Below are 144,179 nucleotides of genomic sequence, written 5' to 3' on the forward strand. Positions count from 1 at the left end.
AGTGACATACTGATTGTTTTTAGTAGTGTTATGTTATTCACACTAATTCCAATAATAAAAGGAAATTTTCATAGTAGGCTACAGGAGTGTTTACTGGAAACTCAGGGTCAAGAGAGCATCTGGGCCACAGGAAGACCTAGAACCATAGTCTGGAAAAGCCATCAGACCTCTCTATCTTGCATATTATCTCAGAAAGTTTCCTCTACCTTATCTTGTTGCAAACAGAAATCTCTGCTTTTCTGGCCCACAGGGCAGAAAACGTGACCATGAACAGGGCCTGTGTTTAATGGTTCTTGTCCAGCCAAGGGGGAGTTATCTGCAGAGAGAACTCCCCTCCCGTCCCTTCCCCTCCTTCTTTCTCTTCTCTTTTCCCTGTCTCGGTCCTAATTGCAAGCTCCAGGGTAAGGGACACAGACCAGGCCACTGGGTCTAGGGCCATCTTAGAACAGTTCACAAACTATTATAATTCTATATTCTAGGATAAAATAATTCATCCTAGAATAGTCCCCAACCCCGAACCCAGGTGGTCAGTGGCTGTGGGCGGTCTTGTTTATGACCACGGCAATCAGGAGTCCATCACTGTAACTGTTTGAGGGGAAGGGGGGATGGGGACAGTTCCCAGAGAAAATGTACAGGGGCAGACAACCCAGTAGGGGTTCACTCCATTCCTGATGGCACAGGGAGAGAGTAGTTATGTGGTGCTAGATTCTGTGCCTCCCAGTATCACTAACTGACATGGTCTAGTCACTGATTTTCGTTGGGAAGAGATTCATCCATCCATTTAACAGACAGCAAGTGCACATCCCAGCATTACGCTAGGTGCTAGGTGTACAATGGTGAAAAAACCCATCATCTCTGCCCTCATGGAGAGGAGGATATCACCACATAAATGGAAAATTAAAATACGGTGAAGAGTATTATGCTCAAATTATAACCCAAATCTGATCCGGGTGGGGCTGAGGAGGGAGCTGTTTCAAGAAATGCTTTCTTAAAGAATATGATATCTGAAAGGAAATCTTGAAAATTAGGGAGGTTGGTAGAAATAAAAGAAGGATGAATGTTCCAGGCAGAAGCAAGTTTCACTGTCAAGGAAGGGCATTTAGGAACACTGAAAGTAGTAATAGTAAGGTTGACACGAGGAGTATTCGGGTGAGAGCACTGGGGAGGTAGACTAGAGAGGGGGTCAGAGACCAGGTCTAAAGGTGAAACCATGACCCTCAGATTGGGACTTGAAGCCACACTGCTGGGACTCAAACCTGGCCAAAACCCAGATTGGGACTCGAACCTGGCCAAAACCCAGATTGGGACTTGAAGCCACATGCCGGGACTCAAACCTGGCCAAAACCCACAGTCTTCCAACTGATACTGCACACCCGGTTTCAGGACTTAATGAAGCTCAGGTTCCTGATGTCTCATTGCAGAAAGAATTCAGTGAGAGACAAAGTGATAGGTAAGAAGCAGATTTATTTAGAGAGAAACATACTCCACAGACAGAGTGTGGGCCATCTCAGAACGTGAGAAAAGCACGAAGGTAAGGAGATGTCAGTTTTTATAGAAGTGGGTTATTTCCCAGGCTAATGAGTGGGAGGAGTATTCCAGCTATTTCAGGAAGGGGCGGGGATTTCCAAGAATTGGGCCAGGGCTCACTTTTTGATCCTTATGGTCGGCCTTGGAACTGTCATGGCGCCTGTGGGTGTGTCATTTAGCTAGCTGATGTGAGCATATACTGAGGCTCAAGTTCTGGTGGAAAAAGTCGACTTGTCTGCCATCTTGGACCCATTTGGTTCTAATCAGTTTATGTCATGTCCTCAGGCTATGTTATTCTTTCAAAAGTTGTGCCCTGCCTCCTTCCCTCCTGTTTCAAAGGGACTTGAATGCCATAAATATATGACGAAGGCAATGGGCCCCTTACGCAGGAGTGACCTAGATTACTAGATTTACATTCCTGAAAGGTCACCACGGCTGGTAAAGGATTGGGTGTACCTGAAAATGGAGAGAGCCAGGTGGGCAACTTGTGCAGTAACCTTGGGGTTCTAAGGTGAACTAAGACAGAAGGCAAACTGATTCAAGATATGTTACCACATGGATCAAGAAAAGGCCATGTAGTGGATGAGGTGGTGGGGGGAAGATATATAAAGTTATTACTTGAAATAATGGAAGAAGGTTTGAGACAGATTGATTCTATCACCATTTATTCGGCAGGATCACAGGCTGAATCATGAGCCTTCCTGCAACCTAATCTAAAGTTTGTTCAGTTCAGAGATTCTATCTGAGCAAGGAGGAGCTAATGAGTCAGTCACCTGTCAATGTGGTCTTGTGAGCTTTCTTGTCTCCAAGAGACAAAAAAGGAAGAGAAGAACACTTTAGGATTATAATTATGAAAATTCATTTAAATATACTGAAAAACCAAAGTGGTGGGGTAGAGGGGAGAACTGAAAATCTGATTTCATCTCAACCACCAAGTAGATTTGGGACAGAAAGAACCAATTAGGCAGAAATCCAATTTGGATTACAAAAAGCTAGTTCATCAGTAAGATCAGTACTGACTGTAAAAATCAGAAGCAAATGAAGAGTCAATTAAGCACAAAAGCTTCGCTGTGATAATATGCAAAGAGATCCAAGCTGTCCTAAGTGTAAGTTTCCTGCCAAAGAGAAATATCAGCTTCCCTGGTGGCAAAAATGAGAATTTCATGACATCAGCCAGATAACCACAAAAGAATGTATCTTATAATACAAAATGCCTCTATGCCATCATGAGACTATGCTCTCCCCACCCAACTAACCAACATTCATCAGTTACTGAGGTATGTATTTAACACACACATTCCATTTTATAGCCACACTCTTTCTGAGCTGACAGGTTGGATAGAGAGATACCTAAAACACAAGCTCTCCAACATACATTTTTTCCTTCTCTGTTGTGAGATATTAAAACACTGTTTTACACACATCACCCTTCCTATATTAAAAACAAGTTATCCACTGCCTTTTCTGTCCAAATAAAATTTATAAATTTTAATCTGGCTATGAAAATTTTAATTAACATTTTTAATTTGGTTTCTAAATAACTATATATATATTCATTATAGAAATATTCAAAGAAGAAAATTAAAATCACCCTAATTCCAATACCCAGAAGCAATCACTTCTGTAATTTAAGACACATTGACATCATGTATGACAGGGGAAAAAAGTAAATTATAAGAGTTTTAAAAAATCTCCTTATTCCCCATTATAGTAGGTTGTATTATTGTTCAAAATTATCAGCTGCCCCACCCTGGGGGAGGGTAATACTTCCCTGCCTCATTGCATCAGCCTTGGCTATGACTTGAGGCACCCCTCCTTGTGGGAAGATTATATATCCCCACCCTGTGGACCTCAAGAGTAGCCACAGGACTTGCTTTGATCAATGCAGTGATAACAAAAGTGATGTGTACCACCTCTAGGAAGAAGCTTTGGGAGTCACCATGTGATTCTGCCATGTTCTCTCTTTCTTCCATGAGACCAGTGTAGGGGAGGAAAAATAATTTTCCCTTTACTCTTCTAAGTTCTTAGCTGAGACCTCTGTAATAAAACAGTTAACAAAAGACAAAGACATTTATTAACATGCATACCTCATGTATACATGAGAGATACCCAAGGGAAAAATGGCTCCCCGAAGTGGCTTAGAATTCACTTAAATACCATCTTAATAGGGAAAGAAGAAAGAGGATGTAGGCCTTTTAGGGGAGAGTAATGATTTTTAGGAAAGATGAATGGACCTTTAGAAGAACAGATGGGAGTTTATGTTGAAGTCTGTCTGGGTGTGGTGTCAACTTCTAGTCTCCTCTGGTTGATGAAATTCCCAGGGAAGGGATCTACGACTACTGAGCTTCTTTTGGAGGATCTGTCTGTAGGCAGGTAAGGGGCATTCAGAGAAAGCTTCTCCCTACTTGCTATAGCTCAAAACAATCAGTATGCCAAAGTGGCATATTCTGTGGTGGCACGTTTTGCTACCCTTCATTCTATACCACATGTATACATGGGAGATATACTGGAAAAATTAGTAGTTCTCAGAAGTAGCTTAGAACTCAGGCTTATATACCATCTTTAGCTAAAGACAAGGGAAAAGTATGGGAGAAGCCAAGTATGAGGAGGTGACCAGGAAAAGCATGGTAAACTAGAGTAAGTTTTATTATACAGATTTAAGTCAATGTCTTCTCCATTGATAAGGGTCCAAAGTTGTCCCCAGGTATTAATGTTTGTCCTTACTGGTAGAGAGGGGAGGAAGGATGCTTTTCTAAATTTATGTTCTGCTCTTAGGCAAATGGGGGAGGGCAAAAAAGTTTTCTTGTATCTTCTCAATTGCGTTCAGCTCAGAAGAATTCTTCTTCCAAAGTAGCATATTTTGGAGTGGCAAATTCACCCACCTTCATCAGCAATGTCCCAAATAGGGGCTGCTGTATCAGCCCGGCTCTCAGAGTGAAGAGAACTTGGAGCAGAGCTGCAGACAGCCCACAACTGAAATGTAATGTGAGCGAGAACTGAACTTTAGTCATTGTAAACCACTGAGAATTTTAGACTTGCTTGTTGCCACAGCATATCTTAGCCTATACTGACTGACACAGCCAAAGTATCAACTAAATTTTTCTTATGTCTGAAGACAGCTTTTATGCATTGAAAGAGTTTCAACTTACATTTTATATAAATTACATGTATTTTTAAAATAATTTTTAAGCCTTTAAACTCATGTCATTTTATTTACAAATTGATTAATTTTGTGTTAATATTATTAGTCAATTTTGTTTTTGACTAATGTCTCCTTGGCTTATAAATGTGATACATACACCCAAATGTTTATCACGTTTTAAAAATTAAGTCTTAGAAATTTCAAAGTACAATCTAATTTTAATACATTTGATTTTCTCAAGCCCTTCAAAAACCCAATAAAGATGATTCACATTAGTACAGACAAAACTCTCTGAACATTTAAAACACACGACACCTAAAAAGTTTAACCTTATGAACTTAATAAACTATAATAACTTAAACATTGGCTTTAAACTTAATTACCTGTATCTTCTTTTGAATTTTTATTAATATTATAAGTCTAATTCATCAGTCTCTTCACTTTCTCACCTTAAAAGGCAGAAAAACGCATAACATACTATAATGATTACAAACCTTATTTCTAGATAATAGTCATTGCTAGACATAACTTAGCTTGTCATCAGAGCATCTTTAAAATTATTCTTGTCTTCTGGTAATAACAAGATATCCCAGACCTTTATATTTCCTGCCCTAACATGTGCAGTGGGCTTCTCTTCAGGGAGCCCTGCACCCTTCCTTGGTTTTCTGTCTGTAATGTAGATAGGGTGGATCTGCAAAGCAGTCCCTGGAGTCCACAAAAGAAAAGCCAGAAATTCACAGTAGCCTTTGGCCTGACATTGAGATGCTGAACCAAAATCCCAGGTGTTTAAGACACTGAGGTTCACTCTGCTACTCAAATGCAAGTCCTTACTGATATAATCCTTATGCAAATAGAAAAACCAAGAGAAAGCTCTATATGCTAAAAGGAAAAACTGATCTACAAAGGAAACCTTGGGAGGTGGAGAATGGTAAAGAGAAAAGGAGATGGGAAAGATGGGTGAGGAGAGGTGAGATTTGGCAACCTCTGTAAAAGCAATTGCATTTAGTAAGGAGATGGGAAAGATGGGTGAGGAGAGGTGAGATTTGGCAACCTCTGTAAAAGCAATTGCATTTAGTAAGGATTTTAAGAAAAGTTCGCCTTTTTCCTTCACGTGTAAAATGAGAATTACAACAGTAACTCCCACAGGATCATTGTGAGAATTGTACCAGGCATACATCAAGTGCTCAGTGAATAAGAGCTATCATTACTATTTCAAGCTGGGGTTCCAGAACAGAATTCAAGTGGGGAACATTAAGAACACCCTAAGAAATCCAGAAGTCCATTCTCTCTCTCTGCCCCACCTCTTCTCTCTTTCACAACTACCCCTCGACACATCCATTTTAATCCTAGATCTTCCTGCAAATTGTCTTTCTCCCTGTGTTTTAACTAGTCACTAGCAACCATCTTTTAAGTTTCCCAACTCCTTGTTTCAAGTCCAAATTTCCAGAGAGGCTGATTGCCCAACTTAAATGGGAAGTCCATTCCTCAATCAATTAACTGTAGCTATGACAATTATGTGGAAAGAAAATAGCTGCTCCTGCTACAGGCATGAGAACAGTTCCCAAAATGTGGAGAGGGAAACACAGGGCGGAGGTGCTGCTATGAAGACAAAACAGCGTGAACACTTTGGGTGCATTTTCTCTGAGCGCGCAAGCATGCATGTGTGTTCTAACCAAGTCCCTCTCCTTGACCAAATGTTAGGCTCCTCTGAGCTCTCTTCTTGACTAGACCTCAACCTTAGTCTTCCACATCCAGCCTGTCCTTGCCAGGTGGCACAGCCTAGTCTTAGCAAAACTCCCCACCCTTGATATCTGACCAAGTTCTTCATCCCCTCTACCTCTGATGTATAAGTCCTTGTGTTACCCAAAAACTGGGTTCGCCTTCATGGGTGTTGAGCCAAAAGACACAACCAAGCCAAAGATTGAGAGAAGGATTTATTATTACTTGCAGCCAGTAAGCAGAACACCAGGGATATTTCTCAAAGCAGTGTCTCCCTGAATAGCAAACTTGGGGAAGCTTTAAGCTAAGGGTCCATGCATATTCATGAAGGGGCTTGTGTGGTATATGCATATTCATTAAGGGGTGTGAGCAGAGAATTCAGCATAGACTTGGGACAAAGGTTGACAGAGTCCAGGCCCTAGTTGATAGAAGTCATGAGGGTCAGAAAATGTCAACATCATCATCCCTTAGGTTCCAGTTAATCTGATGGTTGAGGACTCCAGGGGGGTTTGAATTCTGCGAAACAACTCAAGAACGTGCTTCAGGGTAATCTTTACCTTTCAAACAGAACTGGTAGTCTTTACAACTGATATATTGTCTCTGATGGTTAGGTTATCTCCTTGTCCTGGTAGTAACTGTTTTTACCTTCTTTTTTTCCCTTAATATCACTGACTACTGAGACCTATCCCTCTGCAAGGGCAAGCACTGTGGCCAGGCTTAGATCACAAAATGGCTGAGGCCTAAAATGGCTTCTTATGTTGTTAATAAAGTTAAGTCTGGTTCTTTCTCTGGGGGCCCCCTACCCTATCTGCTTACACTTGGCCTACCTTTAGCAAGAATCTCTCCACCCCCTGAGGTCTCCTCTTATAATTTTCCATCTACTGGACCCCCTCCCTCTGCTTGTTGTTTATCAATCCCCACTGTCCTTGTATTGAGTTGAGCCTGATCTCTCTGCCCTATTGCAAAACTCCTATTGAATGGACTTGAATAAAGTCTTACTGTGTTGTTGTTGTCATTGTTTTTTGTTTTTTTTTGGCCGCACCATGGGGCATGCAGGATCTTAGTTCCCCGACCAGGGATTGAACCCAGGCTCCCGCAGTGAAAGCACCGAGTCCTAACAACTGGACTGCCAAAGAATTCCCAAGTATTACTGTTTTAACAAATATGAGAATAATTTTCTCTTTAAGAGTTCACACAGGCAGTATTTGGATCACACTGTATATATGGTTTTCTAAATTACTTTTCATTTAACAACACACTGAAACACATTCGATGAAATATTTTTTCAACAACATTATTTTTTTAACTACTCATCATTTCTAAGATGCCACAAATAAAGTGTGGCCTCAAGGTCAAGATAAAGCCTCTTATTATGACCTCAAAGATTTAAGGAAGTGCGTCTCAAATCCTCCTGGCTAGTGTGTCTCCTAATCTCAGCTAGATAAAAGGGCTTCTGTAAGAATAAGGGTATTGTCACACAGCACTCTGACCTGTAGCCCAAAGTAGAGGGGAGTGTATCTGGAAAAGATTGGTGGGGATGGTTGTACCTAACATAGTGAATCCCAGTAAGAGTCACATAATGTTTTTAAGAGAATTGAACTAACAAAAGCACCACCAGCTTGTACCAATAGGGACAGGGACAGAGACGGTTCAAATTGAAGTCACTGGGCTCCCAACCACTTACGGGCAGGAAGCAGGCTGAGCAAACTATTCAGCTACAAATCAGGCCTTTTTTTAAGGAAAAAGGAGGATGACCCAGAAGGTGGGGCTTAGAACTAAGTCAGGTCCTGTTGTGGATGATGCTTCCAGGGGTGGTTCCTTGGATGTCGTTCTGTGGGTGCAGAGACTGGAAAACTAAAAAGACAAGTTTTTTTGTTTATTTATTTATTGATTGGCCACATTGGGTCTCCGCTGCTGCGCGCGGGCTTTCTCTAGTTGAGGCGAGCGGGGGCTGCTCTTTGTTGCGGTGCGTGGGCTTCTCATTGCAGTGGCTTCTCTTGTTACGGAGCACGGGCTCTAGGTGCTCAGGCTTCAGTAGTTGTGGCACACGGGCTCAGTAGTTGTGGCTCACGGGCTCTAGAGCGCAGGCTCAGTAGTTGTGGCGCACGGGCTTAGTTGCTCCACAGCATGTGGGATCTTCCCGGGCCAGGGATCAAACCCGTGTCCCCTTCACTGGCAGGCAGATTCTTAACCACTGCGCCACCAGGGAAGTCCCAAAAAACAAGTTATTTGCCTCCCATGATCTTAAGGGCAATGTGAACAGGGACAGGATAAATACAATAGACAATCCCTTTCAAAAGGTGGGGATGAGTGTATGTAAAAACCAGTAAAATCTGAACAAGGTTTGTAATTTAGTTGACAGTTAATACTGCCAAGTGCTGGTAGGTCAAGTAAGATGAGGACAATGGATTCAGCAACATGAAGGTTACCAATGACTTTGAAAAGCACTTTCTGAAAAAGGTATGTGTGAAAGCTTTACTGCAGCCGGTTCAATTCAAGAGTGAATAGAAGAAATGGACAGAAGCATAGTTTTTGGATCTTCCTGAGTTCCGACACAAAAACAGTGCGAGAGGGTAACACAACCAAAAACCCCATGGAAAACACTTACAACAAAAAGTGGTGAACCTCAAAACACAAACACCAGAAGACCTGAGCAATGTCAGCATTTATGTGGGAAGAAGTGGTAGAGGTAGAGGGTGGGGACTGGCAAATTCATAGAGGTAGAAAGTAGGATGGTGGGTGGTGGCTGCCAGGGGCTGGCGAGAGGGGAACGGAGAGTTGCTGTTCAATGGGTAGAGAGTTAGACCTTTGCCAGAGGAAAAGAATCCTGGAGATTGGCCGCACAACAATGTAGATGTATGCCAACTCAAGGTTGGCACCTGCCACATGCCTCTACAAGGATTAAATCACAAGCTGCTGGGACCGCTGACCTTCGACACCCCCTGAAAGGAGTTCAGGGTGGAGATCAGGAATGAGGCACTCTGTGCTCCGGGAAAAACTGGCAGAACAGGCCTTCAGATAGTTAGATGTTTGCAGGAGAAGATTATGAGCCCAATTCTTGCACCTCCTCATATCTAGAAAAGCACTAAAATCTTTCATGGTGACGTCTGCTCCTAATATACTGATCTCCCCCCCCCCCCCCGCCACCTCTTCGGAACGGTTCCTCGGAGCTATCTGAAATGCTGTCTCTTGGGCTATAGTCCCCATTTTGCTCCAAATAAAACATAACTCACAACTCTCACGTTGTGTTTTTTTTTTTTTCCAGTCGACATGTATTTAACACTGCTGACTGCACACTAAAAAACAGTTAAGATAGTAAGTTTTATATTATGCGACACATACTATTAAAAAAATCAGGATACTAACCTCACATACAAATGAGGATTGGAAGTATCAAGATTAAATCCCATACAAAGATATTTTAATAAAAACAAAAGTATCATTCAATACGGCTAAAGAAATTTTAAAAGGCCTATGTAAATGAAAGATACAATCATACATCAGAAGACTTAATGCTGTTATCATGTCAGTTCTTCCTGAATTGATCTAATGACTCAATGCCATCCCAATCAAGGGAACTGGCAAGTTAATTCCAAACTTCAGAGGGAAACGCAAAAGACCTAGAATAGGCAGATCTTGAAAAAGAAGAACCATGTTGGAGAACTCACACTACCTTGTTTAAAGACTTACTCTAATTCTTATATTTAAGACAGTGTCGTTATCATAAAAATAAGAAAAAGGAAGCAGGTTGCAGGGGCTTTCAGAGAGAAAGAAGGCAAAAAGCTTGGGTTTTCCTGTTTGAATTTTCATTCTCTAGAACCAGAACAGACTCTATGAAGCTTAAGAGAGAGCGAATTAACACCTGAAGACATCTTTGGAAAACAGTACCTGGAAGACTTTAATTACAAATGCATTCAACAGAAGGGAGAAAAAAACCAACAGTTTTCAATTTTATTAAAGTTAACAAGTTTTGAGTTTCCTACCTAGGAAAAGACTGGTCAACTTCGGCTGCTTCATAGAAAAATTAGTATCCAAGATAACAAACATAAATCCATAGTTGCCTTTGTGACTTAAAGGAAAAACAATAACTATTTTAAAAGTTACCAAAACTCCAACCATATCTGAGAGCATTATAAATTTCAAATAGTAGATTTACCACACATATTACATTTTCAAATTCTAACATAGCAAAACATAACCACATAATTTGGCTACATCTAATTATTTCAGAAAGGTTAAAAAAAAAAGTAACGAAGTTATGACTATAAAACTTTTGTAGTTTTTTTTTTTGCAAAGTAAAAAAACCTTAAATCTTTAATAAAGGAAAACAAAACAATCCTTAAATTCCTTATAAATAGCTCTCAAGACATATATTACCCATCTGCTACAAGCTTTCTTTACCTGAGAGAATTTCCCAGGATCCTTCACCACAAAGGATTACCTTAAAGAATTCTTCTTAAAAAAAAAAAAAAAAAAAGAATTCTTCCAACATTTTACTCACATAAATATGATTAAACACCTATAGAAGTGGATGTGGACAAATGCATTCTTAATCCACCCTTCCCCAAGTAAGTTTTTGCTGAAAGGATTTTGCTTTTAAAAAAAGAACACCTCTTTGGTAAAAGCCAAATATTTCCTCCTTTCAAAATGAACGCCTCTGCAAATGATTTACTGAGGAAGGGTGAAAAAAAGAAAAAAGAGCGAGAGGTCTTTAGAATGGCTAGCATCAATTCAAAAGATCTGTGTCCTGTGAAGCAGGTCTAACATTACAGAACGCATTTCTGCCTAAAATGCAAAACTGGATTAAAATGTCTGAGGCTTTACAAATATATTAAGATGGCAGGAAACACAGTTAAGAACAAGGCCAAAGGGATTTAGTAAATTAAGGAGAATACCCTATAGAGAATGCCATGAATCCAGGGGCATTGGCACTGCACCTGATTAAGGAGGGCCCAGCATGCTCTCTGGACACGTGGGGTCTTGGCCCAAGGTCACAACCTTCTTAGTTATAACTAAAACCGCCTTTCACTTCCAAGAGGTGTAGGACACGAATACATACCACGATGAGATGCTCATTAGAAAGGCAGTCAAAGGAGAAAAAAGGCCTAGGCAGCTTAAATGCACACAGGCTCTGGAATTCCCTTTGCAGGGTAACAGGAAGCACCAATGGTAGTAAACTTCTGGCCAAAATTAAGCACATAATCTTAAAAAGGCAGAAGGTGACAATTTGGGGGGAATTAGCACTGCACAGAGGTCACCCATAATGAAGGCACCGCTGAGCAACTGGAAATAAACAGTGGGGTGTGGGAGCCCCTCTGTTAGCCATTCTGATGGGCACCAGAACCCCAAATCCCCAATAACCCCACCCTCCATCAGTCCACACGCACATGGCCCATCTACTCTACAAAGGAGCTCCAAAGACCTCTGGAACAATTCTTTCAAGCCATTTCCCAAGAAACTGTGAGAACAAAGACAAAACCAACTAACCAGTATTAAAAAATTCAACCCAGTGAGGACAAAGTAGGGTTTCCAAAAGCCTTTGACAAAAAAGTCTCTGGTCTTCAGTCAGGTGACACATCTAGACATACACTGCAACACTCCCAGAAGAATCCCTTCCCCTACTTAAGTGTCTGTACTCGTGAAAATGAGAGGGGAAAAAATTTCCTCATTGGATGAACGGCACAGAGGAAGCATACACAGTTTTAAAATATCTTCGGCTTTCATCACTAAAGGAGTCTGACCAGCAGCTTCTGGGAATGCACTTTTTAAATCATGTATAAAAAGTTGTAGGAAGCAGAAGTCTATTATTTTAAAAAGATTATCAGTGAATTTATCAAATGAACATCATCCTTAAGAGCAACTCAGAGCAATTGGCACAATGTTTCCAGTTTCTTAAAACACAATAGCACAAAAATGTAGGTTTTTTAAACCCATGAATGTTGACTTATCACCTGAGTATTGTTTATTACAATTAATAATCATTAAAGTCAACTTATTTATATGCCCTCTGTCCTCAGAGAACACCTACATCTCTTGATCATTCAGATAAGCTTGCTTAAATTTTCAGTTGAGAATAAAAATCAGAGTGACTGTAACTCTCCTTCTTGTGTCAGACCAGCCTTCAGAAAGGAACATTATTAGTCTCAGGCAGCTGGAAAATGGGGGTTGGCTGTAGGAGAATTTGGGCGGCTAAGGAAGGAAGCTCCGAGGGCCTGGCCACTGGCAGTGTCCTTTCCCCTGTGTCTCCCTGAGCTTCCTTCGGCACAGGAAGGGCCCAACGAAGGCCCGCTAAGGAACACAGGGCCCGGTCAACTTGACCTTGACCTGCCAGAAGGGCCAGTTCTAAAGTCACACGGCTGGATGCCAGACCCCACTAGACCCCAGCAGGGAGAAGACACAACGAAACCAGTCACTGACGGCACCCCGGCTCCTGAGCTGCCTCTCCTTTCGGCTTACCCAGAGCCCGTGTCACTGCACCGGCTGCTGTGGTGGCCTCTGCCAGGATGCTGCGACACACACAACCCCACTCCCTCCACCTGTCCGACCCACAGAGCTCACACTCCCACTGGCGTAACCTCGTGCTACGCATAGCGGCCATTCATTTTGTGCCTACAGAAGATCTCTGGACCACCGAGCTCAAAGAGCTCCTGGTCTGAAAACAACTTGATAAAGTTTACAAAACAAGGCTCTCACACACACACAATGAGCGAACCTCCAACACTGTAAATAAGTTCCTGGAGGAATTCATCCATTGTTTGAGCCCCGCCCCCCAGTTTTCTTGAAAGGAGGGCAAAGCAGTGAGTGGAAATGAAGAACTGGACTAATTTCCCAGGCCGGCATTTGGCACACTGGAGGCCAGCTTAGGTGGGACCCAATGCATACAGCAGGGCACAAAAAGTACAGGCCAAATCTTTTTATCCTCAGACCCTCTCTGCCCGGGTGCTGAGAGGATTCTTTCCATCCTGCATGAAATACTAAGAGGAGGGTGCCCACCGTCCTCCATCAGGGTCTCTGATGGACTCTCCACTGCGTAAACTCTTCCCTGGCTGAGAGTATCAGCACTGAAAATGGACGTCTTCTTGGGCAGCTGCCTAGAGTCAAATCTTTCTTCAGTATCACCTTAAAAGTATGTATTTTGGAAATTTCTGCGGCTTTTGCTTATGGCTTAGTTAAATACCTCCCCCCCACCCACCCTTTCTTCTAAGTATATTTGGTCACTTGTACAACTTGTATAACTGGAGGCCTTACCTGGTCAGCCCTGTTTGAGGTGTTGCCTGTGGTCCTCACCTCAGCAAATCCACCCCCAAAATCATAATGGACATTAACGGTGTGGTCACATTACAGGTCTGGAAAACAAAAGTCCTTTTGCTTTTACAATTTCGAAGGCCTCAAGTGGAAGAGAAAACTGGCTGACTTTAGTAATGGAAAGAGGGGCGCAGCAGGCTTCAGTCAAGAAGCAACTTCCCAGGTAAGGTCCTAAAGTATCATGAATATCAATCCACAAACAAGAAAGAACTATAGCAAAGAAAACAACACGAATATTGTTCTCTAATCATGTGAGTAACACCACGTGTAAGAGTCATAGTATTGCAGTAACTCAGATCAGGTAGTGATAATCTGGTGGGGGATCCCATGGGTGGTGATGGCAAATTGTGCTTTTTCACATTATAACAAAGATGTTGAACCCAGAAAGGGTGAGGGGAGCTCTGGGAAGGGCAAGGACAGAGTGAAGTTTGTGATTCCCAGCATCACAACTTCAAAGGGAAACATTTGGGGGCTGGGAGGAAACAGCACAAGGGTGGAGTTAAAAGGAGATGCTTCCTCTTGTAGCCAATAAATAGCAGGGAACCAGGAGCAGGGGTCCCGCAGGCCGAGGTGCGGGAGAGGGGTCTGCGTTCTCTCAGGAGCTTAGGGCCCCAGATTCTGTCACGTCTTTCTATTTCAAGGATAGGAATAATAGGCCACACAAGGTAAGCTTTTCTCCCTGTGATAAAATGTCATGTCCCAAACTCTTGTTTTGGTAAAAACATGCAGAAGGAAAATACTTGCCTAACTACTATTCCCAGTTTTTAGGGGTAAGACACATACAAAATATATCACTCAGGATCCACTCGGGTGAAAATTTCAATTTTCGGGAGACAAACTGGTAGCTTTTTTTCAAATTTCAGAATTAAAAAAGATAAGCAGGTGATTTTTTTTCCCCCTGTAAGTTTTTTTAGACCCACTCAAGCCAGCCAGGGGGAATGCTAGCTTGTCACAAAGTACCAGTCACTGCTCAGACTCCTGGTACGTTTGTTCAAAGGACGTCACTTCCAGCCTGCAGAACCTAGGAGATTGCTCAGATCCTCACACGGAGAAGTGCGGAGAGGGTCGACAGAGGGGAGCGACCAGCGTTCCCAGGTATAACAGCACACATATCCAGCAGGAAGCCATCTTGACCCAGAAGATGGACCAGCTCCCGCTGAAGAAGGTTTCAATGTTGGCACTTTCATAGCTGCGGAAACAAGAGACCCAGTTGTGATCAGTGCAGGGAGAGAACAGGTGGTTGAGAAGGTCTCTTCCACCAAGTCTTGTCTCTCCCTGCTTCCACCACCTCCAGCCTTTCTTTTTTTCCCTGGCAACTCAATTCAGGTGTAATTCACACCCACTTAAAGTACACGATTTTTATTATATTCATAGACTTGTGTAACCATCACCACAATCAATTTTAGAACATTCTCATCCCCCCAGAAAGAAACCCTGCACCCTTCAGCTGCCCTCTCATTTCCCTCCTCCTGCCAGCCCCTGCCATGCATTTATCCCCTTTCTGTCCATATGGCTTTGCCTATTCTGGACATGTCACCATACATGGAATCATGTGGCCTCTTGTGACTGGATTTTTCACTCAGCATACTGTTTTCAGGGTGTATCCATGTTGTAGTATGTAACAGTACTTTATTCCTTTCTGTTGCTGAGGAATATTCCATTGCGTGGATATAGCACCTTTTGTTTATCCATGTGTCAGCTGATGGACATTTGGTTGTTTCCACTTTTCGGCTATTATGAATGATGCTATTATGAACATTTGTGTACAAGTTTTTACGTGGACATATGTGGTTTTTCTTTCTCTTGGTTATATAATTAGGAGTGGAACTGCTGCATCATATAATAACTCTGTGTTCAACATTTTTGAGGAACTATTTTCCAAAGTGGCTGCACCATTTTACCTACCAGGAGTGAGAGGGGGTTCCAGTTTCTCCACATCCTTGACATGTTACTTTCTCCCTCCATCCTTTCTTAAACTTCCGAAGCCAAAATTTTCTAGGAATTCTCCAGGTATCACTGGGAAGCATTAGAGGCTCTAACACCCTCTTCTCCCTCAGGATGTTGGGGAAGAACCTCCTCAGGGAAGCCATCCCCATCACTCTATTTGAAACCGCTGCCCCCAGCATCCCTGACCCCACTGGGTACTCCTCATTCCTCTTCTTCATTTTTCTCCCCAGTAGTCATCACTGTTTGACACGCTGTATTTGATGTGGATCACCGTCCATCTCCCCTATTAGAATATAGTCCCTACCACCCACAGCAGTGTGGCGTGAAGGAGCCACTCACATGTTTGTTGTACAATGAGTCTTAATGTCTATCCTAAGTTATTCTAATGTCTATCTTAGGTATATCCTCAGGCACAACAAATTGCGATGCAACAGAAACTTTGGATTGGTCAAAGAAATCTCCAAAAGGAATCAAAAAGAACCTCCATGTAGTGACAGGGAAAGTCAGGCCCATCATGAATTGTCCATCACGTAAGTTAAAAAACAACCCGCAAGGGGAGAATATGTGTAATCACATTTATGTTTTAAAAATTATATAGGCTAGGGCTTCCCTGGTGGTGCAGTGGTTGAGAGTCCGCCTGCCGATGTGGGGGACACGGGTTCGTGCCCCGGTCTGGAAAGATCCCACATGCTGCAGAGCGGCTGGGCCCGTGAGCCATGGCCGCTGAGCCTGCGCGTCCGGAGCCTGTGCTCCGCAACGGGAGAGGCCACAACAGTGAGAGGCCCGCGTACCGCAAAAAACCAAAAAACCAAAAAAAAACAAAAAAACAACAAAAAAAGGCATGCTGACAGACTGTCAGGAACGCGGACTGTTTCTGTGAAGATGAGTACAGCAGCACTTGGAGAAGAAGTTAGTTGACTCCAAGAGATCTGATCTTTGGGCCGTAAAGAATAGGATGTTTTTAACAAACAACCCAATCCAAAAATGGGCAGAAGACCTAAAGAGACATTTCTCCAAAGAAGATATACAGACTGACAACAAACACATGAAAGAATGCTCAACATCATTAATCATTAGAGAAATGCAAATCAAAACTACAATGAGATACCATCTCACACCAGTCAGAATGGCCATCAACAAAAAATCTAGAAACAATAAATGCTGGAGAGGGTGTGGAGAAAAGGGAACACTGTTGCACTGTTGGTGGGAATGTGAATTGGTTCAGCCACTATGGAGAACAGGATGGAGGTTCCTTAAAAAACTACAAATAGAACTACCATGTGACCCAGCAATCCCACTACTGGGCATATACCCTGAGAAAACAAAAATTCAAAAAGAGTCATGTACCAAAATGTTCATTGCAGCTCTATTTACAATAGCCTGGAGATGGAAACAACCTAAGTGTCCATCATCGGATGAATGCATAAAGAAGATGTGGCACATATATACAATGGAATATTACTCAGCCATAAAAAGAAACGAAATTGAGCTATTTGTAATGAGGTGGATGGACCCAGAGTCTGTCATACAGAGTGAAGTCAGAAAGAGAAAGACAAATACCATATGCTAACACATATATATGAAATTTAAGAAAAAAAAAAAAGTCAAGAAGAACCTAGGGGTAAGACAGGAATAAAGACACAAACCTACTAGAGAATGGACTTGAGGATATGGGGAGGGGGAAGGGTAAGCTGGGACGAAGTGAGAGAGTGGCATGGCCATATATACACTACCAAACGTAAAATAGATAGCTAGTGGGAAGCAGCCGCATAGCACAGGGAGATCAGCTCGGTGCTTTGTGACCACCTAGAGGGGTGGGATAGGGAGGGTGGAAGGGAGGGAGACACAAGAGGGAAGAGATATGGGAACATATGTATATGTATAACTGATTCACTTTGTTATAAAGCAGAAACTAACACACCATTGTAAAGCAATTATACTCCAATAAAGATGTAAAAAAAAAAAAGAATAGGACGTTTTTAAAAGACTTTTTTTTTTAACAACTTCTAAAACATCTAAGACAACGGGGCCACTCACTTGAACCAGTTGGTGACGGTCATCATCACATAGAGGGAAGCCAAGAAGAATACGAAGTGGAAATAGGCATAGCTGTAGACAGTGCTTCTCTTCTCATCATAAATGACCCTCGGGCCCTCTTTCACATTCTGCTGCTCTTCTGTGTCTGTGAACCACAAAGCGAGCACAAGCCCAGTGAGTGAACACATGCATGTTTACCATTTTCACAAAGCCACACTCGCTAGTTTCCATCCCAGGGGCTGTTGAGTAGAAAAGCTGTCAAAAATCATTTGTACCCTCAGGCAATTTCATCTATGCCATAAGCCCCAAACGCCCACCTCACCCCAAAACCTTCTATAACAGGATGAGTTACCCAATGTCGGTCACGTTTATTTTAACAGAAGAGAGCCCTTAAACACACAAAACGTATTATAAGCTCAGAAGAAAATGAGAGGGCAGAGCAAGAGTTCTCAAGCCCCTGGGATGCTCTAATTCAAGAAGAAAAGTAAGCTGAACGAAAGAAATTTTCCAAATTATCATTCCTTTAAAAAATGCACCTCCCGCTCCTTGAAATCTCACTGGGTAATGTAACTTATATAAACATGACCCAAAATATACACTGTTCTTCGCTTGCCAGAATATCAACACAAACGAATCCCGGCAACCCTTTGGGAAGAACGCGTAAAGTGTAACACATAACAATAAACCAGCTCTGGAATAAAAATTTCCTCTTACCACTCAAGTTATTTGTGCCTGAATCCCAAATGCCTACAGACTAGAGCTACTAGGGCCCTGCTACAGGTCTGCAGGGCCACACGGAGCACAGAAGGAAAGCTGTCTACTTACCCTCTCCACCAGAGCCGAAGCAAAAACAACACCGGGCTACCTGTGAGGGCAAAACCAACAGTCAGGCGGCTTGCTTTCTGCTTTTCTTTCTCCACATTGGTAAAGAACTAAAGGCCACCTATGTGCCAAACCTTCTCCATCTGAACTATATCCCAAGTCCCGAACTGCACACTTCACTCCTTCGAAAGGTTCTGATTACGTGTGTTCTTCCAAGACGCTCTGGGGGCTAGTGACAGGAAATAAGGACATGGAGGTGAGCCACCCAGATCCCGTTCCAAGGTGTTCCCTTAGTGCTTGCTCAGCTACTGCGAGGCTCTAGAAGGCAGCTCCAGGCCTTGCCCCAGCTGTGGGTTGCCCCACCCTCGAGGGAGCCTATCCTGGGCAACCCACACAGAATGACCGCTCACGGCAGGGCTGTAAAAGCGCAGCCACTGACCCCTGGGGGACAGCTCTGATGGGTCGTGTATCTGCTCCGAGTGCCTGGGGGGTGAGCAGTGGCTCTGTCCAGCCTGCAGTGCCCTTCGACCTCACCCTCTGCCCCATGCTGCCCCCTTCCCTCCTTCCACATGTGTTGATCCCTAATAAACATCTGCATATCAGGCTCTGCCTCGGTGGCTGCTTCTGGAAAACTCAACCTGGAACACAAAGTGAATGAGACAAGGTCGCCACACTCATGGAGCTCACTCCTGGTGCTTTGCTCTACTTGCTACTTGACGAAATCCTCTTCAGCGCCTGGGGCTGGGATCATTATCCTGTTTACACGTGAGGAAACTGCGGTCCCGCAGGCTGAATAACTGGCCTGAAGTCACAAAATTAGGTGACAGACCTGGGAGAGGAACGCAGTGAACCCCAATAGGCAGCACGTGGTATCTAGGAGATGGTGGGGCTGACAGACTCAGAAAGGGTAAAACAACTAAGGGATCTGGGGCCAGGAGGCCTGCCCACATTTCCTATTAAAATCAGGCTCTGAGCTGGCTGCCTCATGGCGGCACGGGTGCTGGGGACAGCGATGGATGGGATGCTTTCCTTTAACAGTCCTTGGTTCCTTCCAAATGTCATGCCATGTTTCTGACCTACTCAAAACAATAAACAATTAAAAAAAAAAATCAGGTTACGAAAAATTACTCCATGATTCCAGAAGTACTCTGGTAAACAGAATAAGAAATGCTACACACGCCAAGACAGTCTGCGAAGTGCTGGGTCCTCAGCACCTTCCGGCTAACAACAGTTTCACGACAAAGAACAGAGAGCCAGGGGCAAGGACGTGGGAGTTTGAGCCTTCGTCCCATTTATACATCTCAAAGCCAAGCCCTTTTTCCTTCGTGCATCAAGGAAACTTGTCATAGAGGGATTGGCTCTCACAGAATCTTGGATCAAGTGATACAGTCTAAGATTCACTAATTCATTCAATGGGGCCAAGACATGGTATGCTGGGGTCCCAGTTCTTTTGAAGCTTAAGTTACAAGAAATGACTAACTCTCTCTTTCAAAGGTATATATTGTGAAATGTGAGGCAAGGAGTTAGCAAACCAACTTCCATCCTGTGTGCTCTCCCGTTCAGAGGGAAACGCTGGGGCTCTTTCCTTGGAATGCAAAGAAAAACATCCTCTCTTAAATCTAACTCGGAGACTTGCTGTTCTTTGCACTTTAACTGTGTACACAATGAGGATATTGAAGCCAGAGCGGTCCAACCTCAGCAGGGGGGTGACCCAGTCAGCGGTGTGAACGACCACTTGCCTTCTAGAGGCCATTCTCTTCTGGAGAATAGGCAGTAACCCATTCAAACTCAGCACAGTTTTCTCCTTCTTCAAGAGACAGAAAGAGCTGGTGAATGATACTGGCAGACTGACAACCCCTCATAATGGTCCACTATCTCCAGGTCAGGTGCAGGGAGGACCATCCCCAGAGACCCACTGCAGAACAAAGTGCACATATCTGGACAGACGCCAGGGCTCTTCCTCCATGCAGCCGGGGCTGGACGCCAGGCAGAATCAGAAGAGAGCAGCTGAATCTCGGGCAGTGGTGGTTAGGAACACAGCACAGACTCTGGAACCAGAGGGCACGGTTTACACGCTGGCAAATCAAAAGTTTCAAGGACTTAACTTTTCCCCCTTCTGTGAAATGGAGATAAAACCCTCCTTGGGTTTCTTGGAAGATTAAATGAAGTCACAGATGTAGCACTTAGAACACAGCTAGTCTTAGCCATCATCGGAACCTCCTGTTCGTTCCATTCTTGGGGTCAGGGCTGAGTCTCTTCCTGGCTGCCTCCATCTGATCAGACCTTTTGTGACCTTGGTGGATGTTCCACTGAGGGCCCCAGAAAAAAGACGTTTGCACAAGAAAGAAAATGACATTCTGCTGACCGACAGGCAAATGCTGACCAGCCTGGTTCTTCGGACGCCGACTGTTCACCATTCTTCGCCCCATGGGATGGCCCGCCTGCTGGCGCTGCTGCAGTTAACAAACTCACGTACAGACAGTGCCCAGCAGGGCGGCACAGAGCGCAGGCGCGTTCCTCCCCTCTCCTTCCCACAGCTACCCTATGACGTCATGGCCGTGCCGTGTACGGAGAGCGCAGACAGGTAAAGACGAGGGGGATGGGCTAGAAGTTAAGACAACCCGCACACATTCTGTTACAACAGAGGAAACGAGCAAAGAGCAGCCCAACGAGCTACCCAGGCCTCTGGTGGGAGTGGGGCGGCCGAATGCCACACCAGAGGCCAAATTTATTGGAGGAAGATCAAGGATTTATTTTAATCCTGTAGTATATTCAGGACATTTCTTTTCCTGGACGAAAACTGTATTCCTTCCTGAGGAGAAAAATGGGATCGTGGAATACAGACCACTAAGGATGCAAATAAACACATAAAAAGCCTTCTGAAAAATGGGTCTTCTGAGATGAAGCAGGGCCAGAAAAGGAAATAAGCTTACTTCCAGGTCAGGAGCTGCGTACCGCCCCTGCAGAGCATCCGAACTTGATCTGGTCGTCGATGTCAAACTAAGAGATAAACAAAAAAGGTCAGCAAGGCCTATTAACGTGTTATATCACATAGAAGGAGGGCAGAGTCTCCTGGCGGAGGCTCCAGTGAGAGGCTCACTCTAACCTACAGTCCTGCTTAAATAAAAGTTGTCTATTTTAACAACCCACTTTATTCCAAAACCTGTTCGATGGCTGATGTTTTTTTTCCCATGTTGCATGAGATCATTTTATGCAAAGAGAAGTTTATAGGTTAAAAAAGATAAAAGTCGTTTTTTGATCCTATTATCTTGTTTTTCACTATTGGTTTCCGCTTCTCCTCCCTCAAATGCCAATAATTTTCAGATTTCATTTTTATCTTTCCCCTCCCTTTGACTAGTCTCACTTAGAAGGGATCAAAAGCAACGAAAGAAGCCAGAAATGGCAACAAAACGCAAAGGCATGAAAAGCAAAGGTCATCACTGTTTTCTGTGATAATCAGCCTTTGGCAGAGCCAGGTTTTCTGTTTGGAAATTCAGCACAGAGTAGTTGCCAGTGTGATTAAAAAAAATTCTTCCTGCCACTCGCCTAGAGAGGAAAAATGTTATAAAATCTGGCTTACAGGGGTGAAAAAAAAAAAAAAAAGTATTTATTTTTCCTGGGGGAAAAAAGGACCATTTTAAGCAAATAGAAAAATATTCAATATATATGAATAATCTTTACAGATTGATTTAGCAAATATTTACCGAAGGTGTGCCATGTGCCAGGCCCTGTTCTAAGCCCTGGGGACTCGGGGAAACACACAACAATCCCTGCCCTCCTGCAGCAAATGCGCTAGCCTGGGGGCGGAGGGGCTCGTGGAGAGGCAGGAATTAGCGGACTCATTTCAACCAAATAAACTGCAAGACGCAGCACTACCTTCTCTGCTCATTCTCATCCTCTCTCCCAAGGAGAGAAGAGATCAATGAGATGCAAATAAACAATAAAAAGTTTTCCTCATAAAAAGGTCCTCTGGGATCCAAGAGCATTGCTTCTTTTGTGGTCCACTCAAGTCCGATGGCATCACTTTCACTTCTGCTTTGAACAGATGGATGTTAATGGAGGCCCACTCCACTCCCACTTCCTGACTTTGAACCTGGTCTGAGGAATGACAGAAACAATTCCCAATGGCTGTGCACCCAAGAAACACATACACCTTGCTCCTGCACTCAAGGCATGCTACATTTTGTGCATATGAATTATGATTTAACACAGTATATCGTTTCCATGGAGGAAAATGTAACTTAACTTTAGGAAGAGATCAATATCTGGAATTTTCATCTGAAAGATGATATTTATTCTTTAAAAAAGTTCAAATAAATATTCCATTTCATAAATTCTTGGGAATAAAATGGTTTCAGAAAAGCAAAGCTTTTGATCCTGGCACCTCTGCCACTTTGCTTCCATCATCAGAGAGCACTTTAAAAGGGGAAGCTTTTGTTCTTCTAAAAATACCTATAAATCAGTTCATCATTAGTGACATGTGACTTCTATAAGTAGATGTTACCATAAAATAAGGTCTTTATTCAATCATAGCCTTTACCCACAAAACACTCTTCTTAAAATTACTGAGAAAATATTGTTTTTACAAACTCTTTAAAAGCCTAGGAAATTCTTATTGTCTGCACTCTGGCTATTACTAAGACCCATCTGGTCGGCACAAGACAACAATTCCCGGATTATCCATAACCTCTTCCCTTCCAGGGCTAAGGCCTGAGTGACTTTAACCCAGTACTTCCTGTGGGGGTGGGAGGAGCCTGACAGCATTTGGTTGGGACAATGCTTCAGTGGACAGAGAAGGTCTAATCACCTTATTTGTTTACTATCTCGAGCCCTCTCTCACCAAAAGCCAGGGGCATCTTGCAGTTGTTGTGACAACCAAAAAAGAAAAAACGCCTCCCTGCTACCCCCAGCCCCTTCCAACCTCTGTCATGCCCAGAATCTCTTCCATATTGGAAGAATGATTTGCAATGCAGGTGCCCCTCCACATCTGCTTCAGCGGTTCGGGAACTGGCCAAACTCCAATAGGTCACAGAAAATCTCTAGACAACACGTCCAGACTTTCCTATCGGAGACCACAGATTCTGCCCCCGACAAACTTACAGGGCCCTTGAGAGATCCCGTGACTGTTCTCAGACTTGGTATAATCAAGTTCAGTTATGTTCCCAGTGGAAACCAGAGTTGGTGAAAAGGGGTCCTCAACATGTTCCTGATGCAGAGACATGAACACTTCTAGCTGGCAGGTTAGGCAGTAACAGGATTCCCAAAAGGTACTCCCCCCACCCCCTTCTTAAATAAAAGCAGTAGGTCCAGAACACACCAAAAGAATAGATAACCCTCCTTGATTTGCCAACTTTTCTCCATTTAAACCAATCTCTCCAGTGCCATCTTACCGATCTTGCACCTATTTCCATATGGTCTGCTATAGTGCTGTGAAATGTCCCATTTGGAACCAGCAAGTTGTTCGACCTTTATTAAAGATTCTTAGTTTTTCCAATTTTGTTCTCAAATTCCTAAGACAGCTGAAAAAAGAGTTATTTTTTTCTCTTAAGCATAGCTAAAACTGAAATAGCCGGGAAACATTTTACAGCACAAATGCCTCCTAATGATGCAATTATGCAAGTCATCCAGCTGATTGTTCCACCTAAGTGAAGGACCTTACTCCAAGTCTTCCCAGGGCGGGGGGGAAATGACTATGAACCTGTCTCTCCCAATACGCCAGCAAAGGAGATGTAAGGAAACGTTTCCTGAACTGGGGGAGAAATATAGGAGCAGTCTCCACATCTCAATTTTCCTTATGTGTACAATGAGGGAATTGAACTTTTCTTTTTTTGGGGGGGTGGGCGTGGGGTGCACAGCTTGTGGGATCTTAGCTTCCCAACCAGGGATGAAACCCGGGCTGTCGGCAATGAAAGGACAGAGTCCTAACCACTGGACCGTCGAAGAATTCCCAAGAGGGAACTGAACTTGATCGACTCCATGATCCTGTCTCATCTGACAGTTTGTGAACTTGAATCCAACAGAATAACAATTTCAATCAAAATCTAGAGACCAAGGAGGGACTTAAGAAATAGCTAGAGGAGGCCAGGGCCTATGACAGCAAGGATCCAGGCCTAAGGGGGTACAGGGGCACCCGCTTATAGAAAGAGCCATCGGGGGACTCCTGACGGGGTCCGGGCTGTGACATTGCTTTACAGCATAATGCCTGGGTACAGTAGAAGAGGCTTTGGGAGAAAGGGCAGCCTCAGTTGGAAAGCTGGCAAGTGAGTTTTGGCTGAGCCCTTCTTCCAAGCTAAGACAGCCAAGAGTAAAAAACATCCTCACAGTGAGTGCCCAGAAGCAGGACTTGGGACAGAGAGCCAGAAACTGAGACTGGAGGTCATCATGAGAGTCTCCTAAAGAAGAGAGAGAGAGAGAGAGAGAGAGAGAGAGAGAGAGAGTCGGGGGTGAGGAGACTCCAGTTGGGTGAGAACATAGCACAGTGAGCCTCTAAGATCTTACCAAAAAAAGTTAACCCCAATCCCAAGCAATCCTGGACTTCCATTGAAAACAGGTGATTTCTTCTCCCTTCAACGCACACACCACCCAATCTTCTGGCTTCCTACAGAGTCTATGGAGAATTCTAGATATTCCTGCAATCATCTTCAAATGACAGTTTTCGCCCAGGCAGTGCAGCCTCCTTCTGTAGTATCTTCCAATCTCTCAATCCTCTGAGTCTAGGAAAGTCAAGATTTGAAACTTGGGTTGCCTCTCACACCTCCCTGTTCAAGGCCCTCCTAGGCTGAACTCAGTACCCCTTGAGCTCCAAGATGCTTGGTATAAAGTTCTCAAAGCCCATTCCTCCTGGAGCTGTGGTGGGTAATCAGAGCAAACATCAGTCACTCAGACACCCTCACCCCACCCTGTGCAGCACTTCACTGACCCCTGAGGAATCACCTGTCATCACCAGGCAGTGTGTCCACGCCATGTGTTACACCAATACCCTGGAGCTGCCTGGCTACTCCTCATCTCCACTCGGTGTGGCTGCTGTTTTCTGTCTCCTCGTTCCTTTGCACACTATGGTTTTGCAGTTTGATTACCAGCATTCAAAAATGTTTGTTGGGCTTCCCTGGTGGCGCAGTGGTTGGGAGTCCGCCTGCCGATGCAGGGGACACGGGTTCGCGCCCCGGTCCGTGAAGATCCCACATGCCGCGGAGCGGCTGGGCCCGTGAGCCATGGTCGCTGAGCCTGCGCGTCCGGAGCCTGTGCTCCGCAACGGGAGAGGCCACAACAGTGAGAGGCCCGTGTACCGGGGGGGGGACGGGGGGGACGGGGGGGACGGGGGGACGGGACACTTTGATACTGGCATTTAGACAGATGTTAAGTAGCAGCTGTCAGCTTTGAAATTTGTTATCTTTTGGGAATATCAGATTAGACCTTACCAACCTCCACTAAAGTGCCTCTAAATTCCAAAAGGTAAATTCCAAAAGGAGCAATGTTTTATTCATCATTTCTCACTCAAGGGTGGCAGTGAAAATCTAACAGGGTGGAAATTCCACACCACAAACCAACACCACTGGTGGCAGTTCCATCAGCACATTAAATAGCATTTTTGCCATCTTTTCCATTGATGGGCTTATAGCAAATCTATGCCCTATTTTTATCTAAGGGCACAAACATTTTTTATCATGCAGGATTAGGCATTCAGCAACTCAAAAAACACATGATTTTATTGTATCCAATATCTTTACAGCCTTTTTTTTTCTGATAGCACAAACAAAAGAAACACTAGCTCATTGTAAAAAAAAAAAAAAATTTTTTTTTTTTTTTTTTTTAGAAAAAAAACGTTATCCCTAATACCACCACTCTTACAAGCTTGGTTTATCTCCTTCCAGGAGTTTTTCTACATGTGTAAATACAACTATATTTTATTTTAAAAATGGAATATTCTACACTTATAGTTTAGTAACCTACTTTCTCCTCACTGGATTTACCAATATTTTTTTACATACCAATACAGAAAAAAATGTGAGTGACAAATTGCAAAATTAGCCATGTTGCTGACACTTCTCCCCAAAGCCCAACAATAACAGACTCAGGAAGGAAAAACTTAAGAAAGGAAGCGCTGAGAATCAGCATTAAAATGTGGGTGGCCTTTATGGCTTTCCTGAAAACATTCATTGATGAGGGCCCGAATCAGTGAACAAGTATGGAATTAATAACGGTGCAAGGCCAGAAACCGGTCACCACAGTCCCTTCTGCTGCATCATGGAAAGGCTGTCACCACATCACAGACAGGCTGAGAGCTTGCACGCATTTGAAAGCTTGATGCATGACTGTGAACACGTGCTTTATAAAACTCAGTTCTCTTGTCTACGTCTGTCGTCTGTCTATGTCTGTTGGTCCCTCTCTATGGCATAAGGGGGTGTTAGAAGCTCTAAGAGAAAAAGCCAACATGCTCTGAGAGACATTCTATTTAAAGAAGCTATCACCACCAGGATAGTACAGTTTTGGCCAGAGGAAGATTACCACGTGCCTGTGACTAGCTGAAATTTTTAGACACTGAAATATAACAAACGAGGGACTTCCCTGGTGGTCCGGTGAGTAAGACTCCATGCTTTCAATGCAGGGGGCCCAGGTTCGATCCCTGGTTGGGGAACTAGATCCCGCATGCATGCCACAACTAAAAGCCCACATGCCGCAACGAAGATCCCGTATGCCGCAACTAAGACCCGGCATAACCAAAATAAATAAATAAATATATATACATATATATATATTTTTTTAAATAAAAATAAAGAATATAACAAACGAAATGTAAAACACAGGAGTAAAACCTAAACATGAAAGGGTTACTGTCAAAGGGAAGCTTGATCATCAGTGAAATATGTACCTGAAGTAAGAAACTTATCATTCCTACCCTTTACTTTTCTCCTTCTCGTATCTTCTACAGATTTTGAAGGTGGAATAAACCTCACCCCAAGCATCTGCAACACAGCCTGTTTATGTGTCACACTTACTTTTGGAGGAATGACTTCGCCTCCTTAATAGCAATGTGGGTTTTAGCATAAAAGAAAAGGGATGTTTCCTGTCTTTCCTGGACCAAGCACAAAATGACTGTGCATGGAGTACTTTGTACTCTTTCCATCAACAAGAGAACAAACGATATTTCCGCTGGAGTAGAAAGTTGCCAAAACATTCTGGCACATTCCACCTCTTTCTCACTTTGTGCTCCCTTACCCTCCAAAAATGCTTTAGCAAGTAGTACTCAACCGTCTGTTAAAGCATTGCAACGTACCATATATATTTATTTTATTTACCACATAGAAATACAAGTTAGGCAAATGAAGTCCGAACACCTAGATTGCATGCTGTAATACCACCTTTTTACTTCAGGCTACATTTCCCCTCTTCCTCAGATGGTATTTGTTTGGCTGCCTCACACCGCCAAAATGTATTTAAATTCTCCTCTTATACTTTTAAAGTCTGCAAAGATGGCCTTAGGTAACTCCTGAAACTTACCAGGAATACAAGATGCACGCACACAACAGAGTGGTACCCAGTCCAGCAACCAAGTTTTTGTCTCTGTACAGGTCCTGACCAAAGTCAGGCACGCAGATGGTGACATTCTTCCCATGTTGATCTAGAACTTGTGAAGAAAAGGGAAAGGAATCAGAGCCACATTAGAAAAGCCCGCTGTAACTCAGGGATGCATTCACTTTGGGAAAATTCATGCAGTGCAGAACAGTGAGACTCAGCACTGGAAGCTTCTCCTCTACTGTCCCACTCGACTCAGACTAGATTGTTACTACTGTGAAGCACCCTCTGCCACCTAGGAAGCCTCTCGGAGCAAGACCCTCGGGTTCCAGCTTAGTGCTAAAGGGATCTTCAGTCCCAGGACTTTCTAAGAGTCGTGCTATTTTTCAGTACTATTGAAACGATAGTAAAGAGTAAACTTAGGTCATTTTTCAGTTGATTGGGCAGTTGATTGGCAGGTAGCGTGCAGCTAACTGAGAGCATCCTCCATGTCTGTCCTCCCTGGAGGAGTGTCAAGACTATTACATCAAACAGGAACCTGCAGGAACTGCTATCTGGCTGACAGCCTCCACCCAGATGAGAAGTCATTTTACTGTTGGTAATAGGACAGTCATGACATCTTACGGCTGTAACCTGGGAACCTCCTCAAGTGGTCTAGAGCTTTAAAAAATTGTGAGAGGCTACATAACAAAGATTTGTATCATATTACCATCACTAGTCGTTTACTTTTTATCTATCACAGAGTCTTCAATTTTGAACACCCAAGCTGGGTCTGTTTGCCAACTCTGCCCAAAAATAAGGATAAATAAACATAAAATAACAGGCTAGAAACCATTTTACAAACATGCACATTCTAAGAGTTTAAAGTTGGACTAAAATTATTACTGGTGCTCCCACTTGAAACTGTAAACTGTGTGTGCTGTGGTTTAAGGAATCTTTATTCTTAGGCCAATGAAAATTTTCTTTACAAAACTGACCAAAATATGAACTTTGCTATTTAAGTAGTACCACCCAAAATTAAAAATAAAAGTTTTTTTCTGTATTTAAGTGATACCTGCCATTAAAAAGAAAAATGTTGTAACCAAAAACCCCGTTAAGTTAAAAACAGAGACTAATACATAAACAGTCAAAACACTCATAAAAGTCTTAAATAGAGTAGACTTAAATAAACTTAGAGTCAAGAGAGATTTAAAAAAAATATATCCAGGATAGACTATACTTAATATAAGATGTACAATTATATTTGCATTGTACTATAAATAGCTATAAAGGCAAGACCCATATGTAGTACATGTATATGTTAAAAGTTTCAAATTATCTTTGCATTTGCTTTCTAAATTTAAAAAAGGAAAACAACTTCAATTTTCTATTCTAGAGAAAAGAGAGTACATGTATTTCACCTGATGTATATAAGATAAAATGTACCCAAACATACTCACATGTATATGAGTATACATTTATATAAACATTTATATATCACAAAAGTGATAAAGATGATGAAATATAATGAGTTTGGAAATCAACACAAGAAAATTTGGTCCTTTACTGGGAAAGCTTATAATATAATAGTGCTTTTATAGTTCTCAAATATTCATTGCAAGCACTCTACAAGAATAATAGGCACCCTTTATATAGCACCTACTACATGCCAGGAACTGTACTTATACTTACATACACACACATACTCATTGAAATCTTAAAAACCACCCTATAAAAGAAGAATTTTATTTAATTATCTTCTTAAAATAATAATTAAAATTCTTATTTTAGGGGATTCCCTGGTGGCGCAATGGTTAAGAATCCACCTGCTAATGCAGGGGACACAGGATCGAGCCCCGGTCCGGGAGGATCCCACATGCCACGGAGCAACTAAGTCCGTGCACCACAACTACTAAGCCTGTGCTCTAGAGCCTGCGAGCCACAACTACTGAGCCTGAACACCACAACTACTGAAGCCCGCGTGCCTAGAGCCCGTGCTCCGCAACAAGAGAAGCCACCACAGTGAGAAGCCCACGCACCACAAGAAAGAGCAGCCCCCGCTCCTGCAACTAGAGAAAGCCCCGCATGCAGCAACAAAGACCAGATGCAACCCAAAAAAAAAAAAAAAAAAAAAAAAAAAAAATAATCTTATTTTAAAGGCGAGATATCTAGGGAGAGAAAAGTGACTTCATACAAGTTACTTAAGTGGCAGAACCACTCCCATGCTCTTTCTACTCTCTGTTACAGTCAGAGAAATGATCACCTAAAGAAAATTAATAACCATCTAAAAATAATAATTAAAAAAATAGAGCAAAAAATTTTTTTCTTGAATATTTTTGATTATTTCTTGAACATTTGAGTATTTCTGAGCAGGAAAATGCAGATTAGACCTCAAAGCAAACTCAACAGCCCTCCTTAGTTCACGTCTTTCCTGAACAGCAGGAAGACTCAGGAGAAGGAAGTTTCATGTTCATATCCCATGTTGAGGACCTCATTTAATGAAGAAGTCTAGATCACCTCTCTATTTTGATGTGTCGTATCCCTGATACTTAAACGATAGCTCACAGAGACATAGTGCTCCCTCCAAAAACGACAACATTCATCCTGCAGGCACAGGCTCCCTAGCAAGCTGGCTTACCTACTTCTACAGGTTTGCTGGACAGAGCCGAGAACGTGAGATACGTGACGTAGCAGCTGATGAGACCCGACTGCAGTAGCCCAGAGTGCGGCTGTCCTGGAGCATGAGAAGAGGCAGTGTTTTAAATCAATGATAAGAAAGCATATGCGCCTTAAGAAAACAGGTCTCCCCCAAATGATATCCCTCCAACTTGGAGCCCCACCCTTCAACGTAAGAAGAGGTACGTCATGTGTTTCTCAGATGACACCAAAACATTTGGGGAGGGGGCGGGGCGGGGAGTGATACACTGAACCTAACTGCTGTTTTAGAGATGACAAGCTCTACTGAGTTCTCTCCCAACACCCTATTTTGATAATAACTACAGCTGTACTGAAACATATTGCCTGGTCTCCGTGAGGTTCATAACATTAGTTCTTAAATCACAAAACCTCCAAAGAAAATTTACCATCGTTATTTGTGAGATCACATAGTTTAGTGGGGTAAATGATGGATTTTATAGGGAGGGCCTGGATTCCAAATGGGGAGAAAGCTCATATCTGTCAATGGACAAAAAATCCTTTGGGAATACCAGAGCTGGTCCAAACCAAAGAAGAAGGCTATGGGACTGAGCATTCACTGGGAAAAGGGCTTCAATGTTACAATATTTAAATTAAACTGTTCGGATGGTTGAGAGTAACCAAGATGTGATAAAAGTGATTTATCCTTTTTTTGGTGAAATTTTCAACCACCTGCAGACATAAAAAGATTTAGTTTCGCCCAGTCTTCCATTTGATTAAATTTATTCCCAGAGTTATAATTATTAAATTATAATGACCAATAAAGGTAAAAAATAGGCCCTTTTATAATGTTGCTCTTTGGCATGGGAATAAGACTCACCTTAACAATTAATGGCATTAAACCAAATATTTCAAAATATTATAACGATTTCAAAAAGTAGGATTTAACCCAAAGAACATTTTAATCTGAATACTAGTGCTTTAGGAAATTCTTAATTGATCAATTAAAGGAACTGGAGGAGTAATAACCATCTCAATTTCAATAATGAACTTCCATCATCTCTTCCTTTTAGCTTTGAAACAACCATGAGCAAGATCAGGCTCACAGGTTTCTGTTGGCTTCGCAGAGGAAGGATTGGGGTATGAGAACGGTTAGCTCCCGGAGCTAGCTGCTGGCAGAGCCAGGATCAGATTTCCTGCTTCCTGACTCTGGGACCACGCTGTCCTCAATTTGTGGTCCACAGGGGTCTTAAGTGAAAGATGAGTCCCAGACCAGCTCCTTCCGTACCCCTCTCACTCATTCAAGTTTTACACAGAGATCACAGGGAAGAGCTAAATATCCACTAAAGGTGTTTTCCATTGAAAACAAGGCTTTCCAAGGTTTTCCAAGGCTCCTTGTAGTACATTATGTAATGGCAACATCTATCTCCTTATTTATTGGCTTCATTACACTCAAATCTTGGACACAAGGCATGCGTGACTATCACATTTGCCCCAGTGTGGGGCATGAAGGGGACACTGGGGTCCCACCTTTCCTATTGCTGACCCACCCATGGTAAATTAAGGAATGACCATAGTTTCCAAAAAGGGAGGGGTGTTGCTCAAAGACATTTATAATATGAATAAGGAAGAATGGAAAAAAAACTGTGCTTACGATTTTGGACACAGGGTGAGATGGCTACCACTGAAATAAGCAGACACAGGCCTCCGTTTACCCCCAGAAGAATTTTATTTTCCAGGCAACCATCTTTCTGCGTATAAAACACTGCCATCAAAATCAAGCCTCCCGTGGCGATGGAGTACATGATGAGAGTCACCAGGGACAGAGAGGCGTACCACAGCTTGTTGCTAGCTGTGCCTGCGGTCCTGTTTCTCCAGGAAGTGGAGAAGAGCAAGGGGAGAGAAGACAGGTCAGTTGATTCTCCGACAGCATCTATCATCCCTCAGGCATTATTCACTAATGCTATCAGGCCCAGCCCATAGTAATGAGTTATCCAGAAGGCCTATCATTTTACCCACTAGAAGCTAGAAGGTACAGGTAAATGTGCAAAAACTTCTTGGCTCAAGGACAGAATTTTTTCTAAGCACTGATAAAATTCCATCTTTGACTCAAGTGTGTTCATCAGCTAAAATGAATACGCCACAGACTTGATTCTCGCTTCCCCGTTCTGGATGTCAACTACCCTGGGACAGGTTTTGGCAGTATTAAAAAGTGGCTCTTTGCTGGAGTTGGAGTTTTCCCCATAAACACAGAGCCTGGAGGTGCCAGTCTCTCAGCCAAGTGCTGCAGCTCCTGCTGACACTCATCTTCCCTTTAGGGAGAGAGAAGCAAATGAACTTCACCCGGAGAAAGACTGGCTGACCTCAGCTCTTCTGTCTCTGCACTGAAAAGGAGAATCTGTACCAGTACTGCTTCTCCCAAACAATGCCAGGTATGATTAAGGAGAAGTTTGACATTAGAAAAAGTGAAGACGGGAATTCCCTGGTGGTCCAGTGGTTAGGACTCAGTGCTCTCACTGCCAGGGGCCCAGGTTCAATTCCTGGTTGGGGAACTAAGATCCCGCAAGCCACGCAGCACGGCCAAAAAAAAAAAAAACGGGGGGGGGGGGTTGGAGAATAAAATCAGCCGGGAAAAGAGTAGAAATTTTAATGGGATTTACAATAAAGAATCTAAAAGAGGAGGTTAATGTGCTCTCTGGTTTATGTAAACATTAATAAAGGGATGGGAGAAATAAGTAGTGATTTAACAATCTACAGAAACTGTTCAGAACAAAGAAAAGAGGGCTTATTGATGCTAGATGAAGAGGACAGAACAACAGGGGGATGGACTGAATCACTGTCATCTGCCTTAGGATTCAATTGCCCTTTGTAACCACACTCTCACAAACCTCCACAGAGAAGGCAACATACTTACTATCTTCACAAAGCTGGAGAGTGTTCAAGCAACCCAGCTAAAATGTTTCAATTATGAAGTTACTGCAGCCCGGAGACAAAGAAAACAGGGAGGAAAGGCCAAAATGACAATGACCATCATATTCCTGAAACGGAGCCAGGCGCTCCGATGACCACAGAGTTATTCTAACAGGGAAGGCACACAAAGCAAATGAAGAGAAAATGAAACTAGAGAAAGGAAGGAGCCAAATGGTAATCGACGACAGGGAGAGAAAACGGATTAAGTAGAAAAAGGTGAACACTGCTGACCAGTGTGTGTAGGTGGGGTCCAGCTGTTTCCTCACTAGTCTTTTGGGCTATGTTATTACTATAAGAAGGACTTTCTTAACAGTTAATTTATGCTTAGATTCCCAAGGTTAAATCTTCAACCCTAATCTCTCCCCTCAACTCCAGGCTCCTATTATCCAACTGTTAACGTCTCTGCTTGGAGGTCTAATCTGCATGTCAAACTTGGCAGGTCCAGATTAACTTCCCAATATTCAAACCTCCATCCCCAAACGTGCTCTTCTGTGATCTTCCCAACCTCAGAACATGGCAATTCCATTCTTCCCATTAGGGGTGGGGGTGGGGGTGGGGGGAGATTAAAGAATTGCAGTTGCTCCTGACTGCTGTCTTTTTCTCTCCCTGCTCCTCTCCTCTCCCCACCACCATGCCATCCCCAGCAGCAAATTCCACTGCTTCCAACTTCAGACTATATCAGAATCTGACTGCTGCTACCATGTGGCTTGCACCCTTCCCTCACCACTGGGGTCCAGCCACAGTGGATGTCCCTGTGCCCCTTAAAGAAGCCAGCACGATCCTGCCTTAGGCTCTCCCCAACTTCCTTCGTCTCCCTCACACCTCGTCATGAAAGCCTTTCCCTGCTCTGCTCACCCCAACTCCCACACCCTTTCTTTTTCTCCAGAGCACTTTTCACCATTGAACCTAGTACGTATTTGCTTGATTATAAGTTGATTATCTATCCCTCCTCTCCCCAGGAGAATGTAAGCTCCACAGAGCAGGACACGGTTGCATTCACTGCTGCTCTCCTACTGTCGAGTGCCCGGCAAATAATAGGTGCTTAATGAATATTGGTGCAAGGACTGCCAACTGTCAGAGGATAACTGGATGCAGCAATGGTGGCAGAGTGGCTGTGATTCCTGCTGCTCCAGACTCAGTTGGTCCTCCCAATGACATCTTCTATAGACACCCCAAATAAGTGCTGTGACTTATTATCTTTATACTCTTGGTGCCCGGCACACAGTTAATACTCCAAAAATTTTGAATCAGTGCTCAATAAGAAGCACTTGGATGGAGATTAGAAAAAGACCGGGCAGTGGGGAGGAGTGTATGGACACAGAAGCAATCAGGTTATCAGGTTAGGAAAGATGTCTGGGCTCAGGCTTCGGGTGAGGGTTAGGAGTAAACAAAACCCAACAACAACATTAATTTAAAATCCATAAAATCTAATAAATAAATAAATAAAATCTAGAAAATGGGTCTTTATTAGAAACACCTAAATAGGGCTTCCCTGGTGGCGCAGTAGTTAAGAATCTGCCTGCCAATGCAGGGGACGTGGGTTCAAGCCCTGGTCCGGGAAGATCCCACGTGCCGCAGAGCAACTAAGCCCGTGCGCCACAACTACTGAGCCTATGCTGTAGAGTCCGTGAGCCACAACTGCTGAGCCTGTGTGCCCAGAGCCCGTGCTCCACAACAAGAGAAGCCACCGCAATGAGAAGCCCGCGCACCGCAACGAAGAGTAGCCCCCGCTCACCGCAACTAAAGACCCAATGCAGCCAAAAAAAAAATAAAAATTAATTAATTAATTTAAAAAAATGCAACTCCCTCCAAAAAAGAAACACCTAAATATACTGTTTACTTTTTGTTATTTCAGTTTTTATATAGAACTGATGCTTCGAATTATAAAAATTGACCTAGAAAGTGTCAAAAACAAGACAACAGGCTTAGAAAGGAGTCGCTTATGCTAAGCCCCACATCACCAAACCAACACAACTTAGAGTTTCAGCTCTCCCAGAAACAGAATCTTAAACCAGTCAATCAGGAATCCCCTGATTAGCACTAGTTATGTCACCTAACTGGTAGATGCCTGCCATCCCCTGAAGGGAAGTTACCTCACAATAACCAACCTGCTTTTTTGCCTAATATAACTTCCTTGTCCCTGCTCTCTGCTGCCTATAAACGTCTTTTATTTTGTACAGCTCCTCGGAGCTCCTTTCTATCTGCCAGATTGGAGGGTGCCCAATTTGAATCAATTTTTGCTCGGACAAACTCTTAAACTAAATTAGATGAATTTACATAAAAATAACAATACTTGTACATTTCCTAGCTTAATCCTAATTTTAGGCAGACCAACCAGCTGTGAGTATGTGGACAAAAGAGATTTTATTGGGACACTGGCCTCAAAGCCGGGACAACAGCAACATCAATCGTTGCAAAGCTCTTAAGCCATTCCTATTGGGTGGTTTCTGGAAAGTTTTTAAAGCAATCAAACTCTTCCAAAATGCCCGTTAAAACTTGGCATCGATAATTAGTCCCAGAAAATGGCTTCAGAATCAATCAAAACATTAAAGTCAGAGTAAAAAAGCACAAGTATTCTCAAGGAAGCATACTATTTAATGGGCAAGTCAGGCACTCAGTATCAAAGATATTAATATTTTATCATAAGTTCCTTACTCGAAGTTTATTTGTAAAAATTTTAGAAAAAACAGTGTGATGCATTCCTTTTGTCAAATAAAAAATTCAGAATGAAAGTACATAAGAATCACCAGGGAATTCCCTGGTAGTCCAGTGGTTAGGATTCCACGTTTCTACTGCCAAGGGCCCAGGTTTGATCCCTGGTCTGGGAACTAAAATTCCACAAGCCACATGGTACAGCGCCCCCCGCCCCCCCCCCCCAAAAAAAGAATCATCATCAATGGAAAGAATTGTATTTAATCAATTAAAATGCATTTCCAACTTATTGTGCATATTTCTTCTGCATAACTGAGAACAGGGTCACATAAAACTATAGTCAACCATTTGACTTATCTTTAGGAAAACTTTGCTGCCTCGAAACAAGATCTAGTAGAAGCCCCAAACATACTAGGTTTCAGGGATGACTCAAAATGCAGGACAGCATGCAATAATAAACATATATGTACTCAGACCTAGAAATCTGTATTATCATAGAGATTAAGATTTGAGGGGAGTTCCACGGCAGTCCAGTGGTTACGACTCTGCACTTCCAATGCAGGGGGCACGGGCTCAATCCCGGGTCAGGGAGCTAAGATTCCCACATGCCGCGCAGCGCGGCACCGGCCCCCCCCCCCCCAAAAAAAAGATTTGAAAAAATACCAAAACACGCCTGTAGTGCTACCTGTATGACTATTCAATGTGCTGCAAACATCTTTAAATTGGTATTTGGGTGCTTACTCCAATATTTACCAAATAATAAAATGTTTAACCTATCTTTTCACTCAGGCATCTCATGATTCGATTTTCAAAAAAACAAGACCAAAACAAAACAACTACTACTACTACCAAGCTGAGGAATATAATCAGGATGAAAAGTGTTTTGAGAGAATTTGGACAGTATATTTTGTTTTGTCCAAAATAAAAAATAAAATTCACATTCATATAGAGCTTTCAGATACCCGCCCAAACAGTACAAAATAACATGATGCCTACAAAATCTACAAAATTACAAAAGCCTTACTGGATATAGCAGGCAGTTATTTTCATTCATATTTTATAAGTAAAGTAAGACAGAGCACTTCAGTGCTTTGCCCAGAGTCACAAAGAGAGTCAACCTTAGCACCAAAGGAGCTGGACCCCTGTCTAGCTGTCACTTCCTCAATGTGGCTCAGCAAGAAATAAAACGAGCCATTAATAGTTGGGCATTCCCCATGTATTCTAGGATGTGAATTCTATTTTCAAGGCACTTAAAAAGGGTCTGTATTTTTTTTAAAGTCGGGGAGGCTTTCTAAGGTAGAACAACAGATCTTCCTAATGAAGGGGTCCTTCCCCTCCTAGGCAGTTGAGAAGGAACAAAAAATTTTTTAAAAAGAAAATCACTATTTCATTGAATATTCTTTGCAGAAAATGAACCTCCAGCTCCAAAGTTCTTTTTTCTTTTTAATCTCCTAAGGATGGGAGCCTAAGATAAAGCCTACCCAAATTTTCAGCCACTAACGCAAGAACAGAGCAGGGGCTGCGAGGTGCCAGCAGTGGGGTTGAGTGTGGCTAAGTCTTAGAGCCCAAATGAGAGGGTGCAGGGAAAAGAGAGCCAAAGAGTGAAAAGAAATGAAGTCGAAAAGGAAAAGTAGAAAGGTGAGAAAAACAGTATGGGAGAGGAGTAAATGAAGAGGTCCAAATAGCAGGAGGGAAGGGAGAGAACAAGCAAAAATTGTTTTTGGTGTAAGCAGGCTGCTAATTCCTGGCAATACAACTCGGGGAAGAGCTCCTGTCAACAATGGGCACTTTCTCTGAGTCAGAGAGTGAGCTCACGTGGAAGCTCTCCATAAAGGCACATACCAGTTCTTGTTCCATTTATGTGCAAACTCCACAAGTAAGAGGAGCTGGATGCCTATGAACAGGAAGCCTCCGATGGCTCCCACATAGCGCCAGGCTGCAAAAGAAGACCGTCCGAAAGGAGATGAGGTGACTGTCCCGAGCCTTTAACTCAAAAGAGAGTAATGACTACAGTTAATTTTTACTGCAGGCTCCCTGTACCAGTAACACATTTAATTCCCACACAACCCTACAAGGTGGGTACTACTATTACACCCACTTTACAGAAGAGAAAAACTGAGAGTCTACACGTAAGTTGACAAGGTCCCATAGCCAGTAAAGGGTGGGGCTGGGATGTGAACACAGGCAATCTGGCACCACAGCATCCAAGCTTCACCTCCATGCTATAAATAAATGCCAGATATCCTAACAGATGCAGTAATTCATAAAATCAACAATGACCCTCAATTTAAAAGTAAAATCACACAATGCCAGAAAAACCAAGGATTCAAATTTTACCGGAGACCCACCAATGTCCAGTGAGGAAATGAGGTTCACATGGGGGGCCACGGACTCAGGTTCTACTTCTGGCTTGGCCACAGAGAAGCCCAAACCTTGGATAAGCACATCACATCTCTGGGTTGTCTATAATACAACTGAGCTGTGCTAGAGGATGGACAGCTAGGTCCTGTCCCATTCTAAGTATATTATTCTAATATATACAAGGACCTCTGTGGAGAATAGAAAACTAGTTACCAGTATTTTAGGTAAAAAGACAACTTGGATACAACTTCCTTAAGGAGTACATAAAACCGGTATGACCCTAAGAAACTAGCTGGAGCCTGATATGTGGCTATTTGAGGGACTATGGCTGTTCCTTATTCACAATGTGAGTATTTTTACTATCTTAATAAGGAAAGTGAATCCATTTGGGTCTGAACAGTGTTCTGAACCTCTAAAACTCAGGCTTTTTTTCTCCTCCCTACCTCATATGAAGAAGGGACCCTTGTTTCAGCTATGATTGAATGCATTATATTAAATAACTTTGGTAGGTTCTATCGATAAGGAATATAATTCAGTGTTGTACATTTTCACATAAGGCAAGTTTAGAAATGGTCTGGAGGATGCCTTTCTTACCCCATTATAGCTACAGCAGATTTAAAGCTGCTAAGAAGCCTTGGGTTTGTGTGCAGTGCTCAGAAAGAACAAGGTCTCCCTGGGTCACGCTGACATGCTAAACTAGTTTTCAATCAAGTTTTAAGTGCTTCATTTTCCCTTCAGGCTAATAACCTTAATTTCAATTCTTCAACCGGTAGAGTAACTAAAGGTCCTCTCACCCCTCCCAGGGAGGGAGAAGTGGAGATGGCGGGGGGTGGGGGTGGGGTGGGGAGGAAGTACAGACGGTGGGTGAAGTGTGGGCAGCTGAGGCAGCATTTTTTTTTTTGTTAAGCTACAAGAAAGTTAGTAACCTACAATATCAAAGGCACCCTGGACTACGCTTTTGAACAGTTTTACAAAGTGAATAAAAACACAATAAATAGATACCCCCAATACCCCATTTGTACCATTTAGAAAGGTCTCCTGATCTGGAATGAAGAAGGCTCCTGAGCACATGGCCCCCAACAGCAGAAGTTTAAAGAACCAAAAGCTGGAGGGGAAGACAAAAAAAAAAAGGAAATGTATTTAAATGATATTCAAGGAAGGACAAAAGACCTCTTAGAGGTAAGCGTGTCAATTCACGATTCTGTTCTCTCCAAATGGAGGGGAAGTAATTAAGTGACTGGAGACTGCCTTTTCCCATAATTAGACAGACTTCGGTGTGGCCTCTGATTGTGCAAGACCATTTTGTTGCAGGGGTGGAAGTGACCTGGGGGAAGCTCTTGGTACAAGAAATAAACTCTTATCTCCAATGCATTTCTCATTATGGTACCAGGTGTTACAAATAGGATTCCAGTTCTTTGGCCACTGTGTGTTAAGTATAAGTTCCACCTTCCCTAAAATCAGTGTCAACAATTTCAACTAGAGGAAAGCAGTCAGAGGGTCTGAAGAGTGGAAGAGGTCCTGGAATGTTGCTCTGAATATAAGGAAGGGTGAAAGGATCCCCACAAAGACTCACCCATTGTGAATATAGGCTCTACAACTTTTACTGTTGTTGATTTTCAAGGTCAGGAGGCAGAATATAAAGAAGAAACAGGCCATTCCAAAACAGACTCTATATACCGCAGAATACCCCACCAGCTTCTCACAGGTGTCGCCAGCTTTAATGCCTTTACAGATATCTTCGAAAAAAGGGATCTGAAGAAAAAGAGAAAAAGTAATTTGTTAAAACTAGGAAAAGAAGGGCTGCCAGTGGAGTGTTCTTTCAGCCTACAAGTCAAAATCCAATGTGAAATATACCATGTGCAGAGAGAAATTAAGACTGAGAAGAAAGTCTCTCTTCCAAAGACCTCTTTCTTTCTCTGAATCTTTCTTAAAAATATAGTGCTCATAACATACCACTCCACCTCCACTTACTCCTAATGAATTCTGAAATCCAGCATCAGAGTTTTTAAAAATGATATTTATAATACACAGGTATATTTTTCTTTATTCATTCATTCATTCATTTTTGCCGCGCCGGTCTTAGTCGCTGCATGCGGAATCTATCATGCGGAATCTATCGCTGCGGCCTGCAGATGTCTTAGTTGCGGCCTGTGGGATCTAGTTCCCCAATCAGGGATCGAACCCAGGCCTCCCGCATTGGGAGCTCGGAGACTTACCCACTGGACCACCAGGGAAGTCCCACAGGTACATTTTTCTTGAAATGCATAAATATGGAGAATAATTGCACATATGCCATTATTTATATAGGATAAGCTCCTGACCTGGAAATGAAATCAGTGGGTCAAGTTGTATCTACATTTTAAAATTTCAAGAGATAAAGTCAAATCACACTTTTAAAGGCTGCCTTTACATCCTACCAGTAATATTTGAGACTGCTCACATTCCCAACCTGAGCACCAAATTTAAAGGTTAAAAACCACTATCTTGTTTTAATGTCCGTCTTCCTCATTACTAGTAAGGTTCACATCTTTTCTTAAATTTATGGCCATTTGTATTATTCTCTGTGAATTGGCAGTTAATTGGATTTTTTTTCTTGATCCACTGGAGCTCTTTATTTACGGACCTTAATCTTCTGATAAATGTTGATAATGGTTTATTCTAGTACAATTAGAAGGTTTTAATGTAAAACCCACTTACATTATCAGAATAATTAAAATCTTACATTATGAGAACAAGCAGCACGTTTCTATTAATGTCAGAAAATAAAGATTTAGTCAGTGTTAAAAAAAAAAAACTTGCTTCTTACCAACATCAAAGCTGAACACTCTTTAGAACAGAAAATAAGTTGAAAATCACATTACAGCCTTTACTCACAAGACAAAAAAAAAACCCAGGAAAAAAATGACATAAAACTAGAGGTAAAACTGAAGCATGATAATTTAGTTTGTTCTCCAGAAAATATCCTAAAGAAACAACAACAGTGGAGGTTATTAAGATTTCCATAAACAGAAGGAAGACTACACTTAATTGCAGTTCATCTTCCTCCACGAGGGGAAGTTCCCTCCCTCAGAAAAGAGCTGCAATCATTACTACACCTGAATCTCAAACATGCTTTTCCAAACAAAGCATGTTTTTCAAAATTAGTGTCTCATGCAAAAAAGCATTAATACTGAGACCCTATTAGGATAGCTCCATTTCCATGAATAGCTATAAAAGATTTCATGCGACTTCCCTGGCAGTCCAGGGGTTATGCTCCACACTTCCACTGCAGGGGACACGGGTCTGATCCCTGGTCGAGGAACTAAGATCCTGCATGCTACGTGGCACAGCCAAAAAAAACAAAAAGATTTCATAAAGAAATGCCAAATATTTTGCAGTCAGCAAGTTCCTGCAACTCCAATTTCTTTTTGATCAGAGCAAGAAATAAATGCATAAAGAGAGACACTACTATATTTTTGAGCAAGCCAGGTAAAATACTAAGCCTAATGAAATACAGAATGTCTAGTTAAATTTAAATTTTGGATAAATAATAACTAATTTTTTAATATAACAACACTTGGGACATACTTAGACTAAATATTGCATGGGACATATTTATGCTAAAAAAGCATTCCTTGGGAAGAGATGAAGCTCAAAAGAAGGAAGGGTCTTGGTGGGAAGGGCCAGGTGTATGCCATGCTAAGGAGTCTGGCTCCCACCCTGTAAGGGAAACAACTATTTAAGCTGGAATGCCTTTGGCTGCAGAGTGGAGAACATATGGGAAAGGGACAGGTTTGAGGCAGGAGGATAAATTAGAGGGCCACTGGATTAACAGTCCAGAAAACAATCGAAGAAGATAAACTACTAGCAGAGAAAACAGAAATTCTGTGGCTAGAAGTCATAGTTAGCAGGACTGTAGGGATGGCGAGAAAAGTGAAGGATGGGGGGAGGGTTCTCTTCTGCTTTATTAAAGCTGTTTGGGGTGGTGGGGGAGTAGGGTTGGCAGAGGACGAAGAGTGGAACTGAAAAGAAGAGATCGGGAGTTTGCTTTTAACATATAGGGTTGGAAGCGCCTTGGAGCATCCCAGTGAGAACGGCTGGTCTGGAAATTGCTTCAGTATAGCAATAAGGATACAGGAAGTGCCCTCACACAGGTAATGAGAAGTCAGGAAGGGCCTTCTGAAGGACCTTGAACTTTTAGCAGTGTTTCACAGTGAGTGAGCAAACTCACATGGTTAAGATCCTCATATATTGAAGTAATGGGGGATACCACACAAGTGAACGTTTCAGAGCCTCTAGCAGGAAACAAAAGCTGCACCCGTATGAATGGTACCGATAATAAGGAGGTAACATTGCATTAAATCTGTAAAAGGAGGCACCATGCCACCTCACTTACTCCTGTTTTGTTCATATGGGATTTACTGTTCTGTAATATTCATGGAACTCTCCTTTTCCCTCCCTTCCGTGTCCCACTCTATCAGCAAAGCAATTCCCTGCTGCACACCGCCGCCCTCACTTCCACTGTAACACGTGCATGGCAGCATCCCTTTCGTCTACACCAGCCCATCTTTCCCGATTAGACTCTTCTCCACCTCCCTACCCCAAACCCACTTCTCTCTTCTTCTCAGATCAGTTCAAGAAGAACGTTACTGCCAGCAGGCCTGAACGCCTACCCTACCATCCCCCACAAATCCCCCCTCCCCTAAAACCCTTGTTTACTGCCAGAGGCCCTTAGGCTCATCAAAGGGTGAGTATGTGGCACTGCATACTTCATCCAAAATATCAGTAGGCAAACAACCCCCTGCTCCAAATACTAAGACCTGCTTTATGCTCTGTGGGTGACTTAGTCATTTAGCCTTCAGTACGTGGTGAATATTTTTTGGCAAAGAATCTCCGAGTTGAACAAGCTGGCAGGATTTTGCGAGGGGAATCTGCTCTGATTAAATATTTGCTGTTCCAAGCTCCATACCGGTTTTAGAAAAAGAAAACATACATTACACACAGATTCCACACCATGGGGTAGAGGGGACAGGCCTGCTAAGGGTGTTACCTCTTACGTCTGGTTCTGGGCATCCAAGGACGCTGCATCTGTGTTGGTTCTGTACAGACCCAAGGGCAACGGTTTCCCCACAAGCCTCAAGCAACAAAACTCAGAGCCACAAATTATCAGGAAGAATAAAAAGCTCACATGGACTTCCAACTCTGAGAATTAAATCAGTGAATCGTTGTAAAAAGTGCTCATCACAGTTCCTAATCCATAGTAGCCATTAAGTAAACTTCCTTAACTCTAAGGTACTATTTTATAAAAAGAACTTCTCGGGGAGGGAGTTAGGCACATTACATGAACCCCTGATTGGTTGATGCATACTGATTTAAACATGGGGGGACATGAACATCTTAGAACTCAGTAGATGCTCTATTCACTTTACAAAGGATTCGTATTGAAAGTTACAGTTGGACCCCAATATCTGCCAGTTCTGCATCTGTGGATTCAACTAACCACAAATGGAAAATATTTTTTAAAATTTTTTTATTTTTCAGGAAGTTCCAAAAAGTGAAACTTGAATTTGTCATGTACCAGTAACTATCTACATAGTATTAGATATTATAAATAATCTAGCGATGATTTAAAGAATATAAGAGGATGTGCCTAAGTAATATACAATGTCATTTTATGTAAGGTACTTGAGCATTGGTGGATTTTGGTATCCGATAGCATCCTGGAACCAATCCCCCACAGATACCAAAAGACAACCGTACCGGGTAACTTTCAATAAGATGAATCCTTCCCTGGCACATATATATAGGCATACATGAGAGATATTGTGGGTTCAGTTCCAGACCACTGCAATAAAGCAAATGTCTCAATAAAGCGAGTCACACAAATCTTTTGGTTTCCCAGTGCATATAAAAATTATGTTTACACTACACTGCAGTCTATTTAGTGTGCAATGGCACTATGTGGTTTTCTTTTTTAAAAAAAAAGCAGTGTATAGACCTTAATTAAAGAATATTTTATTGCTAAAAGAACACTAACCATCATCTGAGCCTTTGGTGAGTCATGGCAGTAACATCAAAGATCACTTGATCACATAACAAATATAATAATGAAAAGTTTGAAATATCGCGAGAATTACCAAAGTGTGACAGAGACATGAAGTGAACAATGCTGTTAAGAAAATGGCACCAACAGACTTGCTAGATGCAGCATTTCCACAAACCTTTAATTTGTAAAAAACGCAGTATTTGCAGAAGTGCAATAAAGGACAACAAAACAAGGTATGCCTGTATAAGAATTGAGTTCTAAAAAACAGTGCTCACTACCTATCTTTCAGAGACCTAGTTGCCACCCAAAAGAAAACACGTCTGAACTCCCAAATCAGGGAAGACATTTTGAAACATCAACACAAGTATTAAGCTCAAAGAGATGGAAGCTAGAAAATCCCTGTAACTCATCTATATAGAAGAGAGGCTAGCTATGCCTCCAAAACAATTTCAATCTCAGGTAGATAAATATAAACAAACAATAGAAGAGCTATAGAAAGGCTTACAGGTCTAGTTGGCCAGGGGCCCACATGCTGCAAACTTAGAAATAAAGTATAGAATTTGGGAGTGTTTCTTACAGAAATGAAGAGGAAAAGGAGCGGCGTGTTCCTATAATATTAAAATATTATTTGGGAGAGATGAGAAAAAGGCATATTAGCAAAGCGAATGAGTCTTACATTTCATTACATCAAATTTTTAGGGCATTGAATGAAACCAAGCTGCAGAGAAAGCTTTGGGCAGCAGGAGTGATACCATAAAACCTAGAAGAACCATATCTGTAGGTTCTGTTTAGTATCTCTTACTTGAAATGAATTTCAGAATCGAGACCCTCTCCCCTTTTTGATATTCCACTTATTTTCTAAGACAATTTCTTTTTGTCTGTGGAAAAACTCCAGTGTCCATGAGAGTGATGCCTGTCTGTTACCCACCCACGGACAGGAGCTGTGAAACAGGGAACATTAAGATCCGCTTCCATCCTCCCCTCAGCGGCCTCTAGCAACCAAGGCTCATTTCTCTGTAAATTATTACCTTTGAGGCCCTTTTTTGGGGGGGGGGGCTATTTTTAAAAACAGTAACAATCTCACATCTCTTTTGTTCGGGTTTCTAGACATTTTTACAAGAAAAGTCTACATTGTGCCATTATTAAAAGCCATAAGGGGAACTAAAATTTCACCGAGCCTGGTTTTATTTGACCCTGCCACCTCTGCCATCAGGAACTTAACATCCCCAAATAGTAACTCCCCAGAATCTTGGAAGCATGCAAGACAGAGACAGCACTGGTGCTCACAGCTTCTCCTCCACCATTTCGTCAGGATCAAACCACCCCAAATATGATTAGACAGTTAGAAAACAACTCCAACCAAACTTTAAATAATAAGCTTTCAACCCAAACAAGACAACTTGCAGAGAACTGACTAATAATGATGGCACGAAGGGCTCTTCCTCAGGAGGGAAGCAGGTGACAGCTAACGTCGATCTGCTCAGGGAATTAAGGTAACATGAAGGCAGAATGTACAAACAAGAATCACGCCAGTTACTAATCTTGAAGGAGAGATAAGAGTTAATCCCAGCGAAAACTCATATAAATCTTCAATTAGGCAATGGCAGTGGGGATTGGGGCCGTGGAATAGACAGGTCCCGTGTGCTGATTTGATGGGGCCTAGGAAGAAAGACAGAGGAACCCAGAACTAAGATTCCCAGTTCCTAGCTTGGCAGTTGGTTGGATGGCGGCCCAGCAGTGGATAGGAATCACAGAAGAGCGGTTTCAGGATGGAGGGGCAGTCATTCACTTAACGACAGGCGGCCAGTATCCGGGGGAAATGTGGGCAGATGGCTAAGCAAGGGTGCAATGCTCCAGAAAGACAGCAGGACTAGAGAGAAGGACTTGGTAGTGACCAGCAGAGATGGCAAAGGAGGCACACAGTGGAGTAAATAAACTCACCTGGAGAGGAATGTGGGTAGAGGAGGGGGAGGGAGACAGGTGGGGACAGCCCAGAATGCTGGGAAATGCAAACATTTGGGGACTGGGACGAAGGGGAAAAAAACCAAGGAAGAAACTGAAAAGGTACAGAACCAGAGAGAAGTTGAGGGAGGCTTTCAAGAAGCAGAGTGTGTCAAATACCACCAATGCGATGACGACGCAGATTGGATTTGCCAACAAAGAGTCATCTGGGGCAGTGATCAGAATATTCTCTAGAGCAGATGGGGGCAGAAGCCAGACTGATGGCTGAAGGCTGAGCAGAGGAGACAGTCAGGAGGGCTGGGTAGCGGGCAGGAACTGAACCCAGCAGTCCTTTCACCCCTGCTTTCAAGAAATCTAACTGCAAACATAAGAGTCCAAGCATCATTCTAAAATATATTTATTTACAATTATACAAGCAATACATAATTATATTCTCGTTGCCAAAGAAAATGTAAATTATAACAGATACAGATAACTGAATCTCCTTGCCCATCATTACTCCAACCCTAACCTGACTGCTTCCCAGAGGGAACCACTGTCACACTTTCATGTGTATCCTTTTAGGCCCTTTGCTGTGTTATTCCCCTCTCATTACGTCTCACAGATTGTTGCATGTTCAACACATAAATCTATTTGCATCCTTTTTAACTACTATACAGAAATCCACAACCCAGACCAATCATAATTTAGTTTATGTGATGCTAGTGGCAGACATTTACATTGTTTCTGAGTTTTCACTCTTATAAACAATGTACAATGGTTAGTTCCCATATTGTGCATGTCTCTCTCTGCACATGTAGAGCATTTAGGAGGACTGACGTCCACAAGATGAATACTGAGTCATAAAATTGGTTAAATTTTAACCGACACTGCCAAACTCTCCCCAGGGAGGGTTTCTGAAAACCCTAGGTTTGGGGGGAACAGGGAGAGCAGGAGGGAGGCACAGAGATGCCCACAGAGCCCCCTACACACCCATCTCAGAGCCAGGAAAGTCTCTGCTGCTCCCCCCTAGGGTCAGCACCTCAGTAAGCACTGCCCCCCATAATCAAGAGAAAAGGGGTGGAAACAGGGGGCCCTCTGAGTCCAGAAAACAAATCCACACCTAACCTCAGAGACAAAACTGCAGCTATGGAGGCCTGGACTTTGTTTTAGATGGCAAATACGGTTATTGGCCCACACTCCCTCCCACAGAATGCAGGGTCTGATAGAGAACTCTGTGCCCCCCTGAGAGAAACAAGGCCCACTGACAGTTGTCTCTTGAACACAGAGATGCTGAAGTTTCTATTAAGAGCACTAAATGTCTAAACAGGCAGAGCTTTCTAGTCAGACCACTCATCAGTGGGAAGATGTGCTTATGGCCTAAGTGAGCACCAAATCAGCTAACTTCCTCTTGAACTTGTGAACCTGGAATAGAGTGGTGACATATCATATGCAAATCCAGCTACGCTCATGGCTGTTTTCTGTAAATAATTATTAAAAGCCCAGTGAAATTAGAGTTTACGTGTGTATTCTTCATCCCACATGATATATTATATAACTATACCTAAGCGTCACAGCACAGGGTTTGCTCATTCCCTGACTCATTCAAATCTACCGTGTACAGGTACTGTTCTAGGATATGGAGATTCAAGCAGAGAATAAAACAGGTTAAAAGATCCATGCTAACAAGGAGCTCCCTTTCTAGTGAAATGCTGTACACACAAAGCCATGTGTGCTCTGCTTTATGGATATTTCAGGCATTTTCATGGTTTAATTTCAACTATCCGTGATTTTGCCTTAGGTGGGACACAAGAACCTAATATGCTCCAAAAGACTGAATCCTACCAAACCTATACCCTCAAGGTTCTGAGAGTCCCTAGTCACTTGTTCCCCAATCCTAGTTCTGAGAACCCGGCCAGGCAGACATTTCAGTTTCTGGCCCAGCATCCTTCCCATTTTACACTGGACCAGGAATTGGGGGCCCCCAGGAGCAAAGAACTGGGGTACCCACACACTCATTTTCTCCATCCCCACTTCTTCCCAGTCAACAAAATGATTGGCTTGGCTACCTAAAAAGAGGGGCTGATTATTATTATTTTTTAACCTGTGAATGATTTACCACATATTTCAAAAGGCCAGGAAGAGTAAGACATCATACTGTTGAACGTGTCACACTGAATTTACCCCTACATTGTTCTTGCCTGGTCAACCCAGTACATACGAGCTCACACAGCCCAGTATTTGCAACTTCATCAGGAGCTCCGGTACCCTCAGCACAAAGTTGAGGCCATTCAAGTTTCCCCTTCAGGGAGAAGGGGAGAATAACTGCATATGACAGGCACAGGGCCACTGAGGTCTACCACAGGCCAGTGAAGCAAAGGACAGAGTGTGGGTCAAATCCAGCTAGCTCCTGTTCATGTAAATAGAGAACAGAGCCACGCTCATTTGCTGGCATTTTGTTTTGGCTGCAGATTGAGTAGTTGCTAAAGACCGCAAGGCCCTCACAGCTGAAATGTTTACTAGCTGGCTCTTTACAGGAAAAGCTCCCCCGGCCCAGGACTAGGAAGCAGAGCTGAGGAGCTGCGCTGAGCTGCTGCTGAAGCATGAATTAGCATCTCAAAGGCAAATGACAACTGGTGATGACTTACTCTACGGATCATAAGTCAAAGGAACAGCGGAGACGCGACTGGAGGAACTTGTGCTTTGAGAGAATTAAATCGTACATCTCCCGTATGTCATTTTCAGAGCTGCAGCTTAAGGATTTTAATTTATCTGCCTGCAAAAAAAAAAAAAGCTTTGTGGAGGAGGTGGTGGAGGACATGCCTGCGAGTTCAATGCTATTTTTTTCTGCGGGTCAGGAGCCCGCATAGTAGGAAAAAAACCTCACATCTGTTATACAACCATGGCGTGTAGAACCAAAAATAAAACCCACACTGATGAAAGCCGGCATGTAGAGAGATAATTTTAGACTTAATTTTAAGACTGTATAAACAGCTTCACTGAAATTTAAAAACCACACCCTCCAAATACCCAACCCCCCTTGTGATTAAGCTCAACCCTGCTTTAGAGGGCAACACACTCCACACACCCCAGTCCCTTTTACAAACCTACCTCACCTCGGCTCCCAGTCTCCTATGAGGACGGCTCCCAGTCTCTCATGAGGACGGGAAAAAAGCACTCCTGAGTTCTAACGTCACCCCAAAGGTCAACAGAAGGGACAGCTGACACCACCGTCTCCAACAGTTGCTAACGGAATTCAGATTTTTTTTTTTTTTTGCGGTACGCGGGCCTCTCACTGCTGTGGCCTCTCCCGTTGCGGAGCTCAGGGGCCCAGCCGCTCCGCAGCATGTGGGATCTTCCCGGGCCGGGGCACGAACCCGTGTCCCCTGCATCGGCAGGCGGACTCTCAACCACTGCGCCACCAGGGAAGCCCCAGATTATTTTTAACTATGCAGCCTAACGCTGGGGGCACCTTCTTTATACACTTTCCATCTGAGGCCCAGTTCTCTAAGGACAACTGTATGTTACTCACACCCACATCCCCTGCACCTGCCACAGTACTTGGTAGTTACATAGGCAGGAAAGAAAGAAGGGAGGGAGGGAGGGAGGAAGGAATCAATTACGTGACTTAAAAGATATTTTAAAACATGAACTCGGATTACAGTTTAACCAAGTAACACGATCACCCTTTTAAACTCTGTTATCAAGTATCAAGACTCAACTATTCACAATATTTATATTTCCTGCTCCCAGCGATCTGAGGCTACTGTTGTTTGTGTATTGTGCTATTTGTTCCCTCTGGCTCCAATTTTATAACAGAGCTGTTTCCAACCATAAGCTCTTGTCTGTCCCATTTATCTGCAGAGAGCTGCGTGGTCCCGTCTATGGACAGTTGCTTAACAGGTGCCTTTGATGGTCACAGAAAAAAGGATCAGGAAAACTTCAGTTCTCACATCTTATCATTGTACCCCTCCTACAGTTGGATGGATCCTGAAACAGAGATCCTGTTAACATCCGATGCTCCCCCAAAGCTTCTGGGTAACAGATCCTCCAGACCAAGGACAATAACTATTGTTTCTTGTTTTCTGGCTCCTGGTAAGCTCATTATTACTGGACTAGGATCAAACCTCTTTGTCTTTGGTTCAGACTCAAAAAGGCTCTCAGCAGGGTTTACATTAGTTCAAATCACTGCCTGTAGAACCAGACTATTTCCCACAATCACTCTCCCCGCATTCACTGAGCGCAGGAGGTTGGGGCCTGAGCCATGAGAGAAGCGAGGGATGGGAGGGCTGCAGGGACTGTTTTCTCCAGGTGGTGTTATGCCTGGATGAACTTGAGACCTAAGATAAAACTGTTTGGAAACATGTGTCCCCAGAGACACCCCAACTTAGAGAGGAGGGGACCCACAAGATTTAAGAGGTGGAACCTCACTGCCAGCACACCCCAGGGAAACTCTGATCAGGCCACAGTGAGAATCTTCCCTCCGTGTTCTACAAAGAACTTGAAGTTCAATGGCCCAGGCCCACCTTTAACCTCAGAAACACACTCGCTGATACACTGGACACATATAAGGTACAACAGTACAAAGAACTCAGCTGCTGTTCAGAACGAGGACTTTTGAAAAGCATTCTATCTCAGCTGGATTAAAAAAAAAAAAATACTCCAGACTCAAATAACTGGGTCAGCAATATTTTTTTTGGCGCTAATTCAACACTTGTTCTAACACAAAAGCATATAATGCCAGCTGAGAAGGGAGAGTTCTACTTCCTGGAACTTCAATGCACGACAGCAACACCTGATGCTACGTCTCAGGTACACAGTTCTCCTAACATTCAACCAGTAAAGACCAAGATCAAGACAGGAGCCAGACTTTCCAGCTTCAGCGTGAACACCTGTCATTCTACGCTGCAACAAACTACATGGTGTTTGGGATCAAACTGGAATATTTTTCGTTGCTGCTGTTTGTTTACTTTGAAAAGACGGTCACACCAAACACAACTTGAAGGCAGGTTCTATTTCCCATGCAACGCCCACGAATAAATAAATACTGGATTTGTGGTTGCCCCTATTTTCTATTTCAGACTAACCATCATCCCTAGAGCCCAGCTTCTGGCTTTACAAAGGGAAGGAGGCACGTGAGGAAGATAAGCTAAGAAAGCCACTGAGGGCCCGAGGTGGTACTATTTCCAGAGGAAATACTTCTCCCTCACCACCAAGTCCAGAAGAAAGATCAGAAAGAAGGAAGGATAAGTTTGCTAAGGCTTCTTCTGCTACTTTTGTGAACATCTGAGCAACAGCCGACCCCAGTCGTACAGGCCAGAGAGGCACCCCTGGCCGGGGACCAGCAGTCCTGGGTCCTTGTCCCAGCTCTACCTGGTGTCACGGCCTTGGACAAGCCACCTCACTGCCCTGAGCCACATCCTCTCATCTGTCAAACGAGGGGGGTGGTTAGGGTTATAACAAGATTCTTCCACTTTAAAATAATGTTTTATCCAAATTATACTCTAAAAAGAGAGCAATATTTTCTCTGCATGACCCTTAACATCGCATAGTATCTGCTGTCCCTTCACTGGGCAGAACGCTTATGAATGGGAGCTGCATCCTTTTTTCCATTTCTTACCTGTTTAACTAGATCCTTTAACTAGTAACTTTGTTTCATGTATTTTTTTTTTTTTTTACCCCCTGTGACTGGCACGGGAACGGGAATGGGAGGGCTTTCCCAAAACCAATACTTATTCTAATGCTTTCATATTCCTAATACTGTAGGTTAAAAAAAAGTAGAGTAGCTCGTTACCAAATTTCAGCATCTGTAACATGCTGGATCAAAGCTCTGTCAACTCTAGGAACCACCCAAGTATGGTTAAATGTCACTGTGAACTGACCACAGGGTGTACTCAGGAAAGCATTTTGAAATCTAAGTCGTCTCTAAGGAAAGTAGCTTCTGTGTTCATCTACAGTTGCTACACTGTGGGAACTCCAGAATTTGAAAATGGAGTATCATCTGGGAGACATACAAGTACAAACAGCAACCTCATGGGGTCACCCATGGGGTTAGTTCTCTGGAGAAAGAAGTCTGAGGGGAAGTGAACGTGTGAAGCTAGGGACATGGGGACAACCCAAGTCTAAATAAGACAATTGGAACAGGACATCAAGGAGCCTGGTGGGGTCGAATCAGGACTGCCTGAATGCAGAGTAGAAACCCAACCCATTTATGACCTGCGTGGGGCAAGTATGTCATCAGCACTGGACCTAGAAAAAAGGGGGAGAATGGATCTGTCCCCAGCACTGTCCTGAGAAAAGTGTGCCTCAACCAGCAGATAAACATTAGGAATAACCAAAGCCGGAAATGAAAGCACGGCTCAGGGAAAGCAGGCAGAGGAGAAGGGCTCAGGCCAGGAGGTGACCACTACACTCGGCGGAGGGGGGCGACGGATGACCAGATGTGGATGTGGCCTCGGCAAGCCTGGCTATAAACAGTCCTCCTTTATTCCATTTTCATCCACCTACTTCCACGTAATCTATGTTAATACAGCTAATATACATGAATTTCCCATTACCACATCTCCTTCTCCTTCTAATGAACAGTGAAAATGACTGAGAAATACAGACCAAAGCTAATTTATATATCACCTCTAGGGAATGTGTTGAGAGAGAACTGGATTTTTCTGAATAAATAGAGAAAAGTCCTTTAAGCCCATCCTGCTACCTCTGTTCCAGGGGCCTAAATCCGCAGTTGGCAGCCTCAACATTCATCCCTGTTCCCCTTCCCTGGCAAATTATGGACTTCATGATAACTGTAGAAATTGCGAGTAGAATACCTACTTAAGATTTTTTTAAAGGGGTGGGGGGAGGTGATGACTGTAACTTGGGAATGTAACTGAAGGAGGGGCAGATTTAGATCCAATCAGGGTCCCACCTCCACTTAGTCCTGAAACTGAGTGGTCCATTGAGTTCAAAGTGACCAGAACAATTTCTAAATAGTCGCTTGGATAAAAATGCCAGATTCCAGCGTGCCAAGGGTAGACGAGTCACGGCAGAGACAGGCTTCTCGGGCCCTGGCCTGGGGTTGTGCGTGAAGATCTGCAAAGACCACTCGAGCACATTCAGCAACCTCCCTACCGCTCACCGTCTGGGGTGGGTAAGAAGCCTGGTGTCCGTTCTGACATTTACAGCCTTTTCAGAAACTCATGAACTCAAAGAGTTTAAGCTATTTCAGGAGTTTCAAATCCAAATGCTATTCTTGGGGGGCAAGAAGTATGGGTAAATGTATGGGACCTGATGTAAGTAAACATCCAGTGATGGGGCCTGTGGCGAGCTACAGCATGCTAGCCCCTTCTTGCCAAATGCAAGAAGCAGGCGGCCAAGTGCACATTAAAAAAAGAAAACTCTGCTGGCCAAACAAGAGCCTGTAAGCCAACTTAACAATGGCTGAGCTAGGAGATTTCCAGGCGCACCTGAAGTCTCTGGGTGTATCACTGGCTAGTGGGGGAGGCTGGGGCATCAGGGGTTCTACCAACAAAAGCTGGTTTTCATTAAGTCCAGGGAGAGAATGGAATTCAGAAGCTGCTTTTAAGACACTGAGGAGACTGCAGCCCTCAGCCCCCCTCACCTCTGGGCCCTGTCAGCTCTCGTCCAACCCTCCTTTGAAGCCCACTCTACCCTGCAACATTATCACCCTGTGCTGAAAAGAACGGAAAAGCTCTTCTCATCCAATCAGGGGAATGGTTCAATTTCCACATTCTTACTCACTCAGAGGAAAACTGACCCAAACCCACCAGCAGAAAATAATGTATAAAGCAAACCATGTCTCCAAAAGAGATTCAGTAAGAGTACAAACAAAACGTTAACACCTTTTAAAACGACTGAAGGGGGCTTCCCTGGTGGCGCAGTGGTTGAGAGTCCGCCTGCCGATGCAGGGGACTCGGGTTCGTGCCCCAGTCCGGGAGGATCCCACATGCCGCGGAGCGGCTGGGCCCGTGAGCCATGGCCGCTGCGCCTGCGTGTCCAGAGCCTGTGCTCCGCAACGGGAGAGACCACAACAGTGAGAGGCCCGCATACGCGTACGGCAAAAAACAAACAAACAAACAAACAACTGAAGGAACAAAAAAAGATTGCTACCAAAAACAAACATCATAGGAGATTCTCCTCTCAATACAAGGAATGATTCTTCAAGATTTAAATTGCAAGCAAAGAAACACACTAAAACAACACAAACGCGTCTTCCACGATGTGGGAGGTATGTTTTGGTTCTGGAAGAAAAAAAACAAAAAAACGCAAAGGTTCAGGTACTACCTACCACCCATGTCAATGCCTCAGAGCAGCCTGGGCACCAAGTGGAATGCGGGATGGAGAAAATGGATTCTTCCACTCAGGAACCTTTAGGGCTCTTCTTCCCTCGGCCTGGCACACAGCTCACAGGAAAGAAGGCCTGAGGGCCACATAGATGCCCTGTCCTCCCTTTTCCAATGCAGGCTTAGTCTTAGGGACTTCTGTCCCACAGGAAACAAGAAGAGCCTTCCTTTCTCCTCCCTCCCCAAATGCCCACGCAGTTTCCTAGGACACCCAAACTCAAAGTGTCGTCATTGGTCTCCACACAGAAGTTACACCTTGATTTAGTGGTGCCGGTCAGGAGGCTTAAATCTCTCGCCCATTTTGTGGTTGCTGTTCTACATTCTAAAATGGATTTTTAATCCCCACAAGCATCAAATATCTCAAGACTGTTCCTGCGTGAATTACATGGTCACTGACAAGAATGACCTGCAATAAAATGGCTGGTATGTTTTGAGATGGGAAAAATGCTCCAGGAGAAGACAGAAATCGCGTCCCATTCAACCAGCACAGCAGAGGCGAAGTTCTCACGGGAAAGAGGAGTTTCCCGAGAGAGATGAGGCGGGACGAAGTCTGGCCCAGCAGCTCTTTACAGTTCCCTCTCGCTCAAACTACAACACAGGCCGCATTGGGAAGCCAAGGCAAAAACTGAAAACAACTGAAAAGGTGCTGCCTTGTGTTCAAAATCCACACACCAAAGGCCACGTGGCTCCGGACGGAGCCCTGGCCACTGTGCAGGAAGGCAAGGATGCCGGGTAGGAGGCAACTGCGCTCTCCCATCTGGGCTGTTACAAGGATATGTGCTTCCCCTCTTCCTGTCACACCCTCAACCATTTCCCCAGGCCAACAAGGAGGGAGGACTGCAGCAGAAGCCCAGTGTGCATCCCCCAAGGGACCTTTCAGCGCCCGCCCTCAAGCACTGCCTGAGGGTGAGGCCAGCCTCTATTCTATAGGCCCAGAAACAAGCTGACTTGGTGACCAGCTGGCTGGCCTGTGAGGCCTTAGAGATGGGAAAGTGTTGGTTTCGCCCACAGGGGCCTCATTCCCTATTCAGGAAGCCCAGCCAAACCATTTCCAAATCAGTACCTTCAGGGGACAGGCATAGAAACATTTACAAGAGCCTCTGTGAGGCCTCGGGCTGCTCCTTCCCTCTCGCCCTCCTTCCCTCTGCTCTGACCCCAAGTCACACTGCACACACACCACTGCTGGGCTCACCTCCCTGAGTATCTCGGCCTGTTTCTATGACAACAGCCTCCAACTCAAGAATCTATAATGGCTTCCCACTTGCCATGAGACCATGGCCAAATCCTCACCTTAGCACTGAGATTCCTGCAAGTCATTCTAACTGCCCATGTTTCCTCCCTGTCCTTCTACACGTGTTGTCCTTATTCTACCTACAGAGCCTAGTCGCTAAGAACTCAGTCAGTCTGGATTCAAATCCCAACTTGACCACTTAAGAGCTGGAGACCTTGGGCAAGGTACTTAAATGACTCAGTACCTCAGTTTCCTCATCTGTAGAGCAGGGATAATACTGCTCAGGTGAGTACAGTGGTCATGAACTGAGATGATAATGTAAAATGCCTAGAATAAAACTTGGTACATGGTATCACCCAACAGATATTAGCAATTGAAATATTCATTATTATCACACAAGTCACTTCTTCCACGAAGCCTTCCCTAGCAACACCAGTCAACACCTTCTGTTTCTCTTCTTTCTTTTCTTTTTTTTAAATCTTCTGTTTCTTAAATGTTCTATGAACAGTCAGATACTGACTGGAGTTGTTAGGGACTGTTCCATAAGGCCGGTTACTTGGAATGGTAATCAAATGTTAAAATTTTTATTATGAAAGTCATATCCTAAAATAGGTCCTGTGGTTCCCAAATTATCTTTACCTCCAGTAACAATGTTTCTGATGGGTTCATCTCTAAGAGGTACTATACATTTGTAGTTTCAGATAATGTTTCTGGGATCCAAAGCCTAATTCTACGGAAACTGAAAGCTTCTTAAGAGCACCATGGACACACTGGCAGTTCCTATCACAGTGACACACTGGGGCCTTTTTTTTTTTTTTTTTTTAATTTTTCCTTCCTTCCTTCCTTCCTTCCTTCCTTCCTTCCTTCCTTCCTTCCTTCCTTCCTTCCTCCCTCCCTCCCTCCCTATCTCTCTCCTTCTTTATTTATGGCTGTGTTGGGTCTTCGTTGCTGCACGTGGGCTTTCTCTAGTTGTGGCGAGCGGGGGCTACTCTTCGTTGCCGTGTGCGGGCTTCTCATTGTCGTGGCTTCTCTTGTTGTGGAGCATGGGCTCTAGGCGCGCCATCTTCAGTAGTTGTGGTACGTGGGCTCAGCAGTTGTGGCTCGCGGGCTCTAGAGCACAGGCTCGGTAGTTGTGGAACACGGGCTTAGTTGCTCCGCGGCATGTGGGATTGCCCCAGACCAGAGCTCGAACCCGTATCCCCTGCAATGGCAGGCGGATTCTTAACCACTTCGCCACCAGGGAAGCCCCACGCTGGGTCCTTAAGCCAATGCTTGTTCATTTAAAAAGAGAATATTAAGTTACCTGAAAAGCTAAGAAGTGGGAGATTAAACAGACCTTCAGAATAAGAGTTAAAATCTACCCTTTCAAGTATTCCTCCTCTCAAACTTCTTGTCACAAACATTTAAGATTAAACCAAGTTAAGAAGAAGAGAAGAGTGGAAAACACCACCGAGATGGAGTAGGACCTGGTGTAGACGAACAAGGCAGCCTTAGCCCTTGGTCTCCCTGCCTCCAAACTTCCACAGCACTTCACACATGCTCTCATAAGACACAACTTCTACCTGGTTTTAAGCCTCAGAAGACTTCATACCTGTCTCTGGGTTAGAAGCTCCTTTTCTCTCAAGTTTGAATGACCCATGGCTCCCATGCAGGGCCTTACTGAACAGAGATCCACTGTTTAAAGCAATCAGAGGAGAATCTAAACTTCACAAGTTTTCACATTAGTTCCAGTATATTCCAGATCATACCACCACAGTTATAAAAGCATTACCCAACAGAAAGCTTCAAAGGGACTACTTTAACGGATAAGAATATAACAAGTGCTTCTAAAAACATGGTTGTTCTGAAGCCCTTGAGTGCATTTAAAATAGTCTGCAGTTTCAGAATAAGGTTGGGGAGAACAAACACCTCCTCAGGAGTTGCTCCTGGCGATGCCATCTCCAGGCTTCCGGTAGGGCACTGCCCTGACCTTGCCCCCCCGCCCCCGCACTCTGCTGGCCCCAGGAAGATGCAGTGCTCAGCACTAAGGCTGTGGGACAAATGGGGTCTGGCTGGCGAGGCTTTCTTCTCCCGCTTTCCCTCTGAGGAGAGCTGCCCCCAGAGAACACACCTGCAGCTCTTCCCAGCAAACTGTGCCCCTGCAGAGGAAGTGCTCCCTGGCTCAGGTGGGGTCCCCAGATGGGTTAAGTCTGACTCATTTTTGGGTTCATTAGTAGGAAGACCACTTCCTTGCAGATACAAGTCACAATGTCTTACATCAACTTCTGGGGGGATAAAGGTGATGTTTGGCATCTACCCGCTGAAATTGTAGTCTTTTGTGAATTTGTTCAAAACCTCAGAGGGAAAGGATGGTGTTATTTATTGGGCTCCCTCAGAACCCCCAACACCTCCCCCCATAATCAGGCCTACTATGAGGAAATTCCAGAAAAAGGCCCTATATGTGTCTCTATCAGCATCATGTACCAGGGATACCTTTGTAGACACTGCCCAGGAAATGGCTGGAAGCAAATCCATCCCTCACCCCTGGAGATACCCACCCCACAAGTGACATGTCCAGAAAAGTAAAACTTGCCCAATAGCCCACTCCTCATTACCTGTGGGATTATGTAGGCTTTACCATACTGGCCACATTAAGTGTTTATACATAACAGCTGCTACTAGAGACACTGGCAGACAGCCTTAGGACAAGGGAAGAGCACAAAGGTCTGTAAGAAAAGCCTACACATCTAATCAGGAACGGCCATCAACAAGGCTAAGATGGGACTTCCCTGGCGGTCCAGTGGCTAAGACTCCGTGCTTCCACTGCAGGGGGCGTGGGTTTGATCCCTGGTTAGGGAACCAAGATCAGGGAACCAAGATCCCGCATGCCATACGGCATGGCCAAAAAGGAAAAAAGACAAACAAAAAAAAACCCCAAAATGAAGCCAAGACAACACACACAACCTTCTGCACCAAAAGCATCAGATGGCATCTGTCCTTCTCCCAAAGACAGAGATGGTGAAGGTTCGCCCACTTGGAAGGAAAGCACTGAAGAGGCTTCAGGGAAGTTTCGGGAGAGCGGGTATAACCCTAAACCACCCTGGGGTGGGTGGGCCCCATCCTCTAAACTGAATGTTTCCCACACACCCTCATCGGCCGTTCAGCAGCAGCAGGAAGAGGTGGAGGGCTGACTCACATGCTCCCGCATCCCGTTGGCCACGGTGTCGGACATCATGACGCAGCAGGTGATGACGACCAGGATGAAGTATAGCGCGTACATGAAGCGGGTGCTCCGGGACTGGCGGATCTTGGGGCAGCAGCCGCAGCAGTAGGAGCAGCCAGCATTCCCGCAGCAGCAGGCCAACTAGGAAAGGAACACAAAACATCCTCTCGGAGCCTCTCCTTCACAAACCTGCTTACCACCCCAGACCTCTGCAGGTGAGCTACCGTTCTTCCAAGGCGTCCTGCCCATAGGACATGTGTGAACAGTTGAGTGCGTGAACAAAGTTTTCGCCAGAATTGGTCTGACATTGTCTTTAATAAACATAATGGCTTGGGAGATGCCCAATACTTAAACAGAAAAGGCACACTTCACCTGAAGCACTGTGATCACTTAGACAAAAATCAATCAGGGAAGAGCAAGAGAAGAAGCCAAGAACTAGAAAAAGGACTAAGTGAAGTGGGAAGGACGGGAATACCAAGAAGTTGGGCCCAAGAAAGGGACCTGTCAAAATCCATGAGCCAAAGAATGAACTGCATGGGCGGGGGGCGGGGAGGTAACTTGAAGCACAAAAGGCACAGGTGCCTCTTACATGTGTGTTGTTGACCACAGCTTCACGCCCCTAAGGGTAGGCTTTAGGCTAATGAGTGGGGCAGGATTGGGCTTTACTGGTCAATGCAACCGGACATAATTTTATTTGAGAATATTAAATAAAATAGGGGATTAAGTTTTCAGGTTTGGGTCTGGTGTTAATTTTTTTCTTCTTCTTAAAGAGCTTGTTTTTTTAGAGTAGTTTTAGGTTCACAATAAAACTGAGGAGAAGGCACAGAGATTTTCCATATGCCCCCTAGTCCTACACATGTATAGCCTCCCCCGTTATCAATATCAGTCACCAGAACGGTACATTTTGGGTTCACTCTCGGTGTCGTACATTGAACAGGTTTAGATAAATGTATAATGACATATATGCAACATTATGTATCAGAGTATTTTCACTGCCCTAAAAGGAAACTAGATCTTTAGTAAGCCTGGGTTTGGGCCCTGGCTCTGCCACCTACCAGCTATGAGCGTTTTCAAGACTCAGACTCCTCATTTTTTTTGCGGTACGCAGGCCTCTCACTGCTGTGGTCTCTCCCGTTGCGGAGCACAAGCTCCAGACGCGCAGGCTCAGCGGCCATGGCTCACGGGCCCAGTCACTCCGCGGCACGTGGGATCTTCCCGGACCGGGGCACAAACCCGTGTCCCCTGCATTGGCAGGCGGACTCTCAACCACTGCGCCACCAGGGAAGCCCCAGACTCATTTTTTAAAGTGAGGGTGCTAACAGTACTTAGTGTACTCGATGGTCTCTTGGACAACCTAATCAAGACACACCTGGTGTTAGGGAGGGATATCCGTTTAGCAAATAGGGAATAATACAAAAGAGATTACCATAAACCACGAATAACAACCAAACCTACATGTATTAACACTATACATAAAACCTAACAATGCAATCTCTTGATAATTATTTAGCAGGAAGTTCAGAGCTTTGCATGGCTTCAAAACAAGCATCAATTAGAAGGCTACACTATAAACATCACTTACAGTAAGAAGAGATCACAGGTGTAAGACCACAACAGGTTATAATCATAATGACGTTAGGACACATCTTAGAAACATACACATTTCCCAAGATATTTCATCTACTTCATGGAACCGCCATTGTTGGAGCCCTTTGTCATTCTATACTATTTCATTACTTAAAATTTCTTAATGTACTCTCTCCATCTTACATTCAGTTTTCTAAGCCATTTTTCTCAAGACTCTTCTTGCCTCAGAAGGCTGGGACTGCTTTGCAAGACAAGCTATTCTATCGGGCTGAGCTAAGAGATCACACAAGTGGGATCCTAACACTGCTGCCTGTGTGGTGGTCTTACAGGCCACCTTCCTTTACAGTTCACTCATCCATATTCTCTGTCCCTGATTTTATTGATCCCTTTCCACTCATATGCCCCAGTTTTTCTTTCCTCTCCCTCCCCGGCTCCCTCTTCTCCGCTCCCACTGGCTTAGTTGGCTTCTGGCCCAGACCCACCTCCCTCCTCCTCTGCCTGCCAAATTCTTTCCAAACTGCCTCATTCAATGGTTGCTAACTCTTTAAGCTCTATGGTCTTAGATAACCAGTTTTACTGTATTTCAAATGTGATCAAATATTTATCCTATCTGGAAAAAGAAATACTTAGAAGCAGTTGATACATCCTCTGAGAGAACTTACCCATAGCAGAATCAACATTTACACTTACTATCTCCACAGAGGGGAAAAATGAGCACATACAGACATAATGTCAGCCTAATTGGTCATTTAAAGACAAATAGTGACAGAGGAATGTGATCATGGAAAACGTGAAGAGAAAGTCACATTGGTTTAATCCTACTCTGTCATTAAAGTCATGTGTCATTGTATGGATCTAATTTTTTTAACTCTCCTTATTTTTCACTTTCACCCTACAAATGGTGCTATGATATGTATGTGTGTATACATATACACAGACAAGTGTACATACATACACACATGCCTAATATTAGAATCAAAGAGCATTTCTCTACTAGCCTAAAAGTTATTTATGAAAGCAAACGATGCCAATCACCAATACCATAGTACAAGTGCATTATCTCAAGCTAAACGCTGATACAGAAGTGGAAATTCAAAACAGCATCCACACAAGCAACGTTATGTTAGCAGTGAGGAAAATCTCACAGCCCTGCTGACGTACTACTTCTTTCCGGAAGAGCATAATTTAGAATAAAATGGGTTTACCTTTTATTCCTTGCCACTTACAGCTTTATTACTGTGAACATGTCACTCCCCTACTCTTCACCCTCAAAACTGGAGAAAGCAACTCCTGGCCAACCTAACTTCTGGGGCTGTCACAAGCTTGGAGAGAAGTGCCTCTGTCTTGTTACCCCCGACTCCAGAGGACCTAAACATTTTACTGAACAAGTCAAGGTATAAAAAACAAAGGTAGAATGTACAATACCAAGAGTGAACCCTAATGTAAACTATGGACTTTAAATAATAATGATGTGTCCATGTAGGTTCACTGGTTGTAACAAATGTACCACTCTGGCGAGGGACGTGAATAATGCAGAAAGCTGTGCGTGTGTAGGGGCAGAGGGTATACGGGAAATCTCTGTACCTTCCTCTCAATTTTGCTGTGAACCTAAAATATCTCTTAAAAATAAAGTCTATCAAAAACCAAACAACAACATATGAACAAAACAGTGCCCATCAATGGCTCAATAAATGTTCAATGAATAATATATGATAAAGTCCTAACAGCAACACTCCTCCAACAAAAGGGCTGGCAATCCCACTCCACAGGGCCAAGGGCACAAGTCATGTGCTGCACTCTGAATTTCTCACACCCACATTGTATCACAAAGAGTTCATTATTAAGGGCTTTAATTTGTAGATACTGCACACAATCTTTTTCCACAAGAAATCAGTAGACATTCAAGAGGGACCCAGGACAATCTTTTGGGAGGACGATGCTTACAATTCTTCTAGAAGTTCATCCTGCAGGTATACTTACACAAGAGCACAGAGATTTAGGTATAAGGTTGTTCATTAAAAGCATAAAAATGGGGACTTCCCTGGTGGCGCAGTGGTTAAGAATCCGCCTGCCAATGCAGGGGACACGGGTTCGATCCCTGATCTGGGAAGATCCCACATGCTGCAGAGCAACTAAGCCCGTGCACCACAACTACTGAGCCTGCACTCTAGAGGCCACGAGCCACAACTACTGAGCCCATGTGCCACAACTACTGAAGCCTGCACGCCTAGAGCCCATGCTTCTGCAACAAGAGAAGCCACCGCAAAGAGAAGCCTGCGCACCGTAATGAAGAGTAGCCCCTGCTCACCGCAACTAGAGAAAGCCTGCTCGCAGCAATGAAGACCCAACGTAGCCAAAGATAAATAAAATTAAAAAAGAAAAAAAGCATAAAAAAGGTCTTATTCTCCAGCTACACAGGGGCAGAATAAATGAATTATGGACTATCCATACAATAGGACATAGTTTAAAAGAATAAGTCAGTGTTATGGGCTGAACTGTGTCCCTGCCCCCACCCCTCCAGTCATATGTTGGAAATCCTAACCCCCTGTATCTCCAAACATGACTTTATTTAGACAGATGGCCTTTAAAGAGGTAGTTAAGATTCAGTAAGGTCACTGGGGTGGACCCTAATCCAATATGACTGGTGTCCTTGTAAGAAGAAGAGATTAGGACTCAGAGACACACGGAAAGAAGACCATGTGAAGACACAGGGAGAAGACAGCCATCTACAAGTTAAGGAGAGAAGCCTCCTTAATCTCGGACTTGTAGCTCCCAGATCTGTGAGAAATTAAATTTCTGTTGTTTACACTACTTGGTCTGTGGTACTTGGGTTATGACAGCTCCAGCAAACGAAGACAGCCAGTATGCCCGGATATTTTATACGTACGCATATCTGTACGTGGGGAATATGTGTGTGGACACAAAGACTGCTAACATCGATCACCTGGGCCTAGATGAGTGGGCCTAGATGTGGGGAGGAAACTAAGACAGCCATGTCTCACTGTTTTGCTCTCCTGTCTGGGTTTTTACCATGTGCATGTATTACTCTCGTGATTAGAAAAAGAAAATGGACTATTTAAGAAAAGTAACTAAGTTTCAAGATAATGATATAGAAGTATTTGAAGTGTGGTATTGACTTGTGTGTTTTCTTTCTTTCTGAAGAAACTTTCCCTCCCCCAAATATACTGGAAGAGAAAAATTTCAAAGAGCCGTTCACACCCTCTATCTAACTTCCTTTGCAATAGCAACAGCATGAATAGCAAAGGCTTTTCTAAATAGAAGGTGCTTTGTCCTTGCCGGGGCAGAGTCTAAATGAGAGGATTAGCCAGCCTCTTGCTGCTACCTGGAGCTGGGCCTCCCCCTTAGTGTTAGTTTTCTTCTCCTGTCTAAGGTGCGTGCCCTCATGGGCGCGTGCGCGTGCACACACACACCACCAAAACCACAGTAAATAAATACACACTCTCCTTGTCCTCCCACTGGCCTTGGGCTGACAGTTCTTCTAAGGACTGATGCCAGGCACGTGAGGAAGTGATCACAGAAGCGAAACATGAGCTAGGGCTGGTAGTAACTTCCGGGTTCTTTGGTTAAACTAAAAAGCACAATTCCTTTATTACCTAGAATTCCCTGCTGCCAACACCACCAACTGGAAATAGCAAAGAATCAGGAAGAAAGCCGAAGAGATGTCATAGAATCAGCACAAACACATGCTCATGTATCTTGTGAGAGTCCCCCTCGTCCTCCCTCAGGTCATTTTTTCACAGTTCCAACAGGCTTGCTTAAGTCCACTGGTGGGAAGAGTACAGGTCTGAGAACCAGAAGGCCTGGACTCTAACTCTGTGCAGCTCTGGGTCTTGGTTTTCCTCACTTGCACATTGAAGGAGCCTAGGCAGATGACAGAGGATATAGGTAAACAGGTTTCATCTGATGCTCAACTCATTGGCAGTGGCGGTCCTGAGGTAGGTTTTAAGGCTGAATGTCTCAATCCACAGGGAAAATGCAAGGACCAATGAGCACCATGTGCATGGTGGCACCCATGCTACAGTCTGGTCATCCCTGTAAGAGGTGATCTGATTGATCCCTACCATCCACAAGTTCTTAGATGTTGAAAAATGACCTGCAAGAGGCAAGCACACTGGGTTAAACCCAAAGCAAGAAGAGAGAGAGAAAAATCGATCAGAAAGAGAAGAATTAAAAAGTGGAGCAGTCAAAAGCTCTACAAGCAGGCGCGGGTTCTATGAGCATCACCCCACTGCTTCCTGGGCTACATTCTGCGATGTTCAGCTCCCACGGCAGTGAGATAACTCACATTCATCATAATGGCTCAGGCACCCCATTAACTCGGGTTCCCTTCGTTCCACTTAGGAAGGCAAACGAGTTGCGTAGGACACTTCTGTCGCAAGAATCACCGCAAACACAGATCACAGTTTTTTCAGTTCCAATGCTTTAGTTTGGGGGAGTGTAAATCTCTCAGCAAAGTGGAAAACATTCATTCATTCAGACTTATTCCTTGAGAGCTCTGGACAGCCTAGTTGGCTTTAGCACGCACGTCAAAACTAAGTTGAAACTGCAAAAGGAAAGATTGCTTCAAATCTGACACGGACCTTCATTCAGTCCCTTTTCCTGACTTGGAAATGCAGGAGCCCTAGCAGAGCTGAGGAAAGACCTAAGAGATTGTTTGTTAACTACAATAATTACAATATTGTCCCTTAATAGATGGCGAGGAGGCGGGGCAGCAGTAAGGAAGTTCCTAAAGAACTGAAGTTGGTGAAGCTGCTGGAACCCAGGTGTTCCTCTGTGAGCTGGTGGTGGGGGGGTGTTAATATCAAGGAAAGAGAAGAAAAACACACAAGACATAAAACCAGGTTCAGAATATTTTATTAAAGTGAACAGTGCTATCTTCTAATTTCCATTTCCACATCTTTTGGTAACACACAATACTACTCATGCCATGTCACAGCCCACTTTCCTTCCTTCTCCTTTGAAGTTTTAGGATTATCTATGAATCACCAGCGGTCAGCAGAGGTAAGGAACAATTGATTCTACTTTGATAGCAGTATTTATTTAAATTCTGGACTACACAACCAATATTTTGCACCTCATTCTCCTCACTAGATGCTCAGAAACAGCTTCCCACTGAGCTTATACAGGCCTTTTCCTCCACTACAGTCAGGAGGCAGAGGCAGTGGTAAATAGCAACTCTTGCCACCGTGGTGCCATGTGCTGCCCTTTACTGGTAGCTATACGAGAATGATGCGACTTGAAAGCTGGGAGAACAAGAACACACAATTCCTCTGCTCAATAAAGGCGTATCTTACTGCACAAGAAATACAGGTGGCAGGTAGTCGCTAATTCACAAAAGGATTGTGTTTTAGAAACCTCAACACATATTATACATGTGTTAGTAAGTTGGATTGTTTGGAGCTTACAGTGGATTTCTCCCACACAAAAGAATATAGGGGAACCTAGTAAAGCTTACTTAATCCATAATAATATTAGCTAACACTTATTAATCCCTTGCTCTTTGCAAGGTACTACAACTTATCATTAGCTGTTGTATCAACCCCATCGGACAGAGCTGGTGAGTGGTAGAGCCAGGATTTGAATCTGTAGGCTCTTTGCCATTCTGCTCTATTCATTGCTGGCATATACAGAGGGTGCACTGGACAGACAACACTGGCCTGAAACCTTGGTTTCCTACAGAAGGGAAACTGGCTGTGTGGGAAGGAAGCAGCAAGTGAGGAAGCAGTTTTTCTCTCCTGCCCTCAGGGGTACAGTAAGCATTCAACAGGTGTCTGAAGAAGGCATCTCCCTCTGTGTGCCCCTCCTCTCTCCTGGCAACCTCTGGCTGCAGTGGACCTGGATGCCCTCTATTAGCGCCCTGCCAGAGCAGCTCAACCACTCCCATTACCAAGCTCCCCCCTCTCTCACCCCCAAGCCCTAGCCCACTTTAAAAGCCCTACCCCTAATCCTATGGAAATAACCAGGCCATTCATTCACTCAACTAATGGTTAGTATACTACATACCTAGTTGTGCAATGTTAATTCCTGGGAATGCAGCAATAAACAACAGACCTTGTTCCTTCCCGTGAAATGACCCTATGGGGCATTCCCCCAAACCCTCTGCTTCAGCTCCTCTCTGAAGTACCTAGGTAACAGCATCTAATGCACATTCCTGAGTTGCTTTGCAGATGTGAAAACCTCCACCAAATGAAAGATGTGAACTACCTGATGACCATGAACACATAGCCCCCAGACCTACTGGTGCCTAAGGACTGGTAGTGTTAACCCTTGTGACACTGCCCTGTTACCTCACCATCAGCCAATCAGAGAACTGTGCACAAGCTGATCACATACCCTGTGACCCTCTTCCCTCATCTGGCCTTAAAAATGCTTTGCTGAAACCCTTCGGGGAGTTCGAGGTTTTGGAGGGGGCACGAGCCACCCGTCTCCTTGCGTGGCCCTGCAACAAACCTTTCTCTGCTCCAAACTCCGATGTTTGGGTTTGTTTGTCCTCACTGTGTGTCGCGCACAGGAACTTGCGTTAACATAACAAGTTGTTTAGAAGAAAGGAACCTGGATGCTCCTTTCCGTACTGGAAGGAGTACTGATGACTGACATAATGGTGCATTCATATCATTGAATCCAATGCACCCACTGAAATGATTATACAGGAAAAGTTACCGCCATGGAAAGATGTCCACACTGCATTAACTGAAAATAGATAATAACACAACGGTATAGAGCATGATAGCATTTGGGGTAAAATTATAACAAGATATAGATCTGCAATAACAACAACAAAAAAACAATCTAAAAGGATATACCAGTATGTCAATGGTAGTTAACAGAATTGTAGGATTATGAGTGACTATGCTTTTCCGTATTTTCTGAACTCTTTGTAACCAGCACATATCTTGTAATTAGAAAAACACTTCAAGTTTCTCTTTTGGAAGAAAACAAAACAACATTTCTCTTCTACCTTACAGGTAGTAAGCACTCAAGTATTTGCTAAACGAATCAGCCAGCGAGTAAATGAGATCTACTTCTGCTACGTGATTGGTAGAAAACAGCCAGAGTGAACTATCACTGTAACTGAGGCATAAAACTAGAAAATTCTACTGTGCTGTTTTTTGGGGGTTTTTTTGGTGGTACGCGGGCCTCTCACTGTTGTGGCCTCTCCCATTGCGGAGCACAGGCTCCGGACGCGCAGGCTCAGCGGCCATGGCTCACAGGCCCAGCCGCTGCGCGGCATGTGGGATCTTCCCGGACCGGGGCACGAACCCGTGTCCCCTGCATCGGCAGGCGAACTCTCAACCACTGCGCCACCAGGGAAGCCCTGTGCTGTATTTTTAAGTATGGTTAAGACGGTGAATTTTGGTTTTACCTCAATTTAAAAATTCTTTAACCCTTATAATGTTTTTTAGAGTTTAATTGCTATAAATAAACCTCTACTTTGTAGAATTTGAAGCAAATGAAAATGAAATAGGAAAAATTAAATGGCTACCTAAGAGTGCAAGTTGAACAAGAAGCTGTGTATTTGCCTGGCCCAGAAATTGGCACTTGTGTTTCCTTCTTTTCAGGTTCTTAAGTTTTTCTCTTTTGAGTTCAGAGAATCACTTAAACCTCCAAGGTTTTCACAATCTTTTCCATAACTGTCACGACAAGATTCTGGAGGGTTGTCGGAAAGGAGTTTGGGACAGGAGGTTTCTCACACAGGTTTCAACATTCTAGAACGTGCTGGTTTCAACAGCATTTCCATGAAAAGCATTGTCAAGGGTCAGTGTCCTTCCTTCATGAGCACTGAGTACCCACAGCCACTGGGACCGAATCTGAAACAGGCAAAGGACAGGTCATCAACACCCACCAAGCCAGCACTGGCTTTTGGGTCACAACGAATCTGGACACAACCGTTCTCCTTGTTGGGAGTCTCTTTCTCACGAGGTTAGGGTTACTTACAGAATGCTGACTGAGTTCTCTGTTCTCAGACAGCAGTTGGATTCTTTGAGTCATTCCCTCACACCACCCTCTGCTTATGCATCTTCTAAAAAATACCACACTCGATATACTTTAGTAAGTTGGTGGAGAGAACCTATAAGAACCTATAAGGTTTAAGGTTAAAAGGTAAACTAACTGTTTTCTGTTGAACTGCCAGAAAGCAGAAACACTCGTGGGAGACAGATCATTTAAAGCAAAGTTTGTCAAACTCTTTGGGGCACCATTGGGAGCCCCATAATTCTTTGGGGGGGGTTGCTGTCCTGTGCACTGTGGCATGTTTAGCAGCATCCTTGGCCTCTCCCCACTACATACCAGTAGCAACCCCCCCTCTTCTCCCTCACAAGTGGAGACGATCAGAAATGTCTCAGACAAATGCCCTCCCCCGTTCTCGATGGAGCCAGGCTGTCTGGGTTCACACCCAAGCTCCAATGCAGCCTGGTTAAGCGGCCTTGGGCCAATTCTTTACCTCTCCAGGTTTCAATTATCTCATTGTTAAATGGGAATAAAAATACCTACTTCACAGGGTTGTTGTGAGGATTAAATGAGTCAGTTCAGGAAAAGCTCTCAGCGCAGAGCCTAATACAGCGTACCCATCCACTTTCCCAAGAAAGCCACCTGTACTTATCATCTACATCATCAATAGTCATGTCCCTCCTCCCCAGAGAGGCCCCCCTCCTCAGTCCGTCAGGTAGATATGGAAAGAGGTAAAGATGGGAGGGGGATGGGATGAAATCATTACTACCTCACTTATAATATGCTTTCATTTTCCTGCCCTAATGTGAATGATAAATGCATCTGTTGAAGGAAAATACTTTCAGAAATAAAACTTCTGAGATCTAAACCCAGGAAAGCATCCTAGCAACTTGGGGAAAAGTTGTCATGTGTGTGGAAGCACTTCCCACGTGCCCTCTTTATTTCCACTGAGGAACAAGCAAGGCAATCAGAACATTCATTTGCACCCACTGAAGCCACAAATACCTGCAGCAGAACAGTTCTGAGAAAGATGAGTTAAGCAAGTTCCAGGAAAAAAATGCTGTAGGAAAACAAAACCTTGAAATTCAAAATGGAAAAGTGTAGGACGATGGGAAGAAAAGTGCTCATTAGGTTTAAACCATTTTTAAAAGTCAGTTTTAAGGCTTCTCATCAAAATGAGGGGGGGGGGGGAATCCTGCTTGTTCCACTTCATAATAGCTTATCAACAAGCAGTTAATGAAACACAAAGCCCAAAATTTGCCTGATTGTGTTGTGGAGATTATGCCGCAATGAAGAAATCTGCCAAGCCCTTTCTAAGAGGTGCTTTACGCCAGCCCAATCCCCAGATGCTGCCAATCCTGGTAATGGAGGCCACAGAGCCAACTAGATCCAAGTGTGCTCTGGGAAGGAGAACAGAAATGGGCTCATTTCACAGACAGTTCCAGCAGGCATGACCTCAGAGCTCAGGTGGGCCAGCAGTTTCCAGGGGTTAGCAGTGCACTCCTTTCCCTACCAAGTGAAATCCCATGTGCAACTCCAATGTATAAAACATATGGGTGCACTAAAACACTACAAATGTTCTTATATATACATACAACACATATTTATCAAATGCTGACTAGTGACCAGGCACTGTTCTAGGAGCTAGTAGTACAGTTGCTGCCCTCATGAAGCTTACATTCTAGTCGATTTATATCAAACACGGCATCCCCCAAATTCCACCCAAACTGGGACATGTCGCAGCACCTAGGTTGAAAACCTCTGATCCAGTCCAGTCCCCTCATTTTCCTGATATGAAATCGGAGGCCCAGAAAGTTTAGGTTATTTGACTGAAGGACAAGTCTAGTGATGGGCATCAGTGGACCAGCAAAAAACACAGCATTTGAGACAATTCAGCAGTCTGGAGGCAGGACGAGCTAAAAACTCAGCCTGTGGGTCCCACACTTCTGCATCCATAGCGCAATCAACTCACAGACACGCAAACCCACTAAAACATGGCACCATAAGTAGTTTAAACAACGCTCTGTCGACTCTAGCAAGAAGGCAGTAAGTGTCTAAGTGTCTAGTACAGTTTGAAAGGCTTCCATCACAACACAGTTAAAGTGATGGCATTTTATGGCTCACGATGAGTCAGCCCTGGGGTGGCCACAAAACTGACCTCTCTGGAAGCTACGGGCTATGGCTGCTAAGTGCGCCCAAGCCCCTGAGGCGCCTCCCTCCCTACTTCTGAGAAGCAGGCAAGTCCCTCCCCGCATCCCTCACACAACCGCAGGGTCAACTGCTGGTCACTCTCCCTCCCCGCCGTAGGAAGAGGCCACTGCTCAAGACACCTCCGACCCCTGACAAGTGACAAGCTGGCTATCTCTGAAGGTGAGACTAGCTGCAGTGGTTCTGTGCAAGGACAGACTCACACACGCCTCCTGCCCTAGATTTTCCAGCAGTCAGGATTTCATATAATCCTATTCTTTAGGATTCCCAGAATGCCTGATAGAAGGTGACGTTTTAAACCTGTTTTCACATAAACGAATAGAAAAACTGGAAAAGAGAAATGTCAGACAAAGGCCTCTGGCTTGGAAAACCCCGTTCCCGTATGGCACCAGCCCTCAGGGGCAGGGAAGGGAGAGAGAAAGGGCTGCAGTAGCTCTCACGGGTACCCTCCTACAGGGACGCCCTCACCCGTCTCTCCACATGAAAGCCTGGTGGCCACATGAAAAGGTCCTGGTCCCGCAGCCTTTTCTCAGAGCTGGAGTAACAGCTGCACTGTTTTCCTACAGCTGAGAAAACACCTTCTCACAGTTGAGATTGCCGTTCCTCAGTCCCTCAAAGATTCAGGAAGCCTTCTTCCCAGCCCCCCTCTCCTTCCATCCCCGAAGTTTACCTCCTCCCTCATACTTGTAGCTTGAAGAGGAAGGAATGAATAGGTGTGTACCCTTCTCCCAGGCAAATAGCCACAGTTAACTGCCTTTTTTGGTTGAAGAGCTGCCCAGGGGCCCAGTGGATCTTATCAGCAACCCGCCTACCCTCTTCTGAACCTGGGCCTCATGACAAGGCCAGCTGGCACCAAACCCTAGGTGTCAGGGTTTGTGAGTTTGCTTTTATTCAGCGACAGGCAGCTTTCATCACACCGGGCCGGCAGAGAACTCCCCCCTGTGCAACTCCCCCCTGCGACCCCGCCCCCATCCTGAGAAGCTTCCTGTTAATGTTCTTAAAATACCTCTGCAAAAGGAACCGAGGCCACACACGAAGGAGTGCATGAATCATATTTTTTTCTATCAAAATATCAACAGAAATGAAAATATTCTTATATAGCCCCCCCCCCCCGCCGCCGCCACAACCTTCACCTTCATATTTTTAATCCATCAGAGCACTGGCTGTGCCAGCAAGGAGGGCAGAGGGGAGTCTAAGGGAGGTTCTCCCAGGGGCATTCTTTTCAATGAAAGAAGTCACTTCCCAAGTTGGGAGTGGTGTTCCCTCTGCCACTTAAAACTACAAAGGTAGAGCCCTTCTACTGGCCCTACACTGTGGAAGAACAGCACCCCGGCATCAAAACCAAACGCCACGGATCAAAAAGCTAGGCTGATGCACATACTCAATGAACTGTTACTGGGCTGCAAGGTAAATAGGCCCAAGGGGTAGGCGGTTCAGGAAATGGACCTGAATTACTGTGATCTGTTCAGTCACACCTGGTGTTTCTCAAGCCAGCTGGGTGGAGTGGATAGGGGGTAGACAGATTAGAGGGTTCCCTGCAGGAGTCTGGTCTGTCTCGCCCCTCCTTCCTTCCCCCAGGGAAATCCAAGGGTCAAGGGGCCCAAGTGGGGCAAATGCCAGGTTGGGGCCAGGGCAGGACTGATGGAGGGTGCCTCTGAAGCAGGACCCTCCATGGAGAGAGGGGGAATCAGCCAGCACAAGGCCCGAGCGCCTGCACAGGAAGCTGGGGGGATGGGGGCAGCAATGAAGTCGCGAAGAAACCTTCCTGGCCCCTGACTTGGTGGTGGCAGAAGGGGGAGGCCCAGGAAACCAAGAGCTGCTGGAGTGACAAGAGCACATCTGGTGGGATGTGGTGAGAGCACAGGTCTATGGACAAGAGCCTGGATGAGGGGATGGACAGAGGAAGTGCAGGAAGGCCCCCAAACAGATGGGCCCAGAGTAGACTAAGGCACAGACTGCTTCACAGCAAGAGCGGAGAGCGCTCGGCAAATTCTGAGGTGCCTGAGCTCGAGGTGCCAAGTGTGGCTCCTGGGCCAGCAGTGTGGGCATCGCTGGGAGCCCGTCAGGTCCCAGCCCCCAACTACCACTCAGAACTGGAACCTGCGCTTATTCAATAATAAGCTCCCAGGTGATCTGTGGCTCCTTCAATGCTGTACCCAAGCTCAGGGAACTAGGGTGAGGGCTTTGCTTCTGCAGCGGCAGGGCCTCCTCTTCCACGGATCTGGAACAAGCCAATGGCAGGTGCGGGTGTGTGTTTAAGGAAGACATTTCACACCCCTCACAGGAAGTTCCCGAGCTCTCCACTCAGGAGGACTCTTCAGGGATGGCAAATAGGAAACGCACGTTTCCAGGGGGATCAAACACTGCTTCAACATGACAAGAAAAGGGGACTGCGACAGACAAGTATGCGGTCCCTGAAAAAGATGTCGTTAAATAATTTAATATGGGAAAATGCTCATGGACACATCCCTGGGAAAAGACAGAGTAAACACACTAAAATATTAACCAGAGCTGTGATTTTTAAATCATCTTTGTGTTCTTTACCTTGTCCCGATTTTTCCAGGTTTTCAACATTAGGATGAATATCATAACAAGTTCTTTTAATTAAAAGAAAATTATGCAAAATTTTAATCAGTTAAGAATAAAAGAGTAGAAGTCTTCCGACCCGGAAAAAAGTACAAAGCCCATTTAATTTGCTACCTTCCACATACGCTATGACTTGCTATCTAGCTGTCTATTTTATTTCTAAAATTCATTCTAGGAATTCCCTGGCAGTCCAGTGGTTAGGCCTCCACGCTTCCACTGCAGGGGGCACAGGTTTGGCCCCTGGTCGGGAAACTAAAATCCCGCACGCCGCGCAGTACGGTGAGAAAAAAAAACAAAAAAAAAGAAAAATTCATTCTCTTGGGGTACATTAAAAAAACAAGACAACCTTGGCAAAATCAAAGAATATCAGAAGGGAAGAAATACCGTAAGCAGCTCATGCAGCTCAATATCAAAAAAACAAACAACCCGATCCAAAAGTGAGCAGAAGACCTAAACAGACATTTCTCCAAAGAAGACATACAGATTGCCAACAGACACATGAAAGAATGCTCAACATCACTAATTATTAGAGAAATGCAAATCAAAACTAAATGAGGGGGCTTCCCTGGTGGCGCAGTGGTTGAGAATCTGCCTGCCAATGCAGGGGACACGACACCAGTCAGAATAGCCATCATCAAAATATCTACAAACAATAAATGCTGGAGAGGGTGTGGAGAAAAGGGAACCCTCCTGCACTGTTGCTGGGAATGTAAATTGATACAGCCACTATGGAGATGTTAAAAAAAATGACATAAAATTCAAAAAAAACAATCCAAAGAATTATATGCTGTTCTGCCATCAAAACACTGAAAATTAAAGCTGGGAATGTCTTAAAAAAAAAAAAAAAAGACTGGGAGTGTCTTAAGCAACCAGGGGGATCCTTCTACCCAGTACTCATTAGATATAATAGTTACCTACCATTTCTTAAACACTTCCTCTGTATCAAGGTACTACACTAAGGTGTTTTTCAAGACATTCTTTGATTTAATCTTTTTTTTTTGGCCGCAAGGCATGCGGGATCTTAGTTCCCTAACCAGGGATTGAACCCGTGCCCCCTGCAGTGGAAGCGGAGTCCTAACCACTGCACCGCCAGGGAATTCCCTGATTTAATCTTCAGAAGAGCCCTATCATTTAAGTATCACAATCCCCATTTTACAGATAAGGAAACCTCAATCTCTGATTGCAAAGCCCATCAGGATTTCGAAAACTGTTATTACATTACCACATCCCCAGGAGACCTGGAGTACACTGTTTTAAAGCCTCCTCCACCTGCCCCCATACAGAAACATAAAATCAAGAAAGACCCAAAAGCACCTAAATGCACACAAGACCTGAGGCAGTCCGAAGGGTCCATTAGATATGCATTGTCCTCACTGGCCCTCACTCAGCACCATTCCAAAGGCTTGCTGTAGTATAATACAGCCAAGGCCTTCAGCATCAAGTATCATTCTGAAAGATATTTGGCAGTGTTTATTCTTATAAGTTGTGGTAGCAGTAGTAATAATAATTTTTTTAATAATAGAAAATTGTATTGTGTGTTCTCTAGGTGCCAGGTAGGGCCCTAAATTCCTAACATCGTTTCATTTCATCCTCACAATCCTGTGAGGCAGATAACGATTTACCAGTTTTTCACTGGTATTTTTGCCATCTTTTCACAAATGAGAAAGTATTACTTAACTTTTTGGCAGGAAAAGGTACCACTTTTAGAATCAGAGAAAAAATTTGAAAGTTATGCTGACTTTGAAAGAGTGACATAAAGACAAAAGAAGAAGCAGAGGAAAGGAGAAAAGAGAGAAAAAGGAAAAAAGAATGTCGATTCCATTTTCTTCACAAACGAGAAAACTGATGTGGACAGAAGTGAGGCAACTTTCCTAAGGTCCTGAGATGTGAACTCAGTCAGCCAGGTCCTAACACTCAAACCCAAACCTTTATGGTGCCATCTCTAGGATGGAGCAGCCATCAAGAGTTACTGGCATACACTCAGGATAAAATTATAGTCTACAGAGAGGGATGATGTTTAAAAGTTTCTAGCAATTATTTTGGACTCCAGCTTTAAAAACAGACACTAAGCATAAAATAGAGTGAAACTGAGTTTGGCACTTTGCAGCAAGCCTAAAATCTGAACTACAATCCAAATCTCCTTTTATCATTCGCCTTCTTCTTTCAACTATTACGTTAAGGAAAAAAAATTCAGGTTGCCTACATTCTCAATCATTATGATACTGCACAAAATGTCCATTTCTAAACTGTCCCATGATTCACATTTTTCCCATTGCTAACATGAGAACACCTCCCACGCTTTCTAATAGAAATGAAAAGATCATTCTGAACTCTTCCAAACGAATTATACAACAACAAGATACTTAAGCAAAAGACAGAAAACAAAGATTACATTTAGGCTTAAAGTAAATTTCATGGTAAGTTCAGAAGACTCCCTTTCCCTCAAAATATCACATAGAAACTTCTTTTTTTAATTTAACTTCTTGGGATCGTCTCTTCAGAGACTGCATAAAACAAAATAGTTTTTCAACCAACCTCTGAAGTTATCAAATAACTGAAAAGTGATCAATATAAACAAACAAGAATTTGAAGTCACCTACATTAAACATTCACAGTTTAAGACAACACTAGGCAAGAGTAAAAGTAAACAAACAACAGAAGCTTGCTCCTTTGTAGGTAGGAATCCCTTGGCCAGTGGAGCAATGCAAACAGACTTGTTCCCCCGTAACAAGGCGATAATGATGACATCTTTAAGGAGGACATGAGATCAGCCATGTAAAGTGCTCAGCCCACGTGCCTGGCACATAGTAAGTGTTCAACATTAGCTTGTATTAAATGCTCATCCCATCAATACAAGGTTACTTATCAGCTCTGCACCTCAATCACCTCATCTACAAAATAGAGGTAATAGTTCCAACATCATAGGATTGTTAGGACAGAAAATGTAGTAAAGCACTTAGAACAACAATGTTAGTTACCAATATTATTCTCAGCGCCCTCAAAAAAGAAGCTGAGAGGCTTACAGGGCTGGGGTCTGAACCCAGTAGCTCCAAAGTAGCTAGCATCTCATTTCCTCAGACGCAAAGCTGGAGCTGACGCTTAGGGAGATTTACCCGGCTGCCAGCTCTCTTCCCACGGCACAAGGAACAAGGGGACAAGGAACCTGTGGAAGCTTGTTCCCAAAGGACAAGGAACCTACGGGCTCCCTTCTTCCTGGCAGCTCCACCTGCTCCAGCGATGTGCAGCTTCAGCATCCTCAGCCCCATCACCCAAACCTCACATCTAACCAAAAAGTTATTCCCCTTTGCATTTCTGTTTGCCGACTTTTTCCAAAAGGATTTTGTTGGGGGGTGGGAGGGGGGTGTTTTGTAACTATGTAAACAAACAACAACAACAAAGGCAACTGCTCCCATTTCTGCAGCACTCACTCCCAAATGCTAGGATGGACTCTTACGTGTGGATAGTTTCTTCCAACCTGTAAGATACTTACTTTTGTTATTATCCCCACTGCGGCAATGAGAAACTTGGGCTCAAGGAGATAAGTTGCCCAAGGTCACAGCTCATTAAGGGTGAGGACAGGGCCTAAACCCAGGTGTGATTTAAAGTCAGCATTCTTAACTGCCTCACCAAACTAAATGTGGAAAAGAAAAAAGGAAAGAGGGATTAGCACCTTCGAAAAACAATAACTGCTTTAGAAAATCCAATCAAAATTCATTTTCTAATGAAGTTATTGCTTAATAAATGAAAATATTACATAAAGAGCTGGCTAGCGCTACATACAGCAAGGAGGTGTACTTTAGCCCTGACAACTCCATGACTCAGAAGCACAGTTTAACAGTGATATAGGGACGACTCCAGTTTCCACTGACACCGTATTTATACTCTGTGATTTGTATAAACAAAACCATCTTTCATGCCTCCCAACATCTACCACAGCCCTGTGAAACCTACAGTTAGAAATCTGAAAATATTTAATCTCATGACCACACGAAGAAATGAGCCAACCATCTAAGACTGACTGGTCACAAGTCCCCAAACTGCAACCTCCAGCTCATTGACCAACAGTCCCACTGTGTCTAAATCCCAGATGGTAATTCCTCCAATGTAGGATCAATTTTTAAAAATTAATAGAATTGAGAGCCCAGAAATAAACACTAACATTTATGGTCAATTAATTTCTGACAAGTGGGCCAAGTTAATGCACTGGAGAAAAAAAACAGTATTTTCAATAAACAGTGCTAGAGCTATTGATAGATACCCAAATGCAAAAGAATAAAGCTGGACCCATTCCTTATACCATACACAAAAATTAACTCAAAAAATGGACCAAAGACCTAAACGTATGAGCTAAAACTATGAAACTCTTAGAAGAAAACTACAGGACTAAATCTTCATGACCTTGGGTTGGACAAAGCATTTTTTAGACACAAGATATAGCACAAGCCAGGAAAGAAAAAATTGATACATTGGACTACATCAAAATTTTAAAAATTTTATGTTGCAAATGAGGCCATCAAGAAAATGAAAAGATAACTCACAGAATGAGAAAACATTTGCAAATCACATATCTTACAGAGCTGGTATCTAGAATATAAAAAGAACTCTTAATATTCAATTTTGAAAAAACAACCCAACTTAGAAATGAGCAAAGGATCTGAACAGACATTTCTCCAAAGAAGATATGAATAGACAATAAGCACCTGAAAAGATGCTCAACATCATTAGTTATTAGGAAAATGCAAATCAAAACCAAAATGAGATACTTCACAAACTAGGGTGGATATAATTTAAAAAAAAGAAAAAACAGAGAATAATAAGCATTGGTGAGGATATGGATAAATTAGAACCCACATACACTGCTGGTAGGAATATAAGATGCAGCAGCCTCTTTGGAAAATGATTTATTTAAAACAGCCATAAAGTGGAAACAACCTAAACAACCATCAACTGAAAAATGGATGAGTTAAATGTGGTATACGGCATAAAAAGGAATGAAGTACTGACACCTACTACAACATGGATGAACCTTGAAAAGAAAGAAGTGAAAGAAGTCAGTCATAAAAGCCACATATTGTACAATTCCATTCACATGCAATGTTCAGAATAGGCAAATCCATAGAGTCAGAAAGTAAATTAACAGTTGTCAGGGATCTGAGGAAGTTTGGGGAGAAACTGGGAACTGCTAATGGTCACAGAGGAGATAAAAATGTCCTAATATTAGACTGTAGTGATGGTTGTACAACTTTGTGAATATACTAAAAACCACTGAATTTTTACACTTTAAATGGATGAGCTAGGGACCTCCCTGGTGGTCCAGTGGTTAAGACTCTGGGCTCCCAATGAAGGGGACCCGGGTTCGATCCCTTGTCAGGGAACTAGATCCCACATGCCGCAACTAAGAGTCAGCACCCCACAACTAAAAGATCCTGCACACCGCAACTAAGACCCAGCGCAGCCAATAAATAAATATTTTTAAAAATAAATAAATGGATGAGCTATATGGTATGTGAACTATATCTCAAAACTAACTTTTAAAATTTTATAAAGAATTTCTTTAATTAAAAAAACCTAATATAGTCATTTTTATAAGACAAATAAGGAAGTATCCAAAAAAAGAAAAAAGAGGAAACCTAAAATAATAATTTTAAAAGGCTGGACATTTCTGCTCAAGAGAGAAGTAAACGCTTGGGCATTGCTCCAACTCACTTTGAGGATAAAAATAAAACTATGAGGTTTTTTTGAACACCTGTTAATTTAAACAGGAATAAAGTGTCCCCAAGGGCAAATTCCCAGCACTTTGGAGCTGAAATTGTTCCATGTGATTCTTAAATTATTGGTCAGCTATAAAATGCTTTGTAAAGTTTACATTAAGTATTTCATGGATCTTTCAACATTGAGTTTTCTTAAGAGACTGCACATTGGAAATGGCTGATTCTCAGTACTGGAGGCTCCCATTCCTCTAACAATTTTCTTGTATCAAAAACAGCCCTTTCAATACTTCCTAGTAACCCACAGCCAGCAGCAGCACCCTGACAAAGACTGATCTGACAGCTTAACTATAATCTTGGCACCCACTTTTATGGGTGGCACACTTTTTTTTTCTAGTTCTATTCACTTCAGTACACTTTAGTCAAGAAAAGCCTGCATTTACATATGTAACTTGAGGGTAATGCAGATAATAATAAATCATACCACACACCCTTATCAACGGCGCAACCAAGCTGATAATCTCAGTTTCCTGTCTCTCTGGACTCAGGCTTCTTGTCACCAGAATTGGCTCTTAATTATTCAACTGTACTGTCTCTGGACTACCCACAAAAAAAGCTTACAAAATGCATACCGGAAATACATCTAAATGAACTCTCTCACCTTAAAGTATTCTTTTCCTTCTCCTATCAAACACATAACTTTATCTAACTAGCGTAGTTTAAGCACTCAATCTTAATATGACACTTCTGAGCAACATTTAAAGTAAACTACATCCAAAATACAACCTGCTGTCTGTATGTCAAGTTTTGAATGCATGTTATATAAGTCAAGGTGGTGCTGTGGTAGAATCATCTACCTTGCTTATCTGTGTCCTTTTTCATTTCTGTATGTACTACTGGAAGTAGGATTCAGTCCATTTTGCAGTTCTAAACTCCATGGAAAAATTATCAAGGCCAAACCACCAAGTGGTTCTTATCTGGGCAGCACCATCCTCCCTCTGTGGCCTTGTGGGTTGTTGCTTATAAAGGTGGAGACTGTTTTCACAAAGACTGGTGAGTGCTACTGATATCTAACTGGCTTAGCTTAGGCACTAAATCTTAATGTTATCAAGCATACTAAATACCAGCTCAGGACTCCCTCAAGAGAAAGAACTGCTTCACCCAAAATTCCAACAGCACTGCCCCGGGGACCCACTAGTTAAAGAACATTCCTCCCAAATGCCACAACTCAATTAGTTATAGCTTTTTCTTTAACTCTTCTAATAAAAGCCCTATAGAATACTTTTTTTTTGATCAGGAGCTCCCTCCCTACTTTCTCTTAGTACCTCAAGCATTTTTATTACTCTCAGAGTCTTAGAAAGATCGGGAAGGGGGAATGGAAGCACAGTGCTGAGTGGAGGAGAAGAGGGGCATCTCTCTAAAATCTGGGAATTCAGTCAGGTCAGACTCACAATGAAAGGGAAATGGGATGAGCATCAGCCTCTTCCAGCGCTCTGTGCCCTGCTTTCTTTCTGCCACGTCACAGCAGGAAAATAAAGTCAGAGACTCAGCTCTGCTGCACCTCTAGCTTCCAAGAAAATACAATCCCATGACAACTCTCATCCCTCTCCCCCCCCCATCATAAGGAAATAATTTACTGCTTCATGCTTTTCAAAGCCTGCAGCCAGAAGCCACTGCTGGGTATAACAATTTGCATAGAGCGCCTCATTGGTTAACCAGCTCAATCTAAATGGCCTAATACCCCTTACTCAGCAACCTGCAACTTTCACAAACTACACGGCTTGGTAAGAAATAAAAAAGCACATTCTAAAAAACTGCTTTCTGCTAAAGCCCATGATCCACAGATGAAGCAGAACTTCCTGGAAAAAAGAAATTCAAACAACTGCTTGGGAGTTTAAGAGAAGAGAGAGGACAAAAGGTTTAAACTGATTTTACTGCAGCAAAATACAGTGGAAAAAAACCAATGTGAGATTTCAACCATAAGATTATGCTTAAAATCTGCAGCCATGAGCTCTCTGTTGAACTGCAGATGTCTTCAGAAAAAGCCCAACACTCACCCATTCTCTCTCTTGTCATTTACCAAATGTCCACTGTGTACAGGCCATGGGGGCACACCAAAGGCCAGGGTAGCAGGCCAGGGTGGCAGTCCCTGCTGCATGCTGATTAGCTGTGTGAACCTGGAAGAGGGCCTGAGCTCTGCGGGCCTGTCTCTTCTTCAATAACACGAGAGGGTGGACATGCCACTCCCTTAAGGATTCATCTAGCTCCAGAAGATGACGGTGTAACTAACCAGATTCTCACAGTCCATAAGGTACCTGAGAATGGTAACCCACCAAAGGAGTGACAGGCATCACTCACATCAGAAATCTCATGGCCAGCAGTGAGACTTTCTCTGGCTTGCTGCCAACCAAAAACTTCCCATGATGGTTCTAATTTCAAACTGCCTGACCATTATCCTTAAAAACTATTTGGGAGTGCTAGAAGTTCCAATAATTTGGCTTCCGACTGAAACTTCTCATACCCAGAGGTACAATTCCCCTCTGTCAGCATGTCTCAATTTTCAGTTTAAGGTTTGGGTAGACAGGATTTTCATAACCAGGAGAGCTGCGTCAACCCAACTGTGGTCCTCTATTCCCCAGGAGCCAGAGCCCATTCCCACCTTCAGTGCTGCCTCTTCTATTCTACAAAACCACTGCAACTCTCTCCAAGTTCTGGGACAGCAAGTCATTTCAGCTTGGGGAGGCTGGCAGGAAGAGGAATTCAACCAGAGCTCCCTAAAATGAAGTAGAGCTGTTTCCAAAGATAGGAAGAGTTCCTATCTCTGAAGTTGTTCACTTACTATAGTACAAGAAATCTGAGCACAACTGGGTGGGAGGAGCAGAAGACCCTTCCAGCCACTTCCAGTACCAACTTTCTGGGAGTTGGTCCAAAGAGAAGCAGCGGGCCCAGCTCCTCCCTCACGCAGCTAACAGGCATACGAATTGGTTGGCCTTTCTGAAGGTTTGCAACTTTCTGAAGGTCCAGGGCTTCTGACATATGCATTTTATAGTTGGTTCTGCTATACTTGCTCTGAAAATACAAGTTTGTTCCAACAGGATTGATAATGGAAGGAGTTTAGAGCATCTCGCCCCAGGATACGCCACTTTGGCATATTGATTATTTTGAGTTAAGGCACCGAGAAACAGCAGGTGCAAGAAGGGCACTCCGACCTTCATGTTTCTTCCTGAAAGCAGAAGATGACATTCCCACGTGAGAGGTGCCCTCCCTGTACCAGAAGGAAGACATTCTTAACAAGGACAAGAAGCTGAGATGGAGAGAATTCTACACAAAGAGACCTTATTAAAATAATTTTTATCTTCCTTTCACCTCCCCACATAATTTAGTCATTTTTCCACAACTGCCTCTCTTTGTTCAATCTAATATAAAAGTAGGTTTCACTATTTCTTGGTTCTTCATTTCCTTATGAGGGCTCCCAGGTCACATAAAACTTGTGTTACATGAATGTGTATGTTTTTCTCCTGTTAATCTTCGTCAGTTTAATTTTCAGATCCAGCCAGAGACCCTAAAAGGGTCAAGGAAAACTTTTTCCTCCCCTACCATGTTAGGGGACAATATGAGCAAAACAGGACGTGCAGTTTTGTCTGTGAGAAACATATACTGAAGGCAGAACACTGTGCCCAGCTGAACTGAGCTACATAGAACATATGAAACACACACTCCTCCACTCCACCTGCATTATGAGTCACTCAAAAGCACATCTGGTGTTAACAACTTTCCATCCAATTTCAGATAACCCTCCATCCACCACTTCACAACAACTCACAGCTGCAACTTTTCCGACACCCGCTTCCACAAGCAAATTTCAGGTCTTTTTCAAGGTCAAGTGCCAAATTTTCGTAGTATTACGTATCTCTTAACCATTTAACATTTGTAGAACTGTAATATCATTTTTACCAGGTTCCCGTGTGTGTGTGTGTGTGTGTGTGTGTGCGCGCGTCACTGACAAAACTTTCAATGCTGCGCTCCAACCCCATTTTCCCCACAAGGCCTGTGGTTTTTGCTGTTCCATTTTGCATAGTGTGATTTTTAGGAACGCATATTCATGTTGTGTTACAGAAGGACTATTTCCAGAGCTCTAACCTAAAGGGGCATGGGACTAAAGAAAGATTACATAAGAGTTACTTAAGTTTTTTGTTTTTTTTTAATGTACTAAACATTTAATAAAGGGTAAATAGTGAAATAAATGTCCACGTCATCAGTTAAGTGTGATACTGCCATTAAAATGTTCTCATTCTTATGATATGTGGAAATGTCCATAATGTTGTGTGAAAGTAGCTAGGATATAAAACAGTACATAAAGCATGATCTAATATTCATTCATTTATTTATTTATTCATTCATTCTGCATGGCTTGTGGGATTTTTAGTTCCCTGACCAAGGACTGAACCCAGGCCATCAGCAGCGAGAGTGCAGAGTCCTAACCACTGGACTGCCAGAGAATTCCAAGTCTAACAAGGGTTTGTTCTCTCTAGGATTATAAATGATATTCATTTTCTTCTTTATACTTTTCTGCATTTCCCAAATTTTCTATGGTAACTATATATTATTTTTATAAAGCAGAAATTACTGTTTGTTACTTGTCATTTGCTAAAAAGAGTCTAGTAAACTGACCCACTCTTATCCTTTCTTCAAGATGCTATAATACATACTATAATCTTTACAAAATTTTAAGGAATAAAAAGGTAATAAAGAAGATAGAATACTGAAAAACATTTAATTAATGCCCATCCTACCCCTCCTCCCAAAAAAAGATAAGAAAGAACAAAGAACAGACGAGGAAATGACCAACAATATACAGCCTGAAGTTCAAGCATGAATAATTACATTAAATGTAAATGATCTAAACATCCAATTAAAAGGCAGAGACTGTCAGAAGGGATCAAAAAGCACGTCCCAACTACATGTTGTTTATAAGAGCATTTTTAAATCTAAGACACAGATGAGTTGAAAGTTAAAAGGGTAGTATGGCCATCAGACAAAGACATGAAGACAAAGAGCATTACCAGAGATAAAAAGGATCATTTTATAAAACGATCAATTCATTAAGGAGACATAACAATCCCAAATGTGTGTATACATAATAGAGCTTCAAAATATACTAAACAGGGGCTTCCCTGGTGGCACAGTGGTTGAGAGTCTGCCTGCTGATGCAGGGGACACGGGTTCATGCCCTGGTCTGGGAGGATCCCACATGCCACGGAGTGGCTGGGCCCGTGAGCCATGGCCGCTAGGCCTGCGCGTCCGGAGCCTGTGCTCTACAACCAGAGAGGCAACAGCGGTGAGAGTCCAGTGTACCGCAAAAAAAAAAAAAAAATTCTACTTGAAAATATACTAAACAAAAACTGACATAACTAGTGGCAGAAAGAGACAAAAACACAATCATATTTGAAAAATTTAACACCCTTCTCCCAGTAATTGACAGAATTAGACCCCTCTATCAGTAAAGATAGAGAAGATTTGCACAACACTAGCAACCAACTTGAACGCTATACCCAACCTGCTGGTAGTATGGAAAAATGAGCAGGCAGCAAAGAGACTAGGAGAGGAAAACCAGTTTACACGATACGCATTTCCATCTTCCTGCCTTTAAGTCAACCCCCTCAACACTCTGGCCTTACTTGTAAGGCTGTCATTTGGTCAAGCCACGATGGGCACAGTAACTACCCAATAACTGTAGAAAACATGTTCTTTCCAAGAGCACATGGAACATTCATCAAATGTATCATTTTCTGAGCCATCAAAAAGAAATGCATATATACAGAATATGTTCTCTTATCACCACAAGCATAAACTAGAAATCAATAGCAAAAATACGCCTGGAAAATCCTCAAATACTTGGAAAATAACAACACGCTTCTAAATAACCAACAGGTCAAAGAAGAAATCACAAGGGAAATTAGAAAAAATTTTGAATTGAATGATAATGAAAACAAAGCATATCAAAATGTGTGGGATGTAAAATGATTTTAAATATTCCCTTGAGAGGAAAGAAAAGATTTAAAATAAGGGTTTACGGGGCTTCCCTGGTGGCACAGTGGTTGAGAGTCCGCCTGCCGGTGCAGGGTACGCGGGTTCGTGCCCCGGTCTGGGAGGATCCCACGTGCCGCGGAGCGACTGGGCCCGTGAGCCGTGGCCGCTGGGCCTGCGCTTACGGAGCCTGTGCTCCACGGCGGGAGGGGACGCAGCAATGAGAGGCCCGCATGCCGCGAAAAAATAAAAAAAAAAAAATAAGGGTTTACGTTTCTACCTTTAAAAAAATCCATAAAATAATTTAAAATAAATAATAGATTAAGTAAATAAAAAAGGGGAAAAAGAGCAGAAATCAATGAAATAGAGAATAACTAAATAAAAAACTGTTCCTTTCACAAGATTAATCAGATTGATAAACTCCTAGAGTCATTAAAAAAAGAATAAAGAACACAAATTACTAATATCAGGAATGACTGAAGAGATGTATTAAGCACATTTTTTTTTTAGAATATAAGTTATCTCGATACAGACCACTAACAGATTCCTACAAAAGACTTGCATTTAGAAAATCCACTATGTTAACCCCAATGGTGTTGAAAAATCAGGCAGGGGATGACATGATTAGGACTATACTTTGGTAGAAGGATCAACCTGCTGGTAGTATGGAAAAAGGAGCAGGCAGCGAAGAGACTAGGAGAGGAAAACCAGTTTGCACCATAACGTATTTCCATCTTCCTCCCTTTAAGTCAACCCCCTCAACATTCTGGCCTTACTTGTGAGGCTGTCATTTAGTCAAGCCACGATGGGCAGGAAGTACAGCACTCACTAGGGTTATTACACTAGTTCCTCCTAGCTTGTGCTCCACAGGGATAGTTCTCTCATTCAGCCTACATTCCCACCTTCTTCTATGGGTCTTCCAGTACTGAAGAACCTGGAAAATGTAACCACATTTCTCAGACTCCTTTGCTGTTGGGGACCTGACAATTAGCAACAGGTGAAAACAAGGTGGGGGCCATCCTCCTGCTGCAGTGTCTGCTTCCCAGCAAGGTCCTAGGACAATGGCCAGACTTGGGGCTCCCATGTTAAGCCGCCAGCTGTGTGGGTGTCAAGAGGCGGGGGGCAGCAGCCTGGGCTTTCAGACTTCTGGATTACTGCTGGAGTGGTGTGCCCTTAAATCCAAGAGTTCAAAGGCGGTCCCCTGACTCTTGCTCCTCTAGCTCTTTCATTTCTTCAACAGTTAATTCCCTACATTAAATCGTTCGGCTTAAAATACCCAGAGCGGTCTCAGTTTCCTGCATTGAACCCTGACACACCTGCATCACCAACTTACTGATAACAAAGAGTCTTAATATTGTCTTGTTTTCATCCCTTTCAACAATCATATAAGGGAGGCAAGACACAAATTTCCCCCGTTTGATGAACAAAGAAACCAAGGCTCAGAAAACTTAAAAACTGGGAACGGCAGTGAGCTCCCCAACACTGGAGAGGCTCAAACACACCAGAGGTACACTTAGGAGGGGCAATTTTACAAGACGTCTCAGCTTCAGATGGGGAATTAAAAGGGATGCCTTTTAAAGCCTCTTCCAAAAGTTTCTCTGATTCCACGATCTGCCTCATCAATCACCACACAAATAGCCCAACCTGGGCTAAGGATCATAGCATTAGGCAACTCAGCCCTCAGTTAAATTACTGAGATACAATGCAAGAAACAGAACACTGGAAAAAAATCCCGTAAAGACCTCATGAGCTTTGTTTCAAAGAGCAACTGGCTAGTTTATAAAAAACGATATTTAAACAAACATTAGCCTGGTTTTCCATCTCTCCTAGTTATCTCTGCCTAAATAAGATTTAAGCGGTTGTGTGTGTTTTTCCTACTTTTGTTTAGACTAGACAGTTTTCATGAGGGGGAAAATGCTGTCTAGTCACTACATTTTGTAACCTTACTTCAAACCAAAATTGTTTCAAAATTTATTCTGTGATAAGAACCCACCCTAAGTTTTTCCATAACAGCTGCTTTCCTTAAACATCAGCTCAACTTTAATCTCACAAGGCAAACTACAGAAGAAAAGCCAAAAGTAAAGTCCTATTTCCTTCAAAATTCAAACAGGTGTTTTAATGTAATCAAACAAATCCATTGTTTGAATTTCCTACCCACACACACTACACTGACTCCCAGATTACGTTCTAAAATCTTCTAAAATATCATTAATACACAAGCTAGAAAATAAGAGGATGTCCCCCCTGGAAATGTTTAAAATTCATTTTAACAAGGGTTGCAAAGGTTCACTTTGAACTACTTGAAAAACCTGATCGTTAGGGACAATCAAGGTGGTCTAGATGAGTAACTTGATCCATTGGATGCTTGCTCTCAGCATCCCATCGCAATCGCAAATTCAACTAACAACAGCAGTATGTAATGACAATTCACTAACAATGCCAGTTGACTCAGGACACTGAAAGTACACAAGATCTTTATCTATAATTACCATTATAATTAAAGATACAGAAAGCACTTTAGTCAAAGGGTAAAATGGAATTTGTGTCCAATGGCTAGTTCTGCAGACATACCATGTTACACTAGGACTTCCTTTTTAATGTTAAATTATCATAGGTGAACAGGCCACATACTGCTCTTCTGCTCTGAATACAAGTAGACAATGCCCTCGTTATTGCTCTGTCCTTTCTAAAGGCTTCTAAAAGGCGATTTACATTAAAACACCTGGGAAACTGAAAAGTAAGCTTCTGAGTCTCACAGTTAACTCACTCTCAGATATTCAATATCTCTGGGAAATTGACAGGCGATATTCATAGAGAAAACGGGGGTGGGAAGCAAGCAGTGGGCAAGGGGGTGTTACCTTTTATCTCATTAGCAGAGAGATGAATCAGAGGCTGCCCTCTACTCCCTACAGATGGGCCCTCCCAGTAAAGCAATGCCACTCAGTCCTGCCGCAGCCCAAAGCTATTTTGCCAGCCTGCCCAGGTCAGCTCTAAAGCCACCCAAGAAAACAAATCTGAATGAGCAACCTTTATGCCGACTCTCCACCTACAACGGCAACCTTCACTCTCTTCATTGTTCAAGGTCAGTGACAAACTTATCTTTCCAACAACATGAACTTGGCTAACTACACAGACGCATCTCCAAACCACTCTTTCTGTATCAGCAACAGTTCACCGTCAGCTGAATCACCACCACCTTTGTCAGTATGGTAGAGCAATGATGTGGCCATTTTACTGCAACTTGCCCGCATTTTATAAAACGCATAGAAAAATAAAACTGCCAATACTAGTGATAAGCACAGGACTCAAATTTAATGCAACTGAAACAAAGAAGGGCACCTTTATAGAGCAAGAAAACAGAGACAGAAAACACCATCTAGACAGATGGTATCCACATAAGTGACTGTAAAAAGACCAAAGTTAAAGATGATGTTGAAAATGGTTATTGTCGATGGCATCTAAAGGAGGTGTAGCTGGGATTTTCTTCATTATTTTTAGTCTTTTGGGAATTGAAACACGCGCACACACACTCGTATTAACACATAAGCCTATTAACTGACTTTCACATATTTACGTTTACTTAATACCTCTGGAAAAACTGCCATGTTTGAAGGCAGAGGACTGCACTACTTTCTGGGTATAAGCCCAGAAAACATGGCTGCAAATGAGTGGCTGGTGCACTTGAAAAACTCCTGTAATTCAGCAGAGTTGAATCAAACATAGCACCTACAACATAATCCCAACTCCACAAAGTAAAATCATATATATTAAATGTGAGTGACTGTTATAAAATATCAAAATACGGTTCTCTCTGGGTGATATGTATTTCACAAATGCCCCAAACTGTTCAAAACAGCATCAGTCATGCAAAGAATGAACTTTTGTGCCTAGATCCCTTCCAAGGGTGGAAGCAACACGTGATATAATGAGGACCTAACATTTCCAATCACTATAAACAAAGAGCTGTAGGGAAAAAGTTTTGTAACCAAAAGCACACAACAGGGGGTTCAGCTAGGTCACACAGTACATGCTCTGTCTAGGAGAGAGGAAATGCACCCACACAGTAACCAGGAAACAACTCCAGTGCATCAGATGACCACATACTAGGTGGTGTGGACAGGTTTTGTGTGCAAGTTCTGAGAACTCTTAAAGCAAGAGGAAGGTCACTTCTTAGGAAAATGCTTCCTGAGCTTGGCCTTAAAAGCAGAGATTTGGGTTTTATAGAGAAGGAAGGACATCTCAGGGAAATTAGTACTTTTATGTGGTATGTAATTTACTTTTTAAAGAAGTCTTCATGGATTTTGTGTGTGTGTGTTTTAAGCTACAGTCTAGAGGTGATCAGATGCCCTAATGAGGAAGACCCATTCCAGCTAACACTTAACAAAAGCCAACCTCTAAAAGCCTCCTGCGTGGGCTTCAGTTACTTCTAACACCAATGACCCCAGGCTTTGTTAACCAGCGTAATGATGAGACATGGTGAAAACTGCAAGAACTCTCGATATACAGCAACTCTGCTCAAACCCCTGCACGAAGGACTTGACCAAACTTTAACAGGCTTCTAGTAGCCTGAGGCTGCATCCCTGGGATGACCTAGCTGCCTTTTGCCTTTTTGAGTTCTTGTCTGGAAAAGTTCAGGGCTGTAAAAAGAAATTTACTGTTTGTTCTAGCCAGAACCTAAGATAGGCCTTAACCTCTTTTTTTTTTTTTTTTAATTTATTTATTTTTGGCTGCGTTGGGTCTTCATTGCTGCGTGCAGGCTTTCTCTAGTTGCGGTGAGCAGGGGCTACTCTTCGTTGCGGTGCGCGGGCTTCTCATTGCGGTGGCTTCTCTTGTTGCGGAGCAGGGACTCTAGGCGTGCAGGCTTCAGTAGTTGTGGCTTGCGGGCTCTAGAGCGCAGGCTCAGTAGTTGTGGCTCGCGGGCTCTAGAGAGCAGGCTCGGTAGTTGTGGCGCACGGGCTTAGTTGCTCCGCGGCATGTAGGATTTTCCCAGACCAGGGCTCAAACCCGTGTCCCCTGCATTGGCAGGCAGATTCTTAACCACTGCACCACTAGGGAAGTCCCTAACCTCCCTTTCTTAAGAGCATTTACTAAATAGGGCTAATAATTGTGAATCCTTCCTCTGCCCCTGAGGAGAAGGACAGATAGGACACATTTCCTACAAGTCTGGAGTGTCTTTCTCAAGGACTTAAATGCCATTCCTTTGAAATGTAATCAATCAGGAAGGATAGGGTCTATCTCCTAGTCTCGGTGGAAGGACAGAATCTAACCTGCCAGCTATCAGACCCAGCTGGCCTCATCACCCATACTCCAAACAAACTCTGGAACGTCTCACTTCCCTAACTCTACTTGGGCCTCCACTCACTCCTCCCTATTCCCTCATCGTCCCTTGAAAACTCCCAGTGATCTGTGCTAATCAGGATGGAGTTCAGGTCTTTCTGTCAGTAAGTGGTTACTGAACAAAATCTGTTTTCATTGCTTTAACTAACGTCCAGCTTTATTTATCTTTGACAGTGGACAGTCCCTGGTGGCATTCTGTGGCTTTGTCAATCAATTAATATAAAAGACATTAGAAATTTGCTTTTGTTGGGGAAAATCTCAGGGATCAAGTAATACAATCGGGCTGGAAACACCCTGGCGTAGGCATTCCCACCCTTATATGAGCCGGCTACAAGGACAAGGAGTGTTCTGCCTGAGAGTGGTACCGTGGGCTTGATCCATCCATGAGGTCCTGCGCTTCAGCAGTCTTGGTCAAGTTCTTCCTTCTAGAAGGTTGTCACATCTGCCTCAGGGGAACATGCAAGTTGCGTGTCAGTGCACCAAGAAGGGCAAAGAGCTGGAACTTTGTGAAGCCGCAGATCAGGCTGTGTAACTTTTGTGCCTGCCTGCCAATAAATGCCCGCACAAGTGACAGAATTTGGTCTGAGACTTGCTGTCTTTATAACCTGGACCAGACTGTGAGGAAGAAGCTAAACCCCACCCACTGGTAACTCCTGGCAACCACCAATATCTACCAAGACAGCCTCACAGCTATGCATTCAAAGCTGCCTTAGGGCCATTATAAGCAACAACAATGGGCAACAGTTCCTCATGATTTATTCATACTGTATTTAGAATAATAAGGAATAACAGTTTCCCAGTTAGGAGCTCCAACTTGAGTCAGGTGGACCAGTGTTGAAGGCCTGGCTCCACCACCATGTAAATATCAGTCAAGTTAATTTATCTCTCTGCACTTCAGTTGCCTCACCTGCAAAAGGAGGCCAATTAGAACATTCCCTGACCCTGTAGGGTTGCTGTGGAGAATGAGTGATATAACGTAGGTAAAAACAGCACACTTGTGAGCATGAAATAAGCTTCAGCTATTGTTACTATTATCATTAATGCTTATACTTGCCTGGAGTAAACCCTGCCAAGCCTTACTCTCAAATTGCCTTGACAGGGTGTCTAGATCTTCCAATTACACATCTCATTTCACCTCTGACAGGGTGTCCTGTCACTTTCTGTAGCGAGATTCCCCCACACTTCCAATCCCCAACTAGCCCTTAAGTTCCAGGAGAGCAAGGATGCACTTTGTTAATCACCCAATGCCCAGGGGCCTTACCACAGTGCTGGGTACCCAGAAGGTGTCGACTGACCACTGTCGTGTGACCTCTGCTTCCATTAGCATCGATCAGCCAACAGCCTAAGCAAAAGCTAAGTATATCAGGGTCAATGCAAAGATAAAATGACCCGGAGACTGTCCAGGGAGAGGTGGATAATGGTCACTAAGATTTTGGGGGTTCCTTACTCTGTGCCAAACCCTATACTAGAGACATTATCGCATGTAATACTCATAATAACCCCATTCAACCTCGGAGGAAAACTGAGGTTAATTGAGGGTAAGTGACATGCACAGTCACACCACCCCTCCGTGTCCAGATTTCCCAATTCAAACCCAGACCTGAGTCCAAAGCCCAGGCTCTTTTCTGGGTTACACATTGTTTCTGACAGTATCAGTTAAAGTCCCCCAAATTTCTATCTCCAACCTCAAACTTCTCCCAACTTAAAAATCCAACCGATGACTTGCCATCTCCATTTAATTTATAATAGGCATCTCAAATGTAACAGAGCCAGAAGAAAACTATGGGTTTTCCTTGCCAAATGTCTTCCTCCCTTCAAGCCTCCTACCTCACCTCAGTGAGGCACTATCACCTATCCAGTTGCTCGGGTCATAAACCGAATCTCTCTCATTCCCACACCCCACTTCTAAGCCATGTAAAAGTCCAGCTCTACCTCTACAATATGCCCAGAAGCCAATGACGCCCCACCGTAAGCACCACGACGCCCTAAATTAAGGTACCACACTCTCCCCTCTTTGGCCTAGGGCAACAGCGGGTTGCCAGGATTCAAGCTCCATCAAGAAGAATTCCGGCTCACTGCGGAAGCCCAGACCACTGCTCAGACGCAGGAGGAGGCAGCTTAAAAGTATTCACCGGGGAGCTTCCCTGGTGGCGCAGTGGTTGAGAGTCCGCCTGCCGATGCAGGGGATATGGGTTTGTGCCCCGGTCCGGGAAGATCCCACATGCCGCGGAGCAGCTGGGCCCGTGAGCCATGGCCGCTGAGCCTGCGCGTCCGGAGCCTGTGCTCCACAATGGGAGAGGCCACAGCAGTGAGAGGCCCGCGTACCGCAAAAAAAAGAAAAAAAAAAAAAAAAAAGTATTCACCGGGTGGCCAGCTCTGACTGCTCTCCCTCCATGCCAGTCCCTGAGAGTCAAGTCTTCACAGCAGCCAAGGTGACCACTTCTGTTCCTCCAACACCCTGGAAGACTCCCTACCCAGGCCCTGACGTGGGTGCCTCTCCTCCTTTATCAGTCTCAATTCCCAGGGCATCTTCTCAGACAGACTTCCCCAGCAACCCTACCCAAAGCCACTCTGCCACCAGGACCTGTGGCAGTACCAGCACTTGCTGGTACTGGTTTCGCTGCTTCCATGCTTATGAAATGCTGCCCCACCCCAGTCACTGAGGGCAGAGATGACGTTTGCCTGGCTCACTGCCATATCTCCAGCTCTTGGCACACAGGAGGTGCTGTGATATTGTGATATGATCAGAAATATTTATTCGGTCTTCCACCCCGGTGTGGGAGGCCCAGAAGACTTGGGATTGGCAGCTGGAGTGTGCGGGGGAGGGGAGGGGGAGGAGGGCGGACCCCTAACCTGTGCGATACTAACTCCAGGTAGTGTCAGAATTGAATTGTTGTACAGCCAGTTACTATCTGGGGAGCTGGGGAACTGGCTGGTGCGGGGGTAAAAACAAAACAAAAAACCCGTACACTGATGTCATAAGTGATGTAGGTAAAAACAATGCACAGGTGCTCAAAATTTTTTTTCAAAGGATTCACAGACTTAGATATCTTCTGACAGTGCTGCATTGTTTTTTTAATGCAAACTTAACAGCCCCATTCATACGAAATTATAGCGTCATCACCCCCTCCCTGTGTTGAGAGCCACCACAGTGAAGCCTCAAGCAGTCCCTAGAAAGCAGAAGTTAATTTTCCTGTGATGAACGGCCAGGATTTGGTTCTTTCCAAAGTCCTGAGAGGGGGATTTCAGAAACAAGTCACAAGGACTTCCCTGATGGTACAGTGGTTAAGAATCCACCTGCCAATGCAGGGGACATGGGTTCGAGCCCTGGTCCGAGAAGATCCCACATGCCGCAGAGCAACTAAGCCCGTGCGCCACAACTACTGAGCCCGCGTGCTGCAACTACTGAAGCCTGCGCTTCACAACAAGAGAAGCCACCGCAATGAGAAGCCCGCGCACCTCAGTGAAGAGTAGGCCTCGCTCGCACAACTAGAGAAAGCCCGTGTGCAGCAACGAAGACCCAACGCAGCCAAAAAATAAATAAATAATTTTTAAAAGTTCTCACTTTAAAAGAAACAAGTCATGAAACCCTGCCAAAATATCAACCATACCAATAATTCTTTTATAAGACCCACTTGAGTACTGGCAATAATTTTCAGAACCCTAAATCACCTGCTGGGAGCCACAGAAAACCTCAAGGGGCTTTCAAGGGACTGGAGAACAGGTGCCCCGAAATATCTGTAACGTAATCACTATATAATGAAGTGTCACATCAAATTAGAACTATCTCAAAATAACAACAATGAACGATTTGCAAAGCTTTGTTGAGATTTGGAATATTCTGAAAACAGCCTTTTCCTGTCCACTTTGGTCTCCAAAGCCCTGAGAAGGTATTAAATGTCCTCCTGTCGCCTTGCCTGACTCAGGGCAAGGCATTTCACCTCAAGTTAAAAACCTCAATTTCCTCATCTCTGCAAAGGCCAGCTTGAATGCATGCCAAGTACAGTATTAGACCTCAAAAACCAAGTGATAACTTCACACGGCCACTGGAAAGAGGACGGATTATCTATCAGTGTAATCGGCGGGTTAGAGAAACCCACAGCTTAACCCCTGCATCAGTTACGGGCTGGCCTCTGATTGTCGCAAGGCTGAATGTATTAAGGAGCAAAAACAGCCCGGTATGCCCTCCGGAGTTAGACTCATTTGAGAAAACGCACCATTAAAACCTGTACAGAAATGCCGATAATCAACATGCCTAGGAAGGAGGGAGCGCGACGTGCGGAAGGCTTTACCTACTTCTTTTTTTTTCTAACTCTGCAGGAAGGAGTGAAATCAACATTAAAGGTTAAAAACTACTACTAATTCTGCCCTGCTGCACTACTAACCGGTAGAAGACGCCCATCCCAAGCGGACACAGGTGTTTTAAGATCTCATGAGTTAAACAGCCGAGAGTTACAAAACAGGCTCGGGCAAGTTCAGCTGAAAGGAGGGATGGCTTCAGGCTCGCGCTCTACCCAGTCAGCCGCGTTTGGGTCCAGCCAGGGTTGGGTCGGGAGACTCAGGAAGCAGGGCTGAGTCTTCCCAGCGCCCAGACCTGAGCACCGCGGTTTGGAAAGCAGTCTTCCAGACTTTCTCGAAGAAAAAGAGCCAATGCTCCAGAGCCTGGCGAGATGTCAAGCGCAACTCGTCTGGGCCACATACGACCCGTTCAGGGCATGGAAAAGGAGTGGCTGCCCAAACCTACGTCTTCTCCTGGGTTCATCGGGTTGGCAGAGCCAGGTGGCCTACGGAGCTGAGCACCACACACTTTTGTCCTGGCGAGGGGGCGACACGCTCCTGAAACAGTCGGGATCCTCCGCCCGAACCCTGCCCGCCCCGCCCTAAGCGAAGTTCCTAAGGCCGAACGGGAAGACCTCGGGGTAGCCTCTAGGGCTTCCCCGTGTCCCTCTGGCCCGCCCGCCGCGGCACACGGTTTTCCCCGAAGGCCGAGCGCCGCGCTCAGGCCCGGAGCACTCACCCAGGCGGCGCAGGGTCACCCACCCCACTTTCGTTGGCGGAGCTGGGACCTGCACCCAGAGAGGCCCGCGTTGCCTCGGCTCCTGGCCCGGTCTCCCGACCTGTCTCTCTCCACTCACCTGGCCCGCACAGCACTGCGCTGACATCGTGGCGGCCGACCACCACCAGCGCGCTTGCCGGCTCCCAGCTTCCCTCTGGCCCTCCTGGCTCCCTCCGGCCTCGAGCGTCCCTCTGCGAACCCGCTCACGCCTCCACGCGGCGTAGCCCCAGCTGAACGCGATGCACTGAGGCCTTGGTAAAAACAACTGCCGCCAAACCCCGCCCCGCCACCCCAGGCCCCGCCCCGCCACCCCAGGCCCCGCCCCACTCGCTCGCTCCAGCCGCGGCGGCCGCCCGCAGCCCCGCCCCGTGCCCGCCCCTTCCCGGGCGCACCGCCTCCGAGCCCGCCAGCTCCCGGCTCTCGCTTCCGCTGGCGTCAGGCGGTGGGCGGTGGTCATCACTTCCCGGTGCAGTGCTGGACTGCGAAGGCTGTGCTCCAACGCGCCGGCCAGGTATTACCGGGCTCCTACGACGGCCTGGCGGCGCTCGGTCCCCGACCCAGGAGAGCGCGGCGCCCCTAGTCCCCGGCTGTGGTGGAAGAGCTGATTGCTTACTCCAATAAACCTTGGAGCCTTCAGTGAGCGATTCTGAGTGTCCTGCACTGCACAGGCGCAATAGGGGTGGCCGGGTGCTGGTCTGTGCTGCGCCTCGCGCCAAACTGGGTTATCCACGGGATCCCTGTTCCAGAAATCCCTTTATCTCCCTCATCTGCCAAGAAAATTTCTCAACTTTTGGGGAAGTTCCCTCGGCCGAAGCTTCGAATCCCTGGGCTTGGCTGTTCTGCCCTGACGTTACCATGGCACTTGGGGGATCCTGGGAAAACCCTTTCTGTGCTTCCCTGGATATTGATCTATTTTCTAATCTCTCCTCCACCACCCGCGTAAGAGCGCATCCTGGCCCAGGGACTTGGTTTGCATCCCTGCTTCCTCTCGCCCAACTCCACTAAAAAAGGGTTCCCTATATTTGTTTGTTACATGCAGAAGGCAGAGAGGGTGCCCCTAGTTTATCTCCCTACCCAAATCTTCTCTCCTCGCGGCCACTTCCCCAAGAAGAGGAATTTCTGTTACTACAAACTTTGTGCCAAGGCCTTTTTACTCCTTAAAATAAGCATTACTGTGTATATTTTAGAAATGAGGCAACTGAAGCCCACATAGGTTAAATAACTTGCCCTAAGCTTAACAGCAAAGCTGAAGAAGCAATACTGGGACTGGAATCCACGTGTCTGATCCCCTCGGGCATGATACAAAGCTTGACCTTAAGCCTTTGGCAAAGTAGTGTCTTAGGGCAGTTTAGGAGGTGGAGACTAAGAGGAAAGTCGCATGGAAACCAATCCTTGGATTAGGAGCAGCACAAGATCTCCTAGAATTGAGGCAGGCTGGGAACTGGGATCCTCTACAAGAGTGCTTGCACCTGGACAAACGTCTCCTTGAGCAATAGGATACAAAAAATTATAAGTGACTAAAAATAACTGCACACATGCACAGTTGAGGCAAAGCTGAGCAATAGGATACAAAAAGACCAGGGACAAACTACAAGTTGTTGAGGTGCCAGGAGCTAAAGCATGGTACTGTGCATGATCCTGTCCACTGCACCACCAAAGAGGTGGACAGACCACGTAATGTATGTCTCCTGCCAAACCCACCCATCCATCCCTGTTGTTACCCCATTTAAGGACCCAAGCAGCTTCACTCCGAGAGCTGGCAAGGGTACCTGTTTCTTTTTTTTCTTTTTTTTTTTTTTTTGTGGTACGCGGGCCTCTTACTGCTGTGGCCTCTCCCGTTGTGGAGCACAGGCTCCGGACGTGCAGGCTCAGCGGCCATGGCTCACGGGCCCAGCTGCTCCGCGGCATGTGGGATCTTCCCGGACTGGGGCACAAATCCGTGTCCCCTGCATCAGCAGGCGGGCTCTCAACCACTGCGCCACCAGGGAAGCCCAGGGGTACCTGTTTCTTGCTTTTGCTCCCTGATGCTGCAGCTCCAGCCCCAATAAAGCCTTGCCTGAAATTCTCCTCTGACCTCTTAACCAACTTCTATTGATTAAAGAGTCCAAGGGCCCGGGTGAGTAACAGAAGCTCCTAGAATCTCAGCTGCCAGCATTTAGAGGAAGAGAAATAATGGACCAGGCCCTATTCAGAACCATGGAAAGTAATGAGAGTTGGCTCTAACTAAAATTTTTTAAATAACAGTATTAAAAAGAAAAACAAAAGGGCTTCCCTGGTGGCGCAGTGGTTGAGAGTCCGCCTGCCGATGCAGGGAACACAGGTTCGTGCCCCGGTTGGGAAGATCCCACATGCCGCGGAGCAGCTAGGCCCGTGAGCCGTGGCCGCTGAGGCTGCGCGTCCAGAGCCTGTGCTCCGCAACGGGAGAGGCCACAACAGTGAGAGGCCCGCGTACCGCAAAAAAAAAAAAAAAAAAAAGCATAAGAAGTATCAGACCAGTGCAGCCACCTGCTTGGTGGCAGCCTATGATTCATCAGAAGCCAAGGATCTCACCAAGACTATCTAGTTAGGTTCACTGTCGGCTGGCGTGGTCACTCTGACCCCATTTCTTGCCCTGGGAGATTACCTGCGTGCTGGGAGATTCCTATCCCCTGGGAAGAGCCAGGCAACTTCTGGGGAGGGGGAAGATGTGAAATCTACCTACGTTTGAGCCTGCTGGGACTGCAAGGTCTCCTCACCTTTTAGGAGGAGCTCAGGAAGATGAGATCCCTCATCAGGCACCACTGGGTTACAGGCAGAGCTGGTAGTAGGATCCAGGCTTCCTGAATCCTAAACTCATTTTTTCCAAATGGATGCCAACGTGGGAGGATTCTGTGACAATATTAACATCAGCCTGGCAAAGAGAGAATATGACTTAATAACTGGAGGATTTGTAGACTGTGCCCAAGGTACCCAAAAAGCATAGTAGAAGCCTGAGCCTCTGGAGCCATAAAGTTGTAAATTTTAACTCCACCAAGAACTCGCTGGGTGACCTCTGAGCCTCAGTTTCATCATCTGTAAAACAGGGACTAATAGTGCATTAAACTCACCCCTACAGACCATGCGGTACAGGGCCTGGCCTCCATAAGCACTGACTCAATAGTAGCCCTGACTGGTATTAACAAACGAGTTAAAAAGACAATAACAAGTAATCTATGCAGGCTGATTCCTCCTCCCTGCTGGAAAATCTCAAAGGAATATGACTATCGTTGACCAAAAGAAAAACGTACAATGTAAAGTGAGTTGAGTTGTATTCAGAGAACTTACTGTGGACCATAGCCTAGGAGACAGCCTCTCAGATAACTCCAAATTGGGGAATTGCTCCAAAGAGATAAAAGGAAGAGCCAGGATATGTGTGAATTTTTTGCTGGAAAAAAAAACAAACATGTAGTCAAACATAAAAATATTACTGCTAATCACAAAGAACAGACATCTCAAGTTAATTATTTTAATACTTTTCTGTGAATGGGAAGATACAAGAATCTGGGGTTCTTGAAATTTTTCCGTAGATGCGCTTCTTAACTATATTGAGGCCAGGATGTTTTTCCTTAGATACGCATCTTAACTATCTAGGGGCAAAATGCAGAATGCTTCCTGTTTTTCTCCATCCTGAAGCCCCCTCAGGGTGCATTGTTGGTGGGTGACAGTGGCTAATGGCTTGATCCCTGTAGAAATGGAATGGCTGGCAACGTTTTTTTCTTCAGCTAGGTCTAAAGGTTTGTTCCTTTCCTGGCTCTGAGGGCTTCGCACTTACTATTTAAGGTCTGGTCCATAGCATCCTTTGCATCTGTGGTCAGTTAAAAAGAATAGAGGTAATGTCAGTAGACATAACATAAAACAGTGGCACCTTAATTTTATTTTAAGTACTCTGCAGGCCTTTTCAAGAAAGACAGTTGTATGCTGTTCCTAACAGGAAGGTAATTTTACAGTCCATCCCTTTCGATGTGGATTTTTCAGGAACAAGCAGTAATAGACCTGTTTCAATAGACTGTAGCTCTTGGCAGACCATGTGAAATATTCCCCCCACAAAAATGTTCTTAAATTAACTAAATTAGCTCCTTTTATATGATTTAATTATACACGTATATTTATGACATATTATAAATAACCAGCTTATAATTTGCTTTTTTCCCCTCCTGAATTTAAAGATTTTTTTTGGTTTTTCCTTTTTAGGAAGGAGAAGCCACTGTTGAGCTTAAAGACACCATTCACTGAACTGAAAACAATAGTTATATACATATGTTATTAAAGAAAAAAAGTCATACATTTGCTTTTTTCTAACTTTGAATTTAGGAAACTTCATTACAAATTTAATTTCCAGTTCAAGAAATGGCTTAAAAGCCAATAAAATTAATTATTCTAATTCCCTAAAATTTTCTAAACTTTGAAAAAAAACCTAGTGATGTGTTATTGGTATTTAAATATAAAAGAAGAAATTTCTCCAATCTTCACTCATAAAGCTCTAGGGATCTCAATCTAGTATTGAAAGTTTAATTAATTTCAGTTACAAGTAAACAACAAAGTATTCATTTAGAAACAAATAGCTATAAATTTGGGACCCAGGCAAAAAACAATCGGCGTGCTATAGTGCCCCCACCCCACTCCTTATGGTAATTGCATTCTCCTTTATTTCCATTAAATTAATATATGTACAATGTATTTTAAATGTCACAAATATTACAAAACATAAAATAAGAAGTAGCATCTCCCTTCTCCACATCCTTTCTTTCAGTCCCTTCCCCAGAGGCAACCACTTTCAATTACTTTAGCAGTTTTTCCTTATTACCTCCATATTTTTTTAACATTTATTTTTTTATTATTATTATTTTTCATGCCACACGGCATGAGGGATCTTAGTTCCCCAACCAGGGGTCAAACCCATGTCCCCTGCAGTGGAAGCACGGAGTCTTAACCACTGGACTGCCAGGGAAGTCCCAACTCCATATTTTTAAATAATATTTTTATGCTGTTATTTCCTGATCTGTTGACTATATTTATTGTGTATTATCTTTTATGTTCCATGTGGGCTGAAAGCTTAACCCACTGAGCACTTCTATCTGCTATCTTGCCAATCTAATTCTATCACTTTTCATAAAATAATGTGTAATTAATTTCATAAATTAATATGTAACTCTGGCTAGTAAAAATTATTCATTGTATAGCCACATAGTGTATAATAATAGCATTTCTTTCTTGTCTCTTTTTATTTTTCATTCCCATCTCCCTTTCCTGGAGAGGCAGTATATTTAGTGGTTAGGGTTAGAGACTCTGGAGCCAGACCCTGCGATCAGACCTTTGCTTTTGTTGCTTATTAGGTCTGTGATTTTAAGCAAGTGACTTCTCTCTGTACTTCAGTTTCTTCCTCTTTAAATGCTGAGGATTAATAAAAGTATACAGATTAAAGCACTTAAATAGCACCTAGCATGTATTAAGTGTCTGGAGTTGTGTTTGACTCGCATGGTTTTCTTTCTACCTGACCTTGATTTTTCTCCATTTGTCCATCTGATCTGTCATAATTCTTTTCTCCCAGATAAGCAACAATGTCAGATAATCTATCAATTCCATTTTCCCCAAGAGTCCTTTCTTTCTCACAGACATCTCCAAGCTACTGCAATCTGGATCCCTCCAGGCTGCTACTGATGGCTGCCATCCTGGCATTCCCCTTGCTACTCTCTTCCTGGAGATCTGGCTTCCTGGAGTCCTCTTTCTTGATTTTCTCCCTTGCTTTGGTGAATACATCAGCACTTTGGGACTCCAAACCCCTTCTTTTAACCCTATATTGACCTTCCTTGACCTGCTTGACTTAAAATAAAAGTTATTCATCTTTATTTTTAACTCTAATCATTCTGTTGTACCCTCATCCTACCTTTGACTCCTGTCTCCTCGACTTTCTCTCTTCCAAGCATTTTAAGCCTTTGCTTTCTATTGAATCATTCTCAAGCTCCAAACATGGTCAGATTTCTCCTAAATTAAACAACAAACGAAAACCTCATTTCAACTCAGCGACCGCCCTTTCCTCTTTTCTTCATCTTAAAACTTCTAGAAAACAAAATTTGGTGCTCCACTCTCCTGAACTCTCTCTGGCCTGGCTTCTGTCCCTCTAGGCCACCGAAGCTGCAGCTTCTGAGGTCACTGGGGCCCCCAGCTCCTGTTCCTAAGCCTCCTATTTGCTTTAACTCCTGCTTAAAATCATTTTCTTTCTATCTCTTTATCCAAACACAGAAAGAAAATTGAATATTACTCCACTAATTCCCATTTAGAGGAATTTTTAAAGAAATGTGCTTTTATTTTTCCAAATTCAACTAATGACAACAAATAAGCTAACAATGTGTTACCTGGTCAAGATTTTTAGGGTAAATGCTTTGGAAAACCAGAGAAATCTTTTGTAATCATCCTCAGTTATTTTGTACTTAGAGAAAACTAATGATTCTTCAGCACTCAAATGGGTGCTTTAAAAGTTTTGTCTCAGTATTTTAAAGATTCTTCCTTTAATCCATTTCACATTATTAATTTGCTTGGAAAGTCCTTGGAGTGTAAATAATACAAAGGAATATACTCCTCTATAACACCCCAGGGAACCCAAATTCCAAGTTAATGAAGAGGGTAGAGCGTTGTTCAACAGGTTTTTCAGCATAACTCAACCCTTCTGGGAACAAATTAATATTTTTAAAGTCCTCTTGGACTAAGGGCCTAGTCTTCATATCAGTGGAAAGAATATATATGTATATTCTTCATATATAATATGTATATATTTCCCACACACACCCCATCTCTGAGATGTATCATTTACACTCAGATTTTAAGTTACCTCTTTCTAAGAAAACTCAGTAGGAATGTTTAGAGAGGCTTTGTGTCTCTAACTTAATTAAACTATATAGTTGTCTTTGAGTAGATTTTTGAAAGGTTCCAATTTCTTCTCTTAGAGATAAATATTTGGGTAGATCAGGCAAATAATTATTACAATCACTATTCAATCGTATTATGAACTTTAATGAACATTTCTGAAAACAACTCATTTCTGTTCTTCTGCATACCAAGGAAAATTATTCTGACTTCTCTGGTTTTAAAACTCAATCCAGAAAACTTTCCATTTGCTGATTTCAAGTAAACACATTCAGAAAAGCTTGAGGTTAGAGGTTGGGGTTTGGGGGGCTGGGAGGGGGACAAAAAAGAGAGCAGGCATCCTTTTCAGTTTTCCTGGTTAATCCATTCTAATTAATTTCCTGAGCAGAAGGACAAGAGGTGAGCCCATTTCTTCAAATAAGAGCACTTTGTGTTGTCTTATCTTTTTAATGTGTATTTAAACGAACTACTCCTGCTGGTTTGTTTTAAATTTGCTTCATAAGATGCATCCTTTGAAGTAAGAGATCCTTGGAGGTGATTGGTTTCAAAAGAATCATGGCCAGTTAAATGCCTGTGAAGCCATATAGTTTCATGAAAATCAATAAAAGGCTTTCATTGAGGGTTTCACTTGAAAGGTGTTTACATTGTTCTGTGAAGACTGGAAAAGCAAAAGAAGCTTCCTGAGGTTCCACAGAAAGACAATCCAGCTTCTTTATTCATAATAGGATTTCAGTTACAGAAGAACATTTTAGATTCAACAGTAGGGGAATTTTAAATGGCTGAGAAAAATTGTAAGAAAAACTTCAAAGAACATTTCATTTTTGTTTCCCTCTTTAATGCGAAAGGAAGGGAAATACACCCAGTGAAGAAAGTTAATAACTCTGAAGCCCAAATGAAAAGTTTTAAAAAAAACAGCTGCTTTAAGGGGGAAAAAATGAATGCATTTATTGAACTGACATCATCAATCAACAATTTTCAGTATTTTTCTGTGTTTTCTCCCATGCTGATTCTAACAGGTTGAAAGCAAGTTTAAACACTCCTATTCCTTTGCTTTATATAAAAGCAGTGGGCTTCTATTCCATAATTGGACTACATTTTTTGAAGAAGCAAATGGAGCCTTAGGCACATTCATTTCTGACCCACCCCTCAAAGTATGAAATCCAAATGGGAGTGTGTGGCTCAGTAAACTGAGGCAGGGAACAAGCACCAATTTTTATTTATTTATTTATTTTGCTGGGACATAGGGGCAATTAGTAGAAATGCAGAGTTAAGGCCACATTGTAGACTTGAAGCTGGAGAGGTAGAGACAAGGGAAGGAGGAAAGCAGAAGACTGTCCATTTAGCAGAGAAAAGTCTCGACTAAAGTCTCCCCCAAGGAAAACCTTAGATATCAATGTGTGAAAGGCCTGTGCTGTACGTAGTCAGTCTCCAGATTTACCTTCTAGCCCCGGAAAGGTTAATAGCGATGACTTCATACCTTTATCATGAGATAACTTGGGGAGATTTTCCCTTTTAGAAGTACTAGGTTTCCTGCTGCTGTTATTTTTAAATTCCTCTGGAACACAGAGACTTTTGGAAAAGTAGGAGACAGAGTAGAATGTTTTAGCTTCTACCCTAAGAATAGGTGTGAGGTTCAGTGATTGGGAGAAAAAAATACCAGTAGATGTAAAGCCTTTTGGCTTTTATGTCTTTAAGAATGCCAGATGCTGACCCTACCTATATGTCCACTGCAACCATATGCACGGTGGCGATCAGCCCGGACCCTGGTCCATAGGTGATGTTGTTACCATCTTTCCTCAAGCCCTGCTCCATGGGAATCTCCAAGAGGTGACAATACCTTAACCCTGTCACCTGAAAAAAATGCACAACCTAAAAGTTGAAAATTATGTCTTATTTGGCAGACCAAACTGAGGACTTAAGCCCGGGACACAGCCTCTCAGATAGCTTTAAGGGACTACTCAGAAGAGGTAAGGGAGGAGCCAGGATATATAGGCGTTTTTGCAAGAAAGACCAGGTAGTCACAACATCAGAAGATTACTGTTAGTTAAAGAAAACCAGCCATCTCAAGTTAAGGCATTTAGCGCTTTTCTATGTATGGGAAGATGCAAGAGTCTGGGGTCCCTGGAATCATTCCTTTGATATGCACCTCAGCTATCTGGGGCCAGTATCCTGTGCTTTCTCATCCTGAGTCTCCTCAGGGTGCACCGTCTGGAGTGACTGCAGCAGCTGACTGCTAGATGGCAGGCATCCTGTTTCTATCCTGAGTTCCCTCAGGGCTCACTCTTGGGGCCCTGTAATGTCATGGCTTGATGGCTGTAATGTGATGGCTTTGATGGCTGCAACATCCTTTGTTTACTGATATGGCAGGCAACATTTTTTCATTGATAACCTAATCAGAGTTCTCTAACTTTGGGGGTCAGTTACACAGGGAGTGCTCGGGGGCAAACAGGCCTTTGAACAGCTGTTAGTTTAGATGGAAGCAAAATGTTAAGGTATAAACTCCTGGGCTTCTCTCTTACCATAGTTGATACTGGGGCCTCTGGGTTTCAGGGAAGTGCCTGAGCCAAGAACTACCAGCTCTTAGGTGATGGGAGGCAGGGGCAAGGGAAACCCATCATGTCCCATTGATTTCCAAGCTTAAACACAGTGCCTTATTTCCGCTCTTATGTCCAAATCAGGACAAGGGGTCACAGGGCACCTCAGGATGAGGACAGCTCATACAGTGAGGCTTGTCTTATATTTTTGTTCTGGTGAAATAATTTTAAAACAAAAGGGAAGAGGTTTGGGGTTCAAAGGGGCAGATTTAGTGATAGAATTTATCTCCCCTCTTTCACAATATCTACATTTGTTTTTTCTGTAAATTCAGTTTTATTAGATTCCATATATAAGTGAGAGCATACAGAATTTTTCTTCTGTCAGATTTATTTCACATAGCATAACACCGTCAAGTTCCATCCATGTTGTCACAAATGGCAGGATTTCCCTTTTTATGGCTGAATAATATTCTATTATATATCTCACAGCTTCTTTATCCATCCATCCACTGATAGACACTCAGGTTTTTTCCATGTCTTGACTATTATAAATAATGCTGTGATGAATATGAGGGTGCTGGTATCTCTTCCAGATAGTGATTTCACTTCCTTCAGATATATACTCAGAAGTAGAATTGCTGAATCATATGGTAGATCTATTTTTAATTTTTTTTAGGAACCTCCATAACGTTTTCCACAGTGACTGTACCAATTTACATTCTCACTAACAGTGTAGGAGGGTTCCCTTTTCTCCAGGTCCTTGCCAGCACTTGTTCTCTTGTCCTTTTCATAACAGCCATTCTAACAAGTGTGACAAGATATCTCACTGTGGTTTTGATTTGCATTTCCCTGATAATTAGTGATGTTGAGCTTTTCATGCACCTGTTAGCCGTTCAAATATCTTCTTTGGAAACATATGTATTCTGGTCCATTGCCCATTTTTTAATCAAATTATTTAATTTTTTACTATTGAGTTTGAACTCCTTGTATATTTCGGATACTAATCTCTTATCAGATGTATGTTTTGCAAATATTTTCTTCCAGTCCATAGGTTGCCTTTTGATTTTGTTGGTAGTTTATTTTGCTGTGCAGAGCTTTTTAGTTTAATATAGGCCCATTTGTTTTTTGTCTGTTCATTTGTCTGTTTGCCTTTGTTGTTTGTGCTTTAAGTGTCATATCCAAGAAATCATTGCCAAGACCAAAGTCAAGGAGCCTTTTCCCTATGTTTTCTTCTAGGAGTTTTATGATTTCAGGTCTTTCTTTAATTAATTAATTTATTTATTTATTTATAATTAAGAATTCAACTATTTTTTTAAAATATATTTATTTATTTATTTTGGCTGCACTGGGTCTTAGTTGCGGCATGTGGTATCTTCGTTGAAGTACGCAGGATCTTTAGTTGCGGCATGCGGACTTCTTAGTTGTGGCACGTGGGCTTCTTAGTTGTGGTGTGTGGACTCTTAGTTACGGCATGTATGCGGGATCTAGTTCCCCGAACAGGGATCAAACCCAGGCCCCCTGCATTGGGAGCACAGAGTCTTACCCACCGGACCACCAGGGAAGTCCCAAGTCTTATATTTATGTCTTTTATCAATCTTGAGTTATCTTAGTGGTGTAAGATAGGTATCTTACATTTATTCCTTTAAAATGATAGTAAAGGAATAAAAGAAATGAGTTCCCCACATTAAAGCAAATGACAGTGGATGAGAGATATGGACAGTTTCTGAAAGATAGAAAGCTGGAAGAGGAAAATGGTGGTGCATGAGGCTGGGTGGGGAGGCTGCTACCTACAGTACAAGCCACAAGCCAGGGAGATGCTCCCAGGGAGGGCACTAGTTTGACAAAAAGAACCCTGGAGAGGCCCTTTAGAGACAAGTGAGGGCCAGGGTGAAACTCCAGGAAAAAGCAAGAAAATTAATAGAAATTCCTAAATAGCAGTAAATTACTCCCATCATCACCCCCACCCAACCTCCTGTGGATAGAATACTTTGGAACAGCATTCTCCCTACCCCTACTCCCCCAGATAAAATCAGGTTAGCACCAGACATCTCATTTGCAACACTGGATGTTAGTAACACAGTGGAGCAACACCTTCAAAATTCTGAGGGGAAATTACTTTGAGCCTAGAATTATACAGTACAATAAAGTAAGGTACTGATATTTCAGATTTTAGAATGAATCCATGAATGTACTACAACTGGTTTAATTATGGGTACAGAACAGTATGTAAATGACAGAAAGTTCGGTGATGTCTAAGTGTAGATGAGAGAAGTCAGAGGATGGGAGGTTTGAGGTGAGGGGGTTAAAGGGAGAGTGGAGCCATTAATATCCTTGTCTTACTGAGACAGGAGTTGTGGTAGGCAGACTAATGGCTCCTCAAAGATGTCCACATCCCAATCCCAGGATCCTGTGAATACGTGAGGTTACATGGCAAAGGGGAATTAAGTTTGCAGATGGAGTTAAAGTTGCTGATCAGCTGCCCCAGGGATGAGGAGATTATCCTGGATTATTTGGGCAGGCCCAATGTAGTCATAAGGCTCCTTATAAATGGAAGAGGAATGCACAAGAGAGAGAGCCAGAGAGACGGCCGCATGAAAATACCGATACGGGGGTGTTAGTCCAAAGAGCTAAAACAGAAACACTGAGATTCAGGAAGTTGTTCCTGAGGAAACTTTGTGCACTGGTGGTGGGAATGTAAACTGGTATAGCCATTATGGGAAACAGTGTGGAATTTCTTCAAAAAATTAAAAATAGAACTACCTTATGATCTGGCAATCTTGCTTTTGGGTATATATCCAAAGGAAATGAAATCTAGATATGGAAGAGAGATCTGCACTCTCATGTTTATTGCAGCATTATTTACAATAGCTAAGATATGGAAACAAACTACATGTCCATTGATGAACGAATTGATAAACAAAATGTGTATATATGCACAACAGAATGGTATTCAGCCTTAAAATGAAGGAAATTCTGCCATCTGAGACAACATGGATGGACCTGTAGGACATTAGGCTAAGTGAAATAGGCCAGGCACAGAAAGACAAATACTGCATGATCACACTTAAATATGGAACTTAAACAGTTAAACTTACAGAAGTAGAGAGTAGATGGGGATTGCTAGGGGCTGGAGGGTGGGGGTGGGGATAGAGGAATTTGGGGAGATGTTAGTCAAAGGGTACAAGTTTCAGTTATGCAAGAAGAATAAGTTCTGCAACACTGTATTGTATCCATGAAATTTACTAAGAGGGTAGATCTTAAGTGTTCTTATCACAAAAAAAGAAAGAAAATGGCAACTATGTGAGATGATGGATATGTTAATGAGTTGGATTGTAGTGATCATTTCACAATGTATACAGGTATCAAAATAGCAAATTGTACACCTTAAATATGTATAGTTTCTATTTGTCAGTTTTAAAAATAGCTTGAAAGAAGTTGTCCCTGAGGAGCAAGACCAGTAGTGAGAAGGAGTGGGGTAGAGGAAGATGCTTTTTAGTATCAAACTCTTCTTTTAAGGTTGAATTTTTAGACATATGCAGATGTGACTTTATAAAACAAAGGCAGGAGGGACAAATACTGGTTTCAGAAGGGACATCACAAAGGCCCAAGGAATGTCAGATTTTCCAAATCCCAAGGTTGAATGGGCACTTCTTTAAGAGGAGGTTGATCTTACACCTGGGGACCACAGAAACAATCAGTTCTGATGTCTATGGCAAATGTTTCATCATTTAAGAGTTAACAAACCAGTACTTGATAATGTTTTACTTTAAACAATTAATTAGAGTCATTCTAGATTATCTGTCCCTCAGTTGCATTCCCAAGTGTTTTGTTGGGTGGACAAGAAAGGGATGGAGCCTGAATTTTCTACTGCCCACATGGAACATTCTCTAGGACTGACCACATACTAGGACACAAAACAAATGCCCTGGTATGCCATGTGAGGTGTCCCAAGAGTCAATGCCATTCCTCATGGGTCTCAAGGATCAAAGCCAGGGAGCTACTGTGCCAGAAGACTTACCCTAAATAATGAGCTGGGGTTAAAAACCCACCCACCCTAAAACAGTCCTCAGGAGCTTATGCTCTGGGAACACCTGTCTACATGTGTTTAACTGTGAAATATAACAGTCATTTACTTAAAGTAAATCAGTAGCAGTTTAAAGAATAAAGGGAACACCTGTGTATGCCCTTCCTTTCCCCTCCAAAGTTAATGTGTATCCTCAGTTTTATCTTAATTATTCACTTCCTTTTCTGTATTGTTTTACCAACTATGTATGCAGTTTTGAATGTTCTATAAATGAAATCTCGTTGTATATATTCTATGAATAGTTTCTTTGGCTGAAAATTATGTTTTTGAAATTAAATTGTATTATGCATGTAGTTATAGTTCATTAATTTTTACTGCTGTATAATATTCCCTTGAAAAAATAAATTGCAATTGATTTATCCATTCTACTGTTGAGGGACACTTAGGTCATTTCCAAGTTTCTGCCATTCTGAAGAATGCTGCTGTGCACATGATGGGACAGGTAATCAACCTTAAGCCCAGAGCATCCCTGTACTTTCCATGCAAGCAGGAATACAAGGTCCTGATTGCTTTTTGCTTAGGCCATTTCTCAGGGTTGTGCTTACAGCCAGAAACCTTAAACGTGTAAAATACTGTTTCCTTCCAGGACAAAGAACAGGCCCACTGTAAAAGAGGTTGATTCCTCTAGCTCAGCATTCCTCAGCTGTGATGTAAACCCATTATGTGTCACATCCATCTGAACCCCTCCAGTGTCCCTCCCTTGGGACTTGGGGACAAGGAGAACTTGTACGAACATGATACTCAGGCAGCTTGCTGTGCTATGAATAATAAAGTCCTTTGTCTCTGACCCAAGAATCTCATTTTCTGCCAGTATCCATAAAACAAGTTAACTTAACCACCCAAAATCTGAAAACAGAAACAGACTGAGATTCAATTAGTTGTCCCCAAGGAACAAGACCAGTGATGAGGAGGAGTGGGGTAGTCATATGCAGGTGTGACTTTATTAAAAAAAAAACAAAAACAAAAAGAAACAAGGGTGGAGGAGTCACAACCACTGATTTGAGAGGGGACATCACCCAGCCCAGGGAATGTCAAAATCCTTGTAGGATAAAGTTGCAGACCCTGACAGCACATTCTTGGCCCTTTCTCTTAGTGAACATGTCCAAGGTAGTGCACAATTGCTGGGTGGTGGAGTTCGCATTTTATTAGCTAATGGCAAACTCTTCCCATAGTGGCTGTACCAACTTTTTTTTTGGTCACACCATGCAGCCTACAGGATCTTAGTTCCCCGACCAGGGATGGAACCCACGACTCCCCTGCAGTGGAAGCATGGAGTCTTAACCATTGGACTGCCAGGGAAGTCCCTGGTGATACCAACTTTTATCCCCACCAGTGCAGATGAAGAGTCTGGTCTCTCTAGAATTTATGAATTAGTAGGGTTAGATGCTATTATTATATCCTTTTTTTTTTTTTTTTGTAGATGAAGAAATTGAAGCTGAGAGAAGTTAAGCAACTTGCCCAACTTTGGCATGCAAGCAGTAAGTGGAAGAAACTGGGATTTGAACCCAGGCAGTCTAGCTTGAGCGCGTGTGTGTAACAACTGTACTATACTGTCCTAAATAATATGCTGAGTGATTAAAGACATATAGAGTTTAGAGTGTTTAAAGAACTTTTAAGAAGTTAATGAGACAGGAAAATGTACGTTTTAAAAATTGGGGCAAGGGACTTCCCTGGTGGCGCAGTGGTTAAGAATCCTCCTGCCAATGCAGGGGACACGGGTTTGAACCCTGGTCCAGGAAGATCCCACATGCTCTGGAGCAACCAAGCCTGTACACCACAACTACTGAGCCTGCGCTCTAGAGCCTGCAAGCCACAACTACTGAGCCTGCACACCACAACTACTGAAGTCCACGCGCCTAGAGCCTGTGCTCGGCAACAAGAGAAGCCACTGCAATGAGAAGCCCACGCACCACAACAAAGAGTAGCTCCCGCTCGCTCCAACTAGAGAAAGCCCGTGCACAGCAAAGAAGACCCATCTCAGCCAAAACTAAATAAAAATTGTTTTCAAAAACTTGGGCCCAAAAGGCATTTCACTGAGGAGGAAACAGGAATGGTCATAAACACAAGATAAAATGTTCAAATTATTTAATAATCAGAAGATGCAAATTGAAATCACAATGAGATGCCATTTTACACCCACCACGTTGTAAAGATACAATGACAAGTATTGAAAACGTTGGAAAGTGCTTAAAAGAGTGCCTGACATATGTTTTATATAAATATTTGCTATTATTGTTATCATCATCGTAGTCATCATCATTATATTAATACTACTACCACTGCCTTTATTAACCTTTTGTCAGTTATATGTGTTTTCTCCTAGTGTATGGCTACTGTCTTTATGATGTTTTCGATTCACAGAAATTATTTATTTTACTATAGTTGAATTTGTCAGTCCTTTTAAGAAATCCTTCCCTACACGAGGTTATAGATATTCTCCTGTATGAGAATAAAGATCTTCTCCTTGTATATATTTTTAAAGTTTTATAATATTGCTTTCAGTCTTTAATCTCTCTTCTGTAACTTATTTTCTCATACGGTTCCAGGTAGGGATCTAATTTTCTTCCAATATGGCCAATGAATTATCTGTATGCTCTTTATTAAATACTTTATGCTTTCTTTTTTTTCAGGTTTATTGAGATATAATTGACATATAACATTGGGTAAGTTTAAGGTATATAATGTGATGATTTGATACATGTATATATTGTGAAATGATTACAATAGGGTTGGTTTACACCTCCATCACCTCACATAATCAACCTTTTGAGTATGTGGGGTGGGAACATACTCTTTAACAACTTTCAAGTATGTAATACAGTATTGTTAACTATAGTCACCATGCTGTACATTAGGTTCCCAGAACTTATTCATTTTATAACTGGAAGTTGGTACCCTTTGACCAATATCTCCTCATTTCTCCCACCCCTCCAGCCCCTGGCAACCACCATTCTACTCTCTGTTTCTATGAATTCAGCTTTTTTAGATTCCACATATAATCAAGATCATACGGTGTCTGTCTTTCTCTGACATTTCACTTACCATAATGCCCCCAAGGTCTATCCATGTTGTTGCAAATGGCAGAACTTCCTTCTTCTTCATGGCTGAATAATATTCCATTGTATATATATTCTGTATCATCTTTATCTATCTGTAGATAGACAATTTTAGATTGTTCCCATATCTTGGCTATTGTGATGAATGCAATGAATGTGGGAGTGCAGATATCTCTTCCACATCCTGATTTCATTTCCTTTGGGCATACACTCAGAAGTGGGATTGTTGAATCATATGATAGTTCTATTTTTAATTTTTTTGAGGAACCTCCATACTGTTTTCCATAGTGGCTGCACCAATCTACATTCCCACCAAGAATGTACCAGGGTTCCCTTTTCTCTACATTCTCACTGATGCTTGCTGTCTCTCTCTTTTTGATAACAGTCATTCTAACAGGTGTGAAGTGATTGAGGTGATAACTCATTGTGGTTTTGATTTGCATTTCTCTGACAATTAGTGATGCTGAACAATTTTTATGTGCCTGCTGGCCATTTGTATCTCTTCTTTGGAAAAATGTCATTTCAAGTCCTCTGCACATTATTAAATCAGATCTTTGACTTTTTGTTTTCGTTTTTTGGCTATTGCTTTTGTTTATTGGCTATTTTGTTTATTGGCTATAAGTTCCTTATAAATTTTGGATATTAACCTCTTATCAGATGGATGGTTTGCAAATATTTTCTCCCATTGTGCAGACTGCGTTTTCATTTCGTTAATTGTTTCTTTTGCTGTGCAGAAGCTTTTTAGTTTTATTTAGTCCCACTTATTTATTTTTGCTTTTGTTGCTTGTGCTTTTTGTGTCATTTTTAAAAATCCATTGCCAGGACAAATGTCAAGGAGATTTTCCCCTACTTTTTCTTCTAGGAGTTTTATGGTTTTACATCTGATGTTTAAGTCTTTAATCCATTTCAAGTTATTTTTGAGTGTAAGATAGGGGCCCAGTCTCATTCTTCTGCATGTGATTATCCAGTTTTCTGAGCACCATTTATTGAAGAGACAATTCTCTCCCTATTAAGTACTCTTGGCTTCCTTGTCAAGTATTAGTTGACCATAAATGCATGGGGTTATTTCTGGACTCTCTACTCTGTTCTATTGGTCTCTGTGTATGATTTTATGCCAATACCATAATGGTTTTTTTTAATTAATTAATTAATTTATTTATTTATTTTTGGCTGTGTTGGGTCTTCGTTGCTGCATGCAGGCTTTCCCTAGTTGCGGCGAGCAGGAGCTATTCTTCCTTGCAGCGTGTGGGCTTCTCACTGTGGTGGCTTCTCTTGTTGTGGAGCACGGGCTCTAGGCACATGGGCTTCAGTAGTTGTGACACGTGGGCTCAGTAGCTGTGGCTTGTGGGCTCTAGAGTGCAGGCTCAGTAGTTGTGGTGCACGGGTGCCCAAACCCGTGTCCCCTGCACTGGCAGACAGATTCTTAACCTCTGTACAACCAGGGAAGTCCCAATATCATACTGTTTTGAATACTAAAGCTTTGCCACACAGTTTGAAACCAGGAAGTGTGATGCCTCCAGCTTTGTTCTTTCTCAAAATTGCTTTGGTTATTCAAGGTCTTATATAGTTCCATACAAAGTTTAAGATTGTTTGTTCTATTTCTGTAAAAATGTCACTGGAATTTTGAAAGAGACTGCATTGAATCTATAGACAGTTTGGGGTATTATGGACATTTTAACAATATTAATTGTTCTGATAAACATGGGATATCTTTCCATTTACTTATGTCTTCTTCATTTTCGTTCCTCAAACTCATAGTTCTCAGTGTATAGATCTTTCACCTCCTTGGTTAAGTTTATTACTAAGTTTTTTGTTTGTTTTTGATGCTATTGTAAATGGAATTGTTTTCTTTATTTCTTTTTCAAATATGTGTTGTTATTGAATAGTCTGTTTTTCCCCATTCATCTGCAATACTCTCTAAGTCACAAATCAAGTTTTTTGTATATGTATGGATCTGTTTCCTGGGCTCTTCACTACAATCCATTCATGTAATTGTCTATCCTTGCGCTGTATATGCTTTATAAAATTCTTTGCCCTCCAAATAAGTATTGATGTATGGTAGATTAAGTCCCACCCCTTCTTCAGGAATGTCTTAACTGTTCTTGGCCTTTTGCTCTTCCATGTAAATTTGAGAATCACCTTATAAAGTTTCATGAAAAGCCTGTTGGAATTTTTATTGTAATTTCATTGACTTTGTAGATTGCAAAGAATTGACATTTTTACAAGAATGGCTTCCTATTCAAGGATACAGGTATATACTTCTCTATTTGTTTGAGTCTTTTTACTAACTTTCATTAAAATTATATCATTTTCTCCACATAGTTTTTTATTAAACATAATCTTGAGTCCTTTTGTATTGTTATTGCAAACCATATATTTTTTATTGTAAAATTAAAAATAGCTATAGTGAGGGCTTCCCTGGTGGCGCAGTGGTTGCGAGTCCGCCTGCCGATGCAGGGGACACGGGTTCGTGCCCCGGTCCGGGAAGATCTCACATGCTGCGGAGCAGCTGGGCCCATGAGCCATGGCCGCTGAGCCTGCGCGTCTGGAGCCTGTGCTCCGCAACAGGAGAGGCCACAACAGTGAGAGGCCCGTGTACCGCAAAAAAAAAAAAACAAAAAAACTATAGTGAGTATATAAACATATATGTACAGTTTAAAGAGTAATGAAGAAATGAAACTTTGTACTATAAAAGTTCCCTGTGCCTGTCTTCAGTAACATCTTCCTTTCTCCACCCTGGAAATATTCACATTCCTTGCCTCTCTTTATAGTTTTACTACCATTGTATGCATCTCCAACTAGTTTAGTTTTGCCTGTTTTTGAACCTTGCAAAAATGGCATCATACTGTATGTATTATTATAGACTTCTCTTGGTCATTGCGATTTTGTGATCCATTTTAATACACCTAGCTGTTTTCATTCATTTTCACTAATATATATTTAATTGTATGAATATACTAAAATTTGTTTACCTATTCTACTCTTACTGGGTATGTCTTATTTCCAGTTTTTGGTTATTAAAAACAATGCTGTTATAAAAATTCATGCTCATAAGGTTTGTATGTATCTTCTGGGTCAGAAGTACATATATTTTTCTAGGTCAGTGGTTGTTAAAATGTGGTCTGAGTACACCTAGGAGTCCCTGAGACCCCTTCATGGCAACTAGGAGGTCCTCCCTTTTCCAAATATATATCTTTCTGAGTTCAAATATTCTTCATATCCTTCAGCCAAAACAGTATACCACAACATATTGAAAGCAGAAGCGGATATGAGGATCTAACTGTCTTCTATTAAACAAACATTAAAAAGGTCTTTAAAAATGTAAAATAGTAATTGTTTTGTAGAAGATAGTTATTTTACAAAAATTTTGTTATTTTTGCTAACATGCAATGGATTTATTATTTTTTAAAATGAATTACATAAATATTTAAAATCTGTATTAATTACTGATACAGTAAATAGCTATAACCCAAATAAACAAATGCTATTTGTTGTTCTCCACAATCTTTAAGAGTGCAAAAGGGTCCTGAGTTTGAGGACTGTTCTTCTAGGGCATGGTCTTCAACCCGGTTGCACTATTCAAGGTGTATACAAGGTACAGATAATTATAAAGAGTCTGTTTCCAGATCCTTAATGTCCAAATGTGCTGTGCCTAGCTTCATATAGCTCTCCTTTCCTACCTCCCCCTTCACAAGTGACAGTCTTGCCAGAGTTGTCTTTGCCTGACACCTTCTGGTCAAAACAAAAAGTGCCAGCCTCAAACTCTAAAGAACAAATAACAACTTAGAGGAAAACCCCTGAGACCACAGAGGAGCAGTTTTTTTTAGGAAATGCTGCTTCACCAATGCTCTTGATGCCCCTGACCCCTGTTGTATGGGACATACAACAAAGGACATTGACTCCAAGTGGAAGTCATGATTTGTATGAGCCACGCTGACACAGTTATTTATTTTACAAGGTTAAAAAAAATGATATCAGTATTTTTTAAAGCTCTTTCAATATGTATAACATTTCAATTTTATATCACTAATAATTGTAACTTATAAGACTTAGATCTTTATGGTCACAGGAAATTAAAATGAATATTTCAACTTATACACACATTTTTGTTGCAAAGAATTATGAGAATTGTAAGAAAAACTTTCAAGCATAAATACATGTTACATTAGGATAAAATTCTGGGGAGCGGGTGGATTGGAAATACAAATACAAGGATAAGAAATTTCCCATTGTTAAAGAGAAGCTTGTTTGTATATTTTTTAAGTGAATGGTGGTGCATATCAAAATCACTATAGTGTTTAGAGCCTATTGGATACATTTAAAAGAATGATGTGACAGTTAAATCTATGTCAAAACTTTAACATGCAGGAATAATATCCTATGTACTTAAATGAAATTTGATGAGAAATTTTAGCTGTCAAACTAGAAATGTGTGAGGGAATACATACTTCAAAAAACTTTCATGTGCAGTGTTCTGAGCCTGGAGATAGATGGGCTCCAGGCTAGGCATTTATAACTGGCCTCCTGTTTACATTTCTTGGCGAGAAAAAGATGGGCTTTAGTCTGGACACTTACAACTAGCCTCCTGTTTGCATCTCCTGAGACAGGAGATAAGTAGGCTCCAGGTTAGATATTTACAACCAGCCTCCAGGCTTTGTCTCCTGAGGACACTTGAAGATAACAGTCATGGCAGGAACAGAGAGGGGCTAAACCTTGTTTGAGTAAAGCATCAAGAGGTCACATATTTCCCATCCTTGGAGCAAGGGAGACACTGCACAGAAAGGCTCCTTGGGGGTCAAAAAGGAGGAGGCACCACCCCAGAATAGATGATGCCAAGTCCCCCCAAAGCCCTCTGGGCTGGAATCCACCTTGGAAAAAAGTTGCACACACATGTTGGGGAGGGCCCTAGGGCAGGTCAGTTGTGGGAAAAGAAAAGAAACCAGATGATTGGCCAAAGGTAAACAAAGACCTGGAAGAACTGCCCTATATAAATGATGTAACCATCTCTTTACTGTGCTTCTCCTCATTAGGGAGGATGCCCACACCCTTTCTCTCTGGGTGTGTATCTCTGCCTTGCTTCTGTCTTAACTAAACAAACTGTTTCTCTGTGTGCTCTCCCACTTGTTGTGCTGTGTCTCTAATCATAAACTTTGTACCTGTTTTTACCGTTTTTGCCTTCTTGAGAAATGCATTTTTCAATGGGGTAAGAGCCAGGAAAAATTTGCTTCTAGCCTCTAGCCCTTGCTGGCCTAGTGGCTAGGGTTCCTGGGTTTCATCCAGGCTACCCAGGTCCAATTCCTGGGCAGGGAACTAAGATCCCACTTCAAGCCACTGCTCACTGCTGCTGCCTCTCTGAGATCAATACTAGCAAAGAGATTTGAGGACTAATAACGTAGAACATTGACAAACATGTAGGTGTTCACAGGATCCAACCTAGTGATAGGAAAATAAGGCATGTATCTGGACCAGTGGAATTCAGTGGGGTTATGCATATTTTATCTTCTACTTTTTGCTGGTATTTGAATGGAGTCCTTATGTCAGCAGTTCCTCCCAGAGAAAGGAACTCATTAAACTGCTCCACTGCAGCTCAGACGAGCACCGTGGCCTTGAGCCCAGAGCTCTGCCAGTGTGAACGGGGGAGGCCTGGTTTGCTCAAGAGTGAGGCACTGATTAGCAGTTAATATGAAATGCCTTTGAGGGGCACAGAGGCAGGTTAAGACAAATGAGAGGAGGAACTGAGGAAGGCAGAAGACTGGATTTAGGTTGAATTCAGGCCTATTTGAAATAAGAGCTGTGACAAGCACATCCAGGAAAAGAGATCATTCAAGAAATATTTAAATTGTATTGGATCTCTGTCTTACGCAGACAAACACACTCACATTTTTTTTCTCCTTTCTGAGTAACTCAACCCCAAACTCCCCCCACTTCTAGCCCACAAAATGCTCCAGATGACTTTCCAATGAAGACAAAAATAATTCACTTCATCTCCCTTCACATTCCATCACTAATTCAGCAGTTATTCTTTTTCAAGGCAGCTATCGTAGCTGAAACTTAGACAATCCCAGGGCTGGGATCGTCCTTAAAGAAGAAGCATCCTTCCTGCTCAGGTGAAAATTCTGTTTCTGTTAACACCCCGCTCCATGTCTCCTTCACCTCTTGTACCAGGACAGCAGAGACTGCTAGTTGGCTACCTCAATACCTTTCTCCCTTTCTGAGAACTCTCAAACCAGACAAGGTCAGCCCAAGTTAAGAACATTAAAAATCAATCTCATTTATGAACATAGCTGGAAAAGTCCTGAATGAAACACAAGCATCACTTTCACTTACATTCCATTGGCCAGAACATACAGTCACACGACCATATCATGTTGCTAAGAAGACTGGAAATTATACTCTACGCCAGGCAGCCTTGTGCCCCCCAAAAATTGGTTTTAAATTCTTGAAGAAGTCATTTCTGTCTCTCTCCATTCAGCAACAAGATCAAGATAAGCAAGCTTCCTTACTGGCCCCCTGCGTGATGTGCATTTATTTCTACTTTACCCTTACACAAAGAGCCTAGCACTTTGCAGACCCAGATTTATAGAGAAGTCTTCTATTAGACTCTGAGATGGGTTTTGTCACCTATCCTCCTGCATTAGACTCAACTGTCAAAACTGAAATTTAAGTTTATGAGGATTTGAATATGCCCTGAAGGAAGAATATGGTTTCTTGTTTTTTCTAAATTCCTACTTTCCTTTCTCTTTTGATTTTTTTTTTTTTTTTGCCACCTCAGCAAGACAGTTATATAATTTTAAAAACATTTACTCCTGCCCAAGTGGAAGTTCACTCTGGTATTTTTAGAGGTTTGTTTAATAAAACTTCAAAGGACAGCTAATCTTCATCTTATACAAATTATTTCAGAGAACAGAAAAGAAGGAAAGTTACACAACTCATTTTAAAAGAGTTGTTTAATTGTGACACCAAAACCAGGTGCTGACAAGGTCAGCACAAAAAGAGAAATTTAAAAATCATTCTCACTTATAAACACTGGAATTTTCAGTTAAATGGGCTAATATGTTCTCTTTTGTGCTTAGAACATGGTTTACAAACATAGATGGAAATGTCCCAAATAAAACATAAGCAAGGGACTTCCCTGGTGGCACAGTGGTTAAGAATCCGCCTGCCAATGCAGGGGACATGGGTTTGATCCCTGGTCCGGGAAAATCCCACTTGAGCAGAGCAACTAAGCCTGTGTACCTCAACTACTGAAGCCTGCATGCCTAGAGCCCGTGCTCCACAACAAGAGAAGCCACCGCAATGAGAAGCCCATGCACCGCAACGAAGAGTAGCCCCCGCTTGCCTGCAACTAGAGGAAGCTGGAGTGCAGCATCAAAGACCCAACACAGCCAAAACAAAAACCAAAAACCAACCATATGCAAATCCAGTCCAATAGTGTATTTAAAAAGGACATGATTCCAAAATAATTCAAGGATGGTTGAATTACACTGATAGATTTTCTAGTACTAAACCATCAATTTCTTATGGCAGCTTAACTATCTCCTTTAAATATTTTGGGCTTCTATGGACACTCATAACCTCGGGGATTTACCTTTTATCTCAAGTAGCAATAGCGGCAGAGGCTGGAGGAAAGGAGGTCAGCAGAGGGGCTGAATGAACTGGAGACCTTCCCAGAAGGAAAGCGATACCTGTTTTTAGGATCATTCTAGCGTAGGGAGCTAGAGAAGCCCGAGGGGCCGCTGGAGAAGGAGGTCCCACCGCAGGGTGCAGGAGGGGCAGACCACTCTGTCTGATTGTGCGGGTTGGCGATGGCATGACTCAGTGGGTACCAGTCACATCTTACTCGTTGTGGATTTGTGCATTTATTACAACCATCTTGAGGCAGATAGCAGGACAGTATCCTGGAAGGAATGTCTGTTTCTAATTCCTACACGGGTGCCACTGGGCTACCTGTACTGCTGAGGAGAGAGTCTGACTATGGCAGGGCTGGAATAAGATCTGGAGATGGACCAGCCCTGCCTGATTCTGGAATTAAGATCTGGGTGTCAGGCCCAGACTCTGTACAGCAGGAGGTCCTGGGAGACCAATGAATCCTGAGCTCCACCTCTTCCTGGACTTTTCTTCTCAACTGGCTCTGCCAGGAATCTGCTTCATCTGGTATACCCACTGCCCGTTCTGGGCCGAGGCTCCTATCTTTGGCGCCTGCTGGCCTCAGCATTCTTTCTTCTCTGCCTCATCACGGTCCCCCACTGCAGCCTCCATAGCCTGATTTTCAATAAGTGCCTTCGGAATCTATAAGCATAACTGTCTTACTAAGAAGTAATTACTTTGGCATTTTCCAGGGGGAATGCGTCTGTCTATAAAGAGAAAACGATATGAAATGACTGGCACTGTGCAGAAATTTAAAAGCCTCTTGGGGGAAAAAAGAAATTCTTAGAGTTGTCAGATTATCAACTGATCAAAGCTACAAAGATGTTTTGGGGGGAACCCAAGAGACAAATAAGAATCTCTTTGAGGAAATGGCCTTAAAGATGGAATCAAAGGGCTTGGAGGAACAAATCAAATGCCAGTGGTAAATCCACTTGTTATTTTAGGCCCCAAGAACAGGAATATAAAAACCGGGATAAAATATTAGAATGCAAGAACTCAGTGGAAATATTACTCATTTTTACAAGGACTTTTGCAAACTTTCAGAGTTGAAAAGAGCCTTTAATGAAGTTAATTTTAGTAAAGGGACAAAACCTGGATTCCCAAGGGTTAAAAAAGAATATACTGGACTTCAGAGACTTGGACACTTACAACTGGGAGCAGAAAACTGAAAGGAGCTGAGTGATATAATCAAACATCGTCAGGAATTTCCAAAAAGACAAAGCAAGTGGTCTGGCTCACAAAGAAAATGAAACGCAGGTTTTGAGTAATGATATTGTGCAGCGGGAGTAGCTGGCAGGTGACCAGACTGAGAAGTTAAAAACAGATGATAGATGGCTCACGAAAGGAGCCTTTGTTAACAATAGTTGAAAAAGATAAAGGCCATTTCCAATCTAAACTAAATGCTGAGATGCTAACTCGGCAAGGGCTGGAAAACAGAGATGTTGGAACACGAATCTTGCTGACTTATTTAAGCCAAAGTTCTACTGGAAAATGACTACAAAACTTTGCATCAGAAAGCTGATATTCTTAATAAAGTCTTGGGCAGAAAGGTAGCATTCTTCCAAAGAAGCTGTTTCAGGAAGAATAAGAGAAGGAAGAGAGAGAGCAGAAATACCAGCTAGAGAGTAAGTAAGATTCCATAAGGAGAAAATTCAAGAAGCGGAGGATGAAATACAGAAAACAAAGATCTTACGAAACCCAGATTTCCCTTCATGATAAGAAACGTCATGACAGCTGGCTGATTGCACATACTGCAGAATGAGCTCTAGCGAGAAGAGGCAAGCTGCTAGCCCAAGGCAGATATTAATATGTGTGCGTCAAAGGACAATAATTTTTCAAAAGTCAGTGAATGTCCAACCAACCCCAGGAATACCATAATGATAGAAACTTTCAAAGAGAGAGTTACTAATCCAAGATCAGTCTTTTGGCCCACCCGTTGAAACTAGTGAAAGCCTCTATTTTATTGGTATTGTTTCTACCTGGAATCTCTTACTCTTGTCGTAATGGCATAGATCTGTAAAAGTGAACCTGTGTCTGTCATTGGTCCTATAGCTGATCCTAGGAGGCCATTTCAGGTATCTGAACTAGTATCTATTTCTTATCTGCATCTTGGTATAGCTTCATCAGTAAATCTTACCAGGGAAACTCACCATGATCTCACATGTATTCATTCATTCCACAAATATTTAAGTATCTTTCATGAGTCAGGGATTTTACAAATGTCAGAAATACAACAAAGAACAAAACAAAAATCTTGCCTTTGTAGAGCTTACATTTTAACAGAGAAAACACGTAGGTAAAAAAGAAATTAGAAAGTAATCATATAATGCCAGGTAGGGATAGGGCTACAAAGGACAACTAAGCAGATTGAAGGGGTAGTCACGGGAGCACCACTTTACATGTGGTGATCATGGAAGGCTGCATAAGGAGATGACATTTGGGTAGAGACATGAATGGAAAAAAGGAGCGAGCTGTTAGAGAAACAGCAGGAGTTTCCGAAGGAGAGTACTACGTGTCTGAAGGCTGAGAGCTGAGAGGTGAGAACTGAGAGAGAACATTCTATGTTCTCATATATATGAGAAAATAAAACTTCTAATGGCTCCAATAAGGTAAGCAGGGAGTTATAAGTGAAGACGGTAGAAGGGTAAACCCCTACCAGATGCTATCGTACATTATGAGTCATGTTAAAAAGTTGAGGGCTTCCCTGGTGGCGCAGTGGTTGAGAGTCCGCCTGCCGATGCAGGGGACACGGGTTTGTGCCCCAGTCCGGGAAGATCCCACATGCCGCGGAGCGGCTGGGCCCGTGAGCCATGGCCGCTGAGCCCGCGCGTCCGGAGCCTGTGCTCTGCAACGGGAGGGGCCGCAACAGTGAGAGGCCCGCAAAAAAAAAAGTTGAAACTTTAGTCTTAATAACATATTACTATCATATGTTGAGTCCTTACCACATGTCTGTCAATGTAATAAATACTAGGATTTTTCTCACTAGATCCTCATAAATATTCTATGAGTTAAGAATCAATGTTAGAGGTGAGGAAACTGAGTCACAAAGTGGATAAATCATTTGTCCAAACACCCAGAGCTACTAAATGGCAAAACTGGCATAGGAACCCATATCATCTTGAGTCCCAAGCCTGAACGCTTATCCTCCGCTATTCCACATTTTTATTTATTTATTTTTGGCTGTGTTGGGTCTTGGTTGCTGGGCACGGGCTTTCTCTAGTTGCGGCGAGCGGGGGCTACTCTTCATTGCGGTGCACGGGCTTCTCATTGCGGTGGCTTCTCTTGTTGCAGAACATGGGCTCTAGGGCACGTGGGCTTCAGTAGTTGTGGCTCGTGGGCTCTAGAGCGCAGGCTCAGTAGTTGTGGCGCACAGGCTTAGTTGCTCTGTGGCATGTGGGATCTTCCCAACTCAGGGCTCAAACCGGTGTCCCCTGCATTGGCAGGCAGATTCTTAACCACTGCACCACCAGGGAAGTCCCTGTAAAGCTGTTATTTTAATTTTATTTTATTTGGCCGAGCAGCATGCGAACTCTCAGTTCCCCAAGCAGGGATCGAACCCTGGTCCCCTGCATTGGGAGCACAGAGTCTTAACCACTGGACCCCCAGGGAATGTCCCTATTCTGCACTTTTAAATGATCCATATGCATGTAGTATAATGGAGGCTATAGAGTGGGAAGGAAACCCATTAGAGGTGGGGGTTAAAGGGAGAGGGGATGGTAATGGGATCTTGGTAATAAGAGTGGGGTTGAGAAGAAAGAGATGGGCTTGAGAGAGGTTTAGAAAGCGGAATGATTGGGATTTGGTGTTTGATTGGATCCGAGGAGGGAGGGAGGAAAGGAGGGGGTGGGGGGAGTCAAAGATGATTTCCAGATTTCCGGTTTATGAAACTCTGGGGTTACCATTTAAGGAGACAAGAAACCAAGCAGGAAGGGCGGTTTGGGGCTTAGGGCGAAGATGATGAGTGGTTTCAGATTAAGGATGGTGGAATAAGGACCTCTGAAAATCCACTCCTCCATGTAAGCAACAAGATCACTGACCACAAAAAAAAAAAAAAAAAGTCAAAATCAACTTTTTAGAACTCGGAAATTAACCAAAGGCTTGCAAGAATCCAAAAAGCATTTATTCAAGAAAATCGACGGAATCTCAGTAGAAACAGTGGGCTTTGTACTGGGGCAAGAAGGCAGATTCTAGCGGTCTGAAGCGTGAGCAGGAGTGAGGAAACCAAGATAGTGTTCAGCCCTTTGCTTGGAAAGACAAGAGAGATGGGGCTTTAGCTGGAGGATGGGTGAGGATGCAGTGCTCTTTTTTATCCTGTAGAGATGTAAATAGTGCAATATAGCTGGTAAAAAGCCTGGTCTTTCAGGAGGTGAAAAGGCCTGGCATCCTGATAGGCAAAACAGCTGAAATCTGACACCTAGAGACAAGCTACTCAGGTTCTTCTTAACTTTATTCTTGGATTGATTTCACTGTTGGCCCTTTTTGCTCTAGAGATAGAAGCTTGTCTTTAAAAATTAAGAAAAAAGGCAGAATTGATGACCAAGAAACATCATTGTGAGGGAAGATTGGTTATTTACATAATTCAAGTTCTGTGCAATTCTTTTAATGTAGTTTTATAATCATTAGTCTTATCAATTTCCATAAAGGTATGCCAATGTTAGCTTTATAGCATGTCATCTTGACAATCTGTCTTCAGAACATCCTAGGGATTCTCAAACACCATATGCTGGAGTTGGAAAACTGCTTGGTCTAATTGGGCAAGCATTGAGTTCTAACTGAAAACCAGGGCAAATAAGTCTAGAGATCTAATGTACAGGCATGATGACTATACTTAATAATACTGTGTCAACCAGAAAATATGCTAAGAGAATAGATATCAGGTGCACTCACTGGACAAAATGCTAACTATGTGAGGAGATGATATGTTAATTTGCTTGACTCTACTACTTATTTCACCATGTATATGTATATCAAATCATCATGATGTACACCTTAAATATATACACAATTTTTATTTTAAAATATATAAATAAAAAATAAATCTGTTCATTAAAAAATAAAACAGAGGAAGGACTCTACTTGTTCTCAAACTTGGCTGCACGTGGAAATCTACTGGGAGCTTTAAAAAGTACTGATGCCTGGGTTCCAACCTAGAAACTGCATTCAAATTTAGTTTCATGTCTTCTAAAGGTCAGTTTTTTTTCAGTTCAGGATCCAGTCCAGGATCACATGTTGCATTTAATTGTCATGCCTCTTCAATCCCCTTCAAACAAATCCAGTCTTTCTTTGCTTTCATGACTCTGAGCTTTTTGAAGAGTATAGTCTATTTCACAGAACAGTCCTTCAATTTTTGTTCTTCTGATATTTTCTCATGTTCAGATTGAGATTATGCATTTCTGGCCATGAATACCACAGAAGTCTTTCTCATTGCATTCTGGAGGCACAGAAAATTTTATTTGTCCCATTACCAGTGATGTTAACTGCAGTCACTGAAGGGGTACATGCTATTGACATGACTCAACACTGATGATGTTAATAGGCCCAGATAGAGTTTGCCAGCTTTTTTCACTGTAAAGTTACTTTTGCTCTCTCTTTCCATACTCTACTCTTTGGAGGCAAGTCATTAAGCATTGTCACAATCTGCGTTTCACCCCTTGTGTCTTCTGACCTCTTGGTTGATTTAGAAAAAGAATTTATACATTACAGTTTACTCTGTGCTGGTAAGTTTTGAGAAATGCAGTCATATATCTATCACTCCAGTACCATACAGGTTAATTCTATCACTCTAGAGATACTCTGTGCTTTCCCTAGTTAACCCCTTCTTCTCCTGGAAACCATTGATCTGTTTTCCATCCTTACAGTTTTGCCTTTCCTAGAACGTCTCATGAATGGAATCATTCAATATGTAGCCTTTCCATTCTGGTTCTTTCAACTTAGCAAAATGCATTTAGGATCCATCTATGTAAATTTGTGGATGAATAGCATGTTCCTTTTTTCTTGCTGAATAGTTTTCCATCATGTATACCACAGTTTGTTCATCTATTCACCTATTGAGGGACATCTTGGTTGCTTCCAATTTTTGGTGATTATGAATAAAGCTGCTAAAAACATTCACATGCAGCTTTTTGTATAGGCATAAGTTTTCAATTCAGTTGGGTAAATACCTAGGGACATGATAAGTCATATGGTAAGTCCATGTTTAACATTATAAGAAACTGTCTTCCAAAGTGCCTGTATCATTTTCGCTTTCCCACAGCTCTTGTTCCAAATCTTTGACAGCATTTGCTATTGTCAGAGTTTTTTTTTTTAATATTCAAATGGTATGTCACAGCATCTCATTGTTTTGCAATTTGGCTTCCCTAATGACAAATTATATTCAGCATCTTTTTATGCTCAATGGTTTATTTGCCATCCATATATCTTCTTTGGTGAAGTGTTCTGGTTAGATATTTTGTCCAGTTTTATTTATTTTTATTTTTTTTAAATAAATTTATTTATTTTCATTTATGTATTTTTGGCTGTGTTGGGTCTTCGTTGCTGCGCGCAGGCTTTCTCTAGGTGCGGCGAATGGTGGCTATTCTTAGTTGCAGTGCGTAGGTTTCTCATTGTGGTGGCTTCTCTTGTTGCGGAGCATGGGCTCTAGGCATGCTGGCTTCAGTAGTTGTGGCTCGTGGGCTCTAGAGCACAGGCTCAGTAGTTGTGGCACACGGGCTTAGTTGCTCCACGGCATGGTATCTTCCCGGACCAGGGCTCGAACCTGTGTTCTCATCTTAACCACTGTGCCACCAGGGAAGTTCCTGTCCAGTTTTAAAATTGAGTTTTTTGCTTTCTTATTGTTGAGTTTTAAGTGTTTTTTATATATTCTGGATACAAATCTTTCATTTCATATGTGATTTACAAATATTTTCCCCCAGTCTGTGGCTTGTCATTTCACTTACTTCAGCAGTATCTTTCACTGAATGAAATATTTTAATTTTGAGAAATTCCAATTTATCAAACTTTTCTTTTGTGGATTATGCTTTTGGCGTCATATCCAAAAGCTAATCACCAAATACAGGGTCATACAGATTTTCTCCTATGTTTTCTTCTATAAATTTTAGTTTTGCATTTTACATTTAAGTATAAAATCCATTTAGAGTTAATTTTTTTGTAAGGTGTGAGTGTCAAAATTTATTGCTTTTTTTTCATATGGACGTCCAATTTGTCCAGCACCATTTGTTGAAGCGCCTTTCTGTCTTTGATAAAAATCAGTTGACTATAATTGTATGGATCTATTTCTGAGCTTTCTATTTTGTTCCATCTATCTATGTGTCTATCTTTTCACCAATACCACACTGTCTTGATTCCTATATCTTTAGAATAAATCTTGATATCAGGTCATGTGAGTCCTCCTACTTTGTTTTTCTTTTTCAAGATTGTTTTGGCAATTCTGGATCCCTTGAATTTTTACATGAATTTTAAGATCAACTTGTCGATTTCTGCAAAAGAGGCAGCTGGGATTTTGATAGAGATTGTGTTGAGTCTGTGGATCAATTTGGGGAGTATTGCTATCTTAACAAATCAAGTCTTCAAATCCATGAACATGAGAGGTTTTCCACTTTAGATCTTTAATTTCTTTCAACAATATGTTGTAGTTTGCAGAGAGTAAGTTTTGCACTTTTTTTGTTAAATTTTCCCCTGCATACAGCCACTGTCATTACTTGCAGCAGTTTTGTTCTATAAGGTCGCTGCCAACATTGAATTAGCCAATACTTGAATACTGCTTCTAAGGGAAATGTGGACAAGGTTAGATTCTTGCGAGTCTCTGATCACATTTTCCATTTTCGTCAGTCAAAATACCATTTGCATTATGTAGGTTTGTTTGCCAACATTCTTGCAAAACAAGCCAGTCTCAGCAGCTGTGAAAACCTGTTCTTCCACGTAATTCTTTTTCTACTAAACCCTTAGCAGAAATTGAAAAATTCTTCCACAGTCTACCTGGCTTCCTGGGCAAGTTTAACGAGTTAAGGCAGGAGGGTGGCCTCTAATTCCAGCTCTCATCATAACTAGCTGTAACTTTGGGCAAGTCACTTAGAATCTCCACTCTAAAACTCTGATAAAATAAGACTGTGGATGGGAATATCTCCATCGTTCCACTCACTCTAGAGTCCTATACTTAAAAAAAGGGGGCGGGGGGAACTGGTGGGGGGAGGGGGGGAGGTTATATGGTAATTTTTAAAGCCCACAGCACCACCTGGTGGTCAAAGAGAAGACAGACTGAGGAAGAGTGTTAATAGACATATCCAGCTACATCTACATTTTGCTTGTTTGAAAACTTCACATTTTCAGACAATTTCTCCTCTAAAATGGCTACACACGTACAATAATACCTATAAAAGCAGTCATACGGCATTATGTTTAACATCACACCCTGCATAGAGTGCCTTGTAAATATAAAGACTCTAACCCTTGAATAGCCATCATTACTGAGCTATTATTATGCTTTGGTTAAAACAAAAACAAAAACAAAACAAAACAAAAAACTACTGAGCAAGTAGAAGAATTACATGAAATGAAAATATACTTCATTGTACCAAAAAATCCATCATGTTAAAATTATTCACACATAGTTGAGTAAGAAAATGATAGTATTCATTTATAACCTCCCCCAAATAAAATATCTGTGAGTCCATACGTATATAAATACATAGGTGAATGAATAAAATAGAGCTGTAAATACAGGAAAAGAGACAGCTCTTCTTTACAAAATAACTCTAATCAATAAATATAAAAGGAATGAGAGAAATAGAAAATCACCATTAGATTACCACTGTAATAATTGCTGCAGGCAATATTCACTTCTGTACACTAAAATTATACTGTATAAGCAAACGTTTGAGGAGAAACAGGATAATTTCCTAGTCTCAAAACATCCTCCCCAGGACGTTTATTAATTATAAAGGGAAAGATAGTAACTTTATAATAGTTTAATTCAGCAGATATCACTTAATGAAGCGACCAAGGTTAACATCACCAGAAGTAAGACATGTTGATATCATGTACCCTTTGATATGATTTCTATTCTTGTTAAGACAAACTGGTTTTAAAAAGAGAGAAAAGTCTATGCATGTTTTCTCTCTAAGAGCTTTTTGCTCTTTTTTTTCACATTTCTTTTTTTTTTTTTTAAGTCATTAAGCTAAGGACACTTAGTACATAGCAATTGTAAGACAATCCAAATGTGTTTAACATTCATAATTACCCACTGGGCTTACGGGTCAATAAAGAAAAGAAGACTACTCTGGTGGCTTTTCAGTATCTACAGTAAACTCAAATTTCAGTAAAATTAACAGAAATTTTATTTGAAATTCATTGTATTTGTAAGGAGGAAGGAAATATTTAAATCCCCTTTTGATAAAAAGAGAATTCTCATGGTATCTTGACCAAGCTACCTTCAAACCAGTTTCCAGAAAAATCAAAGACAGGGTAATATCAGATTTATGTCCAAAAGCATTAAAAAAACTGCAAGCACAAGAAGAAAATAGAGAATTCAGTTTCTTTCAAGTATCCATAAAACATCCATGAACATTGTTAATCTATTAGGCCAAAGAGAAAATATCAATTTCAAAAGTAGAAATATTATATTTTCTGATTACAACACAATAAAGCTAGAAATTAATTACCAAATCAGGAAAAAAAAAGTTTCCTTGTCCTGGAGATTTAAAAAGTATCTTAAATGATGGGTTGAGTCAAAGGGAAAAACCAAAATATCAATCAAAGTTGGACCTTATGAGATGGATTTAAAGCATAAGGGCAATCTCTAGCCTCTGTGGTATCATTGTGTGTGGGTCAGAAAAGTGCTCCTTCTTCAAGTAAAAAGCAAGATCAGCACAACTGCATCTGTGGATGGTCATGAGGTGATGGCTCTGAGCCCAGCTGGCTGGAAGATGAGCATGACACTCAGGGAAACTAAAGTCAAAGTGAGTTGGGAGCTGTGAAAGAAAAAAAATGTAAATTTCTCTTCTCTAAGGAAAAAAAAACCAAAAAACTGCTGGATAATGAGTTTTTCCCTTAAGATTAGAAGCAAACTTCTAGTTAGTAAAGTGCCTGCTAGCAAGATTTTGAAGGCCAAGAAAAAGTCTCACCTAAGGAATGTTTTCTTTGGTTGAAATTAATATTCTTAAGGCCCTGACTCCTAAGGACAAAGAGACAAGAGTACACTTGGTTTAATACTCTTCAATTACTTTTCTATAAGCCACTATAGGATTTAATTGTTTCAAATACTTTAGGTAAATTATGCCATTTTAAACAAGTTCTTGTAAAGAGTAATTAAACTTTTATATCCCCTGATGTAAATGATTCAGGAGCAAGCTTACCAAGCTTGTCCTAAAGGATGCCTGAATTCAGGGCATCCTGGTGGTCCAGTGGCTAAGACTCCATGCTCCCAATCCAGGGGGCCTGGGTTTGATTCCTGGTCGGGGAACTAAGAGCCCACATATCGCAACTAAAGATCCTGCATGCGGCAATGAAGATCCCACGTGCTGCAACTAAGACCTGGCTCAGCCAAATAAGTAAGTAAACATTTATTGAAGAAAAAAAAAAAAAAAAGGATGCCTGCATTCCAAGCCAAGAAAAGTCTCAATTTGTAATTGTGTTGTTAAGAAACCATTCAGACATTCTCTTACTGCATTAGCATATTTTTTAATGGAGCAATTCCTGATGTTATTTCCCTAAAATCACAGAAAGATTGCAGCATTTTTTGGGTTCTATTTTGTAAGGATGACTTTCTTTTGCAGTAGCATCTCTCCTAGAATGGGGCCAATAAGGGCTCCAGGTGCTATGAAAGAATGGGGACCCTCACCAGGGATGACTTCTCTCAGCCATGCACTTAAGTGTTAGAAAAACATCCCACAGTTGACAACATGTTGTGTATGGTGGGGATGAGGGGAAAGTCAATGAATATGATAAATATGAAAGTCACTGAATGAGATGAATAAAAACCTAGAAAAGTAAGGAAGGGAAGGACTGGTGTAGAGATCTTTCTGGAGTGGGGAGTAGCTTTAGGTTTTGAGTCACCGGGTGGGAATTTAAGAGGTTTCTATTGTGACTCAAAGGAAACAGAATCTGGGGACAGGCCACAATGGTTCAGTGACAGAATAAAGACCTGGTTTCCAGGATCAAGGAATAAACACCAGAAGCCTGGAGGAGGAGAGATGGAGCCCTAGCTCCTGGTCCCCTTTCCCACCCTCCTTCCCCCTAAGTTGTGTAAGATGTTACCTTCCACCTAAACATCATCTTCCTGGTTTCAGACCTTAACTCTGGTCTCTGAGTTCTGCTTAGTTCCACATTCTCTACCCATTTGCACAGAGGACCACCACCTTCCCTTCCTGGAATCTCTAAGGTTTTCTGCTTTGCTCATGCCCTGGTCATCAGCCCTACTAATTCAGTCTGAGATGCAAGTGCCCACCCTCTCCAAAACGCTTAAGTCTCCTGATCTCAATGAAGAGTCTTTGGATCCTAGGATTATCACTGCCTTATTTGAAATTGGATCACTTCCCCCTGTTTCTTGCAGTTCTCTCCCTTCCCTAAAAAACAGTGACCATGAAGCAACTGAACAGCGAATTGCAAAGAAGTTTGAAAACATCTTAAAAGAAATTAAAGATATTGTTAAACATATGACAAGTTATGAAGAGAAGGTCATAGAAACAAAAGAATCTTTTGAGGAAACCAATATCTCTGAGAATGTGACAGAACTTAAAGAAAAAATCAGAGAACTTGATAAAATAAATAAAGTACTATTGGAAAAGCTGCTTGCTAGTTGGGACTTAGGGAAAGAACAGAATTCAAAGAAACAGGAGATGATGTTGGAAAACCAAAACTCCAAGGACACCATGCAAGGTTGTGCAACGGATTTGGTAAACTGTTCAGAAGAAAAAAGAGCCCTTCATGAAACTCAACTAAGTAAGGAAAAAGCAAAGTACAGATTCCCTCTTGTCCAAGAAGAAAATATCAAACTGAGGTACAACATGGAGCAGTTACTACAGGAAGCAATACACTGGAGTGTGCAACATACTGAGCTCAGTGAACTAATAAAATCCTATCAGAAATCTCAGACAGACATCAAAACTCTTGAAAATAATGGCACCCATTCCCCAACTCAAACGAATAATGGGGTGTCAGCTAAGCATGAGCTGGAAGAACAAGCGAGGAAACTGAAACAAGACACATACTCACTGCATTTGATTGCAGCTTTGCTGGAGAATGAATGCCAAATCTTAGAGCAGAGGGTAGAGCTTCTCAAGGAATTCCATCATCAGAAAGAGGGACCTCTACAAGGGGAGCCAATTCAGATAAACTATGAGCAGAACAAGAAAGAACAGAAGCTATCAGAGGCAGAGAAGGTCAAAATACATAAGCAAAACATGCAAGAAATGTTTCAAAAAGGAGACCAATTCTATAGAAGCCTGGATGTTTGTCATAAAAGGAAAGCTCGTAATAATTTGTTCAATACTCATATTGCAAGAAGAGCTCCTGTAGGAAAAAAGAGGCCAGCCAGCAGCCTAAGTTAGAAAATACCAAAAGTAGAAGAAAAGGCAGTTCTTTAAAAAACTACAGTATATCCAGCTCCAGGCATGTCAATCATCAAACCTAGGATAGACCTTTCGGTTCAACCAAGAAATAGCTATAGAACAAGAAGATTAACATTTAACATTATTCATTACCTCAGTGGTCAGGTAAGTTTGGTCTTTAATGACTATCAGTGTCAACTTTTGGTCACATTTGTCATCTTTACAATCTGTTTTTGTAGTTATTAGATAGAGATCCTATGACACTTAAACCAAAAGTGAGAATTTACAGGTCCAAATAAGTAAAGATCTAAATAAAAACCACAACAAACAAAGGAAAGGGTTTTTTTTCTTTCTTTATTTAATCATTACCTTGGGGAGGAAGTTCTGGGGAAAAAAGTGTATAACACTTTAACTGTGAACCTTTAAAGCTCCCTTTTCAAACGCATATTCCTTTTCCTATTTATTGATATTATCCACTGAAGTGTGGGCAGTAGTTGAGTTAAAAAAAATAAAAAGCTGATGAGCCACCCCTAAACAGTTTTTCTCTTCTCATAAATCTCCCTATTCCCTGGATCTACTGTTACTAATATTCCTCTCTTGCTCCTCAACTAGTAAATGGTGGGCATACCAGGCAGCAGAGGCCCTTGGGGAAGGACACCTTGACTTCTTTAGAAGAATAGATGTGTGTCTAGATTTTGTTCTGTGCTGGAAAAATTCCTCTCATTACTCCAGGTGGGGGCAGTAGAGTTATTCAGGGAAAAAACAGTATCTTCTGTTAAGTGAGCTGAACTTTTTGGTTCCAGAAAAGATGGAGCAGAATTCTTTCTCCCTATTCCTCCATTAGATAAGCTAAAAACCCTGGACATTATGTATAAAATGAATGTAAGAAGACCCTGAAAGATGGAGATAAGGAGATGTACTGGCCAGGGACGTTGAGACTTAAAGAACAGCATAGTGTTAAGTTCCCTGAGTTTCCTTTTTGTCTCTTATATATGCTGGGAGCCGATAACCCAGAAATGCCAATGCATTTAGACAAAAAATGCACATGCACCCACCCCCACAAGCCTGCGTTCTCTTGCTAAGGGATGAGGAAACAGTCTGGCAAGACAGAAACCTTTTTAAAAAACTGCCCTACTCTGGCCAAACTGCATAAAAAATGCCATGCCTCCACTCTCAGCCCCATCAGCAAATACTGAGCAGAGACACTAGACTTTCACACTTGCCTGGGAGTAATGAAGCACTCCTCCTTCTTTCTTCTAGGGTGGTACATACAGAGGTGTCAGAGAAGGGGCCTTGGAGTTCCACTCCCACCTGATGGTAACAAGGTGCTCCTCCCTGAGCCCCTTCTCCCAGCAGAGTAAAATGTCAGTGAAGGCCACATAAGTAGCCTAGATTTCTATACCCTCCCCCTGCTGGCACAGCATAGCCAAAGCCTGCTAAAAGAGAAGATTTAGCTAGGATCCAGGGTCTCAAAGCACAATGCCCCAAATGTCCAGAAAACATAGAAAACTCACTCATCATATCAAGAATCAGGAAAATCTCAACTTGAATGAGAAAAGACAATCAACAAGTGCCAACAATGGGATGGCACAGATGTTGGAATTATCTGACAAGAAATTTAAAGCAGTCATTATAAAAATGCTTCATTGAACAATTACAAGCACACTTGAAAAAACAAGAATAGTAGAAATTCTCAGCAAAGAAACAGAAAATATAAAGAAGAAACAAATGGAAATTGTAGAAATGGAAAATATAATTTGTAAAATAAACTCAATGAATGTGCTCAGTAGTAGAATGTTGATGTCAGAGGAAAGATTCCATCAACATGAAGATAGAGAAATAGAAATTACCCATTCTGACCAACAGAAAAAATAGGCTGAAAAAAACCCACAGTCTCAAGACACTTGGAATAAAAATAGATCTAACACTGGTGTCATCAGAGTCCCCCCAAAAAAGGTAGAATGTGGGCTGAAAAAGTATTCATCGAAAAAAATGGCTGAAAATTCTCTAAATTTAGTGAAAGGCATAAACCTACAGATTCAAGAAACTCAGTGAACTTCAAATAGTATAAATTCAAAGAAGTTCAAGGCATTCATAATCAAATTTCTGAAACCTAAAGACAAAGTGAAAATCTTGAAAGCAGTTACAGAGAAAAGACTCATTCAATGTAGGGGAACAATGATCCAAATGACAGTGACTTTCCCATCAGAAACCTCAGGGGCTAGAAGGAAATGAAAATTTTTCAAGAACTGAAAGAAATGTCAACCCAGAATTATTTACCCAGTGAAAATATCCTTTAGGAATGAAGGTGAAATCAATAAATTCTCACGTAGAGGAAAACTGAGAGAATTAGTAACTCATTTCTCATTTGTTGAAAAAGCCCATTTGGTTATATAACTAACCCTCACTTTTTTATATTCAAGAAAATGAGTGTCCCCTCTAGCCTCAGACTTTGTCTTTTTCCATTTCCAAACAGGAATTTCACATAGGAGATGCTAAATGAATGAAATGAGAAACTACAGCATAGTTGAACGAAACAATCACTTCTTGTATTTCAGCTTGTTCATATGCATTACCTAACAAATTCTGTCAGTGTCATTTATCTGTCAAATGTTAAGGGGCTAACTTTCTAGTTCCTCGTCTGTGCACTAATGTTCCCCTGGTACCACAACAAACAAGAGAACTGCAGGATTTTCAAGTTTTTGAGAGAAACACTGCAATATGCAACATCTGTTGCACACAATACAAACTCAAGGTAGTCATAGTTTCAACTTTAGATTGATGTTGCACCATACCCAGAAGTAAAATTTCCATTGGTGAGAACTCAGTCACAAGGCCACACCTACCTGAAAGCAACTGGGAACTGAGGTTTTTAGCTGGATAACCATGTTGACCAGGCAGAAGAAGAATTACTTTTGGAACCCTGTGAGGTGGAGAGAAAATATTTTTGTTTCTGCACAGTTAGGGCATTCTAAGCAAATTTTATGGAAACTTGAGATCCTGGACTACAAGCAAGCTCTAGAAGATATTTTCCAACCGTATAGATAATGAGTGTTCAAAAGACTTACCTAACTTTAGAGATGTGTGTTAACATTTTAAATTGGGGGTGAGGCCTGGGATTGGGAGACTCCTCTGGGTTATAAAGCTGGAGACACTGGACTTATATAACCCCTGGAGAGATTTACTGGATTGGCCAAAAAGTTCATTTGTGTTTCTCCATAAAATGTTACAGAAAAACCCAAAGGAACTTTTGGGCCAACCCAATACATTATAAAAGGGTTATAGTGAGAACCCAGGATCCAGAGGGTTTTTTTCCTCCCTCCTTTTAGAGGGAGAGAAGGACAGCTGCCTTTCTTTTCTACATAAAAGCCTGGATTCCTTTTCTCATCATTCCTCCCTTATATTACAGGCCCTGTTGCATGTAGGGTGACATCTGGTTCTCATCTCTCTCCAGGGGTAAGAATTGGAGCAAGGGGAACTAGCACAATCATTATTATGTAAGTAATAATAATCTGTCTCTGATTAAAAAACCTCACGTGTGCATTCAGGATAAAAGAGAGATGAATATTAAAAACCCAACAAAGACAATCACAATCTCCACCACAGGTTCTATTATGAATGAAGCATAGGGCATGAGAAATTTTCATATGTTGGAAGTACGAAATATGCAATTTGAAATATTGCTCCCTACTCCATAAACATTTCTTTCTCATGTCTGGAATATGTATCACTTTATAAATTATCTAAGAGACAAAATTTTCCTGTTATAGCCCTTAGTAAAAGAAAAAGATTCCCAGTTAAACAGTATTGGGGCTACTAAAAGAATCACATATTTTTTCCATTTGCCTTTCCCTCTAATGGAAACTACCATCTACTCTATTCTATTTTCCAGCCATCTTGGTTAACAAAACATTGTGCAGTTCATTCTATACTTTACCAAATATGTGCTACATGTTACCAAGAAAAAAATTTTTGCTAAAATAAATTACAGCTTTTTAATTGTCAGATACAGCAAGTGATCTCTGCTATATCAGACCCTCTAGATTTGGTATTGACTTTAAGATTTTATATGTGTGGTAACATTGTTCTTCTACCACAAGGTCATATATATATTTTTTATCCAATTCCTAAACATGAAAATGAAAATTTCTGAAAAGGCATTTTTAAAGGTGTTTCATGTGGGTTCCAGTGGATAACAATCTATTATATACTTTTAGTTAATGTAAATTTATTTGGAGAAGTATCATGGCATTTTATACATGGAAGGATCTTTAGGCCATCACTTGTTGGCAGTGAAAAGCCAAGGTGTGAAATTAGTGAAAATCTGGAACAATAATTAGTATTGACCTAGTCCAGAGTTCTTTAACCCTACATTTTCTCATACCTGAGGGTCAAATTCCAATAAAAATCAAACTGTTTTTGAAACTTGTAGATGTCCAGCCCTATCGTCAGTATACTTCTGTCCAACAGCAATAGTAACTTTCAAGATATATATTTTTGGATAATCCTCTTAGGAAGAAGGGAAAACCCATACAAACTTCTTTGTCAAATAAATTTTCCCCAATAAATTCTTCACAGTAATGAACTAGATTCTTGATTTCAAAGTACTTGGATCCCTAAAAGTTTTCCCCATCAAGCCATAGCAGTTCCACAGATTTTTTTTTAAAGTTCTTTATAATAGTGATATTTTAGTAAAAATAAGTACCTTGTTTCCCCTTTAAAATATATTCCATGAGCCAAATATTATTGTTTAAAATTTGGTTTCCATTCAGATCAAAATATGAGTTTATTTACTACCTTTTAACTGTTTAAAAAATTATGAAATATGACAAATATACAGAAAAACACATAAAACTTATATGTACAACTTAACAAATGATTAAAAATTAAAAATCTATGTAACCACCCCTTGGGTCACATCATACTGTTTTCTAAAGTGGTTGTACCAATTTACGTGCCATTCATTACTGTAAGAGTGTTTCTATTGCCCTATAGTCGCACTTAAATTTAGTATTGTCAGACTTTTTAATTCGATGGTTATGTAATAGTACCTCTTGGTGGCTTTAATTTGCATTTCCTTGATTACTGAGTTTAGTCAACTTTTTATGTTTGTTAATCATTTGTGTTTCACTTTTCATGAAGTGCCTATCTTTTGCTTCAAATTATTGATTTATAGGAGTTTTTTATCTATTCTGAACACTAGTCCTGTGACAATTATGAGTTGCAAACATTCTCTCCCACTCTGCGGCTTGGCTTTTTTACTTTTTTGTGGTTTCTTTTGGTGAACTGAAGTTCTTTTTTTTTTTTTTAACATCTTTATTGGAGTATAATTGCTTTACACTGTTGTGTTAGTTTCTGCTGTACAACAAAGTGAATCAGCTATACATATACTTATATCCCCATATCTCCTCCCTCTTGCATCTCCGTCCCACCCTCCCTATCCCACCCCTCTAGATGGTCACAAAGCACCAAGCTGATCTCCCTGTGTTATGCGGCTGTTTCCCACTAGCTATCTATTTTACATTTGGTAGTTGAACTGAAGTTATTAATTTCAATGTAGCCCAGTTAATTAAACTTTTCCCTTTTAATTGTGGCTATGTTTTATTTAAGAAATCCTTACCTATATCATGGATAAAAGTCTTCTAAATTTCTTTAATTTCTTATCTTTCATATTTCTTTCTTTAATCTCTGAATTGGATCTAGACAGAGAGATTCATCAATGTATTTAGGTTGGTTGTCCAAGGATTCTGCAATTATGGATATTTTCATTCCTTTTTCCATGTCTATGCTTTGGGGGCACTTTTTAATCTTTCCAATAAGAAAACTATGAGAAGCTTTATATTAAAAAAAGTAAGGATAGTATAATGAAAGAAGCATTGCACAAAGATGGAGGTGATTCTGGATCCTAACTCGTCTGGGTCCTAACTCATCTGTTCCTTTTACAAGGTACAGAGATGGAGGAGTGGAGATACAAGGTGGAGATAGTAACTTTCTTTTGGACCAGGGACCAATGGTCAAAGATTCTCTGGCTCTCTCAGCTAATGTCTTATTGCTCTCTGAGGAGTAGGAACAGATTAGATGAGAGAATTAGAAACTAACCAGAAGCAAGCATGTCCCAAAAGGAAGGGAACAATAGCAAATAATCCAGGTATACAAGATATCCAGGAGTTGGGGTCATTGATATTTTGAAAGTAAAAAAGAAAGGTAATTTTACATAAAGGAGAAAGGTACACCAGATCAAAGTGAAGTAGAGGAGTGGATTTATCATCATCATGCAATCATCATTATTATTTTTAAAATGTTCTCCCACAAACCTGATCAATGTAGAAAGTAATGTTTAAAATGTTTCTTAACACAAATAAGGCCTCAGACAAAGATTCATCATAGGAGTGTCACAGTCAGTTGAGTGTTCTTTTCTAACAATTACAGTTTTCTCGAAGAAACCACTAACCACTAATCCATATTTAATTAAGTCTTCTCTCACAGGGAAGCATACTGTACAGCATTTTGGTTGGCACTGGTCTGTTATGAAGCTTCATCTTACGAGGAAGTAGGTGCTGATATTTGCATTCTATTTTTATTTTAAGAATTTTTTTTTTAATTTAAGAGAAACGTACCATTTAGTAATTCTCAGACTTTTCTGGGGACATATCCTATTTTGTTTATTTGTATCTTTACCCTTTTTCTTGATCTACCAATTAGTCTTTTCCAAAAACTGGATTTGGGTTTGTTAATCTTCTTCATTATTTTTTTATTCCATTTCAATAATTTCTGTCCTTATTTTGATGCCCCCCCTTTTTTTAGTGTTTTGTTGTGCTTTTTCAATTTCTTGAGTTGAACCCTTGCTGTGTTTATTTTCAACCCTTATTGTTTCCTCAAAAAAAATATTAAAAGCTATAAATTTCCCTGTACATACTGTGGATGTAGATCATAAATGTTCATAGGAAATGCTTTCATTATTATTAATTTTAGTTTTAAAAAATATTTTTATATTATTTCCTTTATAACCAAAACATTATTAAGCAGGTCAGTAGATACACTGCTATGACTTTAAGTCTTATTTTTTAAGTTATACATAGACATCATATGCTGTCCTTTGTGTGTTTGATATATTTCATAGGAAAAAACTTATAATGAAAATATACTTATAGCCCAGCAATTTTACTTAGAAACTCTGTAGAAACTCTTGCACATGAGCAAAAGTAGACTGTACAGTAATATTCTTTGCAACATTGCAGTATTGTGGGAAATAAACCTTAATCTATCAGTAAAGAATAATTAAATTGGGCTATATTTTGAAAAGTAATAGTATAGAAATTAAAATGAACTAAATTTACATGTATCAGCATGCAGAGATGGTTTTTGACATCTTTGGTCAGAACTCTGGGCTGATATCAATTACAATATCTAATCAAAAGAAGCATATTTTCTTATTAATCTAAGAATTTTAATAAAACTAACCACCTAAAGTTTTACATATCTTAAATAAACATAGTGTTTACACAAGTATTTTTATAATGTTATCATTTTTCATTGTTTTTCTTATATATTTCTGTCAACAGTAAAATACTATCTACTATTCTTTTATTTTCTTTATTATTTTTTTTTTTGGCTGCATTGGGTCTTAGTTGCAGCATGCAGGATCTTCATTGAGGCATGCAGGATCTTTCATTGCGGTGCAGGCTCTTCATTATGGCGTGCGGGCTTCTCTCTAGCTGTGGTGTGTGGATTTTCTCTCTCTAGTTGTGGCATGCGGGCTCCAGAGCGCCTGGGCTCTGTAGTTGGGGCACGCGGGTTCTTTCATTGATGCATGAGAGCTCAGTAGTTGTGGCACGGGGGCTTAGTTGCCCCATGGCATGTGGCTTTTAGTTCCCTGACCAGGAATCGAACCCTCATCCTCTGTATTGGAAGGTGGATTCTTTACCACGGGACCACCAGGGAAGTCCCATTATCTAATATTCTAACATATTTTTAACTCACTTTTTTAAAAGGGACAATCCTCTGAGGAAGAAAAGAGAATGGCAACTTTAACCAGTCATCGTATTCCAAATATATTGCTGTCAGTTATGACCATAATTAGATGTTCTGATAGTGTCTTCTGAACACCAAGTTCATTGGTGAAAATTATTTTTAAAAAGAGGACATTGGCACCTCTAACATGCATACACCCAAATATGCCTATAACTTTTTTTAAGTCTTTATTGAATTTGTTACAATATTGCTTCTGTTTTATGTTCTGGTGTTTTGGCTGCGAGGCATGTGGGATCTTAGCTCCCCAACCAGGGATCAAACTTGCACCCCAGCAGTGGAAAGCAAAGTCTTAACCACTTGACTGCCAGGGAAGTCCCCTATAATTCTTAATTATGAAAAGCAACTAGTAGACAGTATAATGTTCTTAGCTAACGTCCAGTCATTAGTTCTGTTTCAGCCTTGAAATCTTCTGAGTTCATGCATTTATTATTAACATAGGAGTTTTGCCTTGTTATGAGCTTTTAAAAATACCTTTATTTTGTTGCCAGGCTGGGCTTGGCTCCTCCTCATAGGCAGCTGTGTCTTGGAAGACACAAACTTGTGGGAAAGCATTCAGCCTTTTGCCACCAAATATGAGGTTAGTTGTAGAGTTTTGTAGATATTCTTTATCAAGGAGGGAAGTCCCCGTCTATCCCCAGGGTCCTGAGGGTCCTTAACAGGAATAAATATTGAATATTGTCAAATGCTTTTTCTGCATCAGTTGAAATGACTATGTGATTTTTTAAAATTCGCCTGTTAGGACTTCCCTGGTGGCGCAGTGGTTGAGAGTCCGCCTGCCGATGCTAGGGGACACAGGTTCGTGCCCTGGTCTGGGAAGATCCCACATGCCGCGGAACGGCTGGGCCCGTGAGCCATGGCCACTGAGCCTGTGCGTCTGGAGCCTGTGCTCCGCAACGGGAGAGGCCACAACACTGAGAGCCCCGCGTACCGCAAAAAAAAAAAAACTCGCCTGTTAATATGGTGGATTACATAGATTGATTTTTGAATATTGAACTTGCCTTGCATCCCTGAAATAAACTCAGTTGGTCATGGGATTTTTTTTAATATTACTGAATTATATTTGATAATATTTTGATAAGAATTTTTGTTTATATTCATAAGGGATATTGGTATTTTGTTTTCTTTTTTGTACTGTCTTTGTCTGGTTTCAGTATTAAGGTAATACTGGCTTTATAAAATGAATTGGGAAGTGTTCCTTTCTCTTCTAATTTCTGGAAGAGATTGTGTACAATTGATGTTAATTCTGCTTTAAACATTTGGTAGAATTCTCCAGTGAAATTATTTGGGCCTAGAGTCTTATGGGGAAGATTTTAAATTATGAATTCAATTTCTTTAATAGTTATAATGCTATTCATATGCTCTATTTCATATTGAGTGAGTTGTGGTAGTTCGTGTTTTTTGAGGAATTAATCCATTTCATCTAAGTTGTCAAACTTACATGTGTAGAGTTGTTTGTATTATCCTCTTAATTATTCTTTTGACATCTCTAAGGTTTGCAGTGATATCCCTTGTCCCATTCCTGATATTGAAAATTTGTGTCTTCTCTGTTTTTTTCCCTGTTGGTCTTACTAGAGGTTTGTCAATTTTATTGATACTTTCAAAGAACCAGTTTTTTGTTTCATTGAATTTTTCTCTTTTCAATTTCTTTGATTTCTGCTCTTCATTATTTCCTATCTTCTGCTTGCTTTGGGTTTATTCTTGCTCTTATTTTTCTAGCTTTTTGAGGTGGGAGCTTAGATTATTGATTTGAGACTTTTGAAAATTCCCTATAATACCAAAATCATAACCTGAATATATGATTGCTGTACAGCAACTGGTAAACTTTTCTTTTTATTAAGTATTGAAGGACATTATTTTTCATAATGTTTTCCTAATATTTAAAGAATGTTAGGAAATATTATTAAATTATAATTTTATTATATTCAATATTTCAGTTGAGATTATTGCCCTATTATTTAATTTTATCAATAAAACTATCTGTATGGCAGGATCTTGTGAGTACAAGAATATAACAAGAATAAGCCTTACACGAAAGCTACTAAGTCTTCTTGTAGCGTACTGAAGATAGAATTCTGGGAAAAATTTTTAAAGAACATCAGCTCTCACACTCTTTCCTCCAAGTAGACCCCCCTTACACAGACTTCTTATCAACTATTTTCTGGTGTCATCTCCCTTCCTTACACTGGAATTCTTGCTGTTTTTTTTTCTTATTGTTGAATCCATAGGCATTTTGCAATCATTTTTTTATTTGTGGTCTATGTGGCCCTTGACACCTTTGATCCTGCTCCTTATGCACTGACTTTCCTTAGGGTTCTGTTCTTAGCTCTAATCTCTTCTTATGTGATCTCATTAGTACCCAAGCCTGCATTAACCCAGACACCCCACCTCAAACCCTTAAAAAGACTGCTTAAACTAAAGAATAGATATAGCAGGGCCAAAAAGTAGGGATGAATATGAGATTCCATATCTCATGGGCTATATATTCAGTATGACTTGGTGAGGATATGTGCAGTTGGAAGAGTGAGGGTAAGGAAAAGGAAGGAGCTAAAGATAAGACCTAAGTTTCCAACTTCAGCCCTGGGTTCCATTCACTAAGCTAGGAGGTGAAACAGGTTTGGAAAGAAATATAATGAGTCAGCCTTTGGATGTGAAATTTCTGTTTCTTTGCTGTTTCCCACAATGCACAAACAACTGAGGACATATATTTGAAAAGAAAATAATTCCATAAGTGAAAGTTCTATATGTCTACATTTAAAATGGAAATATGTAGGCATATTAGTCAACAAATTTTTATTAAGCACCTATTTTGCACCAGGCCTTAGGTAAGGTATATGTTAAAGAAACAGAGAGACAGAAAGATGTTTTGAGAGCAATTCATCTTGGATTTTTGTGGTCTTGTGGCAGCTTTTTACTGAATCACCTGTTCAAGGATGTTTGTATAGCAAACAGCCTCGCAAGATTCAAATAGCATTTCCCTCCAGGACAAACAGCAGGTATGTTTGCTGTCTAGGATAATGAAGATAGTGTTTCCCTCCAGGGCAAAGGTTGGGTAGGTTAGCTATTAGCAACTTTTAAAGATTGGGATTTCCTAAATTCAAATTTCCTCAACTGGGACATAAATCGATTACATGTGCAGAATCTATCTGATTCTTTCTCTCTACCACCCCCATGGGATCTTGGGGAACAAAGGAACAGATGGAAATATGAGGTTCATGCTGCCTCTGCTATGAGTAATAAAGCCCTTTATTTCTGACCCAGGAGTCTCATGTCTTCAGCCAGCACCTGTGAAACTGTGACAGGTTAACTAGTTCGCTTGAAAGTAGGGTAAAATCTCAGACCATTCATAGTTCTTGACAATGTCCAGCCGACAGCTGGATAAGAGATCTTGAGTTTCTTCTGAACTCGAGATCCTGAATCCAACTGTCTGCTGGACATTGCCCAAGATATGGCTTTGGGTGTCATCAGTATATAAGCGGTCATTAAACCATGGTAGTGGATGTGATCATCTAGGTTAGTGTTATCTGGAAAGGAGGACTTAGTACAGAGCTTTGAGGAACTCCAGCATCTAATA

At 42.2% G+C, this 144,179-nt stretch overlaps 2 protein-coding genes across 7 annotated transcripts; one reads left to right on the forward strand and one right to left on the reverse strand.

The window, feature by feature from the left end:
- Positions 1-10,261: 10,261 nt before the first annotated feature.
- Positions 10,262-96,092, reverse strand: SERINC5 (serine incorporator 5). 6 transcript variants are annotated; one of them, XM_089909066.1, is made up of 16 exons: positions 95,915-96,092; positions 77,198-77,338; positions 68,450-68,774; positions 67,417-67,656; positions 59,332-59,499; positions 40,825-40,929; positions 40,182-40,360; positions 39,631-39,713; positions 38,090-38,183; positions 32,280-32,491; positions 30,630-30,725; positions 27,998-28,124; positions 21,433-21,499; positions 18,503-18,542; positions 17,678-17,822; positions 10,262-14,882 (listed from the first exon to the last, which is right to left on the reverse strand). In XM_089909066.1, the coding sequence occupies exons 5-16, from the start codon at positions 59,413-59,415 to the stop codon at positions 14,735-14,737; spliced, it is 1,380 nt and encodes a 459-aa protein (XP_089765192.1). In that variant the 5' UTR covers positions 59,416-59,499; positions 67,417-67,656; positions 68,450-68,774; positions 77,198-77,338; positions 95,915-96,092; the 3' UTR covers positions 10,262-14,734. The 6 variants fall into 6 exon arrangements, with proteins under 6 accessions (XP_089765192.1, XP_089765194.1, XP_089765196.1 ...); XM_089909068.1 differs by lacking the exon at positions 77,198-77,338; XM_089909070.1 differs by lacking the exon at positions 67,417-67,656.
- Positions 96,093-129,391: 33,299 nt separating this feature from the next.
- SPZ1 (spermatogenic leucine zipper 1) lies at positions 129,392-135,013 on the forward strand. Its single transcript, XM_089909072.1, has one exon. It carries the CDS (start codon positions 131,426-131,428, stop codon positions 132,575-132,577), a length of 1,152 nt encoding a protein of 383 aa, XP_089765198.1. The 5' UTR covers positions 129,392-131,425; the 3' UTR covers positions 132,578-135,013.
- The last annotated feature ends 9,166 nt before the right edge of the window (positions 135,014-144,179 follow it).

This window comes from Delphinapterus leucas, chromosome 3 (assembly GCF_059928025.1).
Source record: "Delphinapterus leucas isolate spDelLeu-1000000601 "Yukka" chromosome 3, BTC_Dleu_Yukka2, whole genome shotgun sequence".
Classification (NCBI taxonomy): domain Eukaryota; kingdom Metazoa; phylum Chordata; class Mammalia; order Artiodactyla; family Monodontidae; genus Delphinapterus; species Delphinapterus leucas.

Excerpts from the sequence above, each read along its gene's own strand:
- SERINC5 (XM_022593857.3), bottom strand. The coding sequence starts at position 95,941 with ATGTCAGCGCAGTGCTGTGCGGGCCAG. Across the intron at positions 40,361-59,331 it reads CCAACGGGATGCGGGAGCAT|ATCCCTTTTTTCGAAGATAT; the intron begins GTGAGTCAGCCC and ends CTTTTTCTTCAG. Across the intron at positions 38,184-39,630 it reads TCAGGAGACCTTTCTAAATG|CCTGGCGCTATGTGGGAGCC; the intron begins GTACAAATGGGG and ends CTTCTTTTGCAG.
- SPZ1 (XM_089909072.1), top strand. The coding sequence starts at position 131,426 with ATGCCCTGGTCATCAGCCCTACTAATTCAGTCTGAGATGCAAGTGCCC.